Source organism: Pipistrellus kuhlii, unplaced genomic scaffold (assembly GCF_014108245.1).
Source record: "Pipistrellus kuhlii isolate mPipKuh1 unplaced genomic scaffold, mPipKuh1.p scaffold_m20_p_5, whole genome shotgun sequence".
Lineage (NCBI taxonomy): Eukaryota > Metazoa > Chordata > Mammalia > Chiroptera > Vespertilionidae > Pipistrellus > Pipistrellus kuhlii.
Window position 1 is genome coordinate 69,967,177 of NW_023425551.1, and position 144,179 is coordinate 70,111,355.

A 144,179-nucleotide genomic window follows, 5' to 3' on the forward strand; every position below is an offset into this window, starting at 1 on the left:
CCATTTTCAAAATTTCCTTCCAGGAAAATACCACAGAACCAGCCCCATGAGGAGTCTCCTTTTCTGCCACAATCAGGCAGCCTCTGTCCCAGCTTCTGGCTTCCAGATTCCAACCTTGCTACAGTGGAAGGTCAGAAAGCTCCCACAAGCAGGGATATTTATTCAGTGAATATGTATCAAGTGTCTACAGAGGAAAGAGGTTTCTGTGGGGGTGCTGAGTAGCCAGGAAGTAGGAGATTCACAATTATGGAGTGATAGGTCCTAAAAAAAAATTTAGGATTATTAATTTAGGCAATAAATGAATGAAGAAAGCATGGATCACAAACTTTATAAAATATTCAGTTCTGTGAAGAAAAATTCTTATTTTAAGTATCTGTTTTATTATACATGGTAGAAAATTGAGCAATAAACTATTCGATGGGACTGTTTATACCTCTTAAATGAAAATAATCACAGCAATTTATTTTATTGTGCCATTTTACTTTTTCACAGATATTGCTAGTAATATTCTTAGATTTGATTTTTAAAAACAACACAGAGAATAAGGAAGATTATTTCACCTTGTTTGGCTTCTTCATAGGCATTTACCCAAGCTCTCGATTTTTTTTCACAGAGTAGAAAATATATAAAACAAATATCACACTTAAAAACTGGGACTTAACACCAAAGCGAAAAAAATAACATAACTGTATAATTCCAGTAAAAAAAAAACAAAGTAATAATAATAAGCAGGACAGTCAGAAAGAAGTTTAAAAACTCACCATAGCTTTTTTTTTTTTTCTATAAAAGTCAAGTAATTGAAATCAAATGGGATAATATGCTTTAAGTGGAGAAGACCCTGTGACCAGAATTGGAAGGTGAGTAGTTTATCTTGAAGGGGATCTGAAGAAGCATCAGTGGGGAGAGGCAAACGGAAGTGAAGGGATCTAATCAAATGGCTTCAATTCACTGGGAAACTCATCTCAGGATTATCCCACCCAGGGAAGCCAGGGTGTTTGTGCTCCAACTCCCATCATCACTCATGGAAGCTCCTTCTCAAGGCATCGCCGGAAGCCTGGGCCTGCTGAGCAACAGGAGAGGAAACTCCTACTCTGAATAGTTTTGGGTGCTCTCAGTAGGAGGCCCTGGACTTGCCCAGCAGCTATACTCTGTGTGTGTGTGTGTGTGTGTGTGTGTGTGTGTGTGTGTGTGTGAATTATCCCAACAGCTATTTCAATCACTTATTTTCTTTTGTAGGTTTTGTTTTGTTTTGGTTTGGTTTTTTTGCTGCAAATACAAATACAGAAACAAATAAATACCAAATACAAATAATACCAGCTAGCAAGGGGTATTAATAAATGCAGAATAAATAGCAGCTTTATACTTTTTTCTTTTTTAAAACAATTTCCAACTATAAAAATGTAGGCATTCAAAATGGATTTTCATATATATATTTGAATACCTACATTTTTATAGTTGGAAATTGTTTTTAAAAGTATATATATATATATATATATATGTACATATATATATATATATGCTGCAAACAATGAATCAAAAAGCAAAAATGTTTTAAATTGTTTTAAAAAGTATATATACATATATGCTGCAAACAATGAATATATATATATATATATATATGAATATATATGTTACAAACAATGAATCAAAAAGCAAAAATGTCCTCAGCATGTACCTCCAGTTTAAAGTCTTAATTGACAAGTTACTTTGATGTCCTTAAGTAAAAACCACAAATGCTAAATAGCAGTTGGGGGAGAGAGCAGCTAAGTGGTTAATTTCATGTAATTCTCTGTTCCCTTTTATTTTCTAAGTCATTACTTTTGGGAAAATTTTCCAGTGTAAAAAAAGGCTATCCCCAAGTATTAGTCTTTCCACTCCGTTAAATACACTGCTATTCAATATTGAGAAATGACTGTGGGGGATAAAGCTGTGAATTTAGATTGCTTATTAAGCACAAAGTAAATCACACTTTACCTAAGACGTCTTTTTCCTTCTGTCTTTCTTTATCTCCTGCTGCATTTTATGTCTACTACTCCTCTGTACTTTTAAATACAACTTTGCTTAACAACAGCAAAACACCAACAATCCTCATGACTTACTTTAAAAATGACTCTCAACATTGTAATCTTCTACTGCTAAAATGTCCATCAGGACACATACAAAACGTTTCCATTTAACTGAGAATAACAAACCAATTTTAAATTATATCATTTCAGTTGCAACAATCTTTTGCCCCTACATTTTTAAATTTGGGGTAAATAAGAAATCAACACTCTCAATTTTGGATTTGAAATGGCATGAAAAAAAGCTCCCAATAGACTTTTTGTTACATTTCCATCTGTGACAGGAGGAGCTGATGATAACAGCAAATTTATATTGAACTTCTTTTCAAGTTGTCTTCTTTCCAAAGTAATCTTTTTTAATGAAATTGATCAATCTGAGAAGTTTGTCCTTCAGAGCTTTTCTCCAGGAAGAGCATGCCAGTGAAATTCAGCAAGGAATTAAGTCACACAAAAAATGCAAGTCATTCTATTGCTAATGAAGCCAAAGATAGCACCTTTGTGATTGAACTGTAAGGGAATTAAAATCGCCCTTACCAGTCTGAATAGTATGCAGTACAAAAAAAAATACATTTTATCTATTTTTTTTTTTTAAATAGACATATATGGCCAAAAAAAAAAAAAAAATGATTTCTCTGGTCTAAGAAAATTTTTTACTTACAAGACATTGGTCAAAAGGTGAGTTTTCCAAGTTAATTAATTAGAAATCATGCTAAACAGAATAATATTTTAGTAGTGAAATATTATTCCACATTTGGCAGTACTATTAAAGGACATAATTTGGCAACCTTGTCACTAAATTTGGCTCCTCTCATAAAAATGAATACCCAGAAAGATTTTATAATTTCATTTAAATGCAAAGAATTACTCTAGAGAAATATAGTGCTAACTTTTTAGTGTTTAAGTAGACAATGGTATACATGAACAAAATTCAACAATGGTAGGCATAGTTTGGGGAAAAAAGGTAAAACAGCAGTGGAAACCCATTTTGTTAGAACCATATTCTCCTACCTATTACCCATTCTACCCTTTGTTTGCACTCACAGACTGTATATACGGGCAATCTGCCAACTGAAATCAGCATTTTCAGCCTCCCTTGTAGCAATGGCGGCCATGTGACACATTTCTGGTCAATGAGATATAAGCCATGTTTTCCTAGGGGTTTCTAGAAATGCCTTGTATTACTGGAATAAGCAGTTTTCTTGTTTCCTGTTCCTTTCTTTTTTTTTATGGCTGAAACGTGATCTAGAACTGAAGTAGCAATCATTAACCCATAAGTATGAGAGCCACATGCCAAGGATGATGGGGAATAAAGCTCTAGGAAGACAGGCTTTGAGTACAACTTAGCAACAGCAAAACAACAACTCTAATGGCTTTCTTTTAAAATGACCATCAGCATTATAATTATCTGCTAAACTGTCCATCAAGGTTCTCATGGAGCTGCTACCTCAGACTAAGACTACTTGAGTCAATAATTCTATGGTGAAAAAAAAAAAAAAATCACTTTTGGCTAAACCATGGTTGTTAGGTTTCTGTTACATCATGACAAGCAACCCCTATTGATAACTACCCTCAGTGTAACTACTAAAAAAAAAAATGTGCAGCAAACTTCTTGAATGTAGACAGCTATTTATATGGATGTTTATCATGTGTCTTCAGTCAGATTGGTGGAAGAACATTCTACATAAGAAAATCATGACCTTCTGAAATGGGCTTCTCCTCTGATTTTTGTGCAGAATGTTGTAGAATCAATTACCCAATAAGGAGGATAAGTTACTGTGAAATGAAAATGCCTCCTAGCCTAAGGTGCATTTGTTGCAGAGCCAAAGAAAAGAACAAACATACTGATGGCGCATCTTAAATGGTCATGGCTTAGACTCCCTTCCATCTTTTTTTCTTAAAATTCTTCTTGAATTAATTATGTTATTTTTTTATACACATGTGACTACCATCGGATCTCAGAAGCTCTGAGTCTGTCCTAACACTCATAATACAAATGTTTCTCAGAAGTCCTGGGCATGTTGCTCAGAGGCAATGATAGCTAAAGGGCAAGAAGCTTGAATTTCAGATGGGTTTGTTATTATCTCTATTTTTCAGGCAGTTTGCAATCAATGATTCATATTGCATTTGCAATAACTTCCTTTAAGTGTTGTTTTAAACTTCACTTTTTTATTTTGCCAGCTCTGCAAAATGGATGCTTACAAACTGAAAATTCATAAGGGTATAGCTAATCATTTATAGATAGGCACATTTCTTTTGAACCATTAGATCAGACTTGCCCAATTTGAGGCTCATATCCATAATCCATCAAATTACCAAATATACTTGCTATTTATTAACTTGAATGAAATAATTAATACAAATAATGAACCTCTTAGGAAATATTTAACAGTCATTTTATCTGTGGGATCTTTGCTTTGATAATACTAAAGGAAGAAACTATACAGTTTAAGCAGGGGCCTCAGCCAATTCCACAGGGAAGTCTGCATTTGAAGACTTTCAAAGTTTCCCTAAATTGAAGGAAAGGGTGAAGTTTTACCACTACAAGTACTAGTCATCGGATGGGGGCTGCCTCTGGAGAGGGAAACTGTTCTTGGGTGAGCCAGTTCCCATGAACTAGAGCAGTGTGACAGAAGGGAGTAGCTGGAATCCCTCAGCAGCCAATGCTCCCAGTAGGTGGAGAAATGAGTGTCTTGACCAGGAGACCCTTCTCATCACCATTTGTATGAGACATAGATCTCATCACACTCTGTGCCCACGCTATACCTCTCACCCAAACATCTTGTCAATTTTCTAAACTTCTTTCCATGTCCTTGACAGTGACCAACCTATTGAATTACTGTAGTTTGTACCTCAGGTTCTCTTCTGAAATAAATGGCCAAAGGCACAACCCAAAGTGCTACCTATTTAAAGGATTTCTTTCACTACTTTCAGGACTAACCCTGCTCTCAGACTTCGCAGATTCATATGAACACTAGTTGCTACTTGTCCACAGATATAGGTGGAGGGAGAAATGACAAAGCCGTAGAGAGTACTACAATGTGAGTCTGAATCACCTGCTTTTACTTCTCTACCTTCGGGATCTGCTGAGATCCAACCCCATTACATCATTTCCATTTTATACTGGAATACTGCCGCGCATATAGAGCAGCATGTGCCTGTCAAACAGGTAAGCTCAGTTCCATGTGGACATAATTACCTGACTGTGAACCCAGTCAGGAACTGCTTTTTAATTGGTTGGAGAGGTTAAGAAAGAAAGAGAGGATAAGAATTACTCAAAACTTGTGGGGGAATGATGGCAATGATTGGTATCAAACAATATGAATAGTGAAAGAAGATGTTGGTCAAATAAGGCAAATATTGAATTGCAAGTAGGGGGGATGAGGTGACTATGAATACAGTTTTCATGAATCTTTAGCAGAAGTTCAGTTCTCTCTGATATGTTCATACTGTTATTTTTTTTAATATATTTTATTGATTTTTCACAGAGAGGAAGGGAAAGGAATAGAGAGCCAGAAACATCAATGAAAGAGAAACATCAATCAGCTGCCTCCTGCACAACCCCTACTGGGGATGTGCCCGCCATCTCTATCCACTGAGCCAAACTGGTTTCGGCTGAGATGTCCATACTTTTAAAAGGCTACACAGGAAATGGAGAAGGAGTGAGGAGTAGCTGTGTAGGAAGTCAGAGCAATCATCCAACTGTGATTACCCAAAGAGCAGAGACAACAGGAAGAAAAGGTGTGTGTGTTTTTAATTGCTTTTCTATATCATAGCATTTACTGAGTTATGTGCTGACTCAGTGTTGAATCCCTATACACTCTCTATCCTCTCTAGTGCAAATAACAAGCCAGTTTTAATTAACTGCCCAGCAATCATTGGCAAATGCTTGAGATGAACTTGAAACACAGACCTGCCAACTCTGAAGGCCACACTGCCCCACCAGGGAGCTCTCATTCAATTTTGCTGATTTCACAACTTCACCTGGGTCAGTCATGAAAGACATTCTGTGTAAAAATTCTTGTTATTATGCAGTTATCTAGGCAAACATGGAATGTTTTCATTCCAAGAGAGGCCTAGAGAGCTCATTAAAGTAGATATATGCTTAGTTGGAGAAAATTAAATTTGTCCCTTGCTTCCACTGGCTAAGGGAATTTTCAAGGCTCTTTGACATGAAAAGCATTGGGGTACAATGTTCTTCACACTCATGGCCTTTAGGTATGTTAACATATGTCAATTATATAGTTTTAATTAGATTTGGGAACAGCAGAGAGTAATTCTTCCAGACTGAGAAAACATTTGTGAATTGGAAATATTTTCTTTCTAATTGATCTTCAAAAACTATTTTAATTTTTAGTGTTATGATTTCAACCAGTTCATGAGATAAAGAAGCATTGTCATTTGAGACTTATCAAATTACATTTCTGAAAAAACAAAATAAGATTAGAATTCTTTTTTAATTCATCATTTTTGTAGAGTTTTACTGAAATGAAAATTCCTTTTCATAGTTAATGTGTTGGATCTTATACAGAGCATATAGTAAGTGTTATCAAAGAGTTTGTTTCATTATTGCATGTGAAACTTAATGAAAATATAAGAAATCCCTTAACATATATTCTAATTTTCTTCTATTATATTGACAAACTCTAATGGACAGCTGGCACTCGAAGAGCATGAAAAAATTCACCACAGTGAGTGAAATCCCACCATCTCAATTTTTAACAAGGGATTTTCATATTTGTGGGTCTAGCAATATATTCAGAGACCCGACTTACCTCCTGGATATGAGGTATTAGACAGATATCCAATTGGAATGATTTGGAAAACCAAGAACAATGGGGCCAAATACCTTCCTCCTGGAGATTTTTTACATCGGTGAGCTCAAACTGGTGGGCTCCAGCTCAGATCTGTTTTATTTGGCTAGCAAAGTGTTTTCATTTGAATGCCTTTATGCTGGCCACACCTTCTCCATTTTGACATAATACCTACCACTTTTTATTGTCTTATGTCCTGATCCAAACATTGATGCTACCAGTACCTACTGGACTCAGAGCAATTAACTTTGGGCAGAAGATATTTCATATTTTAGGAATGCTCTGTCAAGTCCTTAAAGATTAATGATACCTAGTTTTGGCAAGTGTGCAGAAAAAGTCATCTTTCTACATTTTAGCTAAGGGAAAGCCTTTTTGAAGAGAAATGCAGGTTGGTTCTTAATAACTATCAAAATTTTAAAAATTGTACCATGGATTTTATAATTCCAAATCTAAGAATTTATTTTTGTAAATACTTACAAAAATTTTTATGTGCAAGAATGCATTTAGCTGTGTTTTTCAAAGTAGAAAAATGTTAAAAGCAATTTAGATGTGCATTTATAAAAGTAGAGTTATAGAAATAATGCTATTGCCCTGGCTGGTTTGTCTCAGTGGCTACAGCATTGGCCTGCAGACTGAAGAGTCCTGGGTTTGATTCTGATCAAAGGCATATGCCCAGATTGTGGGCTCAATCCCCACAGGGGGTGTTCAGGAAGCAGCTAATCAGTGATTCTCATCATTGATGTTTCTAGCGCTCTCTCCCTCTCCCTTCCTCTCTGAAATCAATCAAAATATTTTTTTAAAAGGTAATAAAATGTATAGGCCCTCTGGCTTGGAATGAGAAAGAAGAGATAGCACAACTTAACAATATTACTAATAAAAAATTTGGCTCTCAAAAGAAATTTTAATCATTGTACTGTTAATATTTGGCTCTGTTGACTGGTAAGTTTGATGACCACTAGTGTAGGGGAACCAAATTGGAGAGCATATATATTACCTAAGAGCATCTCCCCCAGGAAAGAAATCTCTCCTACAACATTCTCAAGTGCTAGTTTCTCAGCTGTCACCTGAATACATCAGCAAGGGAGAACATACTAGCTCATGATTTGCATGTTTCCTATACATATTTTAAACTGTTGTTTATTGTATATTTTATATTCTATTCATTTGCTTTACCTGTGTGGGAATCAAAGACACTTCAGTAACTTTCCTTGTTTTCTATTTCTGGTCTTCAAAGGCCTTTAGAGTTGTGTACTATATACAACCGAATATTCTCTTTAACATTGAAAACTTCAGTATGTCAATCTGCTTTTTCAACCAAAATATATTGAACCACAGCCCCCCACATCCCAAGTACAAAGCAGTCAGAGAAACACGACCCGAGTGATTAGGGCCCACTCAGGGTCCGGTTTCTGGAGGAGGCCACACACTAAAATGAAGAGAGAGACTAGAAAAGAGTTAATTTGGGACAAATGGGGGGCCAGGCGGGAGTCAACCTCTAGTGGGAAGACTCTCTAGGTTCTGGCCTTGCTATCCCTTTTATTGAGGCTGCTATGGGATACACCCATTACCCTTGAGCAGCTTTGGGAAACGCCCATAGCCCTTAGGCAGGTAATAAGCAGATTATCATATTAGTAAGGATTTACATGATCACAAGATGGGGAAGTTGCCTCAGTTACTATTGTCTCAATTAGATAAGGTGTGGTTGGCTCTGACTTTTCAGAGCTTTAAGGTTGGCCAGCCTCTTTCTATTAGTGAGACAATGATTGGTTTCCGGCAAGAAACAAACAAAAGAAAAAATATCAAAAGATCAGACTCTGGCTTTCAAAGAGGCTCGAATCCAAATGTAGACAGGCCTGGAAGGGTCCGTCATTACTAAGGGCAAGCAAAGAGATTCCTGGAAGAAGAGAGATGGAAATAGAGAAAAAAAGATTCTCTTTCATCTCCCCCTGCTAGAGAGACAGAAAGAACAGTTGCATTTGCCAATAAATGTGACCTGATAATAAGGTTACTTAAGAAAATAGGAACAATTTGAAGCAACGGTTTGTCAATTACTTGAACTGTTCTGTAAAACAATCTATCTACACTAAGAAAAGAGAAATATGCAAATTGACCATACATCTTTGACACCCATCAGCCAATCAGGAGCATACAAATTAACCCAACAAAGATAGTGGGTTAATTTGCATATGCAAGCACGGAGCAGTTGGGTGGGGAGGGATACCTGCTATGAGGGAGAGGGTGGGGGGACTGAGGGAGCTACAGGAGCTGTGCTCTGCAGGGAGCAAGGACTTACAGGCTCCTGAGCAGCTGAGAGCAAAGCCAGGGGAAGGAAGGCTTATTCTTACATGAATCTTCATGCAACAGGCCTCTAGTGTGTGTGTGTGTGTATATATATTATACATATAAAGGCTAAGCTACCATCCAACTGTTCGACCAGTACCTATGACGTGCACTGACCACCAGGGGGCAGACACTCAACCCAGGAGCTGCTGAATTGTGATGACTTGGCAGTGGCAGTTCTCAGATGACAGAACTAGAGAGAAGGGAGTCTGATTCCAGAGTGCATCACCCAAGAACTGCCCTTTCACAATCCAGGACCCCTCAGGGGATGTTGGAGAGCCAGTTTCAGCCTGATCCCCACAGGCTAGGCCAATGGACAGCCTCCTGCCAGAGGGACCCTGCACACTACACAGATGGCCTTTGAACCGTGGTGCTTCCCCAGGTGTGGCTGGCCAGGGAGGGACTTTGGGAGGTTTGCTCCAGGGCATGTCCAACCCACCTCACCCAGCCCTACCCTGCTGGCCACCTTCTAATTAATTTCCTTTCAATGTGAATGAATCTATGCACCGGGACACATTGGAAAAATAAAAGATTAGAGAACAAGCTTCTCAAAGCTAGTGTCTGAAATATTCCCGTAAATCAAAGCCAGAAAGGGAATGATCCCTAAATCCCACTTTCCTCCTTCTTTCCTTCCTTCCTTTCTTCCTTCCTTCCTTCCCTCCTTACTTCCCTGTTCTTTCCCTCCTTCCTTCCTTCCTTCCTTCCTTTCTTCCTTCCTTTCTTTCTTCCTTCTTTTTTTCATTGTAGTAAGAACACTTAATATGAAATCTCCCACCTAACTAAAACAATACTATTGACTGCAGGCACTACATTGTTTAGAAGATCTCTAGAATTTATTCATCTTGCATAACTGAGCCTTTTTTTATCCATTCTGAGTCTTATGAATAAACATAGCATCTCAGATCTTGCTAATGTATCATGTTTAGCAGAATGTAAGCTGAACAGCAAAGAGAGGAGCCCTAAAGCAAAGGAGAACCCAATCCCTTGTTCCCCTGGAATCCATCTGCTTTGACCTTCAAAGAGAAGCCATCCCTGAAGCATCTAGAAAAGCAACGTTGGGAACATGCCGCTCCATCAAAGCCCTTCGCACTGCACACTCTCTCTTCAGCTCCTCCAAATGGGAATCAGAGTGAGTGACAGACCGGAGTGCAAATATGTATATAAATGATGTTTGCAACTAAATACTGTACCCAAAAGACAGGAAAATAATTTTCTTTACATGAATCTAAACTATCACTTCCTGGGCATGTTTATGTTATTAATTTTTTCTGTAAAAACCCTTTTTGTGGACTATGAGAAAGAAAACTTCAGAACTGTTTCTGTCTAAATTAGTTTACAATATAACCCAGTGGAATAAGAAAATGAGACTTTTTTAAAAGGTAGATCAAAGAGGTCACATATTCTTTTCACTGTGTTCTAAGTGCTTTAGTGTTAAAGAGAGTTGGGGAGTAGAGTAGGGAAATAAAGAACAACCTTGTCCTATCTTTAGGTATTTTCCAGCAAGTGACACAGCAGAAGTTACAAGTAACATTTAGAGTTCTGGGAACCAAACCGGATGGTACACTGCTGCCACAATGCTCCACAGCCAAATCCTGGCAAGCATTACCTCTGCAGAGAGAACAGCGAATTCCCCCTGGATGTCTTAGAAAAAAAAACAAAACCAGAAACACTCAAGTTGGGGATGAAAATATCCAAAATGCAGGGTGTTTAAACACCAAAAAAAACAGTGGCTCTGGAAAGCACATCATGGAACCATTGTGAAGGAAAACAGCAGGTTACAAAATGCAGTATTTAATGTGAGCCCTTTTACTTAGAAATATTTGATACATAGGAATAGATATAATATACCGTATGTAATATATGTATATAAGAAAAATATCTGGGAGTAAATCCCACAAAATGCCAACAGTGCTTAGAGTGGAGTGTGGTTTTCTCTTGCCTTTTTTGATGATTAAGGATGGACTAATGACCCTCTACATGTACATAAAGGTTTGCTCTGTGTATAGCACACTTATCATTATACTAGTCAATGCTTACCATCTCGCTTCTTCAGTAAACAGAGCAATGTGAGGTCAGGAACAGGATCTTGTATTTCTGGATACCCAATACAGAAATAAAAAAGAAAGAAAGAGAGAGAGAGAGAGAGAGAGAGAGAGAGAGAGAGAGAGAAAGAGAGGGAGGGAAGGAGGGAGGGGGGAAGGGAGATATCATTAGTGTGTTTGTACTTACCAAACTTCATTATTATAACAGCTCTGTAGTCATTATCGTCCCTGATTTTACAGATGAGAAACTGAAGCTTAGACATGTTAAGGAACAGGTAACACAGCCAATGACCTTCCGTTAAGAAGCACTAGTGCTGCTGAAACCGGTTTGGCTCAGTGGTAGAGCATCGGTCTGCGGACTGGAAGGTCCCGGGTTCAATTCCAGTCAAGAGCATGTATGTTGGTTGCGGGCACATTCCCGGTGGGGGGTGTGCAGGAGGCGGCTGGTCGATGTTTCTCTCTCATCGACGTTTCTAGCTCTCTATCTCTTTCCCTTCCTCTCTGTAAAAAATCAATAAAATATATATATATATATATTTAAAAAAACAAAAAAAAACAAAGAACTAGTGTTAAGATTCAGAGGCCCATGATGTCTCACACCAAACTAATGTAGTCAAATGGAAGAGAGGAAGGAAAAGAGCAAGCCATGTAGACTTGGGAAAAGTTTAAAGCTATAGTGTAAATCACATGAATAGAATATAAAATGAAATCTACAGTAGGAGATATTTTTTTTGTCCTGGGGGAGATGTTGATAGGTGATATCCGGGCCCATCCAACTGTGTTTCCTTTAATATTTCATTAGGACCAGCTCCAAATTTTCTAATGAAGGCCCAGGTGATTTTTAGGGACAGAGCCTTGCTTCTTTCCTGTGACATCCTCTTTTTTCCTGGCAGCCATACCAGCATGAAACAGCAGTGGGAGGAGATTCAGCGGCGTGAAGGAACTGATGAATCACTAGAGAGGTCCTACCTGCACTGCATCAGCAAACACTGTGGATGCAAACGCAGCCCACAGGTCTCATAGAATTTTTTGTAATAATTGAAAGTCATGCCATTTGTGATACCTCTGGGGCATTATGCTTGATATTTATGACAGCTTTAATTAAAGAAGATGTACCCATAGGTAAATGCTGGATAGACTAAGAAAGGCTCAGGTTATCCAAAATGTAGATGAAGAAGTTGATTTCTCCTCTGGGACTTGTATTTAGAATAACTTGGTTGAAACCAGCTACCAAGGAAGTAATTGGTGAATGTGAATATGAATTAGAGAGATCTAACAAATAATGCAATTTAGAGCTACCTATCGTCTAAGTCAGCGATTTTCAGCCTATTTCATCTCATGACATAAACTAAAGACCAAAATTCTGTGGTACACCAAAAAATATACCTTTTGCTGATCTGACAAAAAAAAATAGGTATAATTTTGGTTTATATACACTCCATGGCTATTGTTGTGCTGGCTGGTGTCATTTTTTTAATTTGACATTTTAAGGGAAAATAGGTCAGTGCCCCTGACTAAATAGTCAGATATTGCATGTTTTAAAAATTCATGTGGTTGAAAATGGCTGGTCTAAGTATACAGTCATCTTTACCCCAATTTTGAATTAAGTCCTAAGCCTTAGGACCTAAGGTATGAAGGTTGGAATGAAAAGTGAGAGGATCCAGCTTTTCATTCTTTGAATATTTGAATATTTCTCAGGCAGATAGCTAAAGAAAACTGTTCCATTCAAAGAATGGAACTTGGCCCTAGCCAGTTTGGCTCAGTGGATAAAGCATCAGCCTGTGGACCCAAGGGTTCCAGGTTTGGTTCTGGTCAAGGTTTGATTCGGGAGTTTGCAGGCTCCCCCAAACAGGAGGCAACCAATTGATGTGTTTTTCTCACGTTGATATTGCTCTCTGTCTTTCTCTTTCTCTTCCACTTTCTCTAAAAATCAACGGAAAAATATCCTTGGGTAAGGATTTTTTTAAAAAAGAATGAAACTTGATCTTTTTCCTATATCATGAGTCACATGGGCACTAATATTAGTAATACTACCTACAGCTCTTAATAAACAGAAATATCATTATTTGATGACTGTTAGTATGCTTCAGCATTTCAGAGTAAAAACAAATATCTTGGATTTTCATAATATAAATCTATAAAGCTAGTATTTCTTTTCACCTATTTTATTTTTAACCTATTCTTTCATTTTTTTTAAATCTAGATCTTTAAAGCCTTTAACCCTATAACTAGCACACACAAAAATAAAGACATCTGTCAGAATTTAGCAGTTATCAAGTTTAAAAAGTTCTGCCAAAATGATATGGAGGCACTTGTCTCCTGAGAAATCTTTTGGGAGTCAGTAAAAAAAAGGACTAAATTGACATTCTAATCACTCTGTACACACACATACACCAAAGAAGAAGAAGAAGAAGAAGAAGAAGAAGAAGAAGAAGAAGAAGAAGAAGAAGAAGAAGAAGAAAGAAGCTTAGAAGAAGAAGAAGAAGAAGAAGAAGAAGAAGAAGAAGAAGAAGAAGAAATAAATAGCTCTGATCACAAGGAACTTACCATTTATGGAGAAGACAGACCCATAAGTAAATAAGTTTATGCCCTCAGATAGGAATACTGAAGGTAGGGAACTGAAGGAGACATACACAGGTGTTTGTTATAGGTGCACTGGGAAGTGACCCCTAACGCAGGCCACTGTGGAAATGGAAGGGCTTCTTGAATGGCCACTTGAGCTGAGATCAAGATATGTAGGTGTTAACCGGGCAAAAGGGTGTAGGGGCTGCGAGAAGCAGAGTAGGGAAGGCCATGCCAGGCAGAAACGGTAACATGAAGAAGGGCAAACCAGAAGAAGTACAGTGGGGCACTCTGAAGCAGTGTCAAAAGTTGTGGTGCGAATGAGAGGTAAGAAAGAACTGGTGAGAACGGGTGAATAAGATTAGGAAAAGTCTGTGTGAGAAGGAAAGAACTACTGGGTGACGACACTGTTAGCAAAAGCTGAACACAGGCCAAGTGAAACAAGCCAAAGGAGACAGAGAGGTTGAATAGAAATAGAAAAGAGGTGAGATGTCTTCAAAGGTAATGCCCCAGGGAAGATGTGAGAAAATGAGATCTTAAAAGACAGAAGAAGTGACACAGATGAAAGGACTGACCTGATGCCAAAGACAACTTTGGCTTGTCTCTGTATTGTTTATCTTTTTGTGGTTGTTGTTCATTCTTTATAAAACAAAATGCTAGGGTGGCGCGAAAAAAATACTGTTAACCATTCTAAAGAGCATTGACTTCTTAACACTATCGTAACATACCTTTATCTGGGAGGTCTGAATGTGTACCTTCTCTAGGGAATGTACTCACTAAATTCAACACAAATACCTGCCCTGCATCACTGGATCTTTGTGAATGCTCAGAACACCTGTGTAGTCATCGCCTGAATCAAGTCTTGACACCCTGTCAGTACGTCTTGTGACAAAGAGGAATGAATGTCAGGCTTTCCTTCCTCAAGGGTACTGTTAGAAGGAACCGTCTGTTCTTGTTTAATTAGCATTGATTTTCTTCAAACTGACTATTACTCACGGGTCATAATATTTTCTAATTGCGTGAGATGAAACAAACACTTCATTTGGTGAGTTTTGTAAAAGGATCACTCTTTGTTAATTGATGATTTTACTACTTGTTTAGATCTCATTCATTTTATATTTAGATCTGAATAATTTTTCTCATTAACAGAAAACGTTTATGAGGGATATCCAATTCACAACAGGGATGAAAGGGTAGTGTTGTTGTTAAAATCTGAAGTCTCTCAAACTGCTGGACCCATATAACACGTTACAACCTGGGCATGTGCCCTGACCGAGAACCAAATGCATGACCTTTTGGTGCATGACATTCAACCAACTGAGCCAGACTGACCAGGGCATATAATATTACTCTTGATATGATGTGATAAAAATGGTACTTTACTTCTGTGGTATTCCTCTCAAGAACATAGAACCCCAATGCAATCCTGAGAAAAACATAAAATATTGGGCAAATCCCAAATGAGGGACATTCTTCAAAATATCTGAAGTGTAAGCTTCCAAAATGTCAAGCATATAAAAAAACAAGGAACACCTGAGAAACTGTCACAGTCAAGAGAAACCTAAGGAGCCCTGATAACAAATGTGATGCAGTATCCTGGATGGGATCCCAGAAAAGAAACAAGGCATTCAGTAAAAACTAATGAAATATAAATCAAATATGGATTTTACTTAATATTTGTGTACCCATTTTGGTTCATCAATGGTAGCGAATGCACCATAGAAGGTAAGGTGTTAATAATACCAGAAATGTGGGAAAGCTTTGTATTATCATCTCAATGTGTTTATAAATATAAAACTGTTCTAAAGCTTAAAATTTTTATTTAAAAGATACATTTAAGGAAAACACCTGCAATTTTGAAACAGATGGTAAGCAATTTTTCTGAAATTACCTTTCTCTATCTGTCTCTTTTATTCCTTCTTCCTTTCTCTCTCTTCCTCCAAATTTACTTGCTGGGATTACTGCCCCTTAGAAGCCATAAGGCTAGGATGAGAGTTTCCTGAGGTCCATTGAGAAGGATCCATGAAGGAAGGGTATGCCAAGTTCACACACAAGAAGCAGCATAGTATCCATTAGGGACAATCAATTCCTGTCAAAGCTGTGAACAACTATCTTATGAGATGCTGGGTACTCTGTTAGGTGCCATTTACATCATCCTTTTATATCTGTTCTCATAGTAGCTATAGATATAGATACTCATCTCTCTCTCTCTCTCTCTCTCTTTTTTTTTTTTTTTTTTTAAGATTAGGCTTAGTTGATACAGAGTCCCACAGCTCACAGGTACCAGATTTAAGTTCCACCCACTAGTTGGAACCACTGGGCCATGGTAGATGATCAACTATCTTTCAGGACCTCCCGCTTTCATTTTTGTGTACTTGTTCTCTCTAGGAGTCCAGCAACATTTAGTGCCCACAAAGCACTTAGTACCTCTTCCTTTCTCCAGAAATAAAAAATGAGAGCAAGGGAGTGTGGTAGGGTGTGAGGAAAATGAAAAGGGAGAAACAGAGCTAACGTTAGTTGAGTAGCTGTTATCCACCAAGACACTTAGTAGATATTTTACCCACTTTATAACAGAAGCCTGCATGAAATTCTCATAAGAGCATCATTTCCATTTTTAGGCTCATGGTCACTCAGTGCTTTTACTTCAGTTGCTTTAAAAGAGAAAGTTCTGCCGAAACCGGTTTGGCTCAGTGGTAGAGCGTCGGTCTGCAGACTGAAAGGTCCCAGGTTCGATTCCGGTCAAGGGCATGTACATTGGTTGCGGGCACATCCCTGGTGTGGGGTGTGCAGGTCGATGTTTCTCTCTCATCGACATTTCTGGCTCTCTATCTCTCTCCCTTCCTCTCTGTAAAAAATCAATAAAATATATTTTAAAAAAATAATAAAAAATAAAAAAATAAAATAAAAGAGAAAGTTCTTCCTTTTCTGTTACCACTCTCCACCATATTCCTTTATGTTCTGTTCACCCCATTAATACTGGCCTCCCCTGTGTCCTCCCTGTCCTTGTTCTAATCTACTTCATCTTTGAAATATAGTGGCAACCATACTTTGGTAAAAACTGCTGTTTGAATTTTAACCCTTCTATTATAGTTTGGCCCCTGCATCTGATTAAAACACTGGGTACTTACCTCAGCTTCCAGGTGAAGACCTGGAGGCTAAGGCAGTTTTCCCTTGCCTGGGACCAGGACCACAGGAGATTGATTCCCACTGACTCAGTAGCTTTGGGGATAGAAACTGTAGATAACCTTTAGAGTCTAACCGCTGAGCTCTGCTTCTGTGTCATTGCTATCACAAGATAGGGCCACATTTCAATGTCCAGCAGGATGTGACTGGGAACCAACGCTGCGGGCTGTCCCCAGTCTTTAGAATTTAGTCTTTAAGCTTTTAGGAACAAAAGGAAAATTCTTGCAGTTTAAACCTTTAAAAGGAATTGCCTACCCCTGAAACAGTGCAGTCATTTGGAGTCCACCTGCGTGTGGTGCTCTTGTGGCTGTCCTGGCCAGTCAATAAATCCTTGCCTGCTTTTTTTAATTAATTAATCAGCCTCCGGTGATCTTATTTTGAACCCAGGGTTCGACCCCACAACAATTTTGTTCTAATTTCCTTGATTTTTCTGCTCCACTGGCCAGCTTTCAAGTTTTCCAATGTGAGTTTTGCTTGGCTCCATATATATTTCTCCTCTATTCTAAGCTTTAACCAGTACTGTCACCTCTGTCTTCTGGTCTTCATACAGCTAACTCCTTCTGTATATTGGATTTCCACTTACATGTCAATTGACCAAGGTCTGTCCCAACATCCCAGACTAAACAAGGCCACACTATTACCCTATTAATAGCTGTCCGCTTTCTTTAGCTGGGGTTGACACATGCATTGTAACTGTGATGGTCTTATGCAGTGATGGTCTTATGCATTTTCTTTCTGTCTCTGATGTGGACTGTCAGCTCCATGAAGAAATAGACTATATCTATTTTTTTTTCATATATGCATAGCACAGTGCCCAGCATATAATATGGATCAATAAATATTTATTAAATGTGGTTTGAAAATGAATAGATATAATAAGAATTTTTTTTCCTTTCTGAAACATTCTTTTCAAAGACTGTGTCACTATGTGCCTTATATTAAAGTTATTTATGCACATGCATTCTTTTCTTAGCTAGACTTAAAGCTCTAAAGGGATTTTCCTATGTAGCCTTTATTTCTCTCTCTCTCTCTCTCTCTCTCACACACACACACACACACACACACACACACACACAGAGAAAATTCTTTGTGGTAGATGCTAAATAGCAAGATGGCAAACTGAAAACCAACCATATAAGTTCTTTGAAAGAGCAATACCGACAAACTATGCCTGAAACCCATTAATTGGCTCTGGATGGTGTATTAGAATCATTACTGAGAAACTAATGGGGCTTCACAGAGTTCAGAAAGCATCTTTCTTTTTTTTCAAATCCTTTCCATAAATAGGCTCCTCCTGGCCTCAAAGTTAATGGGCTTTGTTTGCAAACAAACAAACAAACAAAAAAACAAAACTGTCAATGGTCTTTAAAGAGTTTTCACAGTCTCCCTCCTCCCTCCTCTTCACTTCAGAATGCAATGATGCCCATAAATCCTCCTCCTCCCCCCCAACTCCCCCCCCCCCCACGCCCCTGTTTGTCCCCAGAGGGTAAGTGTCTTGATCAACATCTCTCAGCTGCCAGAGCAGCTTCCTGGCTCAGTCATGACCCCCTGTCCTCTGTTCCATCCTAATGATGAAATCCTTGTCTGATGTGCCTCCAGCAAGGCTCAGAAGCATTTCCTCTGTCACATAAACAATTATCTGATCATTTTAAGTTCATTTGGGGGGGGGGGGGGACGCAAGATTTAATTTAAAATGTAAGAGCATGTTTATCTCGAATGCCTCCGTCATCAGGGAATGGGCTCATTTGCTCTGAATAGCACTCGAGGACATAGGCTGGATGGTAGGCAGCATCGTGCTGTCACCAAAAGATGAATGTGTCCAATTATCGGTGATGCCTTGCCCTCGGTAGAGTTAAACTGAAGGGTAACGGAGGAGAGCTCCTCAGCGCCAGGGCTGGTGGGTTTGTGACCTAAACTCAAAAGCAAATCCTGGTCAGCATTCTGCGAACATCCTCCTCTTTTCCTAGTGCTCTGGGAGCTTGGAGCTGAAGATAATAGGGAGCTTATGATAAACAATTCACAAGCATTCATTAAGCAACTCAATGGGGGGGTTCTCGCTGTGCTCAGGCCTGGCGCTTCCCCTCTCTGACTCATCCTCCAGGCCATGGCAGCTGCTGAGTGTGCACATTCGCTTTGCCAGCACACTCGGAAGGATGCTGTGAATAGGAAGAATTAATAGGGAAACATGGGAACTGAGTGGGGATAAAAGAGGACCACTGACACTCTTGAGTGTTACTATGTTCACCCAGAAGCCAGCAATGGTTCTGAGAATTAAAGTAGAGAGAAGGGCTCTTTAGTACTTGAAATATATTCATTTTACCAAAAATCACCCCACATGCTGCCATTGGCATCTGCACTTTAGGTAGTAAACCTCCCCCCATGCTGTCATCGGGAGCCCAGAGGCACCAAAGAGGCTGCAAATCAAAGTGAAAATGCAAAGCAGGATCTGATTCATTCACCTTACGATATAAAATAAGCCTGCCCTTTCATGGTGTTACACTGCATGTGTATAACTATGAATACAAATATATAACACAAAATAATGACTTCCAAAATGTGGATATTTGTATGGAATGTTATAATGAACACTGCCATTTTTAATATCTAGTATGCAAACATTTTTCTCTTTGAGGGATTAATGCCGGGGTGATATCCAACACCTAAACATGTTCATGACTCTGGAGAAGGTTCCGCATGTAAATTAATAAGGAGACTAGAAATATAATATAAATTTGTATTCCACAGGGGAGCCAGAGGAGGGCTTAGCTTCAGTAACCCCTCGCTCTTTATTAACACAAATTGCCCTAAAGCAAAGCAGATATAGATATCAAAGGTTAAGGTTTAGTAAACAGTAGGCATTGTCAGTTTTGGGGGCACTGCTTTCAGCTGTTCAGGTGTTTGGCCAGCAGGAACAAAAACATGTAGATTAAAATGCCCTCAGCTGTCTGGCAGCAAACAATCATTTATGTAAATATGTAAATTCAGTTTTGGGGAAATGCTTTTTGGCCATTCTAGTAGGCAATAATATGTATTCAGCCCTGCTGAATATAGAAGCTCATCAACTTTTTGAGGACTTCTTGCATTTATTATGACATGCTGGAACTATCCTCCAGCAAGAGATATCTTAAAGTACAAGTGGGATTCCATCTATTATAGCATAAGGGGGAAAAAGTCGTCTTCCCAAGAATTCTGGAAGCTGGGCATGGCTGTCACACATGGTATCAGCCACTTGGTATCCCAATTGAGAATTTGAGCCTTTGAACCTTGAGAGACTAATACAAAGAATTAAATAAAAAAATAAGACCTCAATAAAATACTAGCAAACAGAATCCACAAAATATAAAAAGAATTGTAAACCATGACCAAGTACACTAGCATCTGAAAATCAATGTAATATACCATAGCAGTACAATAAAAACCCACAACCACAAAATCCAATAGAATAGAAGGAAACTTTCTCAAGCTGACCAGTGGCATGTATGGAAAAACTAAACTAATATCGTACAGCATGGTGCAAGACTTTTCCCCTAAGCTCTGGAAAAAGATGAATATGTCCACTCTTGTCACTTCTATTTAGCATTGTATTAGAGGTTCCAGTCAGGGCACTTAGGCAAGAAAATGGAATAGAAATAAACCAGATTGGAAAAGAACAAGTAAAACTTTCTCCATTTTCAGATAACAAGATCTTGCATATAGAAAATCTAATAAGTGCATTCAGCAGAATTGCAAGGTACAAAAGATTAAAATACAAAACCAACTGCATTTCTATACACTAGCAATGAAGAATGAAATTAAGAAAACAAAGCATTTACAATAGCATCATAAAAATAAAATACTTAAGAATAAATTTAACGTAAGTGTAAAATGTAGCCTTCAAAAACTATAAAATACTATTGAAAGAAATTAAAGAATTAGTATTTTCTCAGAGCAGCTGGAGTGAAGTTGAGAGCTAAACAATAACATGACTAAGGATGAAGATGCTAGCGATAATAGGGACTAATGTTTCCAATAAGGAAGGAGCAAGAGACATCACCAACAAACTCTTTGTAGGGTGGAATTTTGGCCATGGCATAGCTCTAAATGTTGGTCCACTCACTGAGTCTATTCCTCAGCCCTCCCTTAAGCCCAGATCTATGTGTTGTCCTCTCAATAATTTCCATTTAGTCAGAGTTGGTTTCTATTTCTTATAGCCAAGAACCCTGACCGAGGCAGGTATTACAACTCAGTTTCCCTTCCAATTCTATTGATTTTGGTTAAAAAAGGAAAATTCCTTTTTATTCCTGTTACACATTTTTAGAACTTTCTGAGTGCCATTGCTTTCCCAATGTTTAATTCATTTCCTAGGTAGCCTTATAAATTAATAATAATAACCTTATGAAGAATCTATTATTAATCTTCTTTTTACATGTGAGAAAACTAAAATTGAAGGAGGTGGCACAATTGCCTAGGATAGGATGGATTACAGATGGAAATCCAGATAAACTGGGTACAGACTCTAGGCAGCTTCTACTACACTAAGCTGCTTCCCTGATTTTCTGTCCTCAAAACACAGAATGCAGTTGAGCCTGCCTACAGAGGAGGGGCTTGAGGTCAAATAGACATCACTCTAAAGAGTATAAAACCTCAAATTACTCATGAATTGCTCATATCCAGTCAGTGAAATAGTAACAGTTATTAACAGTTCTGTTTTCCAAAAATAGTTAATGACATAACTAAATGCACAATATTATTTGGAAATTTTAGGATAAACATGGTCAGAAACAAATCCAGTCATGTTATGTGCATACCTGTATATGTATGTGTCTGTGTATGAGACAGACACACACAAACTTATATAAATTGCTAACCATTAATAACAAAAAGGGAGCATCCCAATACCTTGAGATTTTGCTTCCCAGCAATTATCAACAGTTTAGCCCTAATAAACACACACACACACACACACACACACACACACACACACAGATAAGGAAGGAAAATAGTATAAATAGGGTATAGGAGACAAGTAGTAATAGAGAAAATATGTCGTTCTACTCTTGGCCATGAAGAAAAATCAGGGCCCATGGAAATCCTACCACCAAAATCCTATACTCACCAAAATCCTATTTCAGACCCTAGTCCTTAAAATAAAACCACCTTTCCTTTCTGTGTCAGGGATTCCTATCGCTTTTTTTTAAATTCTTTTATTTTATTTTATTTTATTTTATTTTATTTATTTTATTTTATTTTATTTTATTTTTAGTTTATTGGGTTGACAGTGGTTCCCAAAGGCATGCAGGCTTCAATTATACAACTCAACCAAACATTCTCTGTACACTGCATCTTATGTCATCGCCCAAAGCAAAGTCTTTTCCATTCATGCCCCTTTTGCCCACTTCCACCTGCTCCCACCCTAGTTCCCAAATAGCCAAGGAGTACTGCCATATCTTCTGAAATGCTGCCCTCTCCTGGCTATTTCTGGTCTTACAAGTCTTCCAACTGGAGCACACTTAGGCTATCAACCTGTTCTCTTCACTGTTGACTGTTCCAAGATGAACTGAAATGACCACAGATGCTTAAGAGGCTAACACTGCTTGGGACCCACTGCCAACAATCCTTAATCCCATTTATGTCAGTCTGGCCACTATCCAAATCCAAGTTCACAGTGGTGGGCACTCTTGAAAGCTCCTCCCCACCCAACCCTGGGCACTGGCAATTTTCTTTTTTGATTAAGGCAACTTTTGCAGGCTGGGTTTCCACCATGAATGTGAATGTTATCACCTGTGTTCCCTGGTTTCATACCTTTCTATTCACACCTGTGTCTTCCTTCTGCCTAATTGAATGGTATGACTCACTTTAATAATTTTGTGTCTCCACACTAGATGATAAAACTATTGAATTTGGCGGCTTTATTAATATGAGGGAAGGAAAGCTGGGTTCTTGAACATCGGAAATTCCATCTGTCATTTTGGGGAACTTTCCACGTTCTAGTATCTGAAAGGAGGATCCAGAGGTCTCTTGCTGCGATTGAAGACAGAGCCTTCCCTTGGGGTAGCTCCTGTGGACAATCACTACACTACGAAGCAGTTCCATCCATCCTAAAACTGTTGTAGGCACTAATGACCAGCTAGGTCTCCTGCCAGCAATGCAACCAGCCCAGTACTATCACTTTGTCAGGCATTGAAGCAACATTGTCTCTTCATGCTGAGAGTTGATTGCCGGCTTAGGATAGAATCAGAAAGCAAAGGCTTAACAATGAAGCTTATTCAACTGGTGACATGTATTTGCTGCAATTTACATTATGGTTGTAGCCTGATAAAAAAAATTGTAGATGGATTCTTTTACGCCAAAGGCTTTTGATAATATACTCTATTTTGAGTGTTTCTGAGCATATGTGTAGTAAGTCTTTCTGAATTCAAATTATTATGCAGCCCATTAAATTACATAAATTTGATACACTGACCCTAGGAATGAGAAAGTGGAGAAGTAGAGAAGAACTGAACATTTAACACAATGAAGTAACTGTGGGAGGCGTCGAGCAAGAGGTTGTCATTGAATCTTTGTATTTTTTCTAAAAGCATGTCTGCTTTTAAGTTAAGTCTAGTTTCCCTTGGGTGCAATTTCTTTGCTTTTTCAAGGAGTCTAGGAACATGAGTACCCATTTAAAAATATATGTAATGGCCGAAACCAGTTTGGCTCAGTGGATAGAGCATTGGCCTGTAGACTGAAAGGTCCCGGGTTCGATTCCAGTCAAGGGCATGTACCTTGGTTGAAAGATACAATAGGAGTATATGCAGGGTGGGGCAAATGTTGGTTTACAATTATTTGTATGGAAAATAATACCAGAATTAATAAATAATAGCACAGCCAGGACTGGTTTGGCTCAGTGGATAGAGCGTGGCTTGGGGACTGAAGGGTCCTGGGTTCGATTCCAGTCAAGGGCATGTACCTTGGTTGTGGGCATATCCCCAGTAGGGGGTGTGCAGGAGGCAGCTGATCAATGACTCTCTCTCATCGATGTTTCTGACCCTCTCTCTCTCCCTTCCTCTCTGTACAAAATCAATAAAATATATTTAAAAAATAATAATAATAGCACAAGAAAAAACTCTGTGTTTTATGTACTCACAACTGTAAACCTACTTTTGCCCCACCCAGTATTAGTTAGAATTCATTGGGTGCAAGGAACATATCATATACAGCTAAAACTGGTTTAATTGGTAAGAACAGTTGTTTTCCTCCATAACAAAAGCTTTAGAGGTGAGGCGGTTCCATGATTTCTGAAGTTACGCAGCAATAGAATCAGAGACCCATGTTCCATACATGGACCCATGTTTCCACTCTGCCACCTTAGATTACTGGCTCTCATTTTTGGTTTTACTCCTTTGGATGGCAAGATTCTATCAGAGCTCCTAGCAACCAATGCAAGAAACAAAACAGGGGGTTTTCTTTTATTTTCAGGCATTTTTTAAATCAGGAAGTTAAATATTTCCCAGAAACAATAGCTCCTGCATCCTTCCATTCAAGTCTCCTTGGCCAGAAATGGACTCACTACCCAAGTCCCAGCTGCCAGAGATATGGCAAAGAGTTTTTTCAGGCACTTTTGGCTAAGAAAGTATGAAGGAGTTTGTAGGGTGCAGACAGTTGGTATGTGAGCAAACAACATAATCTGTTGCATAAAGGTAAATTCACAAAGAGTTTCTTTTAATTAAAGTATATTTTATTGATTTTTTTATAGAGAGGAAGGCGAGGGATAGAGAGTTAGAAACAACCATGAGAGAGAAACATCGATCAGCTGCCTCCTGAATACCCCCTACTGGGGATGTGCCCACAACCAAGATACATGCCCTTGACTGGAATCGAACCTGGGACACCCCAGTCCACAGGCCAATGCTCTGTCCACTGAGCCAAACTGGTCAGAACTCACAAATAGCTTTTGTGACAATTAATAGACTATTAATAACATCATTTTGTATGGCAACTGAAAGTTCACAAAGTACTTTCTAATGAATTACTCCACTTAACCTTCACATTACCTTGAAGAATAGATTAAATCATTCCATATTTTTAATAAGAAAAGTGAACCTCAGTATGGAAGAAGACTACTAATATACCAATTAAGCCTTCTTCAACTTTGTAAGTTTAGTAGTATACAAACCTAGACATCATAGACATCAGTTAGAACTGGCATGGAGACTTTAAGACCAGACACAGTCAGGGGAACCAGGCACTACATAGCCAGATCACTACCAAAATTTGACTCATGGTCTAGGAAAAAAGGAAATTAACAAACAAGAAAAAATGAGAAGCCAATAAACGGGTAAATCCTAAAATAGGGGCCATGAATGCAAAATCAACTGAGAACTTTAATTCCATATTACTTACTGGGCACCTACTAATTCTCTGTTTAGACTCTAGAGTAGGGGTGTCGAACTCAATCAGAGAAGGGGCCAAAATCTAAAATCCAGCCTAAATCGCGGGCCGAATGGTTTACTGAACAGTCATAAACTGTCATTGTGATGGAAACGCAGCGGAGTGCAGTGATGACAGCGCGGTGCGGGCCACATTGCAAGGCCTGGCGGGACGGATTTGGCCCACGGGCCTTGTGTTTGACACATGTGCTCTAGAGGAAATCAATGTGAATTATACTTAGTCTTTACCTTCTAAGAGGAGTCATATAATACCAATTAGTAAATGCTCTAATAGAATATAAAGCTCAATAATTCATAAGTACATGGGGAAAGATTTAGCAAATAGATTTTAGAAAGAAGGCAGCATCTTCACTTAACCTTGAAGAAAAAATAGTGATCAAGAAAATGTGTGCCACAGGTGGAGATAATATAATATAATATAATATAATATAATATAATATATTAGAGATATAATAATAGAAACCAGAGTGTATGGGAGAATAGAACAGGGGAGCTAACAGGAAGGTAAGAGTGTTTGGCTAGGTAGGAATTGATGGAGGAGAGAAGATGAAGAATGACATAATCATCAGTTAATAGTTTTCTTGAAATTAAGTGACCTTTGGCCAAGGAGCAATTCCATGAAACAAGAGGAGCAGCCAAACAGAATTGGGACAGTTAAGTATACCTGATGCTGCGGCCTCTGAGAGCTGGCACCAGGGAGTTGGACCCTACAGGATTCTGTCAATCTACTGAAACCATGAGCCTCTCCCCTTGCATTTACCCTCTGAATGATGCCTCTAATTTTAGAGCTCTAAAGAAATATACACTCCAGAACAAGCTCCAAATATCATGAGTAAGTCATCTTTGTGTTTGGGAAATTCTTGACCAAATGTCAGGGACACTAGACTCTCTTATTTTTGTCAGACTGGATGCTTTACTGTTTTCTCAATGAGGCAGGAAGTGCAAGTGGCGGAACTCCAAAAGGCGAATAGCCAACCAAAATGCATTTCCAAAATGATCTCGTTTTGTTTCCAACTCAAGGTAACGTTAAGAAATAATCATGTTTTACTCGCACTGGTTTTGGGGGCCTCCCTAAGTGGGGTTTCTTTTGTGCTTCAAAGTTCTGGGCAGTAGACATTGCCCCCTTCTTCAGAGAGGTGGACACAGATGAAGCCACCTGAGGGAAAGCTCCAAGAATACCACCTGGTTACTGCTCACCAGGAGGCCTCCTCACTCACTCTTTTATGACTGAGGTGAGTGACCATCTGGCATAGCATCACATTTCAGTGCTGAGAGGAGGCTTCTGTCATTTAATAGAACAATGAGTGTGAATGCTACAAAGCATTGGACCGACAATTCCAATCCTGGGAGCCCATTTGAAATAAACAAGAAGACAGGTGCACACACTGAAGCAACCCACATATTCATCAATAGAAGGGTTTTCCTATAGCCATGGAGCATCAAAAAGAATGGGGTACATCCATGCATACTGACACAACACAACACACTAAATGTTTATAAAAGGCAATTCAAAGAATTGTCCCATTTATATATAAAAACATACAGAATTCTCCATTTATATAAAAACAGACAACTTCCCCATTTATATAAAAACAATGTAAAAACATATGTAAATTATACACATTTATAATATTTTATAGTGAATGTATCTGGAGGCTGGGGTGAAGAAGGGTTTTTCACATTTTTAGTAAACATTTCCATATTGTTATATATATATATATATATATATATATATATATATATATATGCATTTTATATGGTGTGTCTGTCACCTGTGTGACTTGAAAGGTTTTGTATCTGTACAGAGTGGTGACATGGTAGGACTGACCCAGAAGAGCCATGCCCAGGAGCCACTGATCTAAAAACAGATAGGACAGCCTGAACTGGAAGCCTAGGGAGGGATGAAAGAGAAATATCAGAGAATATCCCAGGATAAACAAAAGATGCAGATGAGTTCTGACCCCAGAACAGAGCAGACTCAGGACCATTTGTCCTGCTCCACAGGGTCAGCTTAATACAGGCCGCTAAGGGCTTAATCGCTGCTCACCCCAACTTGCCTGTACAGCTTTCAGGAAGTTACTTTTAAGTGTCTGTTTCCTCATCTGTTAGAAAGGAGAGGGAAGGAGGTCAACGCTGCCTACCTTGGTAAAGCTGGACGCGAGGGAGCTGTGCTTGTCCATTTCAACTCCTCGGCTCCATCTGTCGCTGTAGTGTCCAGCCCACAGCTCCCTGAATAAGCGACTAGATGTTCCTGTATTCTAAGGTTACTCGGAGTATCCTGGGCCTTCTTCACTGTTCCAGTCCATTCCAGCTATCTTCTGGACTAGCCCCTATTGGAGGGGGTCATTGAGAAGACATGACCACCAGTTGACCCTGGAGCCAGGCCCAGGCAATGGGAGGCTCTCCCTCTCTCCCCCGCCCCTGTCCTCGGAAAGCATGTTCTGCCCAATATTCTGCAGCTGGAGCTGTTTAAGGGCCCGGCCTTCAGGGAGTAAGACGTTGCTGAGACCACCGAACGGGATAGTGGTTGAGCCCAGCTACATAAAAGTTTAAGACTCCAGTGGGCAGGTGTGAAGATGTAACTGTCCTATCGCTGCCCAAGAAAAGCAAGTTTCCTTGCTTATTACAACTGCCACCTACCAACCTGGACTGGCCCGCCTCTTCCAACTCTCCCTGCCCTCTGTGCATGGGGCCAATTACAGATTTCACCTGTGAAATTCCTGAGGTTGTTTTCAAGCCAACACTGTCTGACCTTCAGGTAAACAGAGCCAATCCAGATTTATGGTCACGGCATTTCAGCAGATATTTCAAGGAGCAATCCTCCAGGTATCCTTTCATATCTCATGCAGCACTGAGAGCCTGTTGCATATAAAGGTGGACACTGGTGCTGCAATGTGTGCGGCTGATGGAGAATAGAAGCAGCCTCCCCAGGAGCTAATAAAATGCCATCTGGGGACACCCTTCAACGCTGATGGTACATTTCATTTTTTAAATGCACTAGAGATGACGTGGGAAACTAGGTTTTGTGAAAGCCAGCAAAGGGGATGTCTGTTGGCTTTCCTTGGGACTTTGTCATTTATATTGATGATACTGTTTTTAAACTGACAAGGTGGCTCAAATCAAATCCATTTGCAAAACTTACTTTGGATGGGCTGCTGTGGATTTCTATTTATCAAAAGCCCACACCTCGGAAAAAGCTAAATAAATATCGCACCGTATGTATAGTGTTCTTTGATATCTTAGTAGTTAACATTCTTTTTTTTTACTTTGTCTTAACTGAGTGAAAAATTGTATTCACTGTCTCACTGGATAGCCCACACTACTTGTTTCTCTTTCCCTCAGGGGAGTAAAACTAATATTCTTCAGTGTTTCCTCTGACACGCACATTCTAATAAAAAGCATTCAAAGGGAGTATTAAAGTAGTAAGAAATCTGAGGCCCAGCCAGTGTAGTTCAGTGGTTAAGCATCGACCTATGAACCAGGAGGTCAATTCCCATCTGGGCACATACCCGGGCTGAGGGCTCAATCCCCAGTGGGAACGCATAGCAGGCAGTCAATCAATGATTTACTCTCATCGTTAATGTTTCTGTCTCTCTATCTCTTTTCCTTTCTTAGAAAAAAAATTTTTTTTTAAAGAAAGAGACTCAGCAGGACAAATAGGTAACTTGCCCAGAATCTAACATCTGGTAAGAGGCTGAGATAGAACTAGAACTTGAAACTAGAATTTGGATCGGTCTCATGTGCACGTCCTTGCTCTTTGTGCGGCTCAGTATGGTTCACAGGACTGAGATGAGATGCTACATCCTGGGTGCATCATAAAAGCCTAGAGCAGAGCTTGATCAAGTGGACAGAGAGCAGGAAAGAAAATGCGTTTCCAAATTGGAATCAGAATCATGGAAACTGAAAGCTTTACATCCATCAGTATCCATAATTAGGTTACTTCCACACCACTTGCACATCTTCACTACCATTTACCTCAGCAAAGATATAAAATAAAAACTGTTTTGTTTTAGCTCTGCATGTACATGCACATAAGTGCAGACACACACACATGCACACACATTAAAATACTGACTATTTAAGGGAAATGAAGAATTTGACAGTGGAAATATGTCTATACAAGGAGGTGCATATGCAGCAGTCCTTAGCATACAACTTCCTTCCACTCGTGGTGCCCTGTGGAGAGCACAGTTCCTGTGGACATCCTCTTCAGGAAGTGCTCTATGTGCATAGGTTGGGCTCTCCTTGTTGAACCAGTTTGGGCTCAGTAAAGCCACACCAGGGCAAATGGAAGCATAAGGTGTACATAGGTGACTTCTAAAAAACTTGGCTGCCAATTTCACATTACTCAAAAAGAACACACACATTTTTCTGTGCCTTCATCTCTTTTTCACTGATCCTCCCCTAATTCTATTATTCACACCCTTAGCTCCCTTATAATCTCTCCCAAATCAAAATGTGAGCGTGTAAAAAGGACTAGTAAGGACTGTCAATACCTCTTTCCATTATGTACATTTTACTCTCAGTTCTCCCTGGAATTAAAGATGCTGTCTGCTGTTAAAGGAATTTCCAGCACAGCTAAGCATTCAGGAAAGCATATTTTGAAACAACATCTTTGAAATCATACTAATGGATTATTTCTACCAATTTATTGTCCAACTGAATAGAGACTTTGATGAGTCAGAAATTTGACTGAATAAAAAGCTATTTTTTTTTATCATGATAATTCTGATTAGCCACATCCTCATAAAAACGATGGAGGGAAGGTATTTCACAGAACCATTTTTACTCTACTGAAGAGGGATTCATATCCCCGGGTCAGCTAACAATAAGATGTTTAAAGAACCCTTAGCTGGATTCTTAGCAAATGGAAGTCTAGAATTATCTCAAATGTTTTCTATAAAAAGTCTGGCACTTTGGAGAACAGAAAGGTAACTTTGAATCTTGAAACAAACAAAAATTCCTTTCCGCTCCTGGCTCTTTGCTTGATGATCATACTAAACCATCTAATCCTCTCGTCAAAAAGCCTCATTTTGGGGGAGAAATGTCTCTCGGTTTTGTTAAGCCAAAATAGCAAGTGATTAAATTTTCTCACCTGAAAAGCCAGTGAAAAGAGCTGGTCTTAATTTTTTGGCTAATTGCAGACACCATCTCTGAACCATTTTATATGAATGATGCTGCCAATATAATGGCAGTAGGTCCTCAAATAACCTCCTTCCATTCATTCTAATGCTGATGGGGGCGGGGGGAGATTGATTCCCAACTAAAGGCACTGTCCATGTAGAGCTTGCACATGTCTTTTCTCCAGGTAGTCTGACTTCCTCCCACATCCCAAAGATGTGCATGTGAGGTGAACTGGGGTGTTCTAATTGCCCCAGTCTCAGTGAGTGAGTGAGTGTGTGATTTACCCTGCGATGGAAGGACCCCTATGTCCAGTCTTGCACCCTGAGCTGCCAGGAGGGGCTCTGCCACCAAAGACCCTGCACTGCAATAGCAGGTTGGGAAGTGTATGTATATCTCACATTTATTTCAGTGTTTAAAAATTAGGAGCATTTGAGGTCTTTATTTAGAAGTTTGGTGATGGTTTAGTGACCAGAAATATGCTGTAGGAACTTAACTCTTGTTTATATCAATTAATCTGTGCTAAAATTGGTTTCATTTTACATCATTTTGCTTATGTCACATTTTCCAAGAATTTTTTGACAATGTTAAGTGAGGTCTTACTATATATGTAAGGCACACATCTAAAAATGTTGTTTTTCCCCCAACAATGGAATGATTTGCCAGTGATCCAGTTAAGAGATTCCTATGTGACCAAGCATAGTTAGTACAATGGCCTTGGGTTTGAGTGTGGGGTTTACAAAATGGATAGAAAGGAAGGGGTGTATTCTGAGTTAATCTGCATTTTTTATACGCAGTCATAAAAGGTTGCACAGCTAGAGGGCCATCAGCCATAACTTGAAAAATACCTCCCTAATCGCAGAAGCCTTGGCCAACCTTAGGCAAAAAAGAAATGCAAAATTCTGCCCATGATTTCATCGGCATTTGAGAAAGCTACTATTGTATCTATCACAAAGGCCTTAGTTACAGGAAGCATGTGAGAAGAAAAAAAAGTCTTATAACTCAAAAATTTTAAAAAGGAGGTAATATAGAATTACTTTTCTACACTAATATACAAGTATATTCTACTTGAAATCAGCAAGCTACCTAGAGGAAATGTATTTTTTAGAAAGAATTCACAATAAGATGCTAATAAATGATAAAATCTTCATCCTACATCTTAACCTTACCATGAATTTCATGCTTCAACCAATGCAACTGCTCCCATTTCCTGGATTCTCTGTTTCCTCATATATCTCTGATATGTATACTCATACCTCTGCCCACTTAAACTCTCCCATTGTTGTAGGCCTCAGATGTTATCTCCTCCTTGTAGCTTTCATTTCTCCCAGGGGAGAAAATTAGCAATTCCTGGTGTCTCACAGCACTATGTGGAGACATCTACACATGTAGTCAGTCTTCCTATGAGTTAATCTTAGTTCATGCAAACTGGCTACCAGCTCCTTGCGAAGAACCATGTCATGTGCACGTATCATTTTTATTTCCAAGGGCTAGCAGTGAGGCTAGCATTTACCATAATAATAATAAATATTATAGAAAACACTTATTGACCTTCCACTGCATGTTGCATAGTTCAAGCAAGTCACATGCATGATTTCAATTAATCCTTAAAAATGAAGGTTTTATGTGGGCTCTATCATTACCCTCTCCTAAGATGGAAAATTGCAACCCAGAGCAAGTAGAGCTAGGATGGTGCATGACCACAGAGGAGATGGCACTCCAGGAGCTGGGCTGTGCACAGCCTGTGCACACTCAGCAACGGCCCTCTCAGTTGATGCTCTCAGAGTAAATTTAAATGTCCAGTTTAACATTAAGCTTTTAGCAGATATATTTTCAATTTTAAAGACTATTTTTACAGGACTTAATGCCTTAAGCCAAAGAACTTTAAAATGGAATGTCTAGACAAGCATTTATACTGACAGAAAATTGTCATTAACTTTGGTCTGATGATCATGTGGTCTAATGAGAAGGACACCATTAAAAAAGACAACAGGACAGACTGAAGTCTAGTAAAGATGGTCTAGAAAACCATCAAATGTCATCGCTGTTACTCTACTCTCTACCCCCTAAGAAAGCTCTGATCTAGGCTTTCCATTCAAGAAAGAATTGAACAGGAAAATGTCTCTTTGCTATAAGGCATATGTAATGCTTACTGGCCATGTGAAGCCCTCTAAAACAATAAAATCTTGTATTTTTTTATTTTCCAAATAATATAGCTTATTAGAATTTAACAAATGGTATTCAACCAATAAAAATATATATCCCATGACCTCATGGCATTTATCTAAATTAATATTTTGTCCATGATCTCAGAATCAAATTATTGGAATAATCCTAAAAGAAGGTATTAAATTCTGCATTTCTCTTTTTTAAAGGACTTTGGGGGAATATGTGTATCCTGTTGGGTGAAAATTACTTTCATGGTGCCTGAATTCATAGTCAATGAAAGAGAAGGTCACTATAACAATAAAAGGCTTGAGTTCAGAGGGAGGAAATAGGCCATGAAGAATTAGTAACTTAAAATGAGTCAGTGTGAATTATGGGTGGATTTACTTAATAAAATTCAATAATAATCTCATGTTCAAGGTCATATTCTAGCTTCACTGCTAATCAACTAACCATTTTAACACAAATGCAGCACAGTTCAAGAGCAATAATCAATAGCAAGTGTTACTGACCACAGATCACAATCACAAAGCATGGCAATAGGTGCATCGAAACATATTATTTAAAGAGATGTGCTTTTTCTGAGAGTGTTTATAGCACCTATGAGTCTCTGGGATGGACATCATTTCAAACAGTGTTTTAAGGATATAGAATAATCCTGGACTTAGGGAGACACCTACAGGTACAATAGAAAAAATTAAAATGAGAAACAGAACCAGAAAACCATAGCAGAACCAGGAAAAGCAAAGTGATTTTTCTTCACAAAGTATTTTTAAGTGCTCAGAGCATTTTTCATAATGATCAGTGCAAATAAGAAAATACTTTAATAACAACTACATAGATTTTTAAATCTTACCTCTCACGTGTAGGCTACTTAAAAAAATCAAGCTTTGTCTAATAGCCTATAGGATGGTCCATAATTCTTTTAAAATGAGCCAGAATTTACCTATTAGAAATTACATTAGCTTTTATCATAATCATCATCATCAATGTCATTATTTTTACTAACTACCAAATAGCACAAGTAGTATATTTAGATATTTATTACTTCAATGAGTATTTTTCTTCATTTAAAATAAAATATTACTGGGGAAATGAACATAGTCTACATTAGCAAACATTTATGCCTTAACATAGATAGTTTTATTAAATCCCTTGTGTGTTTTTTAAGTTTTTTTTTAGTACTATGAGATGGATAGGAATTTAAAGGTGATAACATCTGGCATAAGTTCGTCTGTGCCTAGATCTGGAGATCTTCAACAACCCCCATCTCTTCTCTCCTTTACTTGCATCTCCCTCCCTGATGAAAATCAGAGCAAGAATTCATTCTGGTTTCTTTTGCTTGGTTCTTCTCTCCCCCTTACTTCCATGCAGGCTTCACTCAGAAAGGATGCCTCCTAAACCTCTCCTCCACTTGCTATATTGCTTTATAATACTGTATAACACTTAAATTTCCAATAAGTTTCAAGGAAATGATTTTAATGTCTTCCGAGACCCCTAAAGATAATCATTCCAGTGTACTTCTAAAGCCAGAACAACTTCCCAAGCTTTAGTACTGACAAAAAGATCGTTGGAAAACAAATCTCAAAATTTTATCTTTCCTACTTTTGACCCTATTCCTGTGAATCTAATCATCAAATAACCGCACATCCAAAAAGGTCCAACAGTTATCACTGCCGCCGCTGCCACCGTCAAGACCATGCTGGGGAGATTCACTGCTTTCCTCAAGAATGTCATGCCTCTCACAAATTAAGGCCACTCTAGAATTCTGCCTGCTCAGTCCCTACACCCCCAAGGCCCAAGCTTGGAGTGGCTGAAAAAACTCTGAACACCTCCACTGACAGGGAGGGGGTCTCCTCCATTGTGACCTCCAATAAAAATGTGAAAACAAAAAGTCCACAAAAGAACAACCAAAATAGGTGAGGAAACTGCAGATTCCACACAGCAATCTTCCAAAATAAGATCTCCTCCTCTCCACCTTTGCCATCTCTGAGCAGTAAGACTTCCTCTATTCCATACTGTAAGTCACATAACTTTTATCTCCATCTTGCCCCCTAAAAGGCATTTGCCACACAGCTAGCTACTGTGCTAAAAACACAAGTCTTATCAGGTTACTTCTGTGGTTAAAACCCTTATATGATTCTGTCTTTATCTATAGGATAAGCCAAATCCCTTAACTATACAAGTCTCTATATGTGACCTTCTTAGTGTTATGCCTTACTATTTATTCTTTTTAAATAAAAATAATAATTAACATTTATAAAACATGTACCATGTCAAGACTGTCCTAAATACTTTTTATTGTAGTAAAATACACATAAAACTGACCTTATTAAACATTTTAGTTCGGTAGCTTTACGTACAGTCACGTTGTTGTGCAATCATCACCAACATCCGTCTCTGATCCTGTTTCATCTTCCCCCACTGAAACTCTACAGCCATTAAACACTAATGCTTCATTCACTCCTCGCCCAGGTCCTGGCAACCTCCATTCTTTCTGTCTCTGCAAATTTGACTATCCTAGGTACCTCACTGAAATCATTTATTTGTCCTTTTGTAACTGGCTCATTTCATTTGAATATCATCAAGGTTCATCTAGGGTGTTGTTGCATGTATCATAATTTCCTTCCTTTTTAAGGCTGAATAGTATTCTTATGTAAGAATGTATGTACTACATTTTATTTATCCACTCACCTGTCAATGGATCTTGGGTTGCTTCAATTCTTTGGCTAGTGTGAACAGTGCTGCTATAAATATAGGTGTACAAATATCTGTTTGAGTCCCTGCTTTCAATTCTTTAGGATACATACCCAGAAGTGGAATTGCTGGGCCATTTGGTAATTGTTTTTTTAAAAATCATACCATTTCCCATTCTAGCAGCATTACTGTACATTCCCACCAGCAATGTACAGGGCTCTGTGATAGATAATTTTACATGTCAGCTAGACGCCATGGGTGCCCAGATTAAATATTCTTTCTGGTTATGTCTATTAGGCTTTTCCTGGATGAGCTTAACATTGAATTAGTGGAGTCAAGTCTCACTGTGGACAGCTGTCATCCAATCTGCTAAGGGCCTGGAAAGAACAAAGGCAGAGGACGGAGGGATTCTCCCTTTTTTTCCTCCTAACTGGGATTTACATCATGGGCTCCTTTCATTCTCAGGCGTTCAGACGTGGGCTGAATTATATCACTGACTTTTCTAGATGCATAGACCATGGCCTTTCTACCTTCTCAGCTCACATTCCCATTCTGAGGAAGCCTACTCACAACCAAAGCACTTTCATGTTAGGGAACATTCATAAATATCTATCCACTCTCCCGGGTCTTGAGCCAAGTCCAATAATAACAAGGTCACATGTTCGTGCCCAGGAAAAAAGTAGTCAGACCAGAAACATTCTGCTGTTTCCCACCCATTACAACCTTCTGATTTAATACTTTTACTGAGGTAATCCTGTTAGAATTTGGCTGAGAACCATAACCACAATCTATTTCCCTACATAAATACTCGCCCACTATATTTTCCAAGATAGATATATTTTTTTACTCACATATGAATTTTATTTACTGACGTTCAAGTCAATATAATGCTAAATTGAAAATGGGACTAGTCAGATTTTTTCAGGTACAATTTAATTCTTAAAATAGAAAGTAAATAGATTTACAACTAATATATTTTTAAAAACATGATTTTTTAAAAGAACGCCTTTAGAATTTCTGGTAAAGCAGTGAACATGTGTTACTGAGAGCTTTTTTGGATAATTTTTTTAAGTGAAATTGTACATACACACTTATAGCATAGTAACATTCTTATAAGTCAGGTATTTTAATGTAAAGCTTTCAGGAAAGCATATATATGGTGTTGAATTAAATTGAAAATATCTTCTTTAATCATCATTGAAAGAATGTTTTAGAAAAAAGCTAAAACAGGAAGAGGATGTTACATAGATTGCTGCTTCTTTTCCAAACACTTCTCAATATCATCAAGCACTTGAACAGCAGCCTTTGGAATTCGTGTCCCAGGACCAAATACATTGGAAACACCAACTTCATACAGAAATTCATAATCCTGTTGAAAGAATTTGTTTAATTAATAGAAACAATATTTTTAATTTCAAGCAAATGAAACAAAAAAACAATATTTGCTTTCTTTTTCCTTTGTCCCCAGTGCCCCAAACTTTCTCCACTAATACACTACTGGCATTTCGGGGTGAAAATTCTTCCTTGATTTGGACTGCTAAAAACCACTAGCACACCCTTATATTCCAAGTCATTAAAAGAACAAAACACATTCTTCCCATTTCCCAAACACCCTGCTGTTGTTCATTAGTTTATTTTAAACAAAGTCAAAGCTTGAGTGAAAATATTCACTGGACACAAATACTCCTACAGGCTTTAGGCTGTTTCAATAATGGAATATTTATTTCTATAATATCGGGTCTAGTAATAATTAATGTCGTTTTTAAACATTCGTTTAAAATCTCGCTTGGCGTTGACTTGTATTGACATAACCTTCAAACATGTGGTATCTACAGAACGTGTGAAGTGCAATTAACAAGTTTTGCTTGAAAAAGTTTGTGTTTGGTTTGGTTTTTGTTGCAAAACTAGGGCTAAGAAGATGGCGGATGAAGAGCATATTCGGCACTGCATGCTTTATGAGTTCCAATTAGGAAGAAAAGCAAGTGAGGCTGCAAAAAACATCTGTAGTGCTCTTGGTCAAGATGCAGTTAGCGCCAGAAAATGCCAGCGTTGGTTTGAGAAATTTCGCGAGGGAAATTTTTCGTTAGATGACAAGAGTGGTCGAGGCCGTGTGTCCAATTTTGATCAAGAAGCTCTTCAAGCTCTTTTGGTGCAAAAATCCTCAAATTACCCAACAAGAGCTTGCGACAACTTTAAATTGTTCACAAAAAACAATTTCCAATCAACTGCGTGCACTTGGCAAAGTCCAAAAGTTTGGAAAATGGGTTCCTCATGAGTTGACCGACAACAACCGTAATCAAAGAGTCACAATTTGCAGTTCACTCCTCTCTCGTCAAAACCGTTTGCCGTTTTTAGAGCAAATTGTTACCGGAGATGAAAAATGAGGGCTGTATGTTAATTTGAAAAGGCGGCCTCAATGGTTGGACAAAAATGAGGCTCCGCAGCCCACGCCAAAACCTGACTTGCATGCGAAAAAAGTGATGTTGTGTGCTTGGTGGAATTTTAAAGGAATTCTTCATTATGAACTTTTACCATCTAACCAAACCATTACAAGTGCAGCGTATAGTGCCCAATTGGAAAGGTTAGCCCAAGCTTTAAGAGAAAAAGAACCCGCGCTGATTAATCGGAAGGGCGTAATTCTTTACCACGATAACACACGACCGCATACTGCAAGAATCACTGCTGAAAAACTGCGCCAGTTGGAATGGGAAGTTCTCCCTCAACCTGCATATTCTTCTGATATTGCCCCTTCCGATTACCATTTGTTTCGTTCTTTGCAAAACTTTCTTCTTGGAAAAAAATTTAATAATGAAGAATGCCTCAAAAATGCATTGACCGAATTTTTTGCATCAAAATCACAAGAATTTTACAACAAAGGGATTAAAATGCTTCCTGAGCGTTGGGCTCAAGTAGTAGAAAACAACGGCAACTATATTGTTGATTAAATTTTGTTGTATTGTTTAAATAAATTCGATTTTAAAAAGTATTAGAAAACGACATTAATTATTACTAGACCTAATAATATAAAGTTTTAGGGCACGCTTTAAAGCCCTGATCCTCAATCACTAGGGTGATTATATATTTCAGGACATGCTGGTTTGTGCTTTTACAGCACAAATCTTTTTCTTTTCTTGTGAGCCTTTTATTTCATTGAAGAATAAGTGACATATAACATTATATTAGTTTCAGGCACATAACAATGATTTAATATTTATATATACTGCAAAGTTATCACCATAATATGTCCAACTAACATCCATCACCACAGAGTTACAAAATTGTGTGTGTGTGTGTGTGTGTGTGTGTGTTAAGAACTTTTAAGATTTATTCTCTTGACCTGGCTGGTGTGGCTCAGTAAATTACAGCATCATCCTGTGCACCAAAGGGTCTCGGGTTGGATTCTCAGTCAGGGCAAATACTGAGGTTTTGAATTGGAAACCCAATTAGGTTGCATATAAAAAGCAACTATTAATTGATGTTTCTTTCTTTCTCTTTCTCCCTCCCATTCCCTCTCCCCCCCTCTTCTTTTCTGTCTCTCTAGAATCAATGGAAAACATATCCTCGGGTAAGAATTTTTTTTAAGATTTATTCTTAGTAACCTTCAAATATGCAATACAGTATTAAGTTTTGTCACTATGCCATACATTGAATCTCCATGAAAGTTTGTACTTTGTGACTCCCTTCACCCATTTTCACCCACCCTCTGTCTCTGGCAATCATCGATCTGTCCTTCCACATGTAAGTGAGATCATATGGTATTGTTTTTCTCTGTCTGACTTATTTCACTGAACATAACACCCTCTAGTATTCTCACAAAAAGCAAGATTTCATTCTTTGTGTGGCCAAATAATATTTTATTTTGTATACAGACCATTTTCATGGAGATGCATGTTTTCCTTTTCTTCAGATAAATGTCAGGAAGTAACATTATTAGCACATATGGTAGTTTTATTTTTAATTTTTTTAAAAACCTCCATACTGTTTTCTATAGTGCCTGTACTATAGTGCCACCAACAGGGTACAAGAATTCCATTTTCTCTACACCCAGGCCAACCCTTGTTATTTTTGTCTTTGTGATAACAGCTATTCCAACAGGTGTGTGGTAACACCTCATTGTGGTTTTGATTGCATTTCATTGATGATTAGTGATGTTGAACATCTTTTCCCACACCTGTTGGCCATCTGTGTGTGTTCTTCAAAAGCATGTCTATTCAGATACTCAAGCCATTTTTAAATCACTCTTTGGTTATTGCAGCACTCATTTCATTATCAAGTGATCAAATTTGGATGATAAATTATATGGTCATACTAATTATGCCCCAACTATTTAATTTCCTCATAATATTCTTGCAATACTATAATCCTGCAATAGCACTTAATCCATCTCATTGAACTTTACACCTACTCTATGAACCTCTAAGGACAGAGATCATATCTAAGCATCTTTATATCCTCAGTTTGTGACACATAAAGGTGCTGAAACTATGCCATCGCTCTTGGACAGATGCTATAGGTTTAAAAATTCATAAGAAAACTTGATAAATCATGTAATAACAATTATCTCCAAATTGGGGATAGTTAAATTGCTAGGTTATGTTCTATATTTTCTAACAATGCTATGTACCATTTGTTCTGACATTCAAGTTACGGCTTTGGAATGGAGGAACTAGGAGAGGACTATGAAATGTTGCCACTGGAGAAAGGGTCCTTGACTTATCTAAGCCTAACATAAGCCTTGTAAGTGTATTTTAATGAGAGGATAAAATGTTAGAAATAAGTGAATCTGAGTGTTCTTTGTACTATTTTCATTTTGTACCCTATCTATTATTTAGAAATTATTTCTAAATAAAAAGTTATTATAAAGTGTCTTCCACTCTGCTGGGCCAGCCATATCACAGTGTCTGCTTCATGATGAAGTAGGGAGCATGATGCTGCTAATTTTGCCTACAGTACTTGGAAGCCACTGTTGTTAAAGAGGTTCCAGGGGTCTTCAAACTTCTCTCATTATGAGAATCACCTGGTGGAGGTGTTAAAACACAGATTCCTGGATCCCAACTATAAGAAGTGCTATCAGGAATCTGTGTTTTAACACCTCCACCAGGTGATTCTCATAATGAGAGAAGTTTGAAGACCCCTGGGTTAGAAGATCCTGCAGGTACCAGGTTTCCCCAAAAATAAGACATCCTCAGAAAATAAGACCTACTTACAGGTTTCCTTCTGAGTGAAATATAAGACATCCCCCTGAAAATAAGGCCCCCTTTAGACTCTGTCTCAGAATGCTATTGCTAAACATGAGAGATTTGGTCCACTCATTCTGAAAGAAATGGAGTCACAAGGAATTCACCAGGAAATTCAAGAATTGGATTGTTATGATGATGTTCCAGAAGATGATGACATGATTGTCATTGAATAAATGAGTAAATTCTTGTTACTGTAGGATTCACAGTTTGTCTGGTTTGTGTTGACAACTACTGTACTACCGTACCATATACAGGTAATAAATTTCCTTTATTTTCATTTAACAAGAATGTGTACCATATTCTTCTTCCTGGAAAAATAAGACATCCTCTGAAAATAAGACCTAGCACATCTTTGGGAGCAAAAATTAATATAAGACACTGTCTTATTTTCAGGGAAACAGGGTAGTTACACATACTGGTAAGGGCAAACCACATTGATTTAATCAGGCAGCAGAAACTATAAGCTCCACAATGGCAGTTGCTAAATCTGTTTAATTAACACCATATATTAGTGCTATCTAATTTAAAATCTATGCATCTTTCAATCAAGTAATAATGTATTATATATTTACTACAAACAAATAATAAAAAAAGCATGGATACTGACTGCTATAATTATAATAGATACCCATATTAACACTTTCAAGTTTGTCATTACAAGAAAATGATACTTAGTGTTTAAACTCAGAGGAAAAAAGTACAAGAAACACCTATAGATATTCCAAGTGATTCAAATATCCAGAGTTAGTACAACTTGAGAAATATATTGCTTGAAAATCTCTGCTTATTCATATAACAAGCCTGTGTGTGTGTTTTTCCAGCTTGTATTTCAATTCCATTATTTTATGCTGCCTAATTATTTTGGTTCTTAAATTTTAATATCATGCCTAAGAGCTTAGATATTAGTCTCTAAAACTGCATTATAGATAGAAGTATTCCAGTGATAGATAGCAATAAAGAATAAAAGCCCTTTATATTCCCAAATAGTAAGCTTTAGCTATGAAAAAATAAACAAGTATGTTAACAAAAGCAATTTTGTATTGACTATATTACCTTTAAGTATTGTGTTCATAGACAGAATAAAGTATCTATCTATCTATATATATATATATATATATATATATATATATATATATATATATATAGTTTGCTTGCTAGTCCCATGTTATTACCAATCTCATAACCTCATACATATGTATTCTCTCATTTCATAAGTAGTATCTAAAGCCACTATTTTTATATTCTGAGTTGTAATGGAGAAGAAAAATTATAGATTGGGACACAAGCTCCCATTTCAATGATAGGTTCCTGCTATAGTGGTGGGGGTTTTGTAGGATCTATAAATCATTTCTTTAGAGCAATATCACATGCAATTCTTCTATCTGGATTTTTTTTCCATTCTCAGTAAAAGAGAGAGAGAGAGAGAGAGAGAGAGAGAGAGAGAGAGAGAACTTGATATAATTAAAAACTGTATTGGAAATAGACCAAATTTATATTTTTGTTGTTGTTAATCCTCACCTGAGGTAGTTTTCCATTGATTTTTAGAGAGTGGAAGGGAGGGGGAAAGACAAAGGGAAAGAAACACCGATGTGAGAGACACACATCAATTGGTTACCTCCCACATGTGCCTCGACCAGGGCCGGGGATAGAGCTGCAACCCAGGTGCATGCCCTCGTCCAGAACCAAACCTGGGACCTTCAGTCCATGGGCCGACACTCTATCCACTCAGACAAACTGGTTAGGGCCCAATTTTTATCTTTACTAATTATTTTAACTGATAGGTAAAGGTAATATATGGAAGGAGTCCCCCACTCCATTAATAAATTAATTGACATCACCGATTGTTACCTACTGTCCATTTCTCCTTTCCTATGATCCACGTTTTTGTTCAAGAATCCACCTCTACTCCATTTGGCCAATAATTTTTAGAACAGGCTGATTCCATTTACATCTAAAATATGATATTTTGGGCTCTAAGAAAACTACCCAATCAAATTAGCTTTAATAAAAAGGGGGTTTTATTGGACCGTGTAACTGTTACAGCTCTGAGTTAGGGCAGCATTTAGGGATGGGAGCATGGGGGAAATGGACAAGGCAGCTCTCTAAAACAACCTAAGCAAACGCTGCCGGCTGGCTAACGACTCGCTTTACTACCGGGGAGGAGTGCTCACTCTATCTCTGGTTGCTATATGCACAGTGTGTTTACCATTCCTCTCTATTCCAGCTGCGAGATTTTTATTACCTTATCCTGTTCCTTCTCATCACTGTTTATTGAATATAAAGAAAGTAGATCTCTATTTCAGTTACTAGTTTGCAAGGGAATAATTCTTTCACTCAAAGAAGCTCTGTAAATTCTTAAATGATACATATGCATTACATATTAGCTTAAAGAGAAAACAACATTACCCACTTGTGGACTTTGTAGAACTTAGTAAAATCACCAGAAAATAATTTGGCTCAAAATCTACCACACATTGATCTTCCGGAAAAGTGTGCAGTAAATTAAAGAGCTACACATTGTTTACTCATGATTCCCATCACAGCACTGAAAAATACAAGCGATGAAAAATACCTGTGGTGGTATCACCCCTCCACACATGACAAGAATATCTGGCCGTCCAAGGGAGCTGAGCTGTTTGATGAGCTCAGGAACGAGGGTTTTGTGACCGGCAGCAAGTGTGCTCACACCCACAGCGTGCACATCTGCGTCCACGGCCTGCTGGGCCACCTCAAGGGGAGTCTAAACAATGAGAAAGGAAAAGGACAAATCTCATTTATTTCAAAAAGTGTTATCTGCTTAATCAACATTCTAAGATTTTACTCATTAAAAATCTTAAAGTGAATATAACTTCCTATTTCATCATTCTCACATCATAAATACCAATTCATCCAATGGATGCAATAACACCAGTGCTATATTTGCTTCCAGCACTAGAATTTATCAGATTTAAGCTATACCAAAACATATCTCCTCTTCATTATCATTTTTAAGAACGTATCTGTTGTCTTCATTATCAACATTTATTGAATAGTTGTGCAATGTAAGGCAACTTGTTATAGTATATATGAAGAAGTAAAAGGCCAAATGTAAAATGCAATGTTAAAAGTGAATCTTAGATTTTAAAACAGAATGGGAAAGAGTGATGTTAGCAAGATAACAGGCGAGGAAACTCCAGGACATGGTTCTCCCACAGAGCACTGAATTAACAGCAATATGTGGATCAAAATAACTTTGTAAGAGCTCTACTTTTAACCAGTTAGTATATAAGTTCAACTTTATATATAGTTAGTACATAAGTTTAACTTATATAAGTTATACATATATATCTTATATATAAAAGTTATAAAGGATATTTCCCATATTCCATTATCAATTGGGTTACTCAAGATTATATCCACTTCCTGTAATGAGTCTGTGACATTACTTTGATAATTTACATGTATTTAAGTCATTTATATAAAACTGCCTAAGAGTTTCTCATTGAGAATATAATGTAAATAGAGAAATTTCAGAAGGATAAGACCACCTCAGAAACCACTGCACAATTATAAGTTCAAAAAAATTATCAAAATCTATGAACTTTCTAAGTTTGACAAGATTTTAAGGCTCGTAATTTTAGTGTAGAAACAAGAGATTCCATACCCTCAATAATGGAGCCACATTCAAGATCTCTAGGTAAGTCATGCAGAAAATAGATCAAATTTTAAATATGCAATATATTAACACATAAAATTAAATATATTAATACATAAAATTAAACCCTTTAAAAAATTATGCATACTTTTGCCATTGATTTCTTAAAGGTGAAAAGTTTAATTGATTTAAGCATGATTTATTATCTATTTCATCCATGCTATCATAATTTATAAGACAAAATTCCATCTGAACAGTTGAGTTCATACTTTATGCTTATATAAACTATATTTTGCATTATCAAAGGCTGAAAATTTTGAAACCTCATATCTAATTTTGATTAAATCAATCATCAAAGAACTATAGGATTGTACCTTCAGCCACAGATAAATTTTTGTTTAAATAACACAGTATTCTGTTAACAAAGTTGATAGTACTAAAAGGTCAATTATATATATATTTTATTTTAATATATTTTATTGGTTTTTCACAGAGAGGAAGGGAGAGAGATAGAGAGCTAGAAACGTCGATGAGAGAGAAACATCAACCAGCTGCCTCTTGCACACCCCCTACTGGGATGTGCCTGCAACCAATGTACATGCCCTTGACCGGAATTGAACCTGGGACCCTTCAGTCTGCAGACCAATGCTCTACCGCTGAGCCAAACCAGTTTCAGCTCAATTATATTTTATAGATGGGATTTAAGAGGGAATGAACTCACAGTTCTTCAAAAAATTCTTTTAGGTGATAAAGGCTTTTATTTACTTTTATTTTATGAAAGAAATATTTCCCAATTACTAAATATTGGAAATGCATTACATTTGATCACTTTAAAACAAACAAAAACCAAACTAAAGTAAAATGGTAGATAACTTTAAAAATATAGAAAAGTATTCAACTTAAAGAATGAAAACAACATATATATTTGAGGAGCATTTGAAATCTTGCTTCCTGGTATATTTCATCAGTTTGGTTCAAATAAACACTTATAAAATTTCTCAAAAAAATAATAAAATTAAATATACTTGAGATTCCTAATAAAACCTACTTTAAATGTGTAAGACTCTAAAAACATTAATAAATTCACCTACCAACACAGTTCAAGGACATATCTCCAGAAATTTGGGCTCTTTATAGTAACTATTTCTCCTAGACCCTCTTAAGTAATATTCTAAAATTCAAAAAGGGAAAACTCTTATGGGAGATTCTACAAAGGCTAGATCTCTAAAGGAAGATTTACTTCTTTACTGTAAAATGCAATGAGTACTCTTCTAGTCTCTATCTTAGTTTAGTTGATGTATCTGCATTTGTAGTAGCAGTACTTCCCTCTCCTTAAAACTCTTCTCTTAGTTTTTATCCCATTTATCCCATTTCTTTTCATTCCTTTGCTGTTTCCTTCTCTTCTATTTCCTTTTAATGTTCAAGTTTTCTCGTCTTGCTATATAAACTCTTTATGGAAAATGACATCCATGTCATGGTTTAAGTAATATTTATATAGTGACAAGTCACAAAGTCTTGTCTGTAACTGAGGCCTCTACTGTTTCAGACATGTATATCCAACTTATGTGGTCATCTTCATTTGAATGTCCCACAGCTGGTTCTCTTTAAGCCTGCCAACCTATCTCTAAATAGCCCCTTCATTAAATTTTCTTCAAAACCCTAACTGTCTCTTTGTTTCTTCAAAGACCCTGGTCCTGCCTTGGTTAATTAAGGCCTTTGTTGTTTCTCACTCAGATTACCAAACATTTTTAGCTGGACACCTGTTAGAAGCTTGAAACCTCCCTGAAGACAAAATAAAATCGTATCTTATAGAACTCAGAAGCTAACACCTGGTAGAAGATCAGTAAATATGTAATGGATAAAGCCTTTCATATAAAAGTTATTACAATTTACTCCTCAACCAAAGATTTTGGGGGAGTGAATGATTAGTGCCTCATCATCCTATAGAAAATTCCAGCTTCATTTACTTGCAACAAATTGTTTTTCTGCTAATTCTAATATTCTTTGATCAAATAAAATACTACTAGAGAGTAAAAAAAGATAAAATCTAATTTTAAATTGAGCTTACTCTGATGCTTGATTTCCCTTTAAAAACATTTTCCACCAATCCAATGTTGGCTATCTTTCCCACAAAATAGTAGTCATAGCTTAATAAGTAGCACAGTAAGATACTTGAAAGTAATCTTCCCAGCTTCAGAAGCCTAATAAAAGTTATAGTTCAGGCCGGGACCGGTTTGGTTCAGTGGATGGAGTGTTGGCCTGCAGACTGAAAGGTCCCAGGTTCGATTCTGGTCAAGGGCATGTACCTTGGTTGCGGGCACATCCCCAGTGGGGGGTGTGCAGGAGGCGGCTGATCGATGATTCTCTCTCATCGATGTTTCTAACTCTCTATCCCTCTCTCTTCCTCTCTGTGAAAAATCAATAAAATATTTTTTAAAAAAGTTATAGTTCAGAACTGACAATGATTTTTACAAAGTCTGATTAACAAGTACATTAGCATGAGTTATATTTCATTCCTACTTCTGTCCTAATTAATTAGATTACATGCATTCAAAAAATAAATTAGGAAATTTGTTGCATTCAAGTTCTTTCAAAAATTTAAAATATCATCATGGTTTATTATGTTTTTATGATTTTTTCCTACATGTAATTTATGATATACTTTTTGAAATTCTCCCCAACAATTTTCAATACCTGAAAAAGAGGACCAATGTCCACATCAAAACCCAGATCAGCAAATCCTGTAGCTATAACTTTTGCTCCTCTGTCATGTCCATCTTGTCCCATTTTTGCCACAAGAAGACGAGGTCTGCGACCTTCACGTTCCATGAATTTATGAACCCTAAGCAACATTTTAAAATACAATAATTATATATTAGTTGTATAAAGATATAAAAACTACAATTTATTTGCAGCAAATCTTTCAAGTTTATTTAAAAATCTATTTATTAAAATATTTTTAATATCTGTTTTACACTAAACTCCATTAAAGCCAGAATGTTTACCATCTCCCCTTTACAGTAAAGTTTGAAAGATGGCATAGCCTCTAAATCCATATCCCTGAGAGCATCACAGTGCACCAAGATGAGAAAATGACTACTTTTCACCTTCTAAAGCACCTCCAGAGTATTGAATATTAAATATTGGAGATATTTAAATGTAAACTAAAAAGTGCCTTTCAGAGTTATTTGCATACATATGCTACTCCCACTAGCTGTAGTGAACTATCCGTATACCTCCCTTCATAAGTGTGAACTCCCCAAGCTGACTGCAGCATGACTTACAATCATATGTAATCAAAATACTTGCTTAATTATATCAATAACTGTATACCCCATATGAAAAAGCACCACATTTATTTCTGACAAAAGGAAAAAAAGATTCCATTTTGATGACTTTTACCTTGGCTGTTTTGGTATTTATCTCGTGTATATAGTCACATAAACATTTTAGTGGGAACTTTTATTACAAAGTTTGAGAAAACTAATCACTAGGAAGCTACTTCTTACACTTGTGAAGCATGATCCTTTATATTAATATATATTTCCAAATCATGTTTGACAGTTATTACTGTCAGTTCACTGAAGACTGATTTTAATTAATGCATATAGATGGCAATCAAATATGTACTTTCGAATAGCAAAATTAAGAATTTATACTTATTTTCAGCAATTAATGTAAATAAACTTGAAAAAATATGAAAGCACTTTAGTACTTTGGTAAGGAGAATGAAATTGAAATACCTGGAGGATATGAAGCAATATCACATTAGTTAAATAAACATCTGTTTAAAATGAGAAACTACTAATGGGGACTACAGTGAAAGTTCAGAATATTGTTTTAGTAAAACTACAGACTAACAGGAAAGACAATATACATATTTTCCAAGAGATATGCGAAAATATTAAGCCTTCAGTAGATTCATGGGGACTGTGTTAACTGAAAAGAAGATAGGCTTCTATAAGAAATCTCACATATTACCTCGTGATCGCATATGTTATCTCTTTACTTTCTCCAAATTCTTGGCGGTAGGCTCCGCTCACCATCCGATCATTAGCTTTGTGTTCACCAAATACCTTTTTCATGGCGTCTGTAATTTCTCCAACCGTACATCTAAAATATTACAGTTAATATTCTAGTAACATCATTTTATGAGATTAAAATATTTAGTTACTGACTGGCTAATGTGGCTCAGTTGTTGAGTGTTGGCCCATGAACCAAGAGGTCATGGTTCAAATCCCAGTCAGGTCAGGGCACATGCCCAGGTTGCAGGCGCATGCTCCACTAGGAGGGCATGCAGGAGGCAGCAGAACAATGTTTCTCTTTCATTGATATTTCTATCTCTCTATTCCTCTCCCTTCCTCTCTCTAAATATCAATAAAACATATATTTAAAAAATATTTAGTTACCTTAATATCATTTAGGTATTATTGAGAGTAATATGTAGCCTAAGTCTAATATTTATTTAATTTATTCATTTACTCACTCAATAAACATTTAAGAACTTCCTAAATAAGACTAAATTCTGTATAACCCTGATAAATTAGAAAAAAGCAGGGAAGTAGTCAATTAGACATCTTTTATTACCTAAGTAAAAAATAGGCTGTTAAAAATCTAAATAAGATTTTTTTATTGCATCATGAAAGTATCTTCATCAGATACTTACGAAGAGTGATTTTAGAGACATAGAAGCATGTAATGGACTGACGAATCTCAGAGAGAAGGCTGGGGTGGGGGATGGGCGGAGAGAGATTAACCAGGGAATTTATATGCATATATGCATAGCCCCTGGGTATGGTGAAGGCCTGGGAGGGGTGGGTGCCCAGTGGAGGGAATCTATGGGGAAAAAACAGGGGAGAACATCTGTAACACTTTCAACAGTAAAGATAAATTTAAAAAAAAAAAAAAGAAAAAGAAAAAGTTATTTTAGATGCCTTGATATATAGTAAACTCTCTTTTACATTTTCAACCAAAAAAATGACTGACCTAAAAACTATATATAGGTAAGCCTCTAAAGGTTACTGAATAATTCACCACAACATAGATGTGAAAAGAGCAATATATTTTCATTAAACGATAATCTTTTATGAAAGATTTGTTTATTCCATTTGTTTATTAATTCATTCAACATGCACTAAGTACCTAATATGGGCCAAGCACTGGTTAGTGCTGGAAATTCATTGATATATAAGACAGAAAAAACAAAAACAAAAAAAACCCACGTACCTGTCATCCAGTCAGAGAATATGGACAATAGTAAACAAATACTAAAATAATAATGTGATAAGTACAAAAAGACACTAAAGTAGGACAAATGGAATGGGGTGGCTGGGAAAACAGTTTTAAAGATATTAAAGATATGAAAACTTTTGAACTAGGATATAAATAATAAGAAATAGAAGATCAGAGGAAGAGTATTTGAAAAAGGAAACACTACATGCAAAAGCTCTGAGAAGTAGAAAAACTTTGTATTCTAAAAATAGAAAAGGGGACATTGAGGACACAGCGTAGTGAAGGAAGCAGGATAAGGTCAGAGAGGTAGGCAAGTGTCATATTCAGTGCAGCCTTGAAGGCCTTGGTAAGATAATTAGGTTTTAATTTAAAAGTACTAGAAGTCCATTGGAAGGATTTTAAGAAATTAAAACTAAAATAAATAAAATTAAAAACAACCCACACACTATTTACTCTACCCCTTAAGCACTTAAAACAACATGTTTTTCAAAAGTTCATTATCTTCAGCAATAACTAATAAAAGCAAAAATAATTTGTTTAGTGATATTATCATACATTGGGAGAAAAGCTTCTGTGAGTTACTCGCTTTTTTCCATGTCCTAGGAGGCAAGGCACTGATTGCCCCTTATTCCGGTCTGTCTTTTCGAAGATATCTATAATACACAGTGAATAGCCCTGGAAGACAGACATACAGTCCACCTCTGGACAAAGGGCAAGTCTTACTGTCCAATGTATTAATGTCTCCCTATATGTGAAAGTACAATAAACTTCAACTTGCAAAGGGATTCATTACAATGTCAAATGTCCTGAGTTGCAAGGAAATACACAAATATTAATACTCTGCATTCAAAATATGTGAATGTTTTAAATGCACAGATGTTTAAGAAAAACAAGAATGAACTTTATTTTGTTCTCCAATATTTTCTTTTAGGTTCCCATGGTTTATGAAATCAAACTTTTATTTTAGCACACTCTGAAAAGCTAACTGGCCATTTTTTACGGTTTGGAAATCTCCAAAGGTAATATCCTCACCTTGCGCGAGCGGCATCCACTGCAAGAGCCAGAATATTCCCATCTCCACTGGCAGCACACGCAGTCAGCGCAGCAAGACACTGCTCCGCCACAGCAGGATCCCTGCTAGACTTGATCTTACGGGAAAGGTCAAGGAAAGGGAGGAGTTAAGTGAATAGAGAATAAAGCAGAGGTTAGGAGATTAGAACCTGTTATATTGTACATCACACAGAAACTGTTCCACAGTCCTAACCTCAAAAAAAGAAGAGGGGAAAAGAAAGAAATATGTATCCTAAGTCTGATATTTCTTTAATTTATTCATTTACTCACTCAATAAACACTTAAGAACTTCTTATTATAAATAAGATTAAATTCTGTATAACCCTGATAAGTTAGAAACAAGCAGGAAAGTAATCAGTAACAGTGCTGACCATCCCAAGTTGTACATGCTTCTAGGCTTTCCCCCTTATCTTCTATTTCTTATCATTTATGTCCTAGTTCATAAGTCTTCATATCTTCAATATCTTCAAAACTGCTTTCCCATACACCCCATTCCGTTTGGCCTACTTTAGTGTCTTTGTAGTATTGTCCCATGATTATCTTAATAATTTGTTTACTATGTATTGTCTGCATCCCCTGACTGTATGATAAGCTCTATAAGACACTGAAAACAAGTGGCTGTTTTATATGAGGAATTTCAAAAGCACTAACAATGAATAGTGAAAAGGAAGAAAAAAATTAGCAGATTACAACTTAGATAATATTTTAGATACATTTTGTTTCCTTAACTAATTAACAATATATCAATATGTATGTATACTGTTTTTTCTTTTGTATTTAAGAGTAATAAGCCAGAGAAAGACAAACACCATATGATCTCACTTATATGTGGAATCTAATGAATAAAATAAACTGACAACCAAATGAGAAACAGAGACATTGGATACATGGAACAGACTGACAGCTGTCAGAGGGGTAGTGAGTGGGGTGGACAGGATGAAGAAGGTGAAGGGAAGAGCCAAAGAACATATTTGCTTAGTCCATGGACACAGATAACAGTGTGGTGAGGGCCAGATGGAGGGGAGAGTGGGGTATGGGCAGAGGGGAGGCAAAGAGGGGGAAATGGGAGACATCTGGAATAATGTCAACGATAAAAAATATATTTTAAAAAATTCCAAGGAGACAAAGAGAGACAGAGACCACGAGAAATACTGAGATAAAGACGATGAAAAGCATGGTCAAAAGTTTTCCTTTCAAGTCCTAGGTCTACTGTGCTCTGTCAACAACCTGTCTAAAAAAAAAAGTTACTTAAAATCCAACATTTTACAGGTTTTTATCACTTGTAAAAGAGTCTAAAATACCATACTGCTCACTATGTTACTAAAATTCCATGGTATCTATAAGCAGGTGGGCCAGAAAATGTATATTAAGGGTAAGGAAAAAACCAACTCCATTATTAAATTGCTCTCTCTTGCCCAAAATAAGGTCTATTGTTATTTATTATAAATGGAACCCCTCGTGCTTGAGGGTATAGAATAAAAGCATAAAGTATAACAAAAGAAAAAAAGGGGTTTCCCAAATATGATAAATATTAAGACTTCTGTGGTCACTGGAAATAAAATGCTACACCCTAAAAGGGCCTCTTAAAATTAAAAAATGTAAGAGAGGAGTCACTATCTCCTGATTAAATAGGAGGAAATATCATTAAACATCTACCATTAACTCTATCATTATGCAGTCAATCTTCCTGGACAAAATTTATTAGATTGTTACAGCTCATTTGAACTGAGAGGGAAGGGTTATATTTTAAACTATGGGTGGGGAACCCTTTTTCTGCAAAGGACCATTTGGATAGTTATAACATCACTAGAGGCCCAGTGCACGAATCTGTACATGGGTGGGCCCCCTTTGGGTGGCCTGCGAGGATCAAGGATTAGGCCAAAACCCACAGTACAACACTGCCTGCGGCTCCTACCTGCTGCTCCCGCTCATCCTGGCCCAACTGAGCCTGCTGCATGCTCACACTCAATCAGTCCCAATTGGCAGAATCTCGCACTGCCACAACAGTGCTTGCCAGCCATGAGCCCTGCATCTGGCGCCCTCCTGGGGGGAATGGCCTGTGGGATCAGGCTGAAAGTGGCTCTCTGACAGATTGTGAGAGGGCACAGGCCAGGCCAATGGACCCCACTGGTGCATGATCAGGCCAGGGAGAGACTGCAGAAGGGCTCCAGGGTGTGTCTGGCCCTGTCTTGCCCAATCCTGACCAGGGCCAGCAGGCCAGGAAGGGATGTGGGAGGTTGGCCAGCCAGGGAGGGACCTCGGGACAGCTCCAGGGGGTTTCCAGCCCATCTTGCTCAGTCCTGATCTGTCAGACCTCAGCAGCAAGCTAACCTACCAGATGGAGCGTCTATCCCCTGGTGGTCAGTGCACGTCATAGCAACTGGTTGACCAGTTGTCTATCTGCCCCCTGGTGGTCAGTGCACATCATAGCGAGAGGGTGAGTGACCTTAGCAGATCATTAGCATACTAGAGGCCCGGTGCACAAAATTTGTGCATGGGGGTTTAGGAGGGGGGTCACTCAGTTTGGCCTGCACCCTCTTGAAATCTGGGACCGCTAGATCCTAACCACTCACCTGCCTGTCTGATCACCCCTAACCACTCTGCATGCCTGCCTGATCACCCTCAACCACTCACCTGCCTGCCTACCTTATCACCCCTAACCACCTCTGCCTCAGCCTTCATTGCAGTCGCTTTGTCCAGAAGGATGTCTGGAATGACATCAGGAAGGTCATTCTATTGTCTGGTCTAATTAGCATATTACACTTTTATTATTATAGATTACACTTTAATTGGTTGAACAGCTGACCAGTCACCAGACGACCGGACACTCAGCATATTAGGCTTTTATAATATAGGATTTGTGAGCCATACAAAATTATCAACTTAAAATTAGTCTTATTTTTTGGTCAAACATTTAATAACTCACCCCTAATGCCTTGGCAGGGCCAGACCAAATGATTTTGTGGTCTTATATAACCTGAGGGCCAATCATTCCCCACCCTTATCTTAAACAATCACAGGGAAAGTGAAAAGGGAAAAGTCTTTAAGGAATTTTTAGTTTCCTGCCTTAGACATAAATATAACAGTCAGAGATTAAGAGACCAAAGTAGCTTCATACAATAGAAATATTGTCACAACAGTGAAAATTAGTAAGTTTTATCTAGTTTAGTATTTCATATACTTCAGGTCATCTTAGTGAGAAGGTAAAAATAAGAAGGAAAGACCGTGCTTTCGTTTCAATCAAAATAAATATAGTTCATTACAAAGTGTAGCTTACTAAAGCACTACCAAATATATTTTACTTAAAAATACAAAAACAGAAGATAAATGATTCATAATAGTATCAGGAACCATGGTCTAGTGGAAATAAATTACAGTGAGAAGCCCTGGCTTCCAATACTGATTCTGAACTTTACTGTGAGTTACATAATCACCCATGCCTTATTCTAATCTGCAAATTATAGGGAATATTATTATGGTGTGGTTTTTAATACTGACATATCATTTTCTCAGAGGCAGATATGATGATTTAGAGCACTGAGTTTTTGGCACCAAGTCAACATACTTAGATAGGAGTCTTGGCTGTACAATTATTTATCCAAGTTTCTCAATCTCCCTTATCTTTAGTTTCCTTATCTTTAAAATATTGGGGAATAATATCCACCTCATGAGGTTGTTGTAAGGAATTAACAGGATAAAGTAAGAGCTTAGCCAGTGCCCAGAACACAGAAAGCACTCAAAACATGATAGCTATTACCTTCTTAAGTTTTTCAATCTGCTTGTTACGCACTGAAGTATTATCAATCGCCATAACATCCACGGGTTCTTCTTTCTCCAGCTGGTACTTATTTACTCCAACAATTACTTCAGAACCTGTTATTTCCCAGAGGAAAATAATATGTAGATTCTACTCACAAATAAATGCCTAATAGTAATAGTCTGATCATTATGTACTTCTCTTGTAAGTTTAATATTATTAAGTAGTCATCTTAACACTTAGTGAAACACTTAAATATAAATCAGCAAAATCCAATCTGGGATGAAGGTGGGAGGGGGGAAAAAACTGGTATATAATATATCAGAAACTCTGTAAAGTACCATTTTTTATTATTCTCCCAAATAATATGCTTTCCCAGAGTTTCTGACAAACTATCTTCTAACACTTTTACAACATCAAAACAGTCATAGCAACAACCATCTAAGATTTATAAGGTAGAGAATTAACACCCAACAAGTTTTCTAATATTTTCTTGAATTCTCTTATGGCCGATCACATGAAAACAAAAAAACATTTTTAAAACTATAAATGATAAACTGGAATCACAAAGACACTTCCTTAACATGATAAAGAATATATTTTGCCTCAAGCTACCAGATTATTAGTCTAACAAAAGACAACCTGCTACCCCAAATTCAGGTTATATATCCCTTCTTAGTTCTTTCATAGAATTTACCACAATCTACAATTGCTTTTTCTATTTGTTTACTTGTTAATTTTCTCTCTCTTACTAAAATGTTAACTCTGTCGGTCCACAGACCATGCCTGTCCTGTTTACAGTTGTAAACTCAGACACAGCAGAGCATCTCAAAGACTAAAAAGTGTTGAGTGATTGAATGAATAAGTGGAACTCAAATGCAGAGCCCAATGACCAATTATCATGTCACCTTCCAAATGCTGAAGATACCCACCCACACACACGTACACAGACACTACGGGCATGCCTCCATTCATACTTGCATACTTTGTACATATGCTTGTCCATGTGCATCCATACATACTAAAATACAGAGAAAGACAGACAAACAGCTAGATGGATAGATTTACATGAGAAACATTTTATCCACATTTCCATTTTTCTATTACTTTTTATTGACTACATATGTTATCTTCAAACAGAAATTAATATTTCACTTTAAATACTGGATTTCACATATGAACATTTCTACTTTATCTTACCAGAATCAATTCTAGCTTGTCTTCGGGCAGCACATTCTTCAATTCGAAGTTTCGGTATTCCCTCTGCTACGGCTTTGGCCATTCCACCCATTTCTTCAATTTCATTAATAAGCTAATAAGAAAAATAAATTAACAAAATGAGAAGAGAATATAAAACTATTTTCATAAACTGTTCAGATTTATGTTACATTTTTACTAATACTGAATTATGTCAGTGGTAAATTTAATGATTTATAAGAATTAAGTTAACATCAAGGGAATTAGAAATTCTACAGAGTTAAAATAGTATAGTTATATTTGAAAGTTGCTAAGAAAGTAGACTTTAAAACTTTTCCTCACACACAAAATGTTGTAACCTTGTGTAACTAAACTTATTTTGGTAATCATTTCACAATATATACATACATCAAATCATTATTTTATACACCTAAAACTAATACAATGTTGTATGTCAATTATATCTCAATTTTTTAAAAAATCTGCTTAAAGTTTCTTAAAAGTCAACAGAAAAACTAAGAAGTATATTCAGGAAAATAAAAACTCTCAGGTCTTAGGAGGTAACTAAAGATAACATCAATTCTCTAATCTTTATTTTTAGTTACATAAAGTTTTCATAGTCTCTTAAATACTCTTTAAAATATTTCAAAATGCAATTCTTTTTAAAAATATATTCTTTTATTGATTTTAGAAAGGAAGGGAAAGGAAGAGAGAGAGAGAGAGAAACATCAATGAAAAGAGAGAATCATCAATCGGCTGCTTCCTGCATGCCCCACACTGGGAATCAAGCCCACAACAGGGGCATTGGCCTTGGACCGGAATCAACCCCAAGACTCTTCAGTCAGCAGGCCGACACTCTATCCACTGAGCCAAACCAACCAGGGCCAATTCTACTTTTTATTTGAGCAGCAGAGTAATGGTATAACTCTATCTTTATTGACACAAGGAACCATGTAAACCTTCAATCACAGCCTCAGATATAAATGAAATGGTGGGAAAGGGGTGGTGGAATAGTACCTGACAGCAGAGGAGCAAGGTCAATCGTACTTTCTTTCTTTCTTTTTTTTTTTTTTTTTTACAAGTATTTATTTCTTTTCTTTTCTTAAATATATTTTTATGGATTTCAGAGAGGAAGGGAGAAGGAGAGAGAGTCAGAAACACCAGTTATGAGAGAACGGAGGATCAAGCTGGCAACCTGGGCATGTGCCCTTGACCAGAACTGAACCTGGGACCCTTCAGTCCACAGACCGACACTCTATACACTGAGCCAAAGTGGCTACGGCAAATACACATGTATTTTTAAGTTACGTTTCAGTTTCAAATACTCGAAAGTCAAATGTAAAATTCTTCTCCATCAAACATTTTATTAATCTTAAAATAAATCTATAAATGGTTTATAAATCAAAACATGTATAAATCTGAATAAACCTGTAAATCTTGAAATCAAAGTTTCAAAGAGACTAAACTGACCTTCAAAGCAGCCTCATACACATCATTTGTGAGAGATTCCATCATATATGAACCTCCCCAAGGATCAGCTACTTTGGGAATCCCAGATTCTTCTTGAATGATGATTTGTGTGTTCCTGGCAATTCGGGCACTTTTCACGGTGGGCAAACCCAAGGCTTCATCAAAAGAATTTGTGTGCAAAGATTGAGTCCCTCCAAAGACCGCTGCCATTGCTTCCACTGTGGTACGGATAATGTTATTGTAAGGATCCTAAAATATTTAATGAAAAAAAAGGCAACAGTTTAAATATATATATATATTTATATGTCTACATTAAACTTCAAAATATCAAATAAATTTAGACAAATAGTAAATGAGCCAGACTTAGAACTAAGAGTCAAAGTATTCACAATACACACATAAATATTTTTAAAGAATACCCAAAGACAGGGGTCACTTACAAAAGGAATAAAATTACAAGCTTGATTGTCTAAATAGCAATTTAAGTGTTTGTTTGTTTTTTGTTTTTTTTATACTAGTCTGTTTGTAGGCACTAAAAAATATTACCTCTTATAATCCCTGAAATATTAAATATTTGTTCTTTTTACTTTTGTATTCCTTACTCTTCTGTAAGTGTATCATAACTGTATACCTTGTCTACTTAGATTATATTATCTTTCATTTCATAATTCACTATCTCCTAATTATTTGGTATACTTTGAGTATCTGCCACAAGATGTACCCAAAACAGGCCCCCAATAAATGAGTTATTGTGCTCCTTGTTGTGATTTGGGCAAGTCACTAAACCTTTCTGGACTTCAATTTCCTTAGCTGTAAAAATGAGGAATTTAAGACAAAAGCAATTATTAAAGTTCCTTCCAATCCTGAAGGCTGTATTTCTCCATTTATAAGGATATGACATTACATTTAATATGAAGCATATTAGTTGTATTCACTTTTAAATATATAAAACAATCTAACTCTAAATCTATAAATTATTTTAAAATTTATCCAAAAAACTTTTATAAAGAAAAGTGCATGTAAAATAGACCACCATAAAAATTTTAATAGAATGAAATTAAATTACCCAAGTGATAATAGTTTTTAAATGCTCTGTCTGCATGCATGCTTATTTAAACATACAACTATAATTAGTAAATATATATATAATCAATTTAATTAGGCCGTTTTATGTTAAGAATTTTCACCCTTAAAATTATTTAAAACAATAGCATTAAATTATGATTTCTACTTCTTCCTCACCAGTTTTTCCCCTTTAAAAATAGAACATATGCCCTGACTGGTTTGGCTCAGTGGATTGGACATCAACTTACAGACAGAAGGGTCCCAGGTTAGATTCCAGTCAAGGGCACATGCCTGAGTTGTGGGCTTGATCCCCAGTAGTGGATGTGCAGGAGGCAACCGATCAGTGATTCTCAGCATTGATGTTTCTATCTCTCTCTCCCTCTCTCTTTCTCTCTGAAATCAATAAAAATATTAAAGAAAAGTAAAACATGTTAGCTGATTTTATACTGTTAACCACTAGAGGGAGACAATTTTATTTATTTTAATATATGTAAAAACAAGTATGAATGTGTTAAGTATGAATTATGCTTCAGATTAATAATTATTTTCAAATATTAGTGGATAGGTTCTTAAATCTATTTCCTGATTGGGTCATGTTGCTTATAAGAAAGTATATGGCTTTGTTAAAATTCTACACTTTAAATTACATGCATACCTGCTCAGTAAGTGACCATCCTGATGTCTGACAATGTGCTCTTAGAAGAAGGGATTTAGAGTTCTTAGGCTGAAAGATTTTCTCGATTAAGTGAGCCCAGAGTCTTCTTCCAGCTCTCATTTTTGCTATTTCCATATAGAAGTTCATCCCAATTCCCCAGAAGAAAGACAACCTAAAATAGTAATGTTAAGTCCAAATTTTAATTATAGTTAACAATATAAAATGGAAAATAAAACAAATTGTATCACACACTAAAAACAATGTCAGATTTTAATTTCATTACTTAATTTAAATTAAAATCAAGCATATATACTTTAGTAACTTTGAACCGAACATATAAAAAGTACAGTTTTATGCATGCAGAAGAAATGGCTGTGATTATTTGCTTCAGGTAAGAATGAACTCACTTTATAATTGTGTTGTTGATTTTTTAGAAAGAAAGAAAAAAAAAAAAGCCCTCTTGTGTCCTTAAAGAATTATTCACAATACACACATAAATATTTTTAAAGAATACCCAAAGACAGGGGTCACTTACAAAAGGAATAAAATTACAAGCTTGATTGTCTAAATAGCAATTTAAGTGTTGTTTTTTTTAAAGAATGACTATCTAGGCATATACTTGGTTTAGGCATATATTTTTCCAATTATTCCCAACCCATTACTCCCTTTTACATTATGAGCTATACACATTTAAGTTACTTGCCTGAGTGTAAAATTAAAAAGGTTGTGAACCCCTATATAAAACAAGGTGAGACTTAAGTAAAGAAACTAAAACACAATAAAAAATTCTTGATATACACTTGGAAGTTTTTGTTTTTATTTTTTGTTTTATTTTTATTGAATGTATTGAAGTGACATTGGTTAATAAAATTATATGGGGTTCAGGTGTACATTTCTATAACACGTTATCTATATATTATATTGTGTGATCACCACCCCAAGCCAACTCTACGACTAACACCATTTATCCCTCCTACATCCTCTTCTACCTCCCCCAACCCTCTTTTCTTCTATTAATAGTAATCACCATACTGTTGTCTGTGTCTATGAGTTGCTTGTTTGTTTTGTTTTTTATTTCACCTAGCTGGAAGTTCTTAACACAGCAGTTCTCAAATATTTTGGTCTCAGGCTTACTTTAACTCTTAAAAATTACTAAAGAAAAGTTGTTTATTTGGATAATATCTATCAATATTTTATATATTAATTCATTTAGAAATAAAAAAATCAAAATTATTAACATAACATGTTCATTAAATATAATACTTTTCTAAAACAAAAAATTTTAAGAGTCACTGATGTACTTTTTTTCAAATCTCTTTAATGTGTGGTGCCAGGAAAATAGCTGGAGTCACATATCTGCTTCTGCATTTAACCTGTTACATCACATATCATGTAGATTTTGAAAACCATTGCATGCTCTTGAGAGAATCAAAGTGAAAGTAGCAAATTATTATTTTTTTAATATATTTTATTGATTTTGTACACATAGTAAGGGAGAGAGATAGAGAGTTAGAAACATCGATGAGAGAGAGTCATCGATCAGCTGCCTCTTGCACACCCCCCACTGGGGATATGCCCGCAACCAAGGTACATGCCCTTGACCAGAATCGAACCTGAGACCCTTCAGTCCCCAAGCCGACGCTCTATCCATTGAGCCAAACCGGTTTCGGCAAAAGTAGCAAATTCTTAATATAATCATGAAATCCCTTTGGACCTTTAAAACCCAGAAAAGTGTTTCGATGACTCCCAGGGATTCTTGGACCACACTTTGAGAAATGCTGTCATAATAAGTATGCAACAACACCTCTTATGAGCATTCACTAGTCTATAAACTCTGAGGGCAGAAACCAGATTTTTCACATGCTACATTCCTAGTGGTTGGCCTAGAGCAAAGCTTAGCACGTTATTGCTCATCAGACTGATTTTGATCTCCATATTTAAATGCCTCATAAACTTAATTTAAGTTTATTCATGTTTTCATACAATTTTATTAACAAGGTGTTTGAAAGAAAAATTTTAATAGCATTGTGCATTCCAAATTTATAAGTGCAACAGACGAAAAACTAAAATGTAGTAGGTGATTTCTGTATTTTAAACTTCCATTAAAATAAAAACAGCTCTAGTTGGTTTGGTTCAGTGGATAGAGTGTCAGCCTATGGACTGAAGGGTCCTGGGTTTGATTCCAGCCAAGGGTACATGGGTTGCAGGCTTGATCCCTGGTAGGAGGCATGTGGGAGGTAGCCGATCAATGATTCTCTCTCATCATTGTTTCTATCTCTTTATCCCTCTCCCTTTCTCTCTAAAATCAATAAAAATATAAATAAATAAATAAATAAATAAACAAATATAAAAACAAATCTATCTTAAGCATTATATTCACATTTTAATATTATTTGTCAAGACATGCCAGTTAATTGTATCAAAAAGTATAGTCAAACTTCATTCTGATTTTTAATTATGAACAATATTGACTTATTCTCTCATTGACACTCTGATAAAGCAATAGAATATAGTATAACACATATACAAGTTCATTTTATCAATATATTTTGCTGTGTATGGTCATAATATAGTCCTATGCATTTCCTTAATGTTGAGGCAATATCCGAGTTTAATTTACCCACCTTGGTGCAAATTCATCAATTGTCAGGCCAGCTTGGATTCCAGTTCTACAGTACTCCAACCCATCTGCTATAGTATAGGCCAGTTCCAAGATGGCATCAGCTCCTGCTTCCTGCATATGGTATCCACTGATTGAAATTGAATTAAATTTTGGCATATGCTATATAAAAAATAAAAACACAATGCTGAATAAAAATATTAAAAGGTTCTATTAAATCTATTTTGTAAAACAATATTATTTTTAAATGTTGTCCAACTCCGATATACTAAGTAATAGCTCATAACATTAACTGAAAATATTTAATGCTTACTTTGTTACATTTAATTCACTTACCAATTTAAATGACTGACCCAATGAACCTTTTAACACCATCACCTTTAACACCAAAAATTTAAACTTCAAAATTAGCTGGCTGAGGTCAGGAATGTAACCTTTGCCCTAAGAACTGAATAAAGATTTTTAATTCAAAACCAATGACTTCAATCTCCAAAGAGGTCCTAAGACCTCATAACTTTGAGCTAATTTGCTAAATGTATAAATTTAATTGTGATTTTTTGTTATTATCTTATTTGAATGAAGTCATTGAACATGAGTAAATACACAATGTGGGAACAATTGGGAAAATTATTCAATCCCAAGCACTAATTATTGAAAAGAAAAAAAAAAGGATAAAATGAGTGGCAAAAATCAAAGATTTCAGTTTAATTTACTGAGATATTTAATGCTATACATACCTCAGACAGATTCTTTCTACCATAATCACTAAGAAAACAGCATTTCCACTATTCTAAAATTTCATATTAGATAGGATGGAATATCACATATCACACATATTCTCAAGAGCCAAAAAATTATTATCCTTCCTGAAAATTAACCAAACATAATACGAAAGTTTCCAGTTTACAAGCACTTTAATACATTATTTGATCAATATCCAAAACTGGCACTTTTATCATTTATACGAAGAACTATATATAAAGCAATTTTGAGCTTGTAGATGACATTAGGATCTTTTACAAGGTGAAATGTACAAGCATGGCAGCACAGACTGCTATATTCTCCACTCTCCTATAATACCTGCACTATAAATTCAGAGTGCCAATGTCCAGAATTGCACTTCCAATCTTCTCTCACTACTGGTGTGTCTCCAGTGAGGCATACAAGTAGAAATTTGGTTTGTCCTTCAGGAAGTTTACCTTTTATCATACTAATAGACCTGGCCCATGAGCTGGCACACTAACACCAGAGGAGAAGCCAGGTGAAAGGAGACTGGAACCCTATGACTGTGGTGGTTTCTGACACCCCACCTTCTTCTTCTACATAAAAGAGAACTGCCTCCTATTTAGTCTACACCACTACTTTTTGTTTATCTGGGTTTGTCATATGCTATCCTCCTGGGCATGTGTTCTCAACATTGAAAAGGGTGATGGAAATGTACAATTCTATACAATATCATTTTCAAGGACAGATGAAATCTATGAAAAGAAATAAAATTGCAAAGTGTAGAGGCTAAATCTCAAAAGAGGAGAGTATACAATACTTGTAAGAGTTCTGAGGTAATAGCAATTATAAGAGGTGAAAGAGATAAAGATTTGATGGTGGAAGAGAAATTTGCCCTTTATGAAACAGCGGTCTAACTTTAAGGTTGGTAAGGAAAAGGAGAGTATTGCCATCAAGAAACAAAGAGAGACCTGCCAGTGTTGCTCATCAATCCAAAAACCAAAAGGTCACAGTCTGATTCCTGGTCAGAGCATATGCCCAGGTTTTGGGCTGGATCCCCAGTACAAGGTGTGCAGGAGGCAGCTGACTGATGATGTTTCTCTCAGCGATGTTTCTCTCTCTCTATCCCTCTCCCTTCTTCTCTCTCTAAAAATCAATGAAAACTATTTTTAAATGCTTAAATTATATATCTATTTTTGAAAGCAAAGTGAGAATGATGGGGAGATATATATATACATACATATATATATATATATATATATATATATATATATATATATATATTCACACAATATATATATATATATCCCCCCCATCATTCATATATATATATATATGAATTACCCAAAGGGGTAATTCTGTGGAGGTACTGCTGTTAATATAAGAACATTTTAAGGCCTTATTTTCCCACCACTCTGATTGAGAAAGATGAACCTAATTCAGGGGTGAAATATTAGGAGCCTCATTTTAGTTGCAGATATAAGTGATATCTTCTAATCCAGTGATTTCCAACCTTTTTCGTGTCATGGCATACATAAACTACTAAAATACTGCAGCACACCAAAAAAATATATATTTTGCTGATCTATCAAGAAAATAGCTCTATTTTTTTTCTATTCATTCACACCAGATGGCCATTGTTGTATTGGCTGTTGTCATTTTTTTTATTTGATAATCTAAGATAAAAGAGGTCAATGCCTGTGACTAAATAGTCAGATATTGCATGTTTTAAAAATTCTTGCAGCACAACAGTGTATCTCAGACACAGTGGTTGAAAATTGCTGTTCTAACCCAATTTTCAGCATAAATAAAGCTGATATTTTGATCCCCATCTGTCTGATACCAGTGTCTATTCACAACTGAAGAAATGAAGAAATATAAATTATGGACCCTCTCTGATTATAAAAATTTTAATAATAAAAAAATATAGTAAATGTCTAGTGTCCAGATTTCTACAGCTAATGACAGATCATAACATTAGTACATGAAAGACAAAAAACAAAACAAAAACTTACAAAACACATACACAAAAACAAGACAAAAAAAAAAGCTCATATCTGACTTTTATACTACAATAAGTATTACTCAGAGTCAGTTACTGAATTCAAATTAGGTTATGGTATTTTATAAAAATCCCTACATTCACAGAACTACAGAAAAACCTATAATAAACACAAAGATACCTGTGCTGTATATTGGAAGATGTCAGCAATAATTTTCATGGATGGTTCTGGAGGAAAAATATAAGTATTTCTGACCATAAACTCCTTTAGTATATCATTTTGGATCGTACCAGTAAGTTTTTCTTTAGGTACACCTTGCTCTTCTCCGGTTACTATAAAATTTGCAAGAACTGGAATAACGGCTCCATTCATGGTCATGGAAACTGACATTTTTTCTAAAGGAATTCCATCAAAAAGAATTTTGGTATCTTCCACACTGTCAATTGCAACTCCAGCCATTCCAACATCACCACGAACTCGAGGGTTGTCTGAATCATAGCCACGATGTGTTGCCAGATCAAAGGCAACTGATAATCCCTGTTGGCCAGCTAAATATATAAAGAAAAAATAAAGTAAGATAAAAGAGTGTGGCATAGAAGTTAACTGATTTGCCTATCACAACTAAGTGATGATTAATCTCATCATAGTATACTTCTATAACAAACATTTTTATATTTGGAAATGTCAAAACAAATTTAAATAGATATTTTATTTCCTAACACAGTCAATTGTTTCCCATGTGCTAAAATGCACAAATTGAGCTCCAGACCTCACTATCAGAATGAAAGAAACAAAACACTCATTTACGTCACGTCCATTTGTCGTTTTTTTGTATCTTAACCGTTTTTTATAGAAATATGTTGATGATTCATGTCAAGATTTGGCTGTTTATATATAGTTAACAGTATTTAGTATTTCAATGCTCACTTATTTATTTTTGTTAATTTAATATGGTCATTACAGGATGTCTTGGCTATTCAAATATTCTGGGAAACTATGAAAATCATGCGAAAAACTGAAATATTCTACACTAAGTATAAGTTCAATCCTCTATGGCCAATACAAACTTATAGACTCTCAAGTCCAGCATTCAAACAATATGACTGTATAATAGATCAGAAAGAAGAAATAGTAAATACGATTTTCAGAGAATGAATGCCAGATTACACTGAATATATTTATATCACATTATTATTTATTACTTTCTTTGGACATCACTTAATCCATTTTGTCATCCAATTCCTACTCTAAAACAATGTTTATTAAAACTTTTCAAAGACAAAGCCAATGTCTCTCTTTTTTTTTCTTTTTTTTTTAAATACGTTTTATTGATATTTTACAGAGAGGAATGGAGAGAGATAGAGAGCTAGAAACATCAATGAGAGAGAAATATCGACCATCTGCCTCTTGCACACCCCCTACCGGGGATGTGCCCGCAACCAATGTACATGCCCTTGACCGGAATCAAACCTGGGACCTTTCAGTCCGCAGACCAATGCTCTACCACTGAGCCAAACCAGTTTCGGCAGCCAATGTCTCTTTTCTTCTTACAATTTCATTTCACCTAATTTCTTTTACACAATGTGCATGGAAGTGTTTTTTGCTTTCTAGAATTGAGTATTTTATTCTGGCTCACCTATCTTTTGACCATGGAAGTTGAAAACCATTCGTTGTTTTCAGAATACAATCTAAACTACAAAATTATAAAATAATTATTATCTTTACAGAAATAAACCAACCTCTCCTCAAAAAGAAGCCAAAATGAGAACGTGTATGTTTGATCATAAATATTATATCTCATTAAAATCTCACCCTTAATATTGTCCTTATAGAACTTATTGCTCTCTTCCACAGTACTAAAGCCAGCATACTGGCGGATGGTCCAGGGCCTAAAGGTGTACATGGTGGGATATGGTCCACGTGTGAATGGCTTCACTCCTGGAAGTTCTTCAGGTGAGTCCTTGGTATCCCTGCTGGAATATAAGGGCTTTATGGAGATCCCTTCTGGCGTGCGCCATATTAAGTCTTCTGGATTTTTGCCTTTCAGCTGCTTTTTAGCCAAGGCAGCCCATTCTGGGTGAAGGGGTTGTTTTTGATGTAGAAGTCGCTGCCATATAAGTCTGGAGCCTGATGACTCTTTTAGTTGCTTCAGATGATGAGGTGAAAGAAAAACAAGCCGAGTCTTAGCCCTCAACATGATGGAGCATGGAAAACACACAGCAGAATCAAAAACTGACCTAGAAAAAAAGCACAGTGTATATTTATTTACAAGAGAAAGACAAAATGGGAGCTATTCGTGAGAAAAGAGAAGGAAGAAGGTATATTAGTATGATTTTATCTCTTCTTCTTTTCTGTTTCCTGTATCTGATACTTTATAACTGGCCAGTCTTCTCACAATTACTGTTATCGTTCTAGTCTTCTTCCTCAATAGCTTCTTAGCTGATTTTACTAACCAGTCTTGGCCCCTCTAATTTATTCTATACTCTGACAGCAGAGCAAATCTGATGTTACACTACTCTTATAGACTTTTCAAAGGCTCTGCATTTTATAAAGGATACAGTATATAGCATCTTAATTGATTCTTTTCATTCAAAAGATTTTCAAAAAGTGGTAAAGAAGACAAACAGGCATTTAAGGTCATCATGACCTGCTTGCCTCTCACTCATTTCTGCCTTTGTCCTCTAGACAATCTGTGTTCTATAGATACTGGATTACCCACAGTTTCCTGCATATGTCAAAGTTCTTTGAATTGTTCTTGCTTTTTCACCTGCCTAAAATGTTCTTATTTGGCTAATTAAGCTAAGGCATCATCTCAAATATACAAGGCTTTCTATAGGCCCAGCACTGCTCTAAGAACTTTATACATAAAGTACCAATTTTAATTTTCACAACACTAAGAAATAGGTACTAATTTTATTACAGACAAGGAAACTGAGGCACAAGAGTCAGCATTTGAGTCTAGACAGTCCCATTTCAAAAGCCTTAAGTTGAACTAATATACTCACAGCCTCTCATTGAATCCCTAAGCTGGGCTTAATAGCCTCTTTAGTAATCCACAGAACTCCGTTTCCCTCGTGCACATTGAAAGGAAATTAATTAGAAGAAATATTTTAATGTCGCTATTCGCCCTTTCTCTATAATAGAAGTGTCAACCAAATTCACAATTGACAATGACAGATCAAAACACGTGTGTTTGGCACCAGCAAGAGCTTTATGCTAATATGTATTGCGCATGCATGAGTCAGCTTAGCCTTTTATAGATATAGAACAAACTTGCTCAATTAGACCTGCTTTCTGATTTAGCTAAACTTTTTCCAGCCCAGTGAAGCATCCCAACTTCTCTTTCAGGTAATTGTGAGCAACACAGCAGTAAATATCAACATGAAGCAGATTATTATTGTAGGTCACGCAGGGAGAACAAAGGGTAAAATATTTAACTGCAGTAGTGTTTTACTATATTCTGGGCAGTGAGAAAACCTTAAGTCATTTTCAAGGTCCACCATTTCTTACTTCTTTTCAGTTGGGTCAAGTTTCTAAGCTTTTTAAATCTCCATTTTCTGGCTAGTGAAAAGAAAATAGGATTCCACCAAGTCTCCTATCTAGCTACTCCAGGATTTCTATGAGGATTAAATGAGGCATGGGAAATTGCTTCACAGACATTTGGTTACAGTGTAGTGTTTCCACCTGGCTAAAGTGTCCCTGGGCTGAAGAAACTACAAGGAGGCTAGGGAGAGGAAGCCGGGTGTTGCTACATGATGTCAATACCCAAATGGAGGGAAGGACACTTAGCATATTAGCCTTTTATATAGAAAGATCATCTTCCATGTGACAACATATTAGAACACTATCTTTTATGCTTCTATAAAATGCATTTATTTATGTAAGATACATTTGATATCTACATAAAATACATGTATATAAAATCATATATTCATCTCTCTATATATATAGGTTAGTCTATACACTGCTAGTCTGACATTAGAGCTACATATCCCTTAAAACTAGCACAGAGTCTTACACTAGTTATCTAAGTCCCATTAAGTCCAATTTCATCATTTTACATAGCTAGAAATTTAGGTCCACAGAAATAAAGAAATAAAATAGCTTGATCAAAATTCCACAAAGCAGTAAACTATTTATCTGAATTGCTACTTGTTACAACCTAGTATTTTAAAATATTCTGATATGCAAATTTTATAATATATTCATCATGCCATGTTGTTTTATAATAGATAAGTCAAGAAGTAATGTGAACTTAAAATTCTAGTTTCCATACCATTTCTAACCTGTAGTAAAGCTTAAAAGAAAATAAAAATACCCAACTTTTATTAGAGGGTATTACTCTTTCATTAGATAGGATAGAGGCCTAGTGTATGGGTGGGGTCTGGCTGGTTTGCCCTGAAGGGTGTCTCAGATCAGGGTGGGGGTTCCCTTGAGGTGTGGGGTGGCCTGGGTGAGGGGCCTGTGGTGCTTTGCAGTTCAGCCACACCCCCTGGTGACCCAAACAGAGGCCCTGGTACAATATATGGGATTTATGAATCTTCTACAATTGAAACTTTGTAGCCTGGAGCGGAGCCAAGCCTCCTGCTTGCTCCGTGGCTGTGCCATTTCCGTTTGGATTTGTTTACCTCCTATAATTGAAACTTTGAAGCCTTGAGTGGAGGCCTGGGCCGGCAAGGGCAGGCGGAAAGCTTGGCTTTCTCCATTGCCGGGGAAACCCAAGCCTCCCTCCTGCTCTCTGTAGCTGTAACCATCTTGGTTGGGTTTATTTGCATACTCACTCTGATTGGCTGGTGGGCATGATTGGTGGACATGGCTTGTGGGTGTAGCAAATATACGGTCAATTTGCATATTATTCTCTTATTATATAGGATATATATATATGTGTGTGTATATATATAAGCCTAAGCAACCAGATGACCAGCCAGTAGCTATGACATGCACTGACCACCAGGAGGCAGATGCTCAGTGCATTCCCACAGTGGGAGCACCGCTCAGACACCAAGCTCAGAGCTGGCAAGAGCAGCTGTGTTGGTGCAAGCCTCTCCCTCCTCCAGGGCAGCACTACTGAGCAGCGGCGGGTGCAGCGGGGCCAGAATGAGTGAGAGTGGTGCCCAGCCAGGCTTGGGCTCCTCCCCAGCAGCCTGTCACTTCGTGCACTACTACTACTATGGAGAATGTTGGACTGCCAGTGCATGAATCCGTGCACCGGACCTCTAGACTACAATAATAAATGTGTAATATGATAATTAGACCAGACGGCCTAACGACCTTCTAGACATCATTCTGATGAAGCCGCAGCAGTGGGGGCCAAGGCAGAGGTGGTTAGGGGCGATCAAACAGGCAGGCAGTTAGGTGAGGGACAATCAAGCATGCAGCCGAATGATTAGGGGCAATCAGGCAGGCAGGCAAGCAGGTAAGGGTAATCAGGCAGGCGAGTGGTTAGGGGCGATCAGGTAGGCAGGTGAGCAGTTAGGGGGAATCAGGCAAGCAGGCAAGTGGTTAGGAGCCAGTGGTCCTGGATTGCAAGAGGGATGTCCGACTGCCAGTTTAGATCCCTTCGAGATGGGGCCTAAACAGTCAGACATCCCCCAAGGGGTCCTGGACTGTGAGAAGGTGCAGGCCAGGCTGAGGGACACACCCCCACACATGAATTTTATGCACTGGGCCTCTAGTTTTTAGATAAGCACACAAGTGCTGCTGATGGCAACAGGACTTCTAAATTTTCTCAAAACCCATCAAAGAGAGCGTTTGAATCCAGCCCGTATTGCTCAGTGATCAAGTGAGGACCCATGAACCAGCAGGTCACGGTTGGATTCCCAGTCAGGGCACATGCTGGGTTGCCGCCTGGATCTCCAATAGGGGGCATGCAGGAGGCGGCCTATAAATGATTCCCTTTGATCACTGATGTTTCTATCTCTCTCCCTCTCCCTTCCTTTCTGAAAGCAATAAAAACATTTTTTAAAGAGAAGCTTCAAACATTCAAAGAAGCAACTTGCAAAGCAAATAACCTTCAAGTTTTGGCTGTTTATATGTAGCTCCACATTAATATTTCAATAACTATTCACCTCTACCCTGCCACCATAGCTCAGTGGTTGAGCGTGGACCTATGGACCAACCGGTCACGGTTGCTGGCTCCATCCCCGGTAGGGGGCATGCAGAAGGCAGCTGATAAATGATTCTCTCTCATCATTGACGTTTCTCTCTCCTCCTCCTCCTTTCCTCTCTGAAATCAATTTAAAAAAAATTTTTTTAAATGACTAACCAATTTCCAATGTTCAGCAGATTTGGATTGAAGATGACAACATAGAACATGCATATTAAATACTAGCCTAAATAAATCATTAAACATAACATACGGGGGGGGGGTAGATGAGGGAGGAATCAAGTGATCTAAAACCACACGTACACTATCCACGTTTTCGACCTTCGGATATAATGCTCTCTTTCTAGAGAGAACGGAGAACAAGTTAGTCATTCACAATTTTACGTCAACTTCGATCTGTCTTTCCGTTACCTGGATACCGAAAGTCACTTTGCGGACCGCCACCTCTAACACACACACACACACGCTCACAGTGACATGCGGAGCCCACACCCCCTTCTGGAGCCATAACAAGTGACCTCTGCCTAGGAACCTCGGGGTGCTTGGGTGGCCAGGGGAAATGGCGACATGGCCTCCCCACCCCGTTAACAACACCTTCCCAGCAGCACCTCTGAACCCCCAAAGGCCTCACGGAGAGAAGAGAAGTCAGTGGCGAATCTAAACCCAAGGATAAGGAAGAGGAGAGCGGGATCCCGTCCGAGCGAGAGGACGTAAAGGCAGAAGTTGGGAGGGTGGAGAGGTCAGAGGCGCAGAGGACGGGGGTGACGGGGAGAAAGCAGCCAGAAGATGGAGGGAGTGAAATGGCTGACGTGCCCCAATGTGCTCAGGCCTACTCACTGGCAGCTCGGTCCGGGACCTGGGCTTCGGGAGCGCGCGGCGGCCGCTGGACGCCCCCGGCCCCACCAGCCAGAGGTCCACACAGCTGGGTCCCCGGAGCGAGCCGGTCGGGGGGCGTAGGTCGACAACGCCCTCCTCCCAGCCAATCACCTCGCTCGTTCGGGGCGCGCTCCTGATGACGTCAGGGTGTCGCTAGCCGCCCGCCTCCGGCTAGAGGCGTTTCCGGTCTCTACCCTTCCACTTCCGGGTTTGCCCGGTTTGATTGTTCGGGCGCGAATTGCCACGGGCCCCGGCTCGCTGGCTGGTTCCGGAGGGGCGGCCGGTGAGTAGTGACAGCCCTTCCCTGCCCGTGGGTGCGGGGGAGAGGGAGTTCTGCGACCGACCCGGTCGTGGCAAACTCCGCCGTTTGCATTCGAGAAGCGTGAGGTGACTTTTCCAAAGTGGTGGGGAGAGAGAGAGGATGCGAGCAGGGCTGCCCTACCGGGCCACGGATTGAATTATTTTGATTCGCGAGGAGGGAATGGGGAGCCACGCTGGCTCGCCCCTCCTTTCCCCGGCTCATCCTCACCCTCGTCCTCCTTCGTTTTTTTATTTTATTATTTTTTTTAGCAATGTCACAATTTTTTAATATATTTTATTGATTTTTTTACAGTGAGGAAGGGAGAGAGATAGAAACATCGATGAGAGAGAAACACCGATCTGCCGCCTCCTGCACATCCCCTACCCGGGATGTGCCCGCAACGCAGGTACATGCCCGCAACCCAGGTACATGCCCGCAACCCAGGTACATGCCCTTGACCGGAATCGAACCTGGGACCTTTCAGTCCACAGGCTGACACTCTATCCACTGAGCCAAACCGGTTTCGGCTGGTCCTCCTTCCTTAATCTCCCCGCAGCCCGTGGCGGGAGACTAGGGTCTGGCCTACAGGCTCCTGCGGTCGGTGGCCGCTGGCGTCATTGTCCAGAGGTAAACATTGTGTTTGTGTTTCAGCGAGGTCTAGATGGAGATCCTTGATTTCCACGAGTTTCAGCAAGCTAGGAAGGAAATGAGGCAACCTCGGGTGCCTCCCTGTGTCCTACACCGTGAAGCATACGTTCTTGCTGCAAAATGCGGTCTGGCCCACGCCGCTGCTCCAGTTACTAGGATTCCTGTCCAGTCCTCCCATGCACGTTCAAGTGTCGCTGAACGCACCAGTCTCCAGGCTGTCCTGTCATCGGGTGTTCGCTCTTTTCTCTCCAAAACGTCATTCTTCTGGCTCAGTATTTCAAACTGTAACTCAAATATTAATTTTTTTTTGAATACCATATATTCTCTCTCGCACACCATCTTGAGGTAGTCGTTCACTCATTTGTCTTGAAACTTTTGTCACGTTGTATGTAACTGTAAATAATAAATGCTTTTTACTATCTGTCTGTACCCACTGCCACTAGGCTGTGGTTTCCTGTGGATCTAAAAATTCTATTCCCACCGAAACCGGTTTGGCTCAGTGGTAGAGCGTCGGTCTGCGGACTGAAGGGTCCCAGGTTCGATTCCGGTCGGGCATGTACGTTGCTTGGGGGCACATCCCCGGTAGGGTGTGTGCAAGAGGCAGCTGGTCGATGTTTCTCTCTCATCGACATTTCTAGCTCTATCTCTCTCCCTTCCTCTCTGTAAAAAATCAATAAAATACATTTAAAAAAATAAACCTTAGCTTCTTCATTAAAAATTATATTCCCTCCCCGCCCTTCTTTTTAGCTATATCCCAGATATTGTTCTAGGCAGTTGATGTATTCTGTACAGACTTTTAGCTTTACACAAGCCTTTGATGTTGGTACTTTTACTAACCCATTTTACCCGTGGGAAAGTGAGCAAATTTATTTGGCCAAGGCTCTGCAGCTAGTTAAATGGCAGAGCCAGGATTTGGAACCTGGGCAACGTATTCTCATTCCTGGCTTACTGTTGGCAGTGGTTCCCAACCCAGGGCGATTTCACTGCAGGGGCATTTGGTAATGTCTGGAGATAATTTTGGCTGTCACAACTGAGAAGGTGCTACTAAACATCTTGTGGGTGGAAGCCAGGAATACTGCTAAACATCCTACAGTGCCCAGGGCAGCACCCACAACAAAGAATTATCCCATTCCCACTGGGAATACAGTGTAGTGCCAAAGTTGAGAAACTTTTTGCAATATGGTTTATTGCTTCAAGTAGGTTTCAGTGAAAATGGTGCTTCTCAAACTGTGATAAAGGGCTAATTTTTGTTTTTTTAATTTTTAATCAGTCTCATCTGACGCTTGTAAAATCCAATTAAAAAATGAATTGCTAATCAAATCCATAGAATATTAAACACCAAGAAGGAATCCTAATGTCTGCTATAGACCAAGCATGTCAAACTCAAAGACTAACACTGGCCAAATAAATAAGGTTAAGTTTATGTGGGCCGAAAAAAACAAAAGCTTCAATTTTCATAGAAACATAAGATTTATTTCAATAGAGACATACTGAATACAAAAGGCTGAAATAAATGAGTAACTGTTAACATAAAATAATAGAACATTTTAATAAAAATTAATATTTTTTCTTAAACATTAACTTACCAGATACTGAATAACTGCACAAATTAAGGGTAATGCAAACAAACCTATTTTTCTTGTTCTCCAAAAGAGAAATATTTCCTTTGGCGCACACCAAACAAATCAGTCCAAGACTAGTGACATGGCAATCGACTGCTAAAATATTCACTGCTAGTATTAATGAAGAAATGGTGCACCTGCACAGAAGGCACTTAAGGGAAATGAATGCAACACGATTATAGTAATCAGTCATTAGTAAACGTTGTAGCTCCTTATTAATAATCCTATATAATAAAAAGCTAATATGCAAATCAACCAAGCGGTAGAATGACTGATCACTATGAGGTGCACTGACTACCAGGGGGCAAACACTCAACACAGGAGCTGCCCCCTAGTGGTCAGTGCGCTCCCACAGGGGGAGTGCCTCTCAGCCAGAAATCAGGCTCACAGCTGGTGGGCACAGCAGTGGTGGTGGGAGCCTCTTCTGCCTCCACAGCAGTGCTAAGGATGTCCACAATTGGACATGCCCCTAGGGCTCCCGAATTTTGCTCACCCGGTCTCTAGTTATGTATAACAGGATATTGTAAAAATTAAGTTACAAAATGTTTATTAAAATGTTTCTTACATTCCGTTATATTGGCTGGACCACAAAAATATTCGTTGCGGGCCGCACGCAGGCCGCAAGTTTGACGTGCTTGCTACAGACTCTGCGTGGTGTCATATATCAATGTAGACTCATAAAATGGTGTGGGGTGTTGATGGTGGGGAAGGGTAGTGGTGGGAGGAGGTATACAAGTATATTGGAACTCTGTACTTTCTGCTAAATTTTGCTGTGAACCTCAAAATGCTCTAAAAAAACCTATTTTTTAGGAAAAATAAATTACTAGAAATATGAAATCTAGTAAAAAGAACAAAACAAAGCCAAATATTTATGATCAGATTCAATATAGACAAAATTGTCAAATTGTTTTAAAAGTTTCTAAATCAATACTCTCAATTTCTATACTTAAAAGGACTATAAGAATTTATGTATTGATGTATATGTGTTTATATATCTCCATATATACTGTACCTAATTTCTGGCTATCTACTCCTTATAACCTAATGCAAGAATAAATATCCTATTCCTCTGTTCCTTTTAGCAGAAAATGAGTTTGGTGATTAAAAACTATTAGATGGAGCAAGGGGGTTGTTCTAAATTTTGTCTTTGATGTTCTCACTCCACTCCTGTGCCTGTTCTTTAATTTGTGGGATAACAGAGGAATCGGTATACTTCTGTGCACTTGTTAAAATGCACGTAACCCAGACAGTAACATAGCTTAAATCTTTATGAGTGAATTTACCACATTAATCTGCACAAGTTAGATTCATGGTGTAATTCTAAAAATTACCTTCTATTTTTTTTGGCATAAGTTGAATGATAAATCCATTAAGTTTAAAGCAAGAAGACGTGAGTGATACCTATAAGATAGTAGATATGAAAATTATCTGTGACCAGAGTAAGACAATTCAGAAGTTTATATTCCCATATACTTAGATTTAAATATGGAGATAATGATATTGTATGGAGGAATATAAAGTTATATATGCAAAAGCATTTTAAAAAAATGTTTTTTTAAAGCCATGCAAATGGAAGAAATTTCTAGGAATGAAATTAAATTAGATATTGTAAGTAATAAGAATCAATGTTATTTGTTTTAAGATATGTTTAAATATTTAAAAGGCCAATTTGGAATATTTATAGATATAGGTAGTTTTTAAACAAAATATTATGCAAATCTTAGGCATTTTTCTGTTCTTTTCATTTTTACAGATTTTTGTTGGAGCACTGTTAGAATTGTCCTATTTAGATCAAGATGTCTAGCAAAGCATATGCTTCCAAGAAAAGGTCTCAACAGTTAAAAAGAAATCCAAAAAGAAAAATTGATGATAAGGAAGTGGAGTTATCAGAGAAAGAGGTAATGAAAATAATCCAGAACTCATTAGAAATATCATCTTTCTCTGTAAAGGAGTATATGAAGACTAAAGGCCACTTTTACTGCAAATTATAGTAATTCATATTATGTGAGAGCTGTCACAGCATGATTTGTAAAAGATCTCAAATAAAAATTGTTTACTTCAGTTCTGAAGATATTAATCAGAATTCTTTGGGGAGGAGTGGGTCATAGGACATTGCTAAAGTATTTAAATGGGAAGACTAGGAATAAAGGATACAAATTCTATGGCATTCATTCATATGTTAAAAGACAAATCTTCTCCACAGTTGGTGGAGAAGATTTTTATTAAGATAGAGAAAAATTAGATCGGTGAGAATTAGCTTTTTCCTACCATGACTTTACTATCTCTTCTAAAAGAATAAATTACTAAATCACATTTATTTTTTTCCTCCTTTTTACCCTGTATTAGGCAGTTACTCTATTTGTTTTTGCAGATTAAGTGTGTAACACTATTTCACTGATAAAATGAGAAATTATTTCTTTAAGACATTGTTTGAGATCCTAGGACATTCTAGTATACATTATCACATTGTCCAGGAGTTGCTTTGGTTGTATTTTTTGCCTGAGACAAGAACATACCCTTTTTCTGTAAAAGTGGCAATATGTTTTTTTCTACCTAGCCAAAAGTTATATGAATACTCTTCCAAATAAATGACAAATCTTTGCCATAGCAAAAAATTTTTATCTGATGTTTAATTCTTTCTGTGTATGTGCCTTGTTTTTCCCTCTAGGCTAAAAATACAGTGGGAAAAAATAAAAATCATCGAAAGCATCTGTCTTCTGAAGGTATTTCCTTTCCATATCTTGTTGAACTGGCCTTTCTCAAGCTGTGTTTATTCATGAAAAATTTATCAGCATATTGCTTATGAGTTCTGCAAAAACAAAGGATAGTAACAAACTGCGACATTCTCATTTTTGCAAGAATAAGTAGCACTGGTTAGTCAGTTATTTTGGTCAACTGAAATTTTATTTACCTTTGCTAATTGTGTAGGGTTCTAAAATCGATAGGAACTAGAGAAAAAGTGTCCCACAGTCTGAATTATTACTGATCTGTGATACATAGAAGCACCTAGTGATTTCCCAAGACAAATATGTTTTTGTTCTGCCGCCACTGTACAGATTAGTTTGAAACCGCTCCCTGATTTTATTTGGAATAAATTAGTTTAATATCACCTTTTTCTTGAAGAATTGCCTGCCTTTACTCACCCAAGACCAGGTTATGTCATCTGGTTTTATATTTCCAGAGCTCACAATACTTCTGCTTTTATAATGCTTGGCGTTCTTATAATTATTTACTCTCTCTTTTCTCCAAGTAAATCTTCATGTGAGCCAATAGTATATCTCCTTTGTTTATCCCTACAGTTAAAAGTCTACTAAACACTGTCTGTGGTTTGGTTAATCTCTCTTGTTCCAGTTGCCATCCAACATTTAGTAGAAAAAGTGCCCAAGTCTTAACGAACTCTTTAATTAAGATCATTTCTGAGAACCATACTTTTATGTTGAACCCTAATAAGTGTAGCTTGGTTCTTCACTTAAAATTGTCTGGTTTTCTATCTGCAGTGTCTGTAACATTATTTTAATTAACGTAACAATAGATAGCATGTTCATATTTATCACCTGCCATGTGAGGGCTGTGCAATAAAGAGGAAATTAAACAGCTTTATAATATTTGGTTCTCTTAAATCCATTAGCTATTATAGATTAATTTATACTTTAATCACTTTTTGAGTAAAATCATACAAACTTCTAGACTGACCAGTCTCTTCTTTCACCAGGACACACAGAGCAAACTAGTTTAAGACAGGTAAAGATAGCATCCAGCAGGAGAAAAACCTGGCAGCCTCTTTCGGAGAGTAGCAGAAAGCATTTGCAAACTATGATGGAAACAGTCATCATGTGAGTATGAAATGTTTTCACTTAACTTTATTTCTACTTATGTTTTCTATAGATACGTAGTATTCTTTTAAATTTTATTTTCTGTTTTACGGTTGATAGGATGTTTTTCTGTTTCAGAAGATAATGTCAATGGCATTAGCCTAAGAAGAAAAGTTTTGGTTAATTTCAGAAACTTAGAATTCCATCAGGGAAATAAAAATGAAGTCTATGTGGCCTGATCCGTACAATATGGACAATTTAGAAAGAAGTTGAGTTCAAATTTACACTATGTGTAAGTTCCCACGCTAAAGGGGATACAAAGAAAATAGCTGAAATCCATCAGAACAGCCTGGCATATAAATTAAACACAACAACATAATATAATAAAAAGCACATTGATTATTCCTCCACTTAAAATGTATGCAGAAGAAAAAGTGATTGGTTCTGCCTGGCTAGGAAAGAGACAAGCTAATATTTACTCAATTCTTTCTCTTTTTCTTTTCTAGAGCAATTTTGAGTGACAAAGTTAGAGAAAATGAACAAATTCAGTATCATCTCAACTTCCTGAAGAAAAGGTAATATAGTATGCAATAGGAAACGATTAAAACATATTTAGGAAAAGTTTAATCTGTCTCTATGTTGCAGAACAGACATTTGTGGAATAGAAAAGTTTTTCATTTGGGATTTTTGTTGTTGTTTTAAACAGAGGAACAATTTGGGAATATATATTCTATCCTAAATTGCTGCGGTATGCAAGTCTGCATTTAAGAGAATTTATTAGGAAGAACCTGAAGGTGACAAAATGCCTCCTCCTATAAGTTTAAACAATTGGGATTTGAACAATATTTTGTCAACTTTAACTCCCTTCAACTGCATTTTGAACAATTTGAAGTTAAGAGGTCACCACTCTTATTTATTCTATCACTGTGTTTTCATGTAATTTTCCAGAATATTACTGCTCTTCCTGTTGTGGCAAGTCACAAATGGAAGTTTCTTTTCTTATGTTTTTAAAAAGTCACTGCACTATGAGTGATTTTCACTGATTATTTTTTCTGTTTGCACGTTATCTTTTCACAGAAGAATGTTCTGCATCTTAGTTACTAGATTACCCAGAAATGTTTATAACCTAGTACTTTATTCTTCAGAAGACTGAACACAAATTCTGCTTACTTAAAGTGTAAGGTAGCAAAATAGAAAGGTTGGGATGGGGTAGATGGGGGTGGGAGTTGGTGGAGAGAAGTTGAAGAGATCAAAGAAAGACTTATATAAGCAGGCCTATAAATGGCTTATAGGAGTAACAGCCTAATATTGAAGGAGTGCCCTAAAAAAGCTACTAAATAAGATAATATATAATAAAGGTGTATAGCTTATTCATGATCTTTTTAATATGGGGCAGATAACCATGATTAATTTATAAGTGAGAATATGACAGTACATAATAGCTGTTCTTCACCGTGGTAATCAGAAAGAAAAGATTAAATTCTGTTCAACACATGGGCTTTCTCTTCATCATGTAGCAGCCATGGAGATGTATATTTTAAAGACTGCCTGTTTTTGTGTTTGCTCTTGCAGCTCACTTTCTTTAATCCCCAAAATATTAATATTCAATACACTTCCCCTTTTACAATTTAGCAACGTTTACAGCCTTAGCAAATTTATTTTAACTGGATCTCTGAATACATTTTCCCATAGCAGCATTTATCAAAGTATATTTGGAACATTTATTCTTAAAGATACTCTGTGAATAAAAGTGATATATTGTGAATAATGTTTTGATCCATTAGCATATTAAAAGTCCTACAGTTAGTAAATGTGTTTTATTTTGCTTAACCTAGCATCTCCCAAATTAGTATTTATCACAGGGACTCATTATTTCATACTAGTGTCCCGGTGCACGAAATTCATGCACATTATAAGGGGATTCATTAGAGGAAATAATATTGCTATTTGCCCTTTCTCTATAATAGAAGTGTCAGAGATGAAAGAAAATTAATAAAATGTATATGCAAACTTTCCTCCTGTCAGAGTTGGGTGCACCACGGGACCCAAAGTCAAGTCCCCGCCCGCCCACATGCACCTCAAAATTTCCTGAGACCCAGACCCGGCTGCCCCCGCTCCTTACACATTCACACACATTGGGCTAGATCCAGACCCGGCCAGTCCCACCATTATCAAGCCCTGCCGGGCAGGGGGCATAGCCTCAGGTCCCCTGGCCCAGCACTAGGACGGGGGGCATGGCCTGAGGTCCCCCAGCCCAGACTGGGGTTTGGGGTGTGCCTTGAGGTCCTCAGTCAAGCCTCACCAGGTGGGGAACATGGTCTAAAATCCCTGCCAAGCCCCTTTGGATGGGGGGCAAGGCCTGAGGTCCCCCGTCAAGCCACACCAGGTGGGAGGGGGAGGGCGTGCAGCCTCAGGTCCCCCATCAATCCCTGCTTGGTGGGAGCGCGGCCTGAGTTCCCCCGACCCAGCACTGGGATGCACCTTGAGGTCCCCCATCAAGCCCCACTGAGGTTCTCTGTCAAGCCAAGCCAGGCACGGCTGTGCAGCCTCAGATTCCCTGGCCTGGTGCTGGGTTGCGGGGTGCAGCCTGAGGGCTCCTGTCAAGCACCACCTGGTGGCAGGCATAGCCTGAGGTCCCCCATCAAGCCCCGCCAGGTGTGTGTGGGGGGGGCCTGAAGTCCCCCATCAAGCCCACAAGTGGGGAGCACAGCCTGAGGCCCCTAGCCCAGCACTAGAACGAGAAGCACACCTTGAGGTCCCCCGTCAAGTCCCGCCGGGCAGGGTGCACGGCCTCAGGTCCCCTGGCCTGGCACTGGGGTGAGGGGTGCTGCCTGAGGTCCCCACCTGATGCCAGGGCAGGGGTGGGGCCTGACGTCCCCTGTCAAGTCCCATGGGGCAGGGGAGGATGTAGCCTCAGGTCCCTGCTAATTGCTTGTTAAGGCTCCTTATGGGAACTTGGCCTCAGCTATGGGTACAGCCATCTTTGTGATGGAGTGATGGTCAATTAGCATATTCCCTCTTTATTAGATAGGCCACGTGTGTCAAACACAAGGCCCGCGGGCCAAATCCTTCCCGCCAGGCCTTGCAATGTGGCCTGCACCGTGCTGTCATCACTGCACTCTGCTGCGTTTCCATCACAATGACAGTTTATGACTGTTCAGTAAACCATTCAGCCCGAGATTTAGGCTGGATTTTAGATTTTGGCCCCTTCTCTGATTGAGTTCGACACCCCTAAGATAGGCTATTAATTTCATCTCTGCTCTGCCTACATTTGGCTGTATTCTTTTAGAGAGATTACCCTCACTAGGTTAGAATTGTAGACATAGACAACTTCCTATTTATCTTTTCAACCTTGTGAAGAAAGAGGAGAAAGAAAACACTATCCTCTTAGCTTTATTCACAAAATTCTAGGAGGTAGACTGTAATTGGCCCAGCTTGGATGCTACCCCTGTCTTTGGGCTGATTTTTGTGGCAAGACTGTTATGATTGATATAGACTGGATCATACACATACACAGATGACCGGACAAACACGGCTGCTAGTCAGATAAAGTGGTTTTACTCTAGAATTTCTAGAGGAACATGCTTTGGGAAAGTTGTCATATAGAAACAATGTTGTAAATGGTGATTAGTATCATTGCTAAGTAGGGTATATTCATGTTATATTTTTAGTTTAATTAGTTTTAAAAGAATTCTGGAAATCTGACCACTATTTAGGACATTGGAATAGTGGATGACCCTTCCCCAGAATTGATTTAATGAACTTTTAAAAGAAACTGATTTTAAATGGAAACTTTATTTTCGTTAAGAAGTCAAAAACTTACCCTCTTGGGAAGATTACACAGAGAAGATTTATGCTTAAACATGATACCCTAATGATGGTTTTCTGGAAAACTGAAGTTTATCCTAAAAGTTTAATGAAAATTATGATTGGTGGGGGTTTTACTGCCTACTTTTTTCTTTATAAAAATTCATAATTTGATAAGACCCCAGGAAGATAAATCTTAGGTTCCACTGTTGTTCAGATTAAGTAGTAGAACTTTTTAGCACCCCTAAGTGCTCCTATTAGGTAAAAGCAACCAAATTCAGATTTTCCTACTATGGAAACAAGAATCAAATATTGGAAAGCTTTATCATTCTCTGCTAGAAGTGAGGCTAGTAATATCAGCTTTTATTGGTGCTCTAATCCACCCAATTTGAAGGACACTTTTTAACTTTAATACTATTCATGTTGATAGTACTTTAAAACAAAGCACTTTAATCTCAGTGTTTTGTCTTAAAATCTGCGGGACAGTTTTCTTTAGAGTAATTTTATTAGTCATATTCTCTAAAACAAATGAGATTTAGAATCCAGGCTCATTGTTAAGATTTATTGAGCAGTGCTCCCTCTCTTACTAAATAATTCACAATAAATAATACACTTATGTGCTGGAATAGTCTAGAAAGCACATTTAAAAAAACACAAGGAAATTTTTATTTTAAAATGCATATAAGTAATTGTTAAATGTATAAAGAAAAATTTCCTTTTATGAAGAAGCTTAAGTAAATCTTAAAAAAATAAAATGTTCAATGATGATTTGTCAGGGCTTTTTTGAAGATACTTACTGCTAAGGTGAGTCACTTTTAATAAAGACGAAGCCTTTGGGAGCAAGACTGCAAATAAAAAAGATAATAGCAGTATTTCAAAACAAAAGTAATATTAATGGTACTCAAAAAATAAACTAATAATTGTGTTTTAAATCTATTCCTAAGATTGCTACAAATATTTGAAACCCTAAAAGTCCCTGCCCCAAAACTGAAAGATTTAACTAATATGTCAAGTCTACTGAAAATGGAAAGGGCCCGTCACAGAGCCAATGAAGAAGGCCTGGCGTCAATGCAGGTATGAGATTGAACAGGGAGTCCCTAGTTACTGGGACGGGAAGAGACCAAAATGTTTTATAAAATATTATGATAAATAATAAATAAGTACTAGATCTTGTATCAGATTTGTTCATTAAATTCTTTTTTTCTTTTTTACTCTAACCAAAAACTTCACCTAAACGTGGGGGCTTCTAAAATTAAGTATTTATAATACCGTATTTTTCGGGCCATAAGACACACCAGTTTTTAGAGAAGGGAAATGAAGAAAAAAAGATTCTGAAACAAATAGTGTCCTAAAATATTTTATGTGCATTAAAACCCAACATCACAGTCATAAACACATGTAATCAACCCTGTAAACAGCAGCATCTAGAACCATTTTAGAGCCAGGCAAGCACACAGAGACCACACAGAGCCAGGCAAGTAAAAAAACTTTTTTTTTAAAGTATATGTGTAGGCTATATTTGGACCATAAGACGCATGGTCCACTTCTGGGGGAAAAAAGTGCGTCTTATGGTCCGAAAAATACGGTAAATTAGTGATTAAGTAACTGTCTTGTGTTTTGGGGTGTTTTTTTTTTACCAGACTTTATAACTGAACTATCTTAGTGATTTTTTTAAAATGTTTTTTTTATTTATTTCAGAGAGGAGAGTTAGAGAGAGAGAGAGAAACATCAATGATGAGAGAGAATCATTGGTCTCTGCCTCCTGCAAAACCCTCACTGGGGACCATGTCCACAATCCATGCATATGCCCTGACCGAAATCTGACTGAGACCTCCTGATTCATAGAGCAGCACTCAACCATTAAGTCACACTGGCCAGGCTATTTTAGTATTTTTTATTATCAAATTACAGGAACTCATCACTAAATGCTGTACAATTTGAAAACATTTGTTTTCCATTCTGTACTTCATTGTCAGGAACACAGTCATCATCATCATTGCTATTATTGCTACCATATAAGGAGGGCTTTCTTTGTTCTAGTCACTTTTCTAAGCACTTATATCCCTTAATCCTCACAAGGACTTAAAGAGGTCTATGCTATATTATCCTCATGCTACAGATGTAAAAAAACTGACATTTCTGGCTGAATCTTAGACAAACTGCTTAAAGTTGTAGTGCAGAGGTAGCCAGTCCAATGTCAGAGTATGATTCTTAATCATTATGCTGTAGAACAGCGTTTTTCAACCGCTGTTTGTGCTGCGAGATGTTGCCTGGTATGCCGTAGGTGCAGATAAGACAAGAATTTTATAATTTTTCACTATTTTGTTTACTTAATATTTCATAATAAAGTAATTATAAAATACTTTCTTTGTGTTTATTTGATTCCTATTCAAGAGAATTACTTTATATATAGTCAATATAGGCACAGAGTTAAATTTTTTAACATTTTCTAATGGTGGTGTGCCTCGTGATTTTTTTCATGAAACAAGTGTGCCTTTGCCCAAAAAAGGTTGAAAAACACTGCTGTAGAAGCTACTGAGAAATAACATTAGTTATCATTAACTTCAGCCTTGTACTTAGTGGATACTTGAACAATTAAGAAAAGCACCTTACTGGGAGATCACTTCATAAATTATACTAGAGGCCCGGTGCATGAAATTTGTGCACACGGAGGGGGTGTCCCTCAGCCCAGCCTGCCCCCTCTCTAATCTGGGACCCTTCTCACAATCCAGGACTGCTGGCTCCCAACTGCTCGCCTTCCTGATTGCCCCTAACCGCTTCTGCCTGCCAGCATGATCATCCCTAATCACTCCCCTGCCAGCCTGTTTGCCCCTAACTGACCTCCCCTGCAGGCCTTCTCCCCAACTACTCTCCCCTGCAGACCTGGGTCTCCCCCAACTGCCCTTCCATCCTGCCCGGTCGCCCTCAACTTCCTTCCTCTCCCGGCCCGGTTACCCCTCATTGCCCTCCCCTGCAGGCTTGATCACCCCAACTGCCCTCCCTTGCAGGCCTGGTCCCTCCCAACTACCCTCCCTGCTGGCTATCTTGAGACGGCCATCTTGTGTCCACATAGGGGCAGCCATCTTGTGTTTTGGAGTGACAGTCGATTTGCATATTACTCTTTTATTAGATAGGATAGAGGCCTGGTACACAGGTGGGGGCCAGCTGGTTAGCCCTGAAGGGTGTCCCGGATCAGGGTTGGGGTTCCCTTGGGGCATGGGCCTGTGGTGGTTTTCAGGCTGAGCATGCCTCCCGGTGACCCAAGTGGAGGCCCTAGTATCTGGGATTTATGTATCTTCTATAATTGAAACTTTGTAGCCTTGAATGGAGGGCTGGGCCCGCCAGGGTGTGTAGAAAGCTTGGCTTCCTCCAGTGCCTGGGAAACGTAAGCTTCCTGCTGGCTCTGTGGCCACAGCCATCTTGGTTTGGGTTAATTTGCACTCGCTCCCGATTGGCTGGGGGGCATGGCTTGTGGGTATAGTGGAGTGATGGTTAATTTGCATATTATTCTTTTATTAGATAGCATGGTGTTATCAGTTATAATCACCATGTTTTACATTAAATTATTAGGCTTCATTATCTTGTAACTAAAGCTTTGTACCCTTTTAACATCCCACTCCCTAGCCCCTGACAATCACTTTCCTACTCTGCTTCTATGACTTGGACTTTTTTGAGGTTATTTTAAATGGCTTTAAAGTATAATAATAGTAAATGTTACTTTAGCATTTAATATTTCCATAAATCACTTAAAAGTGATTAGAGATAGCAAATGACAATGTGATTTTTGTAGTACTGGGAGGCATTTCTGTGTTACAGCTAAAATTTGTGTGTGTTCCATACTCAGCAGTTCTCCAATTCTCGCTGGGTGTCCTACATTTTAATTCAATGCTGACACTCTTCTAATGTAAGCACAGACCCCACAGGGTCAGTCCCACAAGACTTCTGCCCCTCCATGTCCATTTTAGAGCCCAGATCCCAGTTTCAAGCCCAAGCCTTCTGTACTTCTGAGCAACCAAGTAGAAATGGGGGATTTTTGTCACCCCCTCATCAGGTTCGATAATTTGCTAGAAGGGCTCATAGGACTTAGGAAAGCAATAGTTACTTACTATTATCAGTCTATATATAAAAGGCTAATATGCTAAGTGTCTGTCCAGGTAATAACATCACATAGCAACACCCAGCTTCCTCTCCCTAGCAACATCTAGCCTCCTTGCAGTTTCTTCAGCCCAGGAACATGACTTGCTTTATAGCCAGGTGGAAACATTTTACACTAACCAGGCTATGAGTTTGTTATAAAGGACTCAACTTAGGAACAGCCAAAGGAAGAATGCTTAAGGGCACAGTATAGGGGAAGGGATGCCTCTTCAGACACATCATCCTCCCAGTTCCTTCATGTGATCAGCAACATAGAAGTTCTTTGAACCTGTTGTTGGGAGTTTTTATAAAAGCTTCATCACATAGGCATATTGATTGTTAACTAAGTCTCCAGCCCAGCTCCTCCTCACAAGTCAGGGATTAGGGCTGGAAGTTCCAAACCTCTGATCACGTGGTTGCTTGTTCTAGCAACCAGCCTTCATCCTCTGTGTATGCATTATCATAAACTCAAATTATAGAAGACAAATAAATCTCTCACCCCAATCACTCAGAAAATTACAAGGGTTTTTGGTAGCTGTGCCAAGAACCAGGACAAAAGTCAAATATAACTAAATATGCTCTTATCCCACCTTTCCCCACCACCCATCACTTGGAAGTTACAAAAGTTTTAGAAACTCTGTGCCAGGAACTGAACATGAAGACTGAATAAATGTATATTTGTTATATTACAGCAGTTTGTGGTTTGCTTGATAAGTCAGTTATTCAGCAGAAGCACTGTTGTCATTTTGGGCATAAGAGAGTCTTTGAACTAGGAGTTTGTAGAATTTGTATTCATTCGTTTTCTTTTATGTGCATTACTTAGAAAGCTTTCTCCTACTGCAGCCTAGAGTTACTGCTGGTTGTGACTTTCCAACACCTGGAAAAGAACCACATAGCATGGGGAGAATGTGCAGTCTCCACACAGTGGTGGCCCTAGCAGGGAATGGATGTTTCCCCCCCCCCTCATTATAACAAAGCTAGAGGCCCGGTGCATGAAATTCGTGCATGGGGGGGAGGGGCGGAGGTCCCCTCAGTCCAGCATGCATTCTCTCCAATCTGGGATTCCGTAGGGGATTTGCAACTGCTGGGTTAGGTCCAATCCCAGGCAGTTGGACATCCCTCTCACAATCCAGGACCACTAGCTCCTAACTGCCCCCCTTCTGTCCTAATTGCCCCTAACTGCCCCCCCCAACAGCCTGGTCACCCCTCACTGCCCCTCCCCTCTTCTGTCCTGGTCTCCCCTAACTACCTCCTCTGCCAGCCTGGTTGCCCCCAACTACCTTCTCCTGCCTGCCTGGTCGCCCCCAACTGCCATCCCCTGTTGGCTTGGTCACCCCTTACTATTCCCCCTCACTGCCCCCCCTCTCAGCCTGGTTGCCCCATGCAGCCTGCTGTTTGGTCATTTGGTTGCCCCCTACTGCCTGCTGTTCTGTCATAGCATGAGGGCGTCTGGACCAATCTGCATATTACCCTTTTATTAGCATAGATGAGGTTAAACGAAACAATGTTATTAGAGGAACTGCTATACCAAAAAGTGAAGTTACAGAATTCAGGAAAGCATAGAAATAAAAGAAAAAGACTTTCGGATTTGCAGACTAAGTTAAAAAGATCATTAAGCAAATACAACTGACAATACTTACAATACATTGAAGGTGAAATGAGAAAATGTTAAGAATCAAAAGAAAGATTATTTTTTAAAGGTATGGAGAAAAAAATGGAAAATACAAAAGTTGCAGCATGGGTATGGTAGGAATATCTAAAGTAAATAACCAAAGCAATGGAACAAAATTCATTTTTTTTTAATTCATAATGAAAAAATTTAGTCATTATTGTTAACTCTTCCATCAGTGTTATTATTCATTTCCTTCAATATGATTTAAATGGTGGGCCCCGAAAAATACGTTTAAATCTTAACTCCTGGAATATGACCTTATTTAGAAAGGGAATCTTCCCATGTGTAATTAAGTTAGGATCTCAGGTGAGATCATCCTGGATTATCTTGGGTGGGCCCTAAATCCAGTGACTGGTATCCTTCAGGAGATGGAAATGTCCTTGTAAGGGATAGACATACAGGAAAAGGCCTTGCACAAACACGCAGAAGTTGGAGTGATGCAGCTACAAGGAATGCTGGCAGCCTCCGAAGCCGGAAGAGGCAAGAAAGGAATCTTCCCTAGAGCCTTTAGAGGGAGCATGCCCCACGATCTTTGTAGCGGCATTCATGATTCCCAAAATTTAGGGAAAAAACGAGATGTCCTTCAGTAGGTGAATGGATAAATAAACAGTGGCACATGTAGACAATGGGATATTAAAATCAGCATTAAAAAGAAAGTAACTATCAAGCCCAAAAAGGCAAGGAGGAAACTTAATGCATATTATTAAGTGAAATAAGCCAATCTGAGAAGGCTGTGTACTATGTGATTGCAGCTGTGTGACATCTGGATAAGACAAAACTGTGGGGACAATAGAGGATCAGTGATCGCCATGGTCTGTGGTGGGGTATAGATGAACAGCCATCAGCCCTCGGGCTCTGCTGGGTCTCCAGAATCTGAGGCTAGCAGCTTCAGTATTTTTGAGGAAATATTCTTGTACGTAGGGTATATCTTTTTGTTTCAGGAAATTCACTTCTTTATAATGCATTGTGACAGTGGTCAATTAATTCCTAGCAAGTCTGGTTTTTGAAAGAAAAACATAAATGTATTTACCAGTTTCTTTTTAGCACTGTTGTAATATATAAGGTTTTTAAAAGATATGTAAATATCTTTGGGGTTTTTCTAATAAAATATTTAATTTGAAACATTAACTTTCCCTTTCTGGCTCAGGAAGAAATAGATAAAATAGTAGAGACCATAGAGGCAGTGACTGGGAATATCCAGAGCCTAAAGAACAAAATTCAAATTCTGACAAGTGAGGTGGAAAAAGAAGAGGAGAAAGTTAAACAGGTAATTGTTTAATAATATATTGCTAGACTTGGTGTAATTTTGAATGCTTATGTTTTACCAACACAACTTTTCCGTGTAATGAGGTCAGAGATATTAGTCTTTTTAAAGAACCAACAGCTTTCTTTTTTCTACTTTAGATGTTTCAAATAGATAGCGGTGGGGTACTCTCCCTTCCAGAACTTCCTCAGAAGACTCTCAAAGCACCCATACTTCAGGTAAGTAACAATCGACTATTGGCTGTATCACCAGTTACTAATTTGATATTAAAAAGCATTATATATGCTGTTTCTTTTTTTAAAAAAAATGGAATTCATGGTATACATATACACACAATTATTTCTTATTTGACACTATAGTTTGGACATCTTTCTTTGTCAGTCTATGTAGATGTGTCTCGTCTTTGTTAATCCTGTATAATATGAGAGGAATATGCTAATTATCCATTACACCATAACATCACAACTAATGAACAAGTGGTGGAAAGCTACAGGAGGGCGGGCAGAGAGCTGCAGCGGAGAGCTACCAGTGGTGGTGGGTGGGTGGCCAGTTGAGGCAAGCAGCAGCGAGCAAGCTACTCACAGGGATTAGTGCTCAGGGCTACTACCCTGCTTCCCCGAAAATAAGACAGTGTCTTATATTAAATTTTTGCTCCCAAAGATGCGCTAGGTCTTATTTTCAGGGGATGTCTTATTTTTCCATGCACTAGGTCTTATTTTCAGAGGATGTCTTATTTTCGGGGAAACACGGGTAGTAGCTGTATAATATTCCATTGTATGGATATACCATTATATAAATTGTGAGTTACTGATGGAAATAAATAAGTTTTATCATTACAAATAATGCTGAATATACGCTTGAACATATATTTTTACACATTTGTGTGGTTATATAACTGTAGAATAGATTTAGGAAAGTAAATTCAAACAGTTGCTTTTGCTTACACTTCTAACAAAGACATATAGCTCTTCATAAAATAGTATTATGTCTTATTTTTAGCGGGCTATACACTGCTAACTTCTCTTTCTTCAAAGGACTCTAGTAGATATTATAATGTAAATGTCTATAGTGGTAGAAAGTCTTTATATCGTCTCAAAAAGTATTTTGAAGTTTTCGTATTTACAATTCATCTAGGTGTAAGAAGCAAAATGGGCAGAGGAAAAAACAATAATATCGATTTGAAAGAACAGAATGAGTTGATGGTTTTTGAAGTTGAATGATGGGAACATGAGATTTATTATACCATTCTGTAAATAGCATTTTATATTTTTCCATAATAAGATTTAAAAACAGTTATATGGGTGGTCAAATGGTACAAACTTCCAGTTGTAAAATAAATAAGTCACAAGGATGTAATATACAGTATAGTAATTAGTCAGTAATACTGTATTGTATTTTTGAAAGTTGTAAGAGTAAATCTTAAAATCTCATCACACAAAAAACTTATAACTGTGTGGTGATCGATGTTAACTAGATTCATTGCACTTTTATATACAAATATTGAATCATTATATTATACAACCATAACTAATATAATGTTTTATGTTAATTATATTTCAATAAACAGTTTTAAACATTGTACCCACAGGAAGAAATTTTGGCACAAATTCCAAACCAGAAAGCTCTTCTGAAGGACTGTGATGTTCTGCATAATTCGTCTCAGACAAAGAACATTCTAACTTTCATCGAAGAAGCCTATAAGAGATTGGATGCTTCTTGAAGAATGTTTTTAGGTTATTCCACATTAATTTTCAGTGTTTATAAGTTCTAAAACTGTTAACCTGATGAAATTTCAGAGGCTAAGGCTTCTTCAGGGTTTATTGTTTTCTAATATGGAGCTTAGCTGCAGATCTACCATCAGCATGTAGTGTAGTCCTGAAAACTGGTTTTAGCATTTGTTCATACAGGAGCTCACATTTTTGTTCCAGTTATTTACCTGACACCAAAATAAGAACAGTCACAGTTCACTGATTTATAGGCTAAATAAAGCTCATTTATTGACTAATGCAGAGGAAATTTGATACTGTGACTTAATATATGTAACATGATTAAAGTACCTCGTTCATAAAAACATCTTTGCTGTCATTCTTTAGCTGATGACTTGCATTTTCTGCCTGGTCATCTGAAACTTGAGAAATCTCCAGTGCCTTTATTCTTTTACATAACTCTCTAGACTTGTGGTATAATTAAAATTTGCCATTTGTCTTTAACTTTGGAGGTGGTATGAATATTTTATTTCTTTGGTTGGTTTAGTGGATCTATGTTACATACTTATTTTCCCTTATCAAATCATACTTTCATTTCATAAAATTATTAAAATGGAACATAAACACATTTACTCCCTTAAAACAAAAACCAGATAAAAATAATTTTCTAAACCTTTCCTCATTGTGATTATAATATGTATGTAAATATAAATAAATGATCAGTAAAACATATTAAAAATTATTTTTATTGTGTGGGTTGCTTTTATCTATAAGTAAATACTTGAAATTTAATTATTTTTATGTCTCGCCTAGAAGAATACTTTGCCAGTTAATGTAGAAGGTGCCATAATTCTGTTAATATCCTCCAGGCAGAGACCACTAGGAACAAGCTCAGTGTAATGCTCACTGCCATGAGGGAGGCCACACGCCACAGGAAACCCAGCTCAGTAAAAGGGTCAAAAACAATGTCTTCTTAGGAAGCAACGGTCCAAAAGGCCATTAATGGATTTTAGAGGGAAAGAAAGCCTTCCATAATGGAAACCTGTACTGCAGCATTTAAAGAAAGTGTGTGTATTTTGGACAGTCTGCTATAACTGGCAAAAACACTAAAAGATTTTACAAAATATCTTAAAAACTTCACTTGGAGGCTCAGAGCTTCAGGGTTTTAGAGCGTCTAATAGAGCCCCAACTCACTAATTTTTATCATTAATTATGGTGTTTATAATAGCTTTTGGGAAAGAAAGTACATTAAAAGTCTAACCCAGCTAGTGTGGATCAGTGATTGAGCATCGACCTATGAACCAGGAACTCACAGTTCAATTCCAGGTCAGGGCACATGCCCAGGTTGCAGGCTCAATCCCCAATGTGGGACGTACAGAAGACAGCTGATGATGATTCTCTCTCATTGATGTTTCTATCTCTCCCTCTCCCTATCTGAAATCAATAAAATATTTTATTAAAGTCTTGTTTCTCTCAGAACATTTGTTAAACAGATTATTGAACATCAGCTGGAACTTGTACTTACTGAGTGACAGTTCTTCATTCATGAACTGGTCATACTATACTCTTGGAGCTTTGAGAAGTATGTGACCTAATTCTGAGAGATCTACATTTCTTCTGGCAGGTATCAGGCAATTAAAAACATACACAATATTTTCTTTAATGGATGCATGTTAGTGTACTCTTTATGAATAGTTTAAGTTAATTTAAAAAAACAAATAAAATTCAACTGTACTTGATACCAGTAATTCAGATGGCTATAGTTCCTATGTAATTTCCACATCCACCTTAGTTCTCATATGCACAGTTCATGCCAACCATAACCCACCATCTAGCAAGGAGATGGTAAGTGCCAATGCCAGAAACTTAAATTCTAAAAATAATGTATTTTGAAGTGGAGGACATATAGTGTAAAGACATGTGATAAAGATAGCATTTTAAGTAAAATGCAGAAAGATATTCAATAAATGGTAAATGAGGAAACTGCTAACCACACCAGAGATGGGGTGGAGAAACAGTAGTTAAAATTCCTACTTTATGCCAAAACTAGAGGCTTGGTGCATGGGTGTGCCTCTTGGCCTAGCCAGCGATCAGGGCCAGCTGGCTGGGGGGAGGGATAGTAGGAGGTTGGCCAGCCGGGAGGTTGGCTGTGGGAGTGCACTTACCACCAGGGGGCAGCTCCTGTGATGAGCATCTGCACGCTGGTGGTCAGTGTGCATCACAGCTACCAGCCGGTTGTCCAGTCGTAACTGCTGCTTAGGCTTTTATATATAGACTTGAGGCCCGGTGCCCGAAAATCCGTGCACTGGGGAGGGAGTGTCCCTCAACCAGGCCTTCCCCCTCTCACAGTCCAGGAGCCCTCAGAGGATGTCCTGTGCGGGAGGTGACCAGGCTGATTAGGGGAAGGCACTGCCCCCATCACCCTGCTGCTGCTGCCACTGCCAGCCACCACAGCTGCCAGCCCTCACTTCTCAGTGCTGGCTTTGCACCCTTTGGTGGGTGGGGGGAGATCTGGGGCCAGGCCGGCTGTGGGATGGGTTGTGGGAGGTTGAGGCACAGCTGGTTGCACCCAATCCAGCCTCTGCAGAGACGTGGCACCTGGCCCCAGCTGGAGCTGCTGCCCCTGTGGCTGCCTCTGCAGAAGGGGCAGCACTGGGACCAGACTGCACCACAGCCTGTCCTGCGCTACCTCTGCGGCAGGGGGCGTGGCATCCCCTTCTCTCTGCCTCTGCAAAAGGGGCTGCAGCACTGGGCCAATGGCACCAGCCTGGCTCGCCCCTCCCACACGAGAGCCAGACCCACCTGCCCCACCCATGCGGGGCCGGACCTGCCCACCTCTCCCATGTGGCAATGGCTCTAGGCCCTCGCAGCCACTGTGGCTTTGTCGGGATGGACATTCAGAAGATGTCCACCCTAATTAGCATATTACCCTTTAATTAGTATAGATAGATTCCAAATAAAGTTACACATAAACTTAAAATGTCAGCAACAAATAGAGTAAATGGCAGTAGGAAAGTGGTCAATTCTCAAAGATCCATAAATGGCCAATGTGTATTTGGAAGATGTTCACTTTAATGCAAAATAAAACAGTTTCCCCTACCAGACTGAAAAAGGCTAAAAGGGAAAGTTGCTGAACATACGGGAAATTGGGACCTCACTGAAGCTGCTGAAGGAAGGAAGGTAAACTGGTGTAATCTGTGTATGTGACCAGGGTTAAGGGAGGCAGCTTGTACGCATATGTTACAGGATCTTAGGGTACTGCCAGTCATTATAAATTCTTTATTCGAGCCCTTCCATTTCCCCCAAATCTCAGAGGGGCATCTGTTTAACAAGCAGGTTTTATTTACATTTGACCTGCGCTGGAACTTAAAATTAAAGGATTTGCTTTCTTCTATTTGGTTAGGTTGAATTTCCTGGCATTCTCTATTTACCAAAAATAAATACAGGTGCACCTGTCAAAATTAGTATTTGAATGCAGGTTGGCTTAGTTTCCAAACATAAGACTTCTAAATCCTCTCATGTGTCATTCATTGTCAAGAAATATTTAGCTTTGCGGGAGAGAGAGAGGAAAGAAGGAAAGCAAAAGCAGAGAGAAATTCAAATTTCCCATTCGGACTTTACCATGTCAAAAGTAACTAAGCCCTGTGTGTGTTATTCACCAGCTCTTCTTATTAAAAGTTACTGCCACTGAAGGTGGTCCTTCACTACTACACCACCACAGCAATAGTTTCTCTTGGTTTCTCTGGCTCTCATTAAAGTGACCTCTGCTGTTACCAAAGCTATGAAATTGCTGTAACAGCCAAATTTAAGACAGATTATAGTTATTAACACGTGACTGACACTAAACTTTCCGTTTGGGCCTCATCAGTCTCTGGCCGACAGCATATCGGTGAAATCAGATATCGAGGGCTAAACGGAAAGAAAGACAAAACAGGTCTGGCGCTTAACGTGTTAAAATTGGACAAACAGGAAGAAGAAAGAGGGCTGTTCCTTAAATTCAATAAATGACTCTAAATGGCTTTTTTAAAATGAAAGTATTCATTTGTTAACTAATAGAGACAAATGTGCGTTGGGCAATTTCACTGTTTCATACCCCAACGAGGTCTTTAAAATTAGTGAGACAATAGCACCATCCTCTATAATAAAGAGCTAATATGCTAATTAGGCCAGTCAGCAAAATGACCTTCCAGAATGACCTGCTGGAATGACCAGTGGGTGGGGGCAGGGCCAGTGAGCCTGTGCTGCTGGCCAGCCATGGCGGTCCCAGTGCCCCTCCCTTCCACAGAGGCAGCGGGAGAGGTGGTGGCGTAGGATGGTTGGTCCTGGTGTAGTTCCATCCACAGAGGGGCTGTAGGGGAGCGGGCCTAAGCCGCCATTGGACATCCCCCAAGGGCTCCCAGGCTGCCAGAGGCATGTCTGACTGCCAGCTTAGGCCCTAATCCCCCAGGGAGTGGGCCTAAACTGGCAGGTGGACATCCCCCCAAGGGGTCCCAGACTGAGAAAGGGCGAAGGCCAGACTGAGGGACCATCTGAGTGCACGAATTTCCATGCACCAGGCCTCTAGTATAACAATAACAACTGATAAAAATGGCTGACATTTCCTGATGCGTGCTATGTGCCAGACACTAATCTAAGCCCACCACATGTGTACATACATTTATACCAGTGTTTAATCCTAATAACATTATGGGGATTAAACCCCATGACAGTCACCATTATCCCTATCCTGCAGGTGACAAACCTGAAGCCTGGGAAACTAAGTGACCATCATAAGATACTCAGATAGCAAGTAACAGAACTAGGAAGCGGGGGGGAAAAAAGCTGTAATTTTGACTTAGGCATTTGCTGATACACTACAATTAGAAGGGGTTACTGAGGTTGATGTGTAAATCCTGTTAAAAACAATGTACAAGTCCATCTATCTTTCTATGATAATCTGTATTATGGATTTGTTCACTTGGGTTTAATAGAAGAAAATCTCTATAAATTTATCTTGTATTAGTAACCTTCTTTTTCTCCCACTTTCTCCTTCTAAATCCCAGAGTTAAACTTTCAGTTTAGTGTAATGGACATATTTCAAATATAATTATCTTCAACCAATGTAGTTTTTCTGGAAAAGTAATATGCTTTGCCTTATTGGTTACTTTTCCTAATGGCAAAAAAGCAACTGCTTTAATTAGTTCTGATATTTTATAGAGAGCAAAGAACTTTGAAAAAAGAGTAGAAGTTTCAGTTTTGATGCACCAGGAAACAGGATGTAGTTTAAATCTGGGAAGACATTTACTGGATAGATCTCTCTGAGTCCATGAATAACTTGACCCTGAACTTTCAGGTGTTTCTGGTATTGTACTTTATATCTAAATCAGATTCTGTTCTACCAATAACAACTTCTGTTCATTTTTAAATCAATTTTCCTCAAATAATATTTACAGAAGACTAGATTTATATAGTATCCTTAGGAACATGCACAGGTATATGTCGCCCTCCATAACATCTTTAAAAAAAAAAAGTTATCAAGCCAAAACCTGTTTGGCTCAGTGAATAGAGCTTCGGTCTACAGATTGAAAGGTCCCAGGTTCAATTCCGGTCAAGGGCATGTACCTTGGTTGTAGGCACATCCCCAGTAGGGGGTGTGCAGGAGGCAGCTGGTCGATGTTTCTGTTTCATCGATATTTCTAGTTCTCTATCCCTCTCTCTCCCTCTCTGAAAAAAAAAAAATCAATAAAATATATATTTTTTAAAAGTTATCAATAATGTCAGGATTCATAAACACTTATTTTGACGTCCAGTAATTGTCATCGAATACAAGTTTTTCAGCCACTTTCATCCACCAATTACCCAGTGTATTACTTAAAACCAGCATCTTCATTTGAAACTTGACTTCATTTGAACTTGACTTTATGAGACATACGTGGTAAACAGTATCCTCCCAGGTGACTACATTCAAATTGAAGCAATCACCACCTCCCTGGGGACATTTGTACTGTTTACCATCCAAGACTCAGGGAGGGTGTTGTGTGCTATGATTCCCTGCAAATGTTTCTGTGGTGCCTGAGACTGCAGCCATTCCTAATGGTTAGAGGGAAGCAAGTCAACTGTGAACGACTTTTCATTTAAAAGAATAGGGTAAAAGAATAACATTTTCAAAGATACTCTCCATTTTACAAGCCTCCTCTTTAGACATTACCCTCCTTCAGCCTGGGAAGCTCAGAGCAACAAAATTATTTGTTTTTTAGAATAGATAAAAAATATATAAGAAGTCAATATCCACATTATTTTATTGTTCCCCACTTGCCTATGTTCCATTTCTTTTTTTTCTTTTTAAATTTTATTTTATTGTTTAAAGTATTACAAATAGCAGTACTCTATGTCTCCTTTTCCCCCCCATTGACCTTTTATTTTTTTTCCAGAGAACCTGATGGGTAGATAGGTTTTGTGTCTAGAAAACGTTCAGATCTAAATCACAATTAGTACGCAGTGGCTTTTCCACTGTAAGATTAAATGTGATGGAAAGGAAGAGGTGGTGGGAAGCACTGGTGCTGCATTCGTGGAAAGTCTCACTTGACATCAGAAGCTCCTCCCTCTCTACAGGCGTGACATTTCCTTTCCCTCCCTTCTCTGTGCTCCAAGGATTAAGGGGGCGAGGCTTGAGGAATAAACTCACCATTTGGGGAGAAAGAGCTGCTGCTTGCCCAGGGAAAACCCTGTTCCAGGCTAGCCGCTCAACAGCAGGTAAGCATTTATTAACGAAAACCCAAGTTTTAATTAATATACTTTAATTAAATGTATTAATTGCATTTAAGTTTCAAATCACTAATCTGAGTGCAAGAATAAATGGGGAAATAGAATGAGGGGTGATGAAATTCAACATTGTATAGGAAGAATAAATTTAATTAGATTCGAAGGAAAAGATGTTTTTTGGGGTTTTTAGATTTTTTACTCTTAAATTTTGATATGGGGGAAATAAGCACTATGAAATATAGAAGTTTTTGCAAACAAATAAGATGGGAATCTTCCTGAACGCATAAGACTGGATTCTTCCTGGACAGATAAGACAGGAATCTTTATAAACAGAAAAACCTATTGCCTGAAAAAATAGTGACTATTTTATTACAAATGGTGTGTTACTCCATAAATACAGGGACCTTCTGTTTTATTTATTTGTGAGAATTAAAAATCACCCAGGAGAGTACCATACTTTTATTGTCTAGTTAATATGAGTAAAATCCTTTAGGTGCCCCAAAGAAATTTCAATTTCTAAAAATTACATAAGCCCTAACTGATTTGGCTCAGTGGATAGAGCATCAACCTCAGACAGAAAGATCCCAGGTTTGATTCCGGTCAAGGGCATGTACCTTGGTTGCAGGCTGATCCCCAGTAGGAGGTGTGCAAGATGCAGCTGATCGATATTTCTCTCTCATTGGTGTTTCTAACTCTCTATCCCTCTCCCTTCCTCTCTGTAAAATAATAATAATAATAATAATAATAATAATAATCATCATCTATTTTAAAAAATAAATAAATAAAAGTTATATGAGCATGGTAATTTCCTTCACAAAGACTTCATTTAGTGACTCTGTTGATAAGAGTTTGGCTAAGGGATTTGCAAACATTTACTTTCCAATTCTGGGCCCCATATTAATTATGGAGACTTTATAATTGAGTGGTGAGGATACGATATCCTAATCTGGTAGCTTTCAGAGTGAATAGTTGCCACTATGACTTTCAGATGATGTGTAAAAGATTTTCCGCACTTATGAGAATTTCTGCATGTTCTTGTGGCCTTCAAAAGCTATCTTTTTAGCTCTGGCCAGTGTTGCTCAGTGTTCGGAGTATCAGCCAACACACAGAAGAGTCTGGGTTTCAATTCCTGGTCAAGGGCATGTACCTGGGTTGCAGGCTTCATCCCTGGCCCCCAGTTGGGGTGAGTGTGGGAGGCTTCTGGTTGAGGTCTCTCTCTCTCATATTGATCTTTATCCCTCTCTTTCTCTACCTGCCCCCCTCTAAAAATTAATGGGGAAAATTTCCTCAGGTGAGAATTAACAAAAAAATATATTTTTTAATTTAAAAAAAACTATCTTTTCATTTAATAAAAGAAATATTCTTATGAAGTTCATCACAGTTTTCTGAAAGGATATTTTTTAATGTTCATTAATTTTAGTATCTTCTCTCTGTGTGAACCCCTGGGAGAAATGTCCCTGATTTTAATGTCCTCAGTATCTGTCATCCTGAGTCATTTGTTTGTGAGTTGAAATAGCTCCTTAGTCTAGAAAGGTATATTAAAGCCAGATCTAGGAGGGTTCTGAACATTTAGAAGCTAGAGATCTGGACTTTGTTTAGAGATGGCTCAAGTGAAAATTCAAGCAAATGCTATGGTGAAGACCAGAAGGATAATTCTAGGGGAAACTGAGTCATGTAACTATCCATCTTTCTTTCTCTGAGTATTAGCCACTAGAAAGTTTAAAGTAAAAAAATGGGCTCTCACTTCCTGCAAGTAGTTAATTCTCATTCTCACAGTCCTTGTGTTCAGTAACACCAAAGGCAGCAAGACCATCTTGGCGAATTTTGAACCAACAATCCTAGGGGAAATCCAGACAGGGTTAGGGTCCTACAAACCTCTGGCCCCAACCTGTGCATCAGCAGATCAACTGGTAACCTTGTTTATGTCTATTTCTGCTTAAAGACATGTGATTTAATACAGATTGTAGATTCATTATCAGTGAACTCACAGTCAGGAGCATCAGAACTCATGCCTGAAGGAAGTTTCTCTAATACACGTATTTTCTCCATAAGACACATTATATAGCCTTTTTGCACTTGGGAACACTGACCATACTTCACTATACTTGGGGTCCATTTTATGTTTTTAATGTTTAAAAATTTATTTGAGAGAGAGAGAGAGAGAGAGAGAGAGAGAAAGGTGGAGGGGGGGGGGAGAGAGAGAGAGAGAGAGAGAGAGAGAGAGAGAGACAGAGAGAGAGAGAGAGACAGAGAGACAGAGAGAGACAGAGAGAGAGAGACAGAGAGAGACAGAGAAAGAGAAACATGGATGTGAGAAAGAAACATATATTGGTGGTCTCCAATAAAGCACCTGACCAGGGATCAAACCCACAACCTGGGCATGTGTCCTGACCAGCAATCCAGCCCACGACCCTTCAGTGCACAGAGATGATGCTCCAACCAACTGAGTCACACTGGTCAGGGCATAGGGGCCATTTTAAACAGTGAAATCACCAACAAAAAAAGGCAAAAAAAAAAAAAAAAAAAAAAAAAGCAAAGAAAAGCAAACCTTAGCACTCAATAGACACATAAAAGACTTTTATACAGCATGAGAGCTGGAACAAAAAGTCAGCTTCTTCAACTTTAGCTGGCAAATTAGGTGAGTTAATAAATGTGATTATTAGGTGATTCAAATGTTTTACTGCTCTGCACAATTGACTGCAACAGCACTGTCAGTACTGATTGGGGAAGGGGAGGAGTTACACATAATGAGCAAGCAGGTGAACTTACAAATATGGACTCTACGTATAAAAAGGATCAACTCTACGTGTAGGGTTCCTTCTCCACATGCTTTTCCTGCTGACCTCTCTCTTGACTGACTCCATGTTACTTTTTTAAAAAAATATTTTAATATATTTTTAACTGTTTCAGAGAGGAAAGGAGAGGGAGAGAGAGATAGAAACATCAATGATGACAGAGGCTCACTGATGGACCACTTCCTGCACACTCCCACTGGGGTCGAGCCTGCAACCCAGACATGTACCCCTGACTGGAATCAAACCAGGGCCTCTACAGTCCACAGGCCGACACTCTATCCACGGAGCCAAACTGGCTAGGGCTTGAATATGTTTTTATTGATTTTTAGAGAGAGGGGAAGGGAAAAGGATGGAAAGAAACACTGATAATAGAAACATCATCATCAGCTGCCTCCTGCACCCCCATATCGAGCTCTAACCCCCAACCCAGGCATGTGCCCTTACTGGGAATTGAACCGTGACCTCTCGGCTCATGGGTGGATCTTGAACACTGAGTGACACCAGGTTGGCGTTCATGTTACTTTGGTACCTCTATTTTTCCCCGTGCCTGAATTTTATATTTTACCTCTGCTTATAAGTGGTTTTAAATCCTTTGGGGAACAAATAAGCCAAAAAGTAAACTTGGGATTCCTCCTCTTTGCACTAGCTACTGTGCTGTATATTGGGATATAAAAAGATCTCTAGGCATCAAACCTAATAAGAAATACATGATCAACTTCCCTGTGAAATAATATTTAATTTTCCCCCAAAAGGCCTCAAATTAAAATAAATTAATGTGTTTAATGAAGAAGTTAAAGTTTATGTAGAGGTGACACAAGGGAGTGAAAATGTGAGCAGATACAGGGATGAAGAGATAGTGGCTACACTTCTTTCTTTGTTCAACCTGAACTCTGGAACCTTGATTTTTTTAATTTTTTCAGTTTCTAACGTGGCCCAGACTATTATTGGACGCTGCCTTGGCCCTTAGTTCTCTTCGGACTCCTGCAGAGAATGCAAACACCTCCCGTACCCCCCTCACTGACCTGGAGCCGGCTCAGTCGTCACAAACATGCCTCTTAAATGTTTAGATTCACGTAAACAACATGACAGGGTTTTATATAGTGGATTGAAGTAAATCACAATCGAACACTCTGAGTATCTTATGGCCACACAGGGATGCCCTATAAGAAATGTGCTGTGCAGGAATAATCCACCACAATCCCAGAAGACCCCGGTTCCCAAATCTCCTGAGCTTTCTTTGCCTTCCGAGTGCCTGGCTGTGAAGGTGAGGTGCAAAAGTTCTGCTACATAATAAAAGTGTAATAAAAAAAAGTGTAATAATAAAAGTGTAATATGCTAATTAGGCCCTGCGGCAAAAAAGCCGGACGACCATCCGAATGACCTTCCAGATGACCTTCCAGACGAAGCCGGGGCTTCGAGGGCAGAGTCCCTTGCACAAATTTCATGCATCGGCCCTCTAGTTGAATATAAAACATACATATAAATATATACATACATATCAATACATATATATACACACATATATACCTACATGTATATATATAATATATTTAATCTAGTCAAGACCTGACTGGAATGTTGAGGGAAGTTTTCTTGGGGCAAAAAAGCAGATTGAAGCTCCCAAATCTAGAAAATATAATTGCATCAGAAGGGGTGAAGCTGTATACATTATCTATAGGCTTTTCTGGTTGTTATTGTTCCTCACTTTTATCTGACTGAAAGGAGCCTTTGCTCACACAGGATTCTTCATCTGCAGTCTAGCGGTTTCTCTCCAAATTGTTCCTCAGCGGAGCCCCTCAGGTCTTTGTCCCACATGGTGAAGAGCCTTACCCTGAGCTTCACATCAGCCATTCAACAACTACTTGGAATGTCCCTTACTAGGTGCCAGGCCCTGGGGTAGGTGCTGGGGAGACGGTGCAGCCCAAAGCAGACCTGGTCCCTTCCTTCATGCATCTCACAGTCTACTTGAGAAAGACTTCAATCAAAAGAAACACACATACACGTAAATTTACAACTGCTATTGCGTCCCGAAGGAGAACACTATGCATGTGTAAATGACGAAGGCTTTACCTAGTGGAGATACCTCTTTCCAGAATCATCTCATTAACATTTTCCATTTCTAGGGGTTTTCTGATTTACCATTCCAGGGCCTCACTCTCCTCCTCCTCCTCCCCTCTTCATGGGGAGTAATGGCATTGAGAATCACAGCCAGGGAAAACAGGCTCTCCAGGATGTTCCCAAGTGGATTCATAATGCTAACAGGCAAAAGTTAAATGCAGACCTTTACTGTTTCTACCAGGTGCGAGCTGCCAGAGCTCTGGGGAAGATGCTGGTGCTAAACTGTGCTACCAAGTTACTGACACTGGAAAAAGTGCTCAAGAGTCACTTTCCCGAATCACTCAAGGTACTGTGCGCTTGTGTTTCATTTTATTCCTCTGTTGTGTTGATCTGTGAAAATAACGTCCAACCGGTAGCTGTCTCCCAAAGTTGCCAGTGATAAGACTCTGGGGCAACCTGTTAAGTCCACAGCTCCCGCTTCCCACTTGCAAGAGACTGATTCAATGGACTGTGGGTCTGACCCAGATAATTATATTCCTGATGGTCACTTTAGATGACTCCTGGGAAATTTAGGTCACGCTGGACTAGACTGTTTTTAAGGTCGATCAGAGTTCTAAATGTTTTTAATGGCCATTGGGAATGGACTGGTGAGCACTGCTGGTAAGAATGTGTACACAGTGGAACTGAAGTTTAGGGGTTGTTATAAATTCCTTTCCTGTTTATTTTGAAAGCTTTATTTTGGAAGCATTTTCAGTAGTTTTCATGGTCATCTAGCCTCTATCTGTTGAAATCTTCTAAAAGTCCCTGAGGGCTTACTGGGACTCAGAGTTACTGTGAATGATGTTAATCAAAGATCATAACTCAATGTGAGAAATATTTGAAGCACTCCAAGAAAAAAATGGAGAATGCATGAACATTGTCTTTGAGGGTTGAGTCTCTTGAGTCGAGAGCCTGACAACAATGGTTTTCAAATGTGTGGCTGCTAATAACCTAGAAGAGATATAATAAATCGGATTTTTGAGAATAGAGACCAAGGACCTATATGTTTAACAAAAACCTCGGATAACTCTTATTTACACTAAAATTGGAACAAAAGTGACCTAAAGAACGTCCTCGTGCCCTCTACTGGTTAAATCTAGTTACCTTGCCTTATTGATTGTGCTTAAACTGTTTGTGGCAGGGAAAATCGGAGAGATAGAGTGGAAGCATGCAGCTGGAAAAGTGCCAAATGGACCAGCTGACCTAATTTCCCCGTCTTGAACGCTGCACTGAGGTGAATAAATGGAATGAGATGACCAGCTAATCTCTCTGACAACGTGTTTAACTAACGCTTTTAGCAGAGAGACCTGAAAAGGATTCAGTGACCTTTATGGGGTCATGGAGGACGTTATAATCAAGACAAATGACAAGCCCTAAAATTATAATTATTGTATTTGTATAATACTTTAGCACACAGAGGATTTCAGTTTTTTTAGCCTCCAACAACTTCCTAACACTTTTTTTTAATCTTCACCAAGAATGTGTTACCCTACCTCCTTTAGAGATAAAAAAGATAAAGGAATTTTGTTGTTTGCTCTTCTTCCATTGTTTTTTTAAAATTTTATCTTTATTGTTGAAAGTAATCCAGATGTCCCCTTTTTTTCTCCCACTGACCCCTTCCACACACACCCAGGCCTTCACCACACTATTGTCTGTATCCATGAGTTGTGCATATATGCTATCTTTTTAAGTCCTCACCCAAGGATTTTTCCATTGCTTTTTATTTTTTTTCTGAGGCCCAGGGGTCCTTTGGCCTGGCCTGCAAGATTGGGCTGAAACGGGCTCTCCAACATCCTCCATGGGGTCCCAGGATTGTGAGAGGGCACAGACCAGCCCAAGGGGCTCACCGGTGTATGATCAGGGCCAGGGAGGGATGAGAGAGGTAGGCCAGCTAGGGAGGGACTGTGGGAGGGCTCCAGGGCATGTCTGGCCCATGTCACTCAGTCCCAATCGCCAGACCCCAGCAGCAAGCTAACCTACTGGTAGGAGCATCTGCCCCCTGGTCATAGTGAGTGGTTGAGCAACCTTAGAACATCATTAGCATATTATGGTTGAACAGATGACTGGACACTTAGCATTTTAGCTTTTATTACATAGGATTTCAGTTGTTACTGTTGTTAATGCTCACCTGAGGATATTTTTCCATTGACTGTTTAGAGAGAGTGGAAGGGAAGGACAGAGAGATAGATAGAGAGAGAGAGAGAGAGAGAGAGAGAGAGAGAGAGAGAGGAATCAATGTGAGAGAGACACCTCGATTGGTTGCCTCCTACACATACCAAGACCAAGGCTGGGGATTGAACCTGCAACCAGGTATGTACCCTTGACCTGAATGGAACCCTCAGTGCGCAGGTCATTGCTCTAAACACAGAAACACCAGCCAGGAAACCCTTCTCCCATTCTTTGGAGTTTATGACTATGCACTTTGTAATCTGATGTTAGTGTTAAACATCTCTCCAAATTTCCATACAAGCTCTAACTGCTCACTCCTCCAGCATCTTTACTTTCCCCAGCCACTTCCTATCTCCTCTCAATACTCACCCTTTGAAATAACTATTGGAAGGGTTGGTTTGTTTTCAGTCAATGAGAAATCTTGCTATTGGTTCCAAATATTTGGCAGGCAAGCTATGTATTTTGTTTTTTGTTTTTTCTTGCAGAATCTGACTATTTCAGCAAGTTCTCCCTTTAACCCTTCTAGAAGCCTTCCAAGCATACTTAAGCTCCGTTCTTGAATAAGTGTGGTTGTCTTCCTCTGGGAAACCACTTTGATAAACTTATTACTCCGTAATATCTGTAAGATCAGCAGACCAGCATTGAGTGGTTAACAGAACAAGTCAGATGAAATGATTAGGAGAAAAAGCCATTACCCTTCTAGTTTACTTTAGTTCTTGGATTTTCACTAAGTGTGACCCATGTTACACATTGGTATCAGCCATACTACCCTGGGAAAAATACGTTCCTTGAGAAGATTTGAGTGAAATCCCAGATTGGGTAAACCAAAAGAGTTAGTTGGAAAATGTTCTAGGTATTGAGGTAATTTGAACTAAGTGATAGAGGAGGTAAAACATAGGTACTAATGCCCTTATAATTTACTTTTTTTTTTCCCCCACTGAAATAAAGCATATACTAGAAAGTGCTCACAAGAGCCTTGGCTGGTGTTGCTAAGTGGTTAGATCATTGACCTGCACACCAAAGGGCCGGGGGTTTGATTCCTGGTCAAGGACATGTACCTGGGTTGCAGGTTTGATCCCCAGCCCCAGTCAGGGTGGGTACTGAAGGCAGCCAATCTATGTGAGAGATGCTGGTGTCTCTATCTCTTTCTTCCTCCTTCCCTCCCTCCTTTCCACTCTCTTGGAGAAAATATCCTCGGGTGAGGATTTAAAAAACAAACAAGTGTGCATGCATACGTACTTACACAGCTCAGAGAATTTGCACGAAGGATTACCTGAATAACCTCCACTCCAAGAAAGAACATGACTGCCCCTCCGGCCACCAACGCTCCTCCAAAGTAACCATCATCCTGACTTTTAAAGCCGTCATTTAGTTTCCCGTGTTTTTTTATATACGTTGGATCACAGAGGAAGTATCTTTTTGCATCCTGTTTCCTTTGCTCAGCATTGTGTTGCCGTTTTGTAATCCAGAGTACGAATATGCCACAATTGATTTATTTTTCCACTTCTGGTGAACAGGTTGTTTCCAGTTTTTATCTATGAACACTGGCCTAGAGCTCAGCTCTCCTCATTACCACACACTTTTCCGACTCTAGAACCACACAGATGACATATGGGAATTGTAGGACAGACATCTTTGATTCTTAGTAGAGAAAAAAATATGGAAGGCCACAGAGAATTCCAATACTATTATTTAGTAGTGTTTAGTCAAAAAGCATTTGAGCCCTAGCCAGTTTGTCTCAGTAGACTGAAGGATCTACTGACTGCAGACTGAAGGATCCCAAGTTCAATTCTGGCCAGGGGTACATGCCCGGGTTGCAGGCTCAATCCCCAGTAGAGTGCGTGCAGGAGGCAGCCAGTCAATGATTCCCTCTCATCGTTGATGTTCCTATCTCTCTCTCCCTCTCTGAAATCAATAAAAAAATATTAATTTTTAAAAAGCATTTGAGCCTAGCCTAGTTCAGTGGTTGAGCATCAACCTATGAACCAGAAGGTCACGGTTCGATTTCAGGTGGGGCAAGCTCCACCCAACAGGGGGTGTGCAGGAGACAGCCAATCAATGATTCTCTCTCATCGTTGATGTTTTTATCTCTCCCTCTCCCTTTCTCTCTGAAATCAATTATATATATATATTCTTTGTAAAAATCATTTGATCAGCTGTGTCAAGCTCCATAGATGTAATCATGAATGAGACATAGTGACTGTCCTCAGAGAATACCTGCAGAGCCTTGCTCCATCAAATCTGAAATACAGGGGTGTGGTTTTGGCTTATTGGGGGGGGGGGGGGGGTGTGCATTTCACTATCTTGTGATGTTTAATTGTAACTCAGGGTGGAAGGAGTAGTTACACTTCACAGGTTATTTTTAGATAGCATAATAACTTCAAAAGCAGGGAGCATCAAAATCACCTGTGGAACTTCTAAAAGAAGTATGAGCCCCAAAGCCATACAAGAGATTCTGATTCATTCAATAATGTTTATTGCTAACCTATATGCCCAGCACTCACCTAGTAAGCCTATTGATTTATGCAGTGGTCGGCAAACTCATTAGTCAACAGAACCAAATATCAACAGTACAATAATTGAAATTTCTTTTGAGAGTCAAAATTTTTCAACTTAAACTTCTTCTAATGCCACTTCTTCAAAATAGACTTGCCCAAGCCTGGTATTTTGTGGAAGAGCCACATTCAAGGGGCCAGAGTCACATGTGGCTCTCGAGCTGCAGTTTGCTGATTTAGTACCTCTCCTAGTTGTACTGTGAAGCACTAAGTTTAGGGAGAATTTTCTTAGGCTTTCATAGACTTTTTAGCAGTTTTCATGTGCACTGATGAAATATTAAGGGGGGAGTTTGTATGTTGTGTACATTTATAATATCTGCTTTGAGGGCCATAATTCTTCGGTAGAACAAGAGGTGAAAAGGGCAATATGCAACAGCTGGTGATGCATTGGCTTGTCTCTCTGGGTTCTCTGACTCAGGTGTATGGAGCAGTGATGAACATAAATCGTGGGAACCCCTTTCAAAAGGAAGTGGTACTGGACTCATGGCCAGACTTCAACGCTATCATCACTCGGCGTCAGAAAGAGGTAAAGTATTGAAAGGCAAAATAATAAGAGTTAGCATCAACTAGAAAGAAAAGATTAGGAGTGGGGGATATTATAACTCTCACAGCCAAATACTTTAGCTTACAAAGCTAAACGTTTCATCCGTGGATTCTAATTTGCCTGTCTTTGGAGTATCGGATGCATAGAAAATCTCTAGCCTAAATGCGTTCAGTAAACTGTATCTTTAATGTTTCATAATCTCTAGGAGCAGAAAGCATGCATACTTGCATATACCAGTGTTTTCACTGGGATGATGATCCTGTGTGACGATGGGGACTTTGGTCACGAGTGTGAATATGGAAGAACACGGGAAAAAGGCAGCGTCTGCCCACTTCTGCCTCTGGGACCAAAGAGAGGCTCAAGTCATCAAAGACGTGCTGCCGTGACCACATTAGGACAGTTCTGAGAGTTCCATTTAATTCTTATTGGAGCGTCCCTTGAGTCACAGCCTTTATATTTTTACAAATAAATTACAAGTCCCGGAAGTCTGTGAAATAAATGTAAAGCCTCCCTAATACTAGAAGAGATAGTCAAGCAATGGCTCCGAGTGTGTGTGCTTTCCCTCACAGGGTATTAGCCACATTCCCACGTAACCACCCCGGTGACTGAGTTCGCTAATGGGAATTACCTGGACACGCACAGCTAATGGTATCCACGCCATCTAAAATTTCAGTTAGCTAGTCCAAAGGTTTCCTTATACCAGCGGTCGCCAACCTTTCAGACCTCATGGACCATGGACCACCGGTTGGCGACCGCTGATAGAGGATGCGTATTTATGGTGTGTCTTCTGACCCAGGCTGAGACAGACAACCTGGACCATTACACAAACGGCTATGCTGTGTTCTACAAGGATGTGAGAGTTTACCGACGGCTGCTGGAAGAGCGTGATGTTATCAACTGGGACCAGGCTTTTCACATACAAGGTGAGGTCAAGGGCAAGACACTAGGCCATCGTTAAATCCTTTTAGTCACATATGTCAGATAGACAGATATGCATATTTCACATATACGCTATATATACACACAGATGTACAAACACATGTCTATTCATTTTCTATATTTTATAATTCATGTATTATAGTTCTATAAAAATACTTTTACTGGTACTCCTAATGAGACTTGGCTTTGGGCCATTGAAATGGGGCTGCATTTAAGTGATTTTTTTACTGTTATGTAATAGGGATATCAGTGAGTATCAGCATCTTTTTCCTTATTACTCTTAACCCTTTGCTGTTACAGCCTTTTAAAATAACTCTAACTTCAGCCGAAACCGGTTTGGCTCAGTGGTAGAGTGTCAGTCTGTGGACTGAAAGGTCCCAGGTTCGATTCCGGTCAAGGGCATGTACCTGGGTTGCGGGCACATCCCCAGTAGGGGGTGTGCAAGAGACAGCTGGTCGATGTTTCTCTCTCATCGACATTTCTAGCTCTCTCTCTCCCTTCCTCTCTGTGAAAAATCAATAAAATATATTAAAATAAATAAATAAATAACTCTAACTTCAATCTAAGCCAACAGGTAAGCTTTTCTTCTTTCGGAAGCAAATAATTCTAGAAAGGGCTAATCTGCTTCGTATATCCTGAAGTGACTTTATAAGGAAAGGATATATGTGAACTCCCAGGATATAACGGTGTGGCCACCAATGCTACTGGAAGAACTATAGGCCAAGGTAGAAGAAGCAGGTTAAAATTTTCTGATAGTTCAGATGGACAGTTTATGCTTCAGTGCGTCACTTACTGTTCAATTTGTCATAATGTTCGGGGGTTAATACAGGCCATGAATTCCTGATTGTAATCGTTCCAGTGGAATGAGTTCCTTGATCCTTCAACATTGAAGGCAGGAATCCCCATGTTAGAAATATGAAGTCTGGTCATTTTTTTCGGTCACATACAGCTGACACCCTCTCACGAGGTCTCCTTGTGTCCATCTATGAACAATAACCAATGCATATTCATAATCTAAGGAGGTGGTGGGATGTTGAATAAAATCCATTTGCAAATGCTCAGAGAGACCTTCTGGAGGACGTTCTAACCATCCCTCACCTTTACAGATTTACCCCAGTTACTCTGATTAGAAGAGACACATGGTTTGATTCTGTGTAGCCAATTCAGAAAAATGTTCTCACCAGTGTTACTTCAATGTGGAGATGAGTACACCTCTTCCTTGGTGTGAGAATTATGGCTGTAATTGGGTGGATAGTGGTGCTATAGGCCTACAATCTTCAAATCATCTGAATCCAGCATTACCAATTGCCAATATTCTTTTTCCAACAGGCTAAGCTGATAGCCATGAGTCAGTTACAGTCAATTAGATGGTCTCATCCCCTCTTCCTGAAGGCTTGGTGGGGACAGATGTGAATTAGTAGCACCTAATATAGCTGGAGTGGCAAAGGCCCCTCACTCAGCATGTAAGTCAGAGCAGGTGTTATCCGTGGCTTCTGACGTGGTCTCCTGGCTATATTGGCTTCTGTGACAATAGCTAGAATCTGCTTGGAATACTGAAGAGCTTCTAAGAGACCATCAGTAGGTTCACTATCTTAATCAGAGCACCTGATTAAGATGCTGTTTTCATAACATTCCCAAATCCTGCCCAAAAGTCTGTCTACTGCCATATGCATTCCATCCTTTGAACAATTCCCAAGCCTGTCTACTGACATTCGTGTCCAAACTTTTGCCACAGGGCAGGCTCTCATCGGAGCGACGAGCTGGCTGCCTGGACAGATCACGCTGCTTCAGTGCTGGGTGTTCAAAGCAGCAACACAAACAATATTAAACCAGGGTTAAGCCACTAACCTACTCAGAGGAGCCCAACTCCCGTGTCTGCCATGTGAGAGAAGTGAGGAAAAAGTATACAGCACCCAGGCAGGCCAGGCTCTTTGCTTCACTGTTAGCTGCATGGGCGAGAGAGAGCTTGTCTACGTGAGCACTAACTTAAAAGTTTTGGAAGCCTGCCCACGGGTAACTATGGTCCAATGAATGTCCTGAATCTGGCTCATCCCGTTAGCAAATCCTCCTGTCTGTGGAGGTGCGAGGTGGGAGGACAAAAGGCAAAACAATCCGTGGCAATTCCTGTCTTTGGTGAGAAAGGAGAGAACCGTTTGTTAAAAGTGGACAGAAGAATATGGTCAAGCCAATGAGCAAAGTCCACGCTACCCAGCAAACAACTGGGTTCTTGAACAAATAAATGGAAATAATTTTTAAAAGAGGAAGTGGGAATCAAAAGAAAACCTTTAGATCAAAAGATTTACAAGACAAAAAAAATGGGTAAAATCAAACTATAGAGTTTAAGGATGCACACTTGAATAATAAAGCTATAAAGAAAACAGTGTTTTATCGTCATAAAAACGATGATAGTGGCTATTTTTAGAGGCAAGAAAAGGAATTGTGATTGGGAGGAGTGGTAAATAGAAGGTAGCTGAGGCTTGAGTAGTACATGGTTAAAATATGTAATAATTATTAAGCTACGCATTTAGGGGTGGGTTTCTTTTTTGAAGTTTTCTGTATATGTTATCATTTTAAATGTTTTTTAAATAAATGTCAATCTGATTTTTAAATTTTTATTTATTAACCAGTTAAGTGCCACAATATTTTGAATTTAATTTAAAAAGGTCCGCCACTTGTGTTTATAGATGCTTATGGTATACAAATGGTTAATGGGGGGGTGGGGCATGGCGAGAGAGAAAGGGAAACATGGATTTGTTGCTCCACTTATTGATGCACTCGTTGGTTAATTCTTGTATGTGCCCTGACTGGGGATGAAACCCACAACTTGGTGGAGGATCGGGGTGATGGTGTAATCCACTGCGCTACCTGGCCAGGGCTAATCTGACTTTTGGAAAGAACTGGTTCAGTCTACCTCAGGAGAAAGAAATTCTGTTTGAACTACCATCTCTACCTTTTTTGAACTATCATCCTTACCATCCCTACGGGGGAAAGGAGGAAAAAAAAAAGGGGGGGGAGGGGAGAATCAAACTATCGTGTTTAAGGATGCACACTTGGTTATAAGTAGGGAAATAAGTACCTCCTCTTATTTCCCCTCAGATTACTTAGATCTAATTCAGTATTATCACGTGGGATGCTAGCCACAGCATCTATAATGTTGATGGTATTAACTTGAAGACTTCCTCGTCTTTTCTTAGACTTACTCCCTGAGGGAGGAGCCAAGGATTAGGTATCAGACTGAGATCAGCATGACTTAACAGTCGTGTCTTTGCCAAGAGGAAGTGACTTACTGAGAGGAGGAAACAAGACGTTAGCGTGGAAGGGAGTGGGAAAGTCACTGTCCAGAGGATGCCATCCAACAGGACGCTGACGGGAGAGGACAGAGCAGTGGGGATTTGGAGAAGCAGGGCAAGTTAGGCCTAGTAAGCAAAAGCGAGGCTGCCACGCTGTGAGCTGTCAGAACAGGCCGGTCACTCTTCTGTCCACTGGGAAGCAGTGCCCAGGGCAAGCACTGACTAGAGAGTTGCAGATCACAGAGTATAGCTATGGTAAACGCGAGGGGTTGGTTGAGTTAAGCTCCCGATAACTCTTACCAACACTGTTTATATTTCTGCAGTGAGCATGACGCCACGAGGCTGGAAGAGAGAATTCCAAGCCAAATGAATCTCAGCTCTTTACACTCCCAGCTGCTGTAACATGTCTCTTCCCCGATCACCCTGAGAAGTCAGAGAAATCCAAATGCCCACAAGACATTCCAAATGCCTAGGGAAGTGGTCGGCAAACCACGGCTCCCGAGCCGAGGGGATAGGGGCTTAATCACAAGGAACAACAACAGCCTGTAATTATTGGAATCGAGAGTCTAGGTTAGTGGTCGGCAAACTCAGTCAACAGAGCGGCAAACTGCATGTGGCTCGAGAGCTTCAGCTTGCTGACCACTGGCCTAGGGGATGTCTCCATCAGAAGATTCCATGGACATTAGTGATCACCACGGGCAACATGATGGGAATTTGAAAACCCTGCACTAAGTTTGAAAATCAGATAGGGAGTAGTTGTAAAGATTCATTTGTAAATACACAGTGGTTAGGATCATGCACGGAGGTATTGATGATAGGTTCAAAAACACTGCATCGAATTTCCTCTTTGTGGTTTCAGATAAAATGCTGCGATTTTCCTGATGTCTTTCCTTACCCAGGGCTGCAGAGTGAGCTGTATGATGTTACCAAAGCTGTTGCCGACTCCAAGCAGTTGGATGTGAAGATAACTTCCAGCAAGGCAGTCATTTTGCCCCCGGTCTCAGCTCCTCCAGACACCAGTCTCCTGTATGTAAATCCAGTGTCTGCATTTGGGATAGGACTTAGTGCTACGGAAGTACCAAGAGTGGTACCCTGAATTGGGGCTATTGAGTCTAAATTTGTGTGTGTGTGTCTGTGTGTGTGTGTGAGTGTGTGTGTGTGTGTGTATTCCTTTCCTTTCTGCTGTGCTTGCCTGCTCATAATTTCCTACAAAATCGAATCAGTGTCTTTGTCCATAGTAACATGTGAACTCAGGAGTCCTGAATTTTCACTGTATTCACATAAAAATCATTCTTTGATATCCTCCTTCCCCAAATATTTCTAAATCGCCTCTGTTGTCGGAGCTCAAGTGGTGGTGGTTGTTTTGTTGTTTCAGAGATGAGGGTATGTAACTGAGCCGCATGGAGCTCTTATAAGCCAGGCACTACATGTTTTCAATAGATTACCATGTGAACCCGTTCTACAACCCTACGAAGTAGTGCTGTTATCATTCCCTTTGGACAGCGGTCGGCAAACCGCGGCTTGCAAGCCACATGCAGCACTTAGGCCTCGTGAGTGTTCTATTGCCACTTCTTCAAAATAGACTCACCCAGGCCGAAAACCGACTTCTGCACATGGAGTTTCAAACGCACTGTACATGCTCGCCCACATGTGGTATTTTGTGAAAGAGCCACACTCAAGGGGCCAAAGAGCCGCACGTGGCTCAAGAGCCCCAGTTTGCCGACCGCTACCTTTGAACAAAGTAACACACAGGAGTGAACTGTAGAGCCAGGAAACAAATCCCACAAAGCCGGATCCGAGTTCAATTCTTCCAAACACGTGTTGGCTCATATCTGCATTCTTATTTTCTTCGTGCTTTGGAGTCCTGTTCTGTCATTTACCTACTTTTTTGCTTCTTTCTGAGCCTCAATCAATTCTTCTTGAAAATTAATCTATAATATCTTCCTTATCTGTTTTTCATAAGCAAATGAAACATGATACTTGAAAAGTACCCAGCTTGGTAAATGTTAGTTTTTTTTCACTTGTATGAAATATGTTGAAAGAATTACCGAACAGAATAACATTAAACCTAAACAAGAATGGACACTTCTAAGTTACATAAAGCAACTGGACTTTACTGTTTAAAATATACATATACTTTTTAAAAATTGATTTAAGAGAGGAAGGGAGAGGGAGAGAGAGAGAAACAAACATCAATGATGAGAAAGAATCATCCATCGGCTGCCTCCTGCACGCCCTCTGCAAGGGATCAAACTCGCAACCCGGGAGACTGGGAATTGAACTGTGACCTCCTGGTTCATAGGTTGATGCTCTACTATTGAGCAACACCAGCCAGGCTGGACTTTACTTTTTTCTCCTCCAGGTATGAAGATTTTCAAACACATACAAAAGGTACAGAGAGTAGTATAATAAACCTTCCCATCAATAGGTGAGCTGTCTTATTTTATCCATACTCCTTTCTATTCTTTCCACTCTTGGATTATTCTGAAGGAAATTCTCCAGACATTATCCATTATTCTTAAACATTCTGATATATATCTCCAAAAGATATATATATATCTGTTTGGGCTCAGACAACAGAGGCTATTTGGAATTATTTGGGGAAGGAGAATATCAAAGAATGATTTTTATATGTATACAGTGAAAAGATAAGGATTCTTAAAAATTTACTAATATTACTTGTGTGATAGGAGAATGATAGACTAGGAAGACTCACAGGACCCAATCCATATTGTCATTTATCACAATGAAAAGATTCAAATCAAAATCAAAAAAAGACTAAGATGCTTTGGCTAAGTCCAGAGGAAACCAGGCACAAGCTTCCTAGAGTCCATTCCTGGTAGAATCACATGAAATGGGTAATTTCCCCAGCAATGAGTTGTGACAGCATGTGATCGGACTGGTATTAGAGGCACCTCTGCCTAGATTATGTCAATTTCCTAGAATCTCAGCGGAAAACAGGTGCTTAGCATAAACCACACGTGCACAGGCAGGCACAACAAGCAATGCACATCACTTCCGGGATTGGCAGGGCACCTCCAGAAAGTCACATTGCCCGACATCAGCCAAGGCCAACCTGGCACCTATCATCATATCGGTAGTGGCCTCAAGCCTGCCATCTTAACTCTGCCTGCACAACACCTGGCATTCTTTTTTAACAATATTTCCTCCAAGTCAAATAATCAGTTAGTAGTCACATTTCCCAAATTACCATGACATTTATCAGTTTTGAATAGCATCCAAATAAGGTTCATACCTTATTGATTAATATCTCTCTTAACATTGGTTAATATCTCTCTATTATGATAGGTTAATATATCTTAACATATAGGTTAATTGACTAATATCTCTCTAACATATAGGTTAATATCTCTCTTAACATATAGGTTAATATATCTCTTGGTTGCAATTGGTTAATATATAGGTTCCCCTTTCGTTTCATTTTATATTTCTTACATTACTTTTGTTAAAAACAAAAAACAAAAAAAACCCAAGCTATTTGTCCTTTAGAGTGTTAGGGTTTTCCACAGCCTATTTACTGTCATATCCCTGAGGTGTTATTTAAATTTTTCCTCTATCCCCAATCAGGCCTTTTAAAATCAATTTTTGACTTAAACTGCTCCCTTCTGCATGGGAAGTTAGACAACTGTCTTTTAACAGAATCATCACCCAAATGTGTACCCTGCCCTTCAGATACAAGGTCACAGTCTGTAGTATAACCCCTGAAGCACTTGGCTAGTCTCAGCAATGCTTTCATTTCAAGGTCACTTTTGAAACTTAAATATAAAAAAAAAAATTCTATTAAGCCAGTTACTGCTTGTACTTATTTATTTTTCTACCCCTGCTTAGTGGTTAGGCAATTGTCCCAGTGCCAGGGCCCACAGGATGCCTGGGATGGGAGCTAACACTGCGGAACTAATGAAAAGAAAGCACAAGCTCGGGCTTTATAAAGAAGGTCTTCGCTAGGATGATGTTACCGGTCTCTCCGCAGTCACCGGGAGCGGCCTCACCAGTGCTGACTTCAAGAACAAAAGCAAATCCTGAAACACAGCCAGCCCATAGGCTTTCAACCAAATAACCCACCGTGGCTCTTAGAAATGGCACCAATTGTTATCATTAATCTTTACCTTAATGCCATGAGATGTTAGACCTTTCTCCAAACCTTTTAGGGGAAGGTCTGGAAGAAGTAGAATTTTTTTTTTATTATTATTGATTTTTAGAGACAGGAAGGGAGAGAGAGGGAAACATGACTGATTGGTTGCTCCCCACTGCTCCCCTCCTGGGGACTGAACCCGCCACCTGGGGATGTGCCCTGAAAGGGAATATAAGTCGCCACCATTTGGTGCACAGGACCATGCTCCAACCAAGTGAGCCAGTCCGACCAGGACAGAGCTAGCATTTTTTGAGCATCTACATATGCCTGGAGTGTGAAGGTTGTATTTGTTTTCTGGGCTTGGATGCATCAAAATAGAAGGTCTATCCCAGTGGTTGGCAAACTGCGGCTCGCGAGCCACATGCGGCTCTTTGGCCCCTGAGTGTGGCTCTTCCACGGCGTGGGCAACTCTATTTTGAAGAAGTGGCGTTAGAAGAAGTTTAAGTTTAAAAAATGTGGCTCTCAAAAGAAATTTCAATCGTTGCACTGTTGATATTTGGCTCTGTTGACTAATGAGTTTGCCGACCACTGTTCTATCCTAAAACACTTTTTTAAAAAAATATATTTTTATTGATTTCAGAGCAAGGAAGGGAGAGGGAGAAAGAGAGAGAGAAACATCAACAATGATAGAGAATCGTTGATCAGCTGCCTCCTACACATCCCACACTGGGGATTGAGCCCACAACCTGGGCATGTGCCCTATTGGGAATTAAACCATGACCTCCTGGTTCGTGGGTCAATGCTCAACCACTGAGCCACCCCAGCTGGGTTTTTTTTATAAACCAAAAGATCTGGGGCCCAAGAATCAGGCCTTTTCAGGGCTTCAGGGAAGGTGTCAATAAAATCAGGACTTAGAAGTCTGAGAGTTGTTCCACTTGCCTTAATCTATACCGAGGACGGTAAGAAATTGGCATAAAATTAGAAAGGAAGACATCAACTTGAAATAAGGAGCACTTGGTCCTATCAGAAATGAAATTCTGCAAGATGTCTGTGAATGGGGGAGAGATGGAACCTAATTCCCCGACAATGTCTTCATATGTGGTAGGCCCTATCTCGGGGATGGCATCTCCCCTTAACTCAGTCTACAGAGAGGAGGAGTTGTTGGAAGTCACGTGACCCTGTGTTCACATCTCTTCTCCTGTCCTTCCCTTCTAGAAGGAGTTCTCCCCCGCGGCTCACCTACCTGAGTGTAGCTGATGCCGATCTGCTCAACCGGACCTGGTCGCGGGGCGGCAACGAGCAGTGTCGCCGGTACCTCTCCAGCCTCATCGCCTGCTTCCCCAGTGTGTGTGTCCGCGACGAGAAGGGACGCCCGGTCTCTTGGTCCATCACAGACCAGTTTGCCACCATGTGCCACGGCTACACCCTGCCGGAGCACCGCAGGAAAGGCTACAGCCGGCTGGTGGCCCTCACCCTGGCCAGGAAGCTGCACAGCCGTGGCTTCCCCACGCAGGGCAACGTCCTCGACGACAACGCCGCCTCCATCAGCCTCCTGAAGACCCTCAACGCCGAGTTCTTGCCTTGTCGCTTCCACAGGCTCGTCCTCATCCCAGCAGCTCTGTCCAGCCAAGTTCACCTCTAGCCCGGCGAAGCAGCAGGCATCATCTTCGGTCCCCTGAGGATTCACATCCTCCTTAACGGCCAGGGAAGAGAAGATGAAAACGGGGATCAGGAGAACCCTGGAGAAAGTATGCAAGCTCAGCCTGAGAAGCCTTAACTAACCATGCCTTGAGTTTTTACAATCAATAACCAGAAAATAAATAGATAGGTAGGTAGGTAGATAGATAGATAGATAGCCAGGGTCAGGGGTCGCTGTGGCTGTCACAGAGGGAATGACCCTCCTGTGGGATCCACCGCAGGAAACGGGTCCTGCAGCCAGCAGTTCTCAGCACAGTAGCGGCAATGACAGCAGGAGGACAATGATTTAACAGGGGAGCTTGTGGCTACCGCTTTCCGCCGGCCTGGGCTTCCGCTCTGAAGTCTCACAACCACACCAGTTCCCTGCTCCCCTGAGTACCATTCACCTGGGCCCGCACTGCTCTGTCTCCCCAGCCACAGTGCCTACCACCTCTGACCCCAGTTCTCCGTGGGCTGTTCTGTGGTTTCGTCTTTAGTTCCTGGCTCTTTTCTTCTGCCTGTGACTCTAGCCTAGAGTCCTTCCTGGGAGCATTGGGAGGCAGTGGTTCTCACACCTGATACACTTCAGTCACCTGCAGGGCTGGTTACAACACAGTCTCCCCCACAAGAGTCAGGGGCCTGAGAACACATTTCTAACAAATCCCTGCTGCTTGGTTGCCTCAGATGGGGGAAGGCAGATATAAGCATTTTAATGCCAGAAATACTAGTCAATGATGCAGCGTAAGACTGGACCTTACCTATCACCTATTCCAGCCTCCTTGTCTATAATTTGTTTTCTCTTAAGAAACTAAGAGAAATATATAAATGTGAATGTGGATACGCAGATGCACATATAAACATACATATTCACACACTTATAAATATATAAGTATTTTTCTTTCATACTTTCTGCATATAAACTCAGCACTGTGATGAGATGATACATTTTCCTTCTCTCGCTGCATATGAAGAGTCTGAGGATCCAGGAAAACAAATGACTTCAAGATCACACAGATAATCAGTGCTGGAGGCCGTGCCAGAATGATGTCATTTTGATTTCAATCTATTTGCTTTTCACACAATCGTGTATCTTTTTTGCAAAGGAAATTTAAATGCTTAAATAATTAAATCAAAGTGTTATCCTTGTCAGTACTGTTTTTTTAACGGGGGTTCCAATTGTTTGTGTATATGTATCTTTGGAGGACAGAGACCAACACCACACAATGGCTGCATCTGTCTAGTCTGGATAACATTCACTGAGCCAGGAGAAAATGCTGGTTTCTTATCTCACAGAAGTTACCAAAATTCCACCTACAAAGATAAGGCGAAACCCAATGTTAGGTGTTTGTCCTGAGAAAAGTAAATCAACTGGCTGGAGGAGAGCATCATTTGAATAAAAAAATAAGACTCTTCCTTAGGTCGTCCAGACTTCTGATTATCTGGAAATAAATGTCTCCTTGGTGCTGGGGGTGAGGGGGGGAAGAGCAACAAGGAACAGAGTCCAGAAAGCTCTCGGGACGTTGTGGTCTGGTCCCTGCCCCAGGATACTAGTTATCTTCGGCATTAATTAAGCCTGGGTGGGGGGAGGGGGAGCTTGTGAGACTCTGAAGCCTGAAGTCATTATGCTAATTGGCCTCTTAAGCAGCTTGGAATTCCTTGGGGACGATTATTCCTTTCTCTCCTTGCTTTCTGAACAATGTACTCCAAATGACACCCATACTTTGTTTTTAACTTTTATCTTCCAGATAACTAATCTATAATAACAAAAGGGTGATATGCTAATTAGACCAGCTGGAAGGAAGCCCAGGTCACATAAGCTGGAGGGAAGCCAGTGCGGGCTGCCGGGGGAAGGAGGCCTACCCCTGCACAAATTTTGTGCATCGGGCCTCTAGTTAGACATAATTGCCCAAATTTCAATCCTGTTTCTGACCTGTTAAGGACCCTGTGGAGCAATTTCTGAATAAGGAAAAGAGAGGGTCTCAGAGTAGTAAGGAGCTAGATCAGCAGCTGGTCAGTAACTTGTTCAGTATACCGTATAAACTGGTGAAGAGTCTTAAGCAAAGTATCAGTCTGCTTGGAAGTCAGTTCGGGGAGACTGTTGCAATAGCTTGGATTAAGTTTGGCTTGGATTTGAAGGCTGGCAGCGATGATGACGAGAAGGGAGCCATTCACCAGAGCTGTGTAGGAGGAGAAGCAGTCAGCACGATGTGGCTGCCGGGTGTGATGAGACAGACACATCAGGATGAGCCCTGGGTTTCACTGTTGGGAGCCCTGTGGTTGGCGGTGTTTTCCTCTCAGATAGGAAACACCAGAAGAGTGCCAGGTCTGGGGCAGCTGGAGCAGAGGAACTGTTCCGTTTTGGGTTGTGGAGTTTTGAAATATACAAATAATGAGATCAAGTTGGATATCTGCATTTCAGAGAAGTTGTCTGCAGTAGAAATATGCATGTAGGGCCTAGGCACACAGACGGTAACACAGCCATGTACGCATCTGGCTGAAATGGCCGTGGGCTGGAACTCGCACACACAGTTATGTAAGGTGGAGTGACAGGAGGCTCTGGAATGGGAGAAGGAGCAGCAGGAAGATAAGAGGAAAGCCAGGAGATGACTATCCAGAAGAGAAAGGAGACAAAATTCAAGACTAGGGAATGGTCCATCATGTCATATTATTATACATGGAGGCCAAGAATACGAAGGAAATGAAACTTTTCCATTGCCCTATCATATATCTTAAAGACACGGACCAAGAAGAAGCCTGAAACAAGGACGTACACACACTCTATGAGTCTATAAAATTCAAAACCAGGCAAAACTAGTCTCCAGCTGAGAAGTCATGGATAGGTGCCCTTCGGAAGGACAGGATCTAGAAGGGGGGTGAGAAGCAGCTTCTGCTTTCTGGAGATATTCCGGTTCCTGGCCTGGTGTGTTCACTCTATGAACACTCATTAAGCTGCAGAATCATTCTGCACTCCTCAGTACGTGCACTCCTCTGCAACATGTCACATCCATGAACAGAAAACAGGAGTGGGGGAAATTGGATTTTGACCCAACAATTCTACTTCTTAACGTTTATCCCACTGGTATAAAAAACAGCATGCACATTGTAAGACTGAAAATGAACTAAATAGTGTAAGTAACTCACGGATTAAATATAGCACACCCATTGGACAAAACTCTGTGGGACACTAGAACACGAAGACTGCTGACACGGGAAATAGGTGCGTGATGACGCTCAATGCAAAGCGATGCAAAGCAATTACAGAAAAGTTATGAATCACCTATTTTAAATTCAGCTGTGAAGATAAGGAGGGAGTAAGCAGATAGGTAAGTAGAAAGTTATGCGCCATCTATTTAAGATTCAACTGTGAAGGTAAGGAGTGAGTAAGCAGAGAGGCAGACACTTCTGAAAGCAGTCTAATGGCTTTTCCCGGGGAGACAGGAGCGCGTGGTAAGAGGCAGTAAGTACTTCATGGCTGGATGCGATGATGATGAAAGTGAGAGTGGGGAAGGGCACGTGATGAGAATAGAGCCACAGTTGGTTAATAATTATCCACCTGCCGAAACCGGTTTGGCTCAGTGAATAGAGCATCGGCCTGCAGACTGAAAGGTCCCAGGTTCGATTCCGGTCAAGGGCATGTACCTTAGTTGCAGGCACATGCCCAGTAGGGGGTGTGCAAGAGGCAGCTGATCAATTATTTCTCTCTCACCCATGTTTCTAACTCTCTATCCCTCTCTCTTCCTCTCTGTAAAAAATCAATAAAATATAGCCAAAACCAGTTTGGCTCAGTGGATAGAGTGTCGGTCTGCGGACTAAAAGGTCCTAGGTTCAATTCCGGTCAAGGGCATGTACCTTGGTTGCGGGCACATCCCCAGTAGGGGTGTGCAAGAGGCAGCTGATCGATGTTTCTCTCTCATCGATGTTTCTAGCTCTCTATCCCTCTCTCTTCCTCTCTGTAAAAAAATCAATAAAATATATATATATATATATTTTTTTTTTAAATCAATAAAATATATTTTAAAAAATAATAATAATTATCCACCTTACTGACTATAGATAAGAAGTTTTCTTACAGACTGGGAAACTGGAGGATGAGACAAGGCTGTAAAAAGAATAGCTGCCTCCATGGGCCCATGACTCAGAGAAGAAATACACTGAGAACAGACCGAGGACAGGACAGGCTTTGATTTGGCGGCTGTGCCTGGGAGAGGGTTAACCGGAACGCAGGCAGGTAGGGCAGGGTGCAGTGGGAAACAAAGGCAGGACATAGGCAGGGGCGGACCCGGCAGTCTGAGCCGGCCTTACCGCAGGAACCGACCAAGCAGAAAGAATAAAAGGTTTCTGGACTCAAAGCGGGAGGCCTGGGAAACCCAGGGAGGGCCTGCAGGAAACAAGGTGTATGAGCACAGAAACGGACAGCGTTCAGCAGAAGAAGAGAGAAAGAACACATAGAGACAGGGAAAGCACACACAGGTCCGTGGCTGGGCAGGAACAATCGAGGGGATCGATCAGGTGACGCACAGGTAGGCACAGAGCAGGCCTGTAGTAAATATATACCCTGGACCACAAGGCTTTCACGGGCAGCCCATTCTTGGGGCCCGCTCCCCTTTGGGGAGTCTGAACCTGCTTGTAATAGATTTCCCACGCTGTGCTTCAAGCTTCTGGTCCGCGTAGCTCATTCTTTGGCATCATGAGACACATCCCCGGAAAACACCTGGCTCACTGTTCCCATTATCACCTGGACCCTGCCCCTCTGGGAGTTTTCCTCAGGAGCACTGACCACGCTCAGGTCCCAGGAGCGGGCCGCTTGTAACATCAGAGAAGATTAGCTGCCTTGTTATCAGACCTGGAGCTTCTCTGAAGGCCGGACTGACCCTCCCCTCTCCTGTCAGTGTGAGATCTGTGGCTCGCAGCTGCACAGGGCTATCTTCTCCCTCATGTGTGTATAACCAGCCAACGGGCAAGGGGGTCTGGGCAGACCTGCTGCTCTCCCATACTGCTGGCAGTATGATTCCACCCAGTCTCTTAAATGGGCTCAGGTGGTGGCAGGCAACCGGACCCCTCGATTGTCCGGTTACAAAAGCAGCCGATCCGATGAGCATGCTCAGCTCCGGGTGAGTGTTGAACAGGTCCGGCAGGTTAAGTGTCTGTGTATTTGAGTAAGAATGACTATTCTCTCTGACAAGACTCACTGAGAGGAAACATACAGGACCACTGAGAATTCCACCTGCTCCCTCTGTGGGAGCCAGATAAGGCAGTGAGTGTCATCTGGTGGGTGGGGGGATGGGGCAGGGCATTGGGGGGAGGAAGGGAGAGATTTGAGCCTCATCTAAGAGAGCATCCCATCAAATGTCACCAGTTTGGATTATCTTCATTTTACCTTTTTAATCAAAAGCATTTGTTTGGCGGCTTGAATTTTGAAAAAGAAATGAAACCACTATGAATGAAGTTTCCTTCAGTTGTCCATGACAATCCCTACAGTTTTGTATCCACTGTCCCTCCTTTCGGGCAACACCAGGGGCAGGCACAATAAAACTGAGCGGGAAACAGCAGACGTGTAACTGGGTTCCAGGGCAGGAGGAACGGGGAAACTGAGTCAGGAAAGGTCAAATAAGGCCAACAGTGTGGGTACTTCGCAGCCAGCTTGTAATGAATGAGCATTATCTTCCCCAGCCACGGACAGAGAACAAATGATTTAAAAAAAATAAAAAATAAAAAAAACAGCAGAGAAGCCAGCACCTCAAGGCTTGGCAAGCTAACGTTGCCAGGTGCCTTCTGGAATTCTGGGAAGGCCACAACAAAATTTTTTTAAAAGGGACCTTGAGAACAAATCTATACCAAAACAGTCAGCGGAGGAAGTCTGAAGCCTGTAGACAGGAGGGTCCATAATGCCCTGGACCCCCACTTAACTTGCTCCGTCTGTGCTTCCTAAGCCAGATGTGTGGGTTTGCTGGCTTCGCTTTTTCAATAAAGGTGCATGCTTTCACAGGTTGGCTTTTCCCAAGGCAATCAAGGTCTCTCGGATACATTCATTTACATGAGAAGAGAAGACAAGGACAGAGGTTGGGGCCAGCCTGTCTGCGGACATTTCTCTGGTGTCGGTGGCAGGTGCCTATCACAGATTTCGGAATAGCAGAGCACTAACTGCAAAGATTACTTCTTCCTTCTAGCCTGGCGTGATTGCGTTACAATGATCTCAAAGGGGCTAATGAAAATAATAAAGGGAGAGAATACAGAAGGAGGTGTGTTCTACAGCCTGGTTCTCTTTTCCCAATTTCTAATAGCCCACGTTTCTCAATCTGATGGAAGGCCTCGCCCCAACTATAAACCCAACTGCTGCGGCCCTTTGCTCTTTCTAATGTTGACACTTACCGTCCCCGAAGAATGAGACGGAGGAGGGAGTAGCCCTGCCACCTCAGCAGGGCTGGCGTCATGTATGTCTCCAGCCCTGTTCCAATTCTGTCCACTTGTTGAGTGAACTTGTCTTTTGAGGGGGATCAGTTTGTTTTTTTTTTCATTTTCTCTTATTCCCGTCCTTGTATTTAAAAAGGTATGAGTACGAACAGCTAACATCCTCATACTGAATTATTTGCAGCTTTCTCTTCGCTAACAGATTTATGTTTCTCCGAGGAAAAATATGCTCTCGGTTTTAAAACACTGTTGAAAGGCACTGCTTAGAATAATGGTCAGACATTTAGTTAATGCCATGCAGTTACTGCGGTGAACAGCAGAGGTCAGATTTTAGTTCCAGATTCTTTCCCAAAGAAAGGACCTTGAATTGCTTCTTGTTGTCACATCAGAATTTTTGCTACGATTTGCACTATTTCTTTGCAGCAGATTCCTGAGCCTGCACCAATTTATTCTAGGGCTTTTGAGGAAAATAAATACATAAAGATAGCAACACAAATTCTGAAAGAAAAACCAAACAGTGTAAAAGGAAAGATTAACCTATCAATATTAAAAAGTACTGTAAGGATTACATCATTTAAAGTAGAGCAATGCCACATGATTACCCAAACAATGAGACAGAAAAGAAAGGTCCAAAATTACAAGTACTTACGAAGGTTTAGATGAAACCAAAGTGGTATTTCAAATCCCTGGGATAAAGATGGCATATTATTATTATTTATTATTATTATTATTATTATTTAATCCTCACTCCAGGAATGATGATATTTTTTCCCATTGAATCTTAGAGAGTGAAAGTGAGAAGGGAGACGGGGAGAGAGAGAGAAGCATCCATATTGAGAGAGACACATCAACTGGTTGCCTCCTGCCCAAGCCCCAATTGGGGCAGAGGATTGAACCTAAATGGAGGTACATGCCCTTGACAGGGAATCTAATTTGAGGCCCTTCGGTCTGAAGGCCGATGCTCTAACCACTGAGCAAAGATGGCATTTTAAATAAACAGCAATGAGACAACTAGATAACAATTTTAAATTTAAAAGTTGGATTCACACCTCATACCCTATACCAGAATAACCTCCAAGATATAAATAAATACATACATACTTTTCCCATTTGTCTGTCTGTCCATTAGAGGATCTAGGTGAAGGGTACAAAAGCTATTTATTAACTTTTCTTTCAACTATTTTTATGTTTGAATAAAAATAAAACTATTGGTAAAGGTTGCAGATTTACAGGCTCAAACTGTGTACAAATGACATACACAAATCACCACAAATTTAATGTATCCCTGGCCGGCATAGCTCAGTGGTTACAGGGTCAGTCCACAAACTGGAAGGTCTCCGTTTTGATTCCAGTCAAGGGCATGTACCTGGGTTTCAGGTTCAATTCCCGATTTGGTCGGAGTCTGTGGTGGAGGCAACCAGTCAGTGTGTCTCTCTCACAACAATGTTTCTTTCTTCTTTCTCCCCTCTCCCCCGCTTTCAACTCAAAAAAAAAAAAAAAAAATCAATGGGAAAAAATATCCTCAGGTGAGCATTTTTTAAAAATTTTAATGTAAAATATTTTATTTTAAATGTTACTTTATTCTCACTTTTCCTGCAATGAGTTCTGCTTTATCTTTTCATTGGTAACCTCATGATTAATAATTTTTTAATTGATTTCAGAGAGGAAGGGAGAGACAGAAACATCAATGATGACAGAGAATCACTGATCAGCTGCCTCCTGCATGCCCCACAGAGGGGATCAAGCCCGAAACCCAGGCATACGCCCTGACTGGGAATTGAACTGTGACCTCCTGGCCACCTAGGTCAACACTCAACCACTGAGCTACACTGGCCGGGCATGACTAATAATTTTTAATAAATATTGAAATGCTATATTTCATTCCACTCAAAAAACTTAAACCCAGCTCTAGCCTGGTGGCTCCATTGGTTGGAATGTTGTCCCATACACCAAAAGGTTGCAGGTTTGATCCTCAGTAGGGGTGAGTATAGGATTTAAGAAAACCAAAATACCTTAAACCCAGACAGGAGACAATTTAGGTCAGCAACAGGTTATGAAACCATGAGAGGCAAAGAGTGCAGAACTTGAAACAAAGATCTCAAGAAGGAAAGAAAGAGGAAGCATGGATAAAATAAAAAATAAAAAAATAAATAATTTTTAAAAAAAAAGAAAAGAACTGAAAGACAAATATAGTAGAAATAGAAAACTGATTAATTCAACAATGATGTCTGGCATTGATCTAGGTATTGGGGATGCAGCAGTGATAGTTAGATTGCAGTACACAAAATTTTAAAAATATGCCTGCCTTTATTTATTCTAGAGGAAATAGCATTTATTATGGGGCGGGTACTGCTCTTGCGACTTTACATATATTAAATCCACCCCCAACAACCTATAGCATTGGTGTATTCTTTTTTTTTTTTTTTTTTACACTATTGAATCTAATTCCTTACTAGAGTGCCAGTCTCCAAAAGCATAAAAGAAGGTGCTATTGAGCCTAATCCCTTACTATGGTGTTCTTATCAGAATGCCCACCAGGGGACACTATTGAACCAAATCCCTCACTAGGGTGCTATTCTCTAAATGCCCACAAGATGGCGCTATTGAGTCTAATCCTTTACCATTATGCTGTTCTCAGAATGTCCATAAGAAGGAAGATTAAATATTGCCACAGAATAAGTAGATGCTACACAGACAAGTTCCCAAAACCAAACTGGAATTACAACTAAATTACCAAAATATCATCCTGAAGTTAGAGCTCAGAAGGCAGACACTATGCTTTTCTGAGTCATTCCTTCATGCTGAGGAGGCCACCTTTCTCAGGCAGAGTTTTGCTCTGCAGGCAGCTTTTGTCTAAGAGGGGAGACAGCTGTCCCATGGGGTAGAGTCTCTGAGGCCCATTAAGAGACTGAAAATGACAATTAGCCTCCAGGCAGCAGCAATTGCCCCACCCTATTGGAACATTTCTCACCACACCTGAGGATGATTGTCTGAGGGCTGCTTAAGAATTAATCCAATCAGTCTACAGGCAGAGGCTGGTCTCAGGAGGCTTTGGGAATTTGCCTGATCTCATTAGTCAGAAACAGCATTTGACACTATCCTATACTGGAGATTGAGAGGCGTAGCAGATATACCTAATACTTAGTCACAAACCCAAAATGGGCGGACAAAAACACCCCCCTAAATGAAAGAACAAGAGAATTCTCCAGAAGAAATAGAAATGAAATGGAGATAAGTGATTTACCTGATATAGAGTTTAGAATAATGATGGTAAAGATGTTCAACAGCATGAGAAAAGATATAGTAACTATGAAAAAGAACAGTCAGAAATATAGGCTGATGTAGCACTAATAAAGATTACACTGGAAGGAATACACAGCAGATTAGGAAAAGCTGGGGACTGGATCAGTGTATTGGAAAACAGGCATTGGTGCTATTCTTAACCTCACTTTTCAGATGAGTCAACTAAGACAAAGAAAGTAGGCTGCCTAAAGTCAAGCAGGTAATATATGGCGGGGTAGAAAGTAAATCCAGAGAGTTTGGCTCCACCACTCACACTCTTAAATTCTGCACTATATCGCATAAGTAGGGAAGGAACTGCAAAAAAGGTGGGCAGGGGGTGGGGTTGAGGAGAAGAAAGTTCAGGAAAACAGTAAAAGAGACAAATTATGGTCAGAGAAAAGGATAGCTATTAGGAGTACTAAACTAAAGAAGGGCTAGATTCCAAACATTTCTTAACGAATTTATAGTGTGGAAAATAAGAAAAGATTTTCCTTAATATAAAAGTTGAGAAAGAGAAGTTGAGAGAAACAGTGGGGCCAAGTCAATGTATTATACCAGTAGTCAGCAAACTCATTAGTCAACAGAGCCAAATATCAACAGTACAACGATTGAAATTTCTTTTGAGAGCCAAATTTTTTAAACTTAAGCTTCTTCTAACGCCACTTCTTCAAAATAGACTCGCCCAGGCCATGGTATTTTGTGGAAGAGCCACATTCAAGGGGCCAAAGAGCTGCATGTGGCTCGGGAGCCACGGTTTGTCAACCACTGTATTATACCATTTTGGCAAAGCCTTGCCCTTGAGGGGTGAATTATGAAGTATGTGTAAGAGGAAAAGAGGGATTATTACTAACAGTTTCTTTAGAGTTCATGGACATTCCAGCTCAACTAGTTTGCAAACTTGCTAAACAAGAGACTCATCCTTTTCCACCCACTCTCCTTCGTTGCTATAACGTTAGCACATTATAACCCTGAGCTACTTGGGAAATTAAGTCTTACTAAGGATTTCCACAGCTGTCATCCCCACCTGGTCACATACATGCACATTGATTAATACAATAATGTGATGGAAAGAAAAGGTGCCTTGCCCCTTAAAAATTTTTTTAATTATAACCTAATCAAGACTGGGTATTAAGATCATGACCTTTATTTTACTACCCAAGTGATTATTTTATTTAACATATTTAATGAATATTAATACACCCATGTTGAGTCACAGATAAAAATGATCTCTGGAATAACATTACCTGCTGCTGCTGGACTTTTGTTTATGCTGAAAATGAGTGTAGGGTAAAGAGCACTGGTGCTTTCTTATCACTAAATGCTGACTCAGTCACTAATGATGCCATTTCCTGTTTAATAAGTCACTTAGTCATATACTCAAGGAGAGGGCCCGGGCTTGCATCCTGGCCTCCACCAGGAGAGCACGATGATGAATATACTTTAAAACCTGGGATAACGCAGGCAGCTGACACTGACTTACAATTTTAAAAACTAATTTAAGCAGCTGTTGCTGAGTGCTACGTGAGCCATCTTTTGCAGTTGCGGGGGTGGAAAATAATTTTTTTCTCCCACCTTTATAACTTTTTCTGGCCAGAATCATAATCAAATTAACATGAGACAGATTAACAGGAGAAAATCTCCAGCTTTATCACGTGCGTGCATAGGGAGGTAGTATGAGCCCCGAGGACACACTGGGCAGTTGAAACTTATGGGCCTTTCTGGAGTGAGGAGAGAGGGCAGGGGTCTGGGATTTCACAGGGCAAGTAGGCAGCTCACAGGCAGATGAGAAAGAGCAAGCATGTGACAGACACATTCTTGCTGGGCTCCCGGAAACAATGGTGCACACAGAGGAGTGCAACAAGCAGGCTTTGCCAGATCTCTCTGTGTCTGCCACACAGTGTATATGTGAGGTGAGAGTGCAAGGGTTAGTGTGCTGAGTGAGTGTGCTGGGTGAGTGTGCTGGGTGAGTGTGCTGGGTGAATGTGCTGGGTGAGTGTGCCAGGGTGAGTGTGCTGGGTGAGTGTGCTGGGTGAGTGTCATGGTGAGTGTGCCAGGGTGAGTGTGCCAGGGTGAGTGTGCTGGGTGATTGTGCTGGGTGAGTGTGCTAGGTGAATGTGCTGGGTGAGTGTGCTGGGTGAGTGTGCTAGGTGAGTGTGCCATGGTGAGTGTGCTGGGTGAGTGTGCTGGGTGAGTGTCATGGTGAGTGTGCCAGGGTGAGTGTGCCAGGGTGAGTGTGCTGGGTGATTGTGCTGGGTGAGTGTGCTAGGTGAGTGTGCTATGGTGAGTGTGCTGGGTGAGTGTGCTGGGTGAGTGTGCTGGGTGATTGTGCTAGGTGAGTGTGCTATGGTGAGTGTGCTGGGTGATTGTACTAGGTGAGTGTGCTATTGTGAGTGTGCTAGGGGAGTGTGCTGGGTGATTGCGCTAGGTGAATGTGCTATGGTGAGTGTGCTGGGTGATTGTGCTAGGTGAGTGTGCTAAGGTGAATGTGCTGGGTGAGTGTGCTGGGTGAGTGTGCTATGGTGAGTGTGCTGGGTGAGTGTGCTAAGGTGAGTGCTGGGTTAGTGTGCTGGGTGAGTGTGCTAGGTGAGTGTGCTGGGTGAGTGTGCTATGGTGATTGTGCTAGGTGAGTGTGCTGGGTGAGTGTGCTAAGGTGAATGTACTGAGTGTGCTAGGTGAGTGTGTTAAGGTGAATGTGCTGGGTGAGTGTGCTAGGTGTGTGCTGGGTGAGTGTGCTATGGTGATTGTGCTAGGTGAATGTGCTGGGTGAGTGTGCTGGGTGAGTGTGCTATGGTGAGTGTGCTAGGTGAGTGTGCTGGGTGAATGTGCTGGGTGAGTGTGCTAAGGTGAGTGTGCTCGGTGAGTGTGCTGGGTGAATGTGCTGGGTGAGTGTACTAAGGTGAGTGTGCTGGGTGAGTGTGCTAGGTGAATGTGCTGGGTGAGTGTGCTATGGTGAGTGTGCTGGGGGAGTGTACTAAGGTGAGTGTGCTGGGTTAGTGTGCTGGGTGATTATGCTAGGTGAATGTGCTGGGTGAGTGTGCTAAGATGAGTGTGCTGAGGTGAATGTGCTGGGTGAGTGTGCTGGGTGAGTGTGCTAAGGTGAATGTACTGAGTGAGTGTGCTAGGTGAGTGTGCTAAGATGAGTGTGCTGGGTGAGTGTGCTGGGTGAGTGTGCTAGGTGAGTGTGTTAAGGTGAATGTGCTGGGTGAGTGTGCTAGGTGAGTGTGCTGGGTGAGTGTGCTGGGTGATTGTGCTGGGTGAGTGTGCTAGGTGAGTGTGCTATGGTGAGTGTGCTGGGTGAGTGTGCTGGGTGAGTGTGCCATGGTGAGTGTGCCAGGGTGAGTGTGCCAGGGTGAGTGTGCTGGGTGAGTGTGCTAGGTGAGTGTGCTATGGTGAGTGTGCTGGGTGAGTGTGCTGGGTGAGTGTGCTGGGTGATTGTGCTAGGTGAGTGTGCTATGGTGAGTGTGCTGGGTGATTGTGCTAGGTGAATGTGCTATGGTGAGTGTGCTGGGTGATTGTGCTAGGTGAGTGTGCTAAGGTGAATGTGCTGGGTGAGTGTGCTGGGTGAGTGTGCTGGGTGAGTGTGCTAAGGTGAATGTGCTGGGTGAGTGTGCTAAGGTGAGTGTGCTGGGTGAGTGTGCTAAGGTGAGTGTGCTGGGTGAGTGTGCTGGGTGAATGTGCTGGGTGAGTGTGCTAAGGTGAGTGTGCTGGGTGAGTGTGCTGGGTGAATGTGCTGGGTGAGTGTGCTAAGGTGAATGTGCTGGGTGAGTGTGCTAAGGTGAGTGTGCTGGGTGAATGTGCTGGGTGAGTGTGCTAAGGTGAATGTGCTGGGTGAGTGTGCTAAGGTAAGTGTGCTGGGTGAGTGTGCTGGGTGAATGTGCTGGGTGAGTGTGCTAGGTGAATGTGCTGGGTGAGTGTCCTGGGTGAGTGTGCTAAGGTGAATGTGCTAGGTGAATGTGCTGGGTGAGTGTGCTGGGTGAGTGTGCTAGGTGAGTGTGCTAGGTGAATGTGCTGGGTGAGTGTGCTAAGGTGAGTGTGCTGGGTGAGTGTGCTAGGTGAATGTGCTGAGGTGAATAGCAAAGGTATTCCTTCCTTCAAGCAGGTATTCCTATAGGCAGGTAAGGTTCTGAGTCTTTTGGTTCTTACGGTAAAAATAACCAGCTTAAATTAATCAATATCACTAAAGGCATATTAAAAAAAAAAAAAAAAAACCTTTTTAAAAATGTTTTTATTGATTTCAGAAAGAAAGGGAGAGGGGAAGAGACAGAAATATCAATGATGAGAGAGCATCATTGATTTGCTGCCTCCTGCACGCCCCACAGTGGGGATGGAGCCCACAACCTGGGCATGTGCCCTGACCAGGAATCAAACCGTGACCTCCTGGTTCATAGGTCGATGCTCAACCACCGAGTCACACCGGCCGGGCAAAAGGCATATTTTGCAATGGCAAACTCTGGTCCCCCTCACAGTTAACCGGCAAACTTAGTATTTTTGTCTTTTAACCCAACATCATGCAGCTTCCAACCAGAGTACCTACTCAAACCAGCACAGATAGAATTCCACTCATTCCATCTCATTCCATGAAGCTTTTCTCAACTGCTCTAGCTGTCATCCATCCCCCCTAACTCTGGACTGGATCTCTTTAACTTCTTTTCAGTAATTATGGCACCTACTGTACATATTGTTCTTAAATTTTCTTTTCCTGGTGTCATAGTCTTAAAGATAATCTACTCCAGTGGCTCTCCTGCTATTGGTGCTGTTAGAATCAGCTGGGAAGGTATTCATCAACTCGCCAGTGCCCCAAGCTGCCCAGGCCAACGGAATCAGATCTCTTAGAGCAGGCCAGATAATACTTTTTTAAATAGATTTTTATAGAGGAAGGAAGAGAGAGAGAGATCAGTAACCTCCCTTACACACCATGAAGGGGAATCGAACCCAGCACTCTGATAAACGGGACCACGCTCCAACCAAGTGAGCCGACTGACCAGGATGGAGATAACACTTTTTTAAAATACTCTCCAGGTGATTCCAATGTGTACTCAAGTTTGAAAAGTAAAGAGGTAGTTCAAGTTTATTCAGATTGGAAAACTTGGCTGTTTCATGTCTATTCTTTTTATCTCCCCAATGTGATTATAAATTTCTCAAAACAGGAATTGCATTTACTTAGCAAGGATAACTTAGTTATTTGCGGTGGAGGCATATCTAGCAAACAATAAAGAAGCTCCATTATCTAGTGACCCATTATTCCTTTCAGACAGGGCGGCTTACAACAATACACCTGCCTGCACCTGGCCTGATTTATTTGCTTAGGGAGGCCTGAGCTTCATGAACAGCTGTCCTCGAGAAAACCCTGATAATTCCCCATAAAAGTGACACGTGCATGAGCATGACCTGTCATACTGTGACAGGCTCATTTATTTCTAAAGATGAAAAGCATCATCTGAACGAATTTATTTACCAACAGACCCAGTAGGAGTGAGCCACAGAGTCTGCTGAAAGACTCTTATCTGAGTTGTGACTCCCGTGGCCAAAGGCACGGATAAGCTCTCACACTGCCCAGGGCCCCGGTACAAGCTTCTCGGACACTTTCCACCCGGGTGTAGAAATGGGAACGGTGCCAATACGCTGAAATAAACATTTCTTGACTATTCCATTTGCCACAACTCTTTGCATTTCCTGAGTTTTAAAAGTGAAACCCTATTACCATATGACTTTGTCTGATGAATGTACTGATTCAAGAGAGATACTGATTCATATCCCAATGTCAGAGCCACCCCAAGCTGCCTATAGCCAGACCACTAGAAATCCATTCTGGCAGCAGCTTTTGCCCTCCTCTTTCACCCCAGCCTCTTCCTGTCCCAACAATTTTCCTACTTCACGTCAGGGTGTGGCACCATAAACTTTCCAAATTAGTAAATGGTAAACCACGGCAGCAGCCAAAGACCAGCAGGAACACACCTGCACTACAAATCTAATTAGGCTGATTTCTCTCGCTCAGGCCAGTCGCTTCGGCAAGCTAGAATGCACCTCGGAGAAATTCGGGGACCTGTCATTACGTGGAGCTGGGAGGCACATCTCAGAGGATTCAGACTCAAGGTAGCTGATTCCAAGGAAGCAGGAACTGTTCCTGATTAGATCTCGTCAAGGAGAGGGCGATGCAGAGAAAGGGTGCCTTGGTGATTTTTATCTAGCAAGCCAGAGAATTTAAGCAGGAGCAGGAGAGCGGCATCATGGGTAACGCAGCAGGGCCAATTATGTTAACCATAGGGGAGTGGAGGGGGAGATGCTGGATCTTTTTTATGGTTTTGTCTCTGGTCTCAGCGTGTCCTTCACATGGACATTTATATGTGTGAGTGTTCGCTAAGTGCCATTGGCACCAACACGGCCTGGCTGCCAGCAGGGTCGCTTTATTTTTAATTTTCCATGAGTAAAAAAACAAACAAATAAACTGTTTACTAGGCCAGTTTCCCAAGTCAAGAATTTTAGATCTGCTACGAGAAGAAAGCTATAAAATATCGCCCTGGCTATAAAACAAAGCCAGAGGCCTGCAAGTGTGTGTGTGTGTGTGTGTTAAACCTCCTAAAGGCAAAGGCACTAGAATAACTGAGAATAAGAGTATAGTAGAATTTAAAATAACGTCTGAATCTAATAGGCAAATGAGAGAGCCAGGTCCTTGGGAGACTGGGCTACCTCCAAATGACAGGCTTCCTCTGACAACGTCTGCTGTGACTTTTTGGGCCTCAGGGGTATAAATTATTATACTACCTGACCGGCCCAAAACTATAATAAGCAATCCAGAGAGCCAGGGGGGTCCTTTACAACCTTTCTCAACCGTTCTGGCACTCTGAGTCATTAAGGCACAGCAAACACCACCACCCTGGAGGCACGCCACCTGTTTCTCTGGCTTCCAGTCTTGCTGGGCTTTGTCTCATGGAAGCTCAATGTACTTAGCATTTCCTCCCCCTCATGTTCTTCTATGCATTTACATACAACTTCCTGACATCTGGAAATTCAGGTGCTATGTGATAGGTGCCTCTCACTTCTCAACAAAGGGGTTTTTCTCATTCTCCAATATTGAAATGCTGAATACTGAAATACTGGAAGCTATAAATCTTGTGGTTTACGTTAGGCTTCCCTAGGAATACAGACCTCTTCACTGGAATTTCCCCAATATTCCTGTAAAGAAGGAAAATACAGTGTTCTTGTTGCCATTTGAAAGCAGAAAAACAAACAAACAAAACAAACAAACAAACAAACAAAAAAAAACCCTCGAGTTTATCTAAGCTGATGTTTGGTGATGTTTCTCATAAAGTTGTCCAGGGACTCTGGATCAGAATCACTGAGGGTCTTGCTAAAACCCCATATTCTAAGCCCTACTCCAAACTTATGAGAACAGAATCTGAGAGTAGGTTAGGGCATTAATTTGCAGGTGATGTTCATGTACATCAAAGTTCATTTATCATCTCTTATTTCTGGATAGAGAACTTGATTTGTGTTACTACATATAACGAATACTTCAAGAGGACAAGCAATTCGGTTTGTCTCTTCCCCTCCCGCACCCTGTCCCCATCACCTAGAAGAGCGGCGGACACTCAGCACACACTCGGTCATTACTGGTCAAGTAAATGAACAGGAAAGAACATGAAGTCATAGGCTTAAAACAGGCAGTTAATTTCTGGCTCCACTCTTTATGAGTGCTTGACCCTGGGCAAATAAATACGTGACCTCCCTGTCCTTCAAAATTGTCAAGGAGACTGGAGTAATACTTCTGTTATCGGTGGAAGTGGGGTTCTTGGAGTACCACTGGGATAAGCATTTGCAGAGGGTGAGATATGGTAGAACGCTATTTCCATGGAATTACATCCTTCCCGCAAAGCTAGAAGCAGATCAGAGTCCAGAGTTCCCTTTCCACGTTGGAGCCCTTTAGTTCCAGTCCATTGTGTGTGGGGTCACATGACCATGGCTGCAGTCCATCAGTCCATTGTGTGTGGGGTCACATGACCATGGCTGCAGTCCATCAGTCCATTGTGTGTGGGGCCGCATGACCATGGCTAGTTGCAGACCATTAGTCCATTGTGTGTGGGGTCACATGACCAATGCTAGTTGCAGACCATTAGTCCATTGTGTGTGGGGTCACATGACCATGGCTAGTTGCAACCATTAGTCCATTGTGTGTGGGGTCACATGACCATGGCTAGCTGCAGTCCATTAGTCCATTGTGAGTGGGACTGCATGACCATGGCTAGCTGCAGAACATTAATTCATTGTGTATGGGGTCACATGACCATGGCTAGCTGCAGTCCATTAGTCCATTGTGTGTGGGGCCACATGACCATGGGCCATGTGGGGGAGCACAAAGGGAGCCCCCCACAATCCCAAAATCACAAAAGTCCCCAGAGCAGCAAGAGGAACGAAGGGCGTGTACTCCTTCATTCAGGGGATTAAACTATCCCAAATGTCCTGCCCTTACAGTGGCCACGCCCACTCTGGCCAATGACCTTTTTGACAGCAAGCACCTTCCCTATGCTACCCCAACTTTACTGGGCATGCTCCTGCTCCCCTTTGTTGGGCCCCGGGGAGTGTGAAGTTGTAGCTTCCTGGTGAAGCTGCCCAATAGACAAGCCTATAGTGTCTGGCCTTTCCTTTGCTCCTTTCCTGCTGTTAATAACTAGTTAATTACAACAGGATCACGCCTCCCTTAGTTTGTTGCAAAGAGTGAATGAGTTTTAAATCTAAAAACCCTCAAAAAACTTCAGTGAGCTGTAATTTACCAGAAACCAGTCCAAGGCCAGGCCTCAAATCCACCAGGTCTGACCCAGGTTTTCTCATCGACCACACTTTTCCTAATTCTAAGACCTGGCAGGCTACTTGGCCCTTGCTATATGGGCAAACATTTCTACCGCTGCTGTATTTCTTCTAAGGCAGAGAGGAACACTGAGCAGTGTCTAATAAAACAAGTACCGGAACCTAAGAATGGACGGGACATCACACACCCATTTTCCTCTTCGTTAGCTTCCACCTACCTCCGGCGGAGATTAGTGTGGCAGAGGGGATCGCAGTAAGCAGATGCCAACAGCACACACATAAGAGCACACACATCCATTTTCCACCTCTGGCGTTAAAGAGAGGGGACTGGGGGAGAAGGGGCCCGGGAGGGGGGGGGGGGGGGGGTGACGGGGAAAAAAAACAATATGAACACATCTTAAATCCTCAAGAAGTTCGTTTAGCGCTTTGCTTCCATTTGGTCAAAGGCACCAAGGCTTCTCCTGGGAAGCACGCTGACTGTCACCAGAGGGGAGACAAGTGCAGCCCAGGCCCACAGTCCCACAGAAGGGGGACCGGCAAACCGAAGCCCTCTCCCACCGGCGTCCCCTTTCCCAGTCTGATCCCTGGAGCGACATTCGGTTGCCTAGGCCCAGGGTGGGGTGTGGGGTGGGGGGTGGGGTGGGTCCGAGTGGACAGGAGCCCTTTTTCAGAAGAATTTGATGAGGTCAGATCACTTTTCCAGGGAACTTCCTCGTTCCTGCACCAGGAGGCGCGTCCTGGGAGCTGCTAGGTCGGCCAACCCGGAGGTGCGCAGAGCAGGGTGTCCGCGCCTGGGCACCGGGGGAGCTGGGGGAGGAGGGGTAGGGGGTGGGGGGTGGGATGCGAGGAAAGAGGGGCCGGAGCCGGAGCTGTGGCCTCGGGAGGTCAGACTTTTAGTCTCTAAATGGCTGCACGCGGGGCGAGGGAGGAGGCGAGGGGAGTGGAGGGAGGGGAGGGAGTGGCGGGTCCGGTCCCAGGTTCGCCCCATCCGATCACCCCCAGCTCCGCGGGCGGGACACCCCGGGGGCGGGGGCAGGGGAGTGGCCACACGCGGCGGCCGGTCCCGCGCTTTCCGGGCTCGGACGGACGGACGGACGGACGGAGTCGGCAGCGGAACCGGGGACGGCGCCGGCGGATGAATGAGCCTCCTGCCGGGATGGGGGCCCCGCGTCTCCGTGGAGCTGCGCCCCCCGCGCGCGCCCCCCTGGGCCTGGGGCGCGCCGAGCTCTTCCTGCGCGAGGCGGGGCGCGGGCCCCCCCGGGCGGCGGGCACCCCGAGGCCCCCAGAGGCGGCGGCGGGGGCGAGCGGCCGCGCGGGCGGCGCCCCCGAGGCCCGCGGGGCCGGGGAGGACCTGGACTCCGAGTCCCGGGTCCGAGAGAAGGTGCTCTTCCTTCTCCACCCGGAGCGCGGGCAGCGGGCTCGCGGGGACCCGGCGCGGGAGGAGGGCGCGGACCGGGAGGCCCAGGGGTGCCCTCCCGCTCACTCACCCCGGGAGACGCGGGCTCCCCCCGCGGCGCGGCCGCCCAGCGTGCTGGTGCGGGTGGAGGACTACCGGGCCACGGAGGAGGTGCAGCTCACCGAGTGGGCGCGGGGCTGCCTGGCCACCCGCACCGCGGAGCGCGCCGTGACCGTGCTCACCTTCCGCACCGGCGGCGACGCGGGCTGCGGGGCGCAGGGACCCCCGGGCTGCGGAGAGACCGACTTTCCTCGGCCACGAAGCCCCAGAAGGTGAACCGAGGAGGGAACCAGGAGGTGAACCAGGAGGTGAACCAGGGAGCCGGAGCCGGAGCGATGTGCGGGGCGGGGGGGTGAGCGCAGATCTTCGGGAACCGAAAACGCTCCTCCCGGAACCCCCGCCCGCAACGGACCGACCGCAACCGAGAACTGGCCGCGGGGCTGGCGGTGCTGGGAAAGGAGAATTGTAAGCAAATACTACCTCTTTGTGACTTCATTACTGTGAGGGTCTCAGACCCGCGTCGTTCGGAAGGAGCGGGTGTTTTGAAATTAACAGAATGCGGGGCTTTTTGAAATAAGACGATCTGTTGTTCATTCCCATGTTGCAATACCCCGCACTCATCTGGTTTCTGCTAACTCGCATTCTCTTTAAGACTCCAAAGCAGGACGTTTTATAAAAGCTGAAAAAGTAAAACAGAGCAGCAAGCAAACAGCGCTGCCTTTCTGCTGGCGTGTGCACTTTTTTTCTGCTTTCGCGGTTCGGTGTTAGAGAGAACGCAGAGGAGCTGCGAATGGAGCTCCCACGGGGAAATGCCACTTCAAGGAGCTTTACCCCGAAGTGTCCACTTTAGGCCAGTGAAAAGGCTTTGCATCTGAAAATGTTGATTGTCTGAATGTTTAACACACCCAGATAAAGCTTCTGATCTGAAGGTGGAAATGTATAGTTTGCTATAAAATGACTGTATATATTTTCCATGTCCAGGGTTATTTTATTAATAAGCTATGTAGTCAAGACCATATTGAAAATACTTCTGATGCTGTTGAAGACACATTTCTTCTGGTGCTTTGGAAAGAATTCATTTTTATTCCACTTATTCCTCTTTTTATTAAGTTCCATCTTTATTATCCCTTTAGTAGCGTGGCGTGGTTTGGGAATCTGAGGAGCCAGGCACCCCCTCTGGAAATAGACTGCTGACTGGCAGGACTGAAGGGCAGGTATTTGGTTACCGAGAGAATTAACAAGACAATGGGACTTGGCTTTTGAGGGATGGCTGTTCACAGTGTTTCCTACCTTACCGAAATGCCCTCAAATCTCCTCTGATCCACGTCTTGCCTCCAGGCAGACAAGACTGGGAAAGTATGTCCCTATTTAAAAATAAAATAAAATAAAAAAATATATATTTATATAATTGATTTTTTACAGAGAGGAAGAGAGAGGGATAGAGAGTTAGAAACATCGATGAGAGAGAATCATTGATCAGCTGCCTCCTGCACACTCCCTACTGGGGATGTGCCCGCAAGGCCAAGGTACATGCCCTTGACCAGAATAGAACCCGGGACCTTTCAGTCCCCAGGCCAACTCTCTATCCACTGAGCCAAACCAGTTTCAGCAGTATGTCCCTATTTTATAGATGAGTCAGATGAGGCCTAGAGGTCATGTGGCTTGTGTAGGTCATACAGCTGGTAAAGCATCTTCTTACCAAATAATGCAGGTGGCTGTGCCCCAATAAAACTATTTAGGGACACGAAAATTTGTATTTCATGTAATTTTCCAATGTCTTGAAATGTTATTCTTATCATTTCTTTCCATCTATTTAAAAGTGAAAGGACATTGTTAGCACATTCACCATACAAACGGTGATGGCCTGATTTGATCTGTGGGCAGTTGTTTGTTGAACCTTGTATGATCGGTCATAAAATTCAAATGATAAAGGGCTTTCACTCTTTGATGTGTAGCAGAGTCCTTGGCATGAGGTCAGTATATTCAGGGCGAAATTTCTACTGAAATAGTGAAGCATTTATGGGTAAATTGGATGTAAATGTAAGCTAGCATGCACTTTCCTTATATCTACATGCTATTCCCATAATTTTATTTTTTTTTAATATCTTTTATTGATTTTTTTACAGAGAGGAGGAGAGAGGGATAGAGATAGAGAGTTAGAAATGTCGATGAGAGAGAAACATCGACCAGCCACCTCTTAAACACTCCCCACCGGGGATGTGCCCGCAACCAATGTACATGCCCTTGACTGGAATTGAACCTGGGACCTTTCAGTCTGCAGACCCACGCTCTATCCACTGAGCCAAACTGGTTTCGGCAGTGCAGTTGGTTTTATCTAAAATTATGGGAATAGCCGAAGCCGGTTTGGCTAAGTGATAGAGCGTCTGCCTGCAGACTGAAAGGTCCCAGCTTCGATTCCGGTCAAGGGCATGTACATTAGTTGCGGGCACATCCCTGGCGGGGGAGGGGGGGGGGTGCAAGAGGCGGCTGGTCGATGTTTCTCTCTCATCGATGTTTCTAGCTCTCTATCTCTCTCCCTTCCTCTCTGTGGAAAATCAATAAAATATATTAAAAATAAAGATTTCCATGATATGCTGTTAATAAAAAAAATTAAAAAAAAAAAAAAACCAACTGCACTGAGGTAGGCAAGGATAGGATCATCTCTCTCCTCAAGGCTGGGGATGGCCTTTAGCAGGTCTTCTAGGGAGTCAAGGTGATCTTGGGTTTTCCAACTCACGTTCATGAGAAGTACTGGCGTCACCTCGACGTTCCCGAGTCCTGCAGGCCTGTTGGCTGAAGAGTCACCACTAACAGTTCTCAGGCCCATGAGCCCCTGACTTGAGCTCATCCTGTGTGCAAAAGCACCTGGTGGGTAGAAGAGGTAATAAAGATCCCGTATCTCCCCACCTTCCCACCACCCTCAACAACCCTGCCTGCCTATGAGGATAACCTTGGCTGATAGATTTCAAACCCGAGTTAGTAAATTTGGTTGTGAGTCATCGTATGCCACACGTGATAGAGCATTGACTAGTCAATAAGAAAAGCCTTTTTATTTTTTAATATATTTTATTGATCTTTTACAGAGAGGAAGGGAGAGTGATAGAGAGCTAGAAACAACGAGAGAGAAACATGGACCAGCTACCTCCTGCACACCCCCTACCAGAGATGCAACCAATGTACATGCCCTTGACCGGAATCTTTCAGTCCGAAGACCGACGCTCTATCCACTGAGCCAAACCAGTTTCAGCAAGAAAAGCCTTTTTAACATTGATCAAAAGCAGCATCATTTGGTTGTCTTTTCTATGGAGTTCTGTGTGCCTGTGTCCTTATTTGTTAAATAGGGATAATAGATTCTATCATCCTCATAGGGGTTTTTCCCCCCCTAGGATTAAGTTAAATGGAAAATACTTAGAACAATGCTTGGCATGTAGTGAATGATCAATGTTAGCCATTATTATTATTATTATTAGTGTTATTCTCTTTAAGTATGTTCTTATTGATTTTTAGAGATAGAGGAATGGAGAGGAATAGAGAGATAGAAACATCAATGAGAGAGGAACATCACTGATCAGCTGCCTCTTGCAGGCCCTCACTGGGGACTGAGCCTGCAACCCTGGCATGTACCCTGACCAGGAATTGAACTGGCAACCTCTTGGTTTCTGGGCAAGCACTCTACTGCTGAGCAACACCAGCTGGGCGTTCGTGTTATTGTTATTTTTAGTTCACTTTCATCCTAATCAGGTGTCGGTCTTTTGTTTAATAAAATCAGCTGAAGGCATACTGCCCAAGAAATCATATCAAACTCAAAACCAGTGGTTTTTATTCACTCTTTTCTCCATTGATGAAAGAAGACTTATTTCTAGCTTTTTCCAACACTTGAAGTATCAGTAAATACATTCCTTAAATTCCTTAGAAATGACCTCATCTTTGTAATAAAAATTCACCCTAAGGGTCAGAGACCTACTGTGCACCGTGCTTGTGTCTTCACACACTGCTTAGCCCCTAGGGGCTGGTAGGAGCTTTGAATTCTTTCTTTAGGACCTGTCAGGATCTTTGTTTTCCCTCTGGGACTCAAAATCTGATGCTGTACAGTTGTAAGAGAAAAAACCAAAAACAGAATGGGCACAATTAAATTTCCATTTTACAGTATCCTTTCTTTTAAATGTTATTTAGTCAAGTCAGCTCAACTCCATTTGTTGGGATAAGGGTCTGAAGGTCTGGGCAGTTCTTACTAAATACTGTTCTTGCTAAAGGTTAAAACGGAGCACAGTATTTTGTAGGAAGGGCTGTCATTACAATCAGCTTGACAGGAACCCAACCTGATAAGTGCAGCCAGCTGCAGAGAACAAAGCAATAGGAATTAACCAAACAGTGACCATAAGCAATAGCTAAGTCTCCCTTTCAGGGAGGTGAGTGTTTTATGTGGCTCCCATTTCCTGTACTTGGTAAAGTAAATATAGCTACCTAATGACTGAAGGGATCAGCCCAAGAACACATAGTAGGTCCTGGGGTATGTCGGAGATCCGTTCATAGCGATTTTCACTGAAAGTCGGAACTCCCCTGCATAATAAGCACCTACGTCACTCGCATGGAGCACACACACACAACAGCAATGAAGTGAAACAGTAAAAATAATCTAAAAGAAAGATAATTCCTGAGCTTTACTTGTAAGTAATAAAAAATATAAAGCACATATGTACATACATCAAAATGACGGAACTTTTTTTTTTTATAAACAAATGGGAGATGGTAACCACAGAAGACGTATGTCGAGTCCAAGGTAACCTGAGGACTTGCTGTGTATGCATACTCCATAGACACAGACAACGGGGTGGTGATGGCCAGAGGGAAGGGGGCGAGAGGGCTGGGTGGAGGTGGGCAAAGGATGAGGTGGGGAGAAATAAAGACACCTGTCATAGTAACAATAAAAATAAATTAAAAAAATAAAACTAATGACAGCCATGTCCAATGGAACACCCCAAATAGTGCATCTCCCCCAACACTTTCATCCAAATGTGTTGGTTATTTTTAACTCTTTTAAGTAAAAATTCTTTTTAAAGCGCTTACCAACCTCCATGTTAAATGCCTGCAGTGTACTTACAGATTTCCTAGTGTAGACAGATGTCTCGCTGATAGGAAAAGGAGAAAGTGGAAGTGCTGTTGAATTTGCTTCACAGGTTTTCCTGATGCCAGCAGAACTCTGTCGGGGTGGAGTATTGCCATTCACAGTCCTGGGAGAGGATCAAGTGAGACACGGCCATCATCAGTGCTAAGATGTCTGAGAACGGCTGGGTCTTGACTCTTTGGTCTCACCTCCACCTCACTGAAAAGTGTGACCCTCTAAAATTGTCTTAGGTGGATGAATCCCAGCAGGACTTCCCGAAGCCACCTGGCGCTCATTATGTTAAGTGAAATAAGCCAGACAATGAAATAAAAATCCCACATGATCTCACTCATTTATGGAAAATAAAGAACAATATAACCCGATGAACAAAAAGATAGACACAGAGCAATAAAGCACCGAGCAGACTGTCAAATTACAGCGGGAAGGCAGGGGAGTGTTGGGGAGGGGGGGAAAGAGATATCAACTGAAGGACTTGTATGCATGCATAAAGCACAACCAATGGACACAGACACTGGGGGGAGGGGGGAAGAGGTGAGGGCATGTGACAAGGGGTAGGGCAGGCTGGGGGAAGGTTTATAGGGGAAAAAAGGAGATAAATGTACTACTATATGTAATACTTTAAACAATAAAATAAAAGATTTCCATCACACATACATACACACAATAAGAAATCATAAGACAGTATCAGTCACATAACCATCATGGGTCGGACAAGTGCCAACCTCTCTTAGAACCTCTGTTCACAACCTCCATCACTTTTGAGATTCAATACATGACTTGCTACTGAGAAAGAAAGAGAAAGCTTTCTGAAAATAGAAAGTTATGTCCACTGCAGAAAAATTGGAGGAAATATTTTGCGAGGGGGAAAAAAATAGAATAAGAGAAAACAAACTTACCCATGACCCCTCACATCTCAATAAATAATTGGCATGTTTCCAGTCTAGTTTTATTGCTTTCATCCTATTTCTTATATGTATATGTACACTTTTCTGAGCATAAACTATATATATATATATATATATATATATATATATATATATATATATATATAATCTAAGTATTATCTTTACACAAACTAATGTATGTGGTGCTTCTCAAGGTGTAGTCTGTGAGCCTGAAGCCTGGACATTCTCAAGAAAATTTAGAAATGTGGCCTGTCAGGCCCCACCCCCAATCTGCCGAATCAGAATATGCAGCTGACCAAAGCCCTAGATCAGTGGTCGGCAAACTGCGGCTCGCGAGCCACATGCGGCTCTTTGGCCCCTTTAGTGTGGCTCTCCCACAAAATACCCCAGCCTGGGCAAGTCTATTTTGAATAAGTGGCATTAAAAGAAGTTTAAGTTTAAAAAATTATGGCTCTCAAAAGGAATTTCAATTGTTGCACTGTTGATATTTGGCTCTGTTGACTAATGAGTTTGCCGACCACTGCGCTAGGTGATTCACATTAAAGTTTGAGAAGTCACAATCAATATATACCAGATTTCACTCTTTTGTAATCTCTAAATGTTAGAGATTGACATTACAATGTATGTATTTCTGTATCCCACTTTGTCACTTGTTAAAAGTTATTATTTTTTTTCTGCATTCATTCCCCCTGGTTAACAATGCTGTGTAAATAATACTTTATAGAATTATGAAAACATTTAGAGATTACAAAAAAGTAAAGTCTGGTAGATATTGATTTGTGACTTGGCAAAGAAAGCTCTAAAAAGCCTTATAATTTTTAAAAAGGCCATATTATTATAAATTTTTTCCTAATAAAACATTGATTGATGATGAGAGTTAGAACTACAGCCATGTGGGGCTTAAAGACAGATACATATGTTCTGAGAAATGAACTTTCACATTGCAGGCATTTTTATGTTTGTGTGAACATCATAGAGTGTGCTCACAAACCGACATGGGCAGCCTATTACACACCCCCGGGGGTAACAATGATACAGCCTATTGCTCCCAGGCTGCATACCTGTGCAACTTGTTACAGTACTGAATACTGTCCGCAGTTGTAACACAATGCTAGGTATTTGTGTATCTAAACATAGAACAGATGCAATAAATACACAGTATAAAATAGAAAAGATGGTACACCTGTGTAGGGCACTCACCATGAATGGAGCTGGCAGGACTGGAATTGGCCCTGGGTGAGTCAGAGTGAATGGTGAGTGAGTGCAAAAGCCTGGGACAATTCTGGACACCAT

At 40.1% G+C, this 144,179-nt stretch overlaps 4 protein-coding genes across 8 annotated transcripts; 3 read left to right on the plus strand and 1 right to left on the minus strand.

Annotated features, from left to right (window-relative positions):
- Nucleotides 1–36,316: 36,316 nt before the first annotated feature.
- On the minus strand, nucleotides 36,317–71,136 carry MMUT (methylmalonyl-CoA mutase). 2 transcript variants are annotated; one of them, XM_036413808.2, is made up of 13 exons: nucleotides 71,004–71,134; nucleotides 65,873–66,297; nucleotides 64,241–64,608; nucleotides 61,339–61,496; nucleotides 58,715–58,886; nucleotides 56,995–57,243; nucleotides 55,528–55,639; nucleotides 54,328–54,443; nucleotides 50,532–50,647; nucleotides 48,249–48,380; nucleotides 46,962–47,109; nucleotides 43,206–43,373; nucleotides 36,317–36,762 (listed from the first exon to the last, which is right to left on the minus strand). In XM_036413808.2, exons 2-13 carry the CDS (start codon nucleotides 66,255–66,257, stop codon nucleotides 36,634–36,636), a joined length of 2,253 nt encoding a protein of 750 aa, XP_036269701.1. In that variant the 5' UTR covers nucleotides 66,258–66,297; nucleotides 71,004–71,134; the 3' UTR covers nucleotides 36,317–36,633. The 2 variants fall into 2 exon arrangements, with proteins under 2 accessions (XP_036269701.1, XP_045429356.1); XM_045573400.1 differs by lacking the exon at nucleotides 43,206–43,373 and having other exon boundaries at nucleotides 71,004–71,136.
- Nucleotides 71,137–71,239: 103 nt separating this feature from the next.
- CENPQ (centromere protein Q) lies at nucleotides 71,240–90,760 on the plus strand. 4 transcript variants are annotated; one of them, XM_045573401.1, is made up of 9 exons: nucleotides 71,240–71,325; nucleotides 75,367–75,511; nucleotides 76,282–76,336; nucleotides 77,326–77,446; nucleotides 77,932–78,000; nucleotides 82,177–82,306; nucleotides 88,186–88,305; nucleotides 88,443–88,520; nucleotides 89,891–90,760. In XM_045573401.1, exons 2-9 carry the CDS (start codon nucleotides 75,410–75,412, stop codon nucleotides 90,020–90,022), a joined length of 807 nt encoding a protein of 268 aa, XP_045429357.1. In that variant the 5' UTR covers nucleotides 71,240–71,325; nucleotides 75,367–75,409; the 3' UTR covers nucleotides 90,023–90,760. The 4 variants fall into 4 exon arrangements, with proteins under 4 accessions (XP_045429357.1, XP_045429358.1, XP_036269703.1 ...); XM_036413810.2 differs by lacking the exon at nucleotides 71,240–71,325 and adding an exon at nucleotides 72,154–72,275; XM_036413812.2 differs by lacking the exon at nucleotides 71,240–71,325 and adding an exon at nucleotides 74,166–74,282.
- Nucleotides 90,761–101,870: 11,110 nt separating this feature from the next.
- GLYATL3 (glycine-N-acyltransferase like 3) lies at nucleotides 101,871–117,485 on the plus strand. Its single transcript, XM_036413814.2, has 5 exons — nucleotides 101,871–101,948; nucleotides 106,784–106,891; nucleotides 107,706–107,832; nucleotides 112,038–112,188; nucleotides 116,444–117,485. The coding sequence occupies exons 1-5, from the start codon at nucleotides 101,871–101,873 to the stop codon at nucleotides 116,871–116,873; spliced, it is 894 nt and encodes a 297-aa protein (XP_036269707.1). The 3' UTR covers nucleotides 116,874–117,485.
- A 19,071-nt stretch (nucleotides 117,486–136,556) lies between these two features.
- Nucleotides 136,557–137,980, plus strand: CUNH6orf141 (chromosome unknown C6orf141 homolog). The gene has a single exon (XM_036415142.2). The coding sequence runs from the start codon at nucleotides 136,557–136,559 to the stop codon at nucleotides 137,130–137,132; it is 576 nt and encodes a 191-aa protein (XP_036271035.1). The 3' UTR covers nucleotides 137,133–137,980.
- The last annotated feature ends 6,199 nt before the right edge of the window (nucleotides 137,981–144,179 follow it).

What these genes read in the sequence shown, in the direction of transcription:
- MMUT (XM_036413808.2), bottom strand. Translation starts at nt 66,257, where the DNA reads ATGTTGAGGGCTAAGACTCGGCTTGTTTTTCTTTCACCTCATCATCTG. An exon ending in ATTGATGAATTTGCACCAAG is followed by an intron (nt 58,887 to 61,338) that starts GTGGGTAAATTA and finishes TTACTATTTTAG; the next exon opens with GTTGTCTTTCTTCTGGGGAA. An exon ending in ACATTGGTCCTCTTTTTCAG is followed by an intron (nt 43,374 to 46,961) that starts GTATTGAAAATT and finishes CTCATTGTTTAG; the next exon opens with ACTCCCCTTGAGGTGGCCCA.
- CENPQ (XM_045573401.1), top strand. Translation starts at nt 75,410, where the DNA reads ATGTCTAGCAAAGCATATGCTTCCAAGAAAAGGTCTCAACAGTTAAAA. An exon ending in AAAGCATCTGTCTTCTGAAG is followed by an intron (nt 76,337 to 77,325) that starts GTATTTCCTTTC and finishes TTCTTTCACCAG; the next exon opens with GACACACAGAGCAAACTAGT. An exon ending in AAGGCCTGGCGTCAATGCAG is followed by an intron (nt 82,307 to 88,185) that starts GTATGAGATTGA and finishes TTTCTGGCTCAG; the next exon opens with GAAGAAATAGATAAAATAGT.
- GLYATL3 (XM_036413814.2), top strand. Translation starts at nt 101,871, where the DNA reads ATGCTGGTGCTAAACTGTGCTACCAAGTTACTGACACTGGAAAAAGTG. An exon ending in ACTTTCCCGAATCACTCAAG is followed by an intron (nt 101,949 to 106,783) that starts GTACTGTGCGCT and finishes TCTCTGACTCAG; the next exon opens with GTGTATGGAGCAGTGATGAA. An exon ending in GTAAATCCAGTGTCTGCATT is followed by an intron (nt 112,189 to 116,443) that starts TGGGATAGGACT and finishes GTCCTTCCCTTC; the next exon opens with TAGAAGGAGTTCTCCCCCGC.
- CUNH6orf141 (XM_036415142.2), top strand. Translation starts at nt 136,557, where the DNA reads ATGGGGGCCCCGCGTCTCCGTGGAGCTGCGCCCCCCGCGCGCGCCCCC.